General features: G+C 38.6%; 3 protein-coding genes, 1 long non-coding RNA gene and 1 other non-coding gene across 8 annotated transcripts; 2 read left to right on the forward strand and 3 right to left on the reverse strand.

Moving 5' to 3' along the window:
* Positions 1–29,842: 29,842 nt before the first annotated feature.
* On the forward strand, positions 29,843–42,417 carry LOC145593576 (uridine/cytidine kinase UKL1, chloroplastic). Its single transcript, XM_081649845.1, has 14 exons — positions 29,843–30,206; positions 30,338–30,429; positions 30,560–30,629; positions 30,784–30,902; positions 36,043–36,139; positions 36,308–36,387; positions 36,674–36,868; positions 39,695–39,778; positions 39,876–39,936; positions 40,460–40,520; positions 40,978–41,071; positions 41,166–41,238; positions 41,892–41,974; positions 42,056–42,417. Exons 1-14 carry the CDS (start codon positions 30,029–30,031, stop codon positions 42,200–42,202), a joined length of 1,434 nt encoding a protein of 477 aa, XP_081505971.1. The 5' UTR covers positions 29,843–30,028; the 3' UTR covers positions 42,203–42,417.
* A 1,472-nt stretch (positions 42,418–43,889) lies between these two features.
* LOC145593577 (dihydroceramide fatty acyl 2-hydroxylase FAH1-like) lies at positions 43,890–51,503 on the reverse strand. Its single transcript, XM_081649846.1, has 7 exons — positions 51,200–51,503; positions 50,209–50,285; positions 49,556–49,648; positions 49,204–49,400; positions 48,959–49,064; positions 44,393–44,539; positions 43,890–44,184 (listed from the first exon to the last, which is right to left on the reverse strand). Exons 2-7 carry the CDS (start codon positions 50,257–50,259, stop codon positions 44,065–44,067), a joined length of 714 nt encoding a protein of 237 aa, XP_081505972.1. The 5' UTR covers positions 50,260–50,285; positions 51,200–51,503; the 3' UTR covers positions 43,890–44,064.
* Positions 51,504–80,472: 28,969 nt separating this feature from the next.
* LOC145596211 (small nucleolar RNA R71) lies at positions 80,473–80,578 on the forward strand. Its single transcript, XR_014103086.1, has one exon. It is a non-coding gene; the product is annotated as a small nucleolar RNA R71 (small nucleolar RNA).
* Positions 80,579–92,516: 11,938 nt separating this feature from the next.
* On the reverse strand, positions 92,517–97,870 carry LOC145595332 (uncharacterized). Its single transcript, XR_014102936.1, has 4 exons — positions 97,724–97,870; positions 97,539–97,621; positions 97,233–97,388; positions 92,517–93,047 (listed from the first exon to the last, which is right to left on the reverse strand). It is a non-coding gene; the product is annotated as an uncharacterized LOC145595332 (long non-coding RNA).
* A 7,616-nt stretch (positions 97,871–105,486) lies between these two features.
* On the reverse strand, positions 105,487–118,245 carry LOC145593579 (exosome complex component RRP45A-like). Of its 4 annotated transcripts, none has more exons than XM_081649848.1 (10): positions 118,068–118,245; positions 117,372–117,516; positions 113,953–114,162; positions 112,502–112,597; positions 112,309–112,423; positions 108,683–108,767; positions 108,416–108,597; positions 106,827–107,101; positions 106,644–106,702; positions 105,487–106,218 (listed from the first exon to the last, which is right to left on the reverse strand). In XM_081649848.1, exons 2-10 carry the CDS (start codon positions 117,506–117,508, stop codon positions 106,001–106,003), a joined length of 1,377 nt encoding a protein of 458 aa, XP_081505974.1. In that variant the 5' UTR covers positions 117,509–117,516; positions 118,068–118,245; the 3' UTR covers positions 105,487–106,000. The 4 variants fall into 4 exon arrangements, with proteins under 4 accessions (XP_081505974.1, XP_081505975.1, XP_081505973.1 ...); XM_081649847.1 differs by having other exon boundaries at positions 105,795–106,218; positions 108,416–108,604; positions 108,690–108,767; XM_081649850.1 differs by having other exon boundaries at positions 106,080–106,218; positions 106,823–107,101; positions 108,416–108,604; positions 108,690–108,767.
* Between the last annotated feature and the right edge of the window lie 25,934 nt (positions 118,246–144,179).

Genomic DNA, 144,179 nt, shown 5'->3' on the forward strand with positions numbered 1-144,179 from the left:
AAGCGCATTTCAAAGATAATAATAATAATAATATTATTATTATTATTTTATTCCAAATAAAAGTCCACTTTAAAATAAATAATTATTAAATCTAATAATATTAGAATTAAAAAGGAACCTTCTAGAAACTTCTAGAAAGTTATAATTAATCCTAATAATTTTAGGAATTATAATTAACATTGGGTCCTCCTCTAGATCATTGGGCCGTATATAAATAATTAACCGGGCCCAGTTTAATATTTTGGCCATAACTTACTCAATATTCATCGAAATTGGGCTTATAATATATCATTGGAGAGGTCTCTTCGAGCCCCATCCAACTACACTATTATTGGACCTTAATCATGGACCAAACTAAACTAGTTTGGCTTTTTTTTAAATAAATAGAGTTATTTTCGAAAACAAAGAGAAGAGAATTTTAAAATAAAACTAAACCGCAACACTTTGACTTTCAAACACTTTCACCTCATTCGATTATGGTTCGATGTGAAAGGCATTCATCACTGGGTTTGGTTTTGGGGAGACACAAATGGGTGTCTATAGTGGGTTAATATAAATATATGAGGGAAATTAAGGTGGAAAAAAAAGGAGGGAGTTAAAATTGGTCAAAATTGCACGTTATTAGCCTATAATACTAATGTTTAATTGACCGAATGCTTACTGTAGATAATTTGTGTAAAATATAGGTGTACCACTGATAATTAAAACTTAAGCAGGTGTATCATTGATGAAAGCCCAAACTTGGGGTGTACCAATGATAATTTTCCTAAATTTTTTTAGAACTACCAAAAAGTTGTAAAAAGTTTAAGTAGCACTACCACTCTAATAATTCCAACTTGAATATTCGGCATGTAGGTTCTACTTTTAATCTTTACCTCATAAAATCATCATCTAAATTGACTAAATTACCCTTTATAAAGGTAAAAATTGATAAAAAGTGAGGCCCAAATACCGGAGATTTTAACCTAAATTGTTAAGTGGTAGTGCTACTTAAGCTTTTTACATCTTTCTGGTAGTTTTTTTTTTAAAAAAAATTTAATAGGTAATTGCTTTCAAAACTCAAGCATTAATTACAAAATGTCCTTAATTGATTTGAATTGATTGTGATTCTTCTTGCTAGTCATTCATAGAGAAAACCTAAAACTTTTTAGAGATAGCCTTTGAATCCTCTTAATTACAATTACTATTTTTCCTTCACAGTGTTTGAATTGATTGTATTTCCTCAATCAGCATGATTATCACAATTGTATATGGATCCTAAATTCCTTGTGTTTTTTATATTGAATGTCTACATTGTTTAGTTGTTTGAGACCTAAATCATACTACAAACTACCTCTTATTCTTCGAAATAGCTTGACATTAAGTTATATCAATCTCCCCCTTGCTTGCCTCTGCAATAGGAGTAGGTTTGGTTATGAATTTTGTTTGGTTGAAGAAGTTTTAGAATCCAACGACCTAAAATATCCTACATTAAAGTGACGCCATTAGATTAATACCGCTTACTTTTTAATAAGATTTGGTATAAGATATTTAATAGATAATGAATAATAATTTATCTAACATCTATATCTATACTTATATATTAAAAAGCGTTCCTAAAAACGTTTATGTGTCACGTGGCACCCTCGTCATGTCACCTTTCAGCTATGAGCATATTCTAATAAAAATGTCTATCATCAGATTCGAACTCACAACCACAAAAATATGCAGTAATTAGATGTCTTACCATCTCATCCATATATTAATCACATTTTCAATACTCGACTCATAAATATATAAGTATATAGATTTGATGGAGATCTGAACATTTAATCACTGCAATCCATTAAAAAAAAAAAATCAATCCTATTATTTGCTAATTATGATCATCGAGATAATACATACAAGCAAGTAAAATTTACTATCGTTATAAATTTTAGTTATTTAATTATTTTGATATTAATTATGTCTTTATTTTTATCATTTTATAAATTATATACAAAGGACATGTCTATATAATTTTTTTACAAGAACATGTTTGTATAATTAGTCAATAGTTGTTTCATAAATAATTTATTCAAAGGTTTAATGGGAAACTATTATAAATTATAAACAAATATTGGATAAATAAATAATAAACAATGAACCTATCTATTTATCAAATGTTAAAAAAAAATAACCCGGAGCATCGCCCGGGCTACACACTAGTTGAATTATTTAATACATGAAAGATGACATGTGAAATATGACATTTTTACCAATATAGATAATCATATGTCAACAATCAATCATGTATTATTTCACGTAATTTGTTAATTTATTATTTAACAGAAAGTTGCTTGTCAAATTTTATACTAATCCTATTAGTTTATATAGGCATAATCTATTCATTTTTTGACTTAAAATTTCATTGTTATTAATCTAATTTAAACACAAACTGGGTGACCATACTTTAGATTTTCATTCGTTATTTAGAAATCAAGATAATAATGGTGTACATGAGTGTTGTATGCGTATCGAGAAGGAGATACTACAAAAAAGAATGTGAAACAATTTGAGAGAAAGGATTAATTGAAAAGATCATTGAATCTAATTCCAATCTGCATTATTTTGTTTAGTCGAGTGGTTTTTCTAAAGACAATAGCTTCTTTAGTATAGGGGAATGCTTAGGAGAACCACTATACATTTGGATTACAAACTTGTCTAGTAATAACCGTTGAAAATGTGTCCATTCTTTCTAATAGAAATGAGATTGAACATGTGTCTATTCTTTCCACTGCTAAGCATAGTGAGCAAGAGATTAGATTTCTAGCTGTGAGAGCTCCAGAACTATAGGAGATCCTATCTTTTGAGTGTGAGAAGCCGAATAACGCTGTCAAATATGGAGGACAAATGAAGCTTGAACTTCATATTGTAAATATTCTGGAAGCTATTAATAAGGTGTACTACGATAGAATCAAAAACAAAAAGAGGTGTGCATAGAAGAAGTTCCTGCAGAAGAAAAAATTTCTGACTTGAGTGAATGGAAGGAGATATGTAAAGAATTTATGATAGACTTTTTTGAAGAAGTGGATAGTAGAGCTGTTTCACAATCATCACATCCTCCACCACGCGATTTGAGGAAGAACGAGACTTTATTTGATCAAGAGTATGATGAGAGTTTTCAAGAGTCACTACTTGATTTAGAGGCGGCCTTTAGGAAAGAATTTTAGGAGTAGATGCACACATTGTGGGAGAAGGAGAAGAGGAGGAAGAGGGGGAACAAGATTGATGGAAAACATTGAAAGTGTTTAACTCCTTTTTTTCATCTTGGCAAACATTAAAGAATGAAAAATGTCCCATAAATTTAGTCGGTTGATCTGGAACTATCTTATGGTATGTATTAATCTTCAAAGTTGATATAGGATGCATTTATTACAAATCCATAAATTTTAGGAAAACCCGACCCCCTTAACGGCAGCAACCCCACAACCACCTGCCAGGGCTACCACCATCGCCGGCGACCAAAGCTCCTTACCCGGCAGTACTTGCCTAACCACCCAGCCCTTCCCCTTCCCCTTCCCCTTCCCTTGAACCACCTTCCTCCACCCTAAAACCCTTCTCCCAAAAAACCCTAAATCTTGAAATCAATATTAGATGATTACCCCAAAAAACCAATTTCTTACCTCATACGTTGTTTCAATGGAAGAAAGAAATTTCAATATTTAAAAAACTCAATGTATGTAGTTTTGTTAAAAGTTGGGTTAATCTATACGAGTTAAGGGCAATAATAGTTCCTCACATTTGGCCATAGTTTGGTTTAGTCCCTAACTTTTGAGAAGTTTGGTTTTAGTTCCTCTACCACCACTTTGGGTGGTCGATGTGATGACTGGATCAAATATTAGAGACTGACTTAGTGACGTGATTGTATTACTTGAAACATTAAGGACTTGCATCAATTGCATGGAATTGAATTAAATGAGAAGCTTCTTGTGTACGCTACACTAACCAGCCAAACATTAGGGACTTAGACCCCTTTTGTTAGAGCTGTTCTACTCTACTTCAATTTGATCTGCTACAATTCGCTCTCTCTCCCCTGCTCTACTCTGCTTGAAAATAATAATTAATATTGAATTATAATAAGAATAATTAATATTTAATAATAAAAAGTTAATATTAATAACTATAATAATAATAATAGTTGTTTTGGGTGTATTTGTCCCTTGGGAGAGTTACAACTCGAAGACTAGTCCGGAGGGCTTCTGTACCTGCAAAATCAACGGAGACACCGTTTGGGTGATGCTCCGCCTCCAACGCTCAAGTTAGTAACTTGAAGGAGAGAAAAAGGTGCGGAAATTTAGGTGGGGATCTGCTAGGTTTTCTAGCTCAGTTGTCTCTATCAAAGGGACAGTTTTTTGTAAAATGAAGGAACGTGCCCTCCAAAAGAGGGGAATCTCCCTATTTATAGGGTCATTGGGATTTGTGCCCCTGATTAGGTGACAGAACCCTAATCAGAGATGGGCTGCGCCGTTTTACGGCTTTCTCGGGATTTGGGCCTGAAGGCCGACATTCTCCCAAATATCTGGGAGGACACGTGTCACACAGGGATAGGTCCATTTTGGTCCATCCCCGGGCTGACACGTGTCACCCTCTGATTGGGCCACGTGTAAGGGGTAAAATTACCCTAAACATTTGCCCCTCACAGATGTGACATGGCACGCCACGTGGCATCTGTGACACGTGTCACTCTCTGAGTGGTGGTAATTTTACCGCCCAATTTTAACTTTTCAACTTCTGGGTAAATTACGGGAATACCCCTTCATTTACCCTCTTTATATAGCCGTTTACCCTCATATTTTTCATTTACGCTTCACAAAAATTTTCAAAGTAAACTTAGAGAGATTCTTGAGAGAGAGAACAGAAGTCATCCGTCTGAGCCAGACGTATTTTCCGAAGAATTTAGTCACCTCAACATAAGCGGACCCGTCTACCTTTAGATATCAAATCTAAAGGTACCGTCTCTGACTTTTTCAGCTCTTTTTACATTTTTTTCCGTTTGTATATATTCCTTGCAATAAATGGATTCATCACCAACACACACGGCACAACCTAGGGTAGAATCCAGCCGTTCACCAGGGACGGCTGAGTCTAGGACTGGTAGTGTCGTCTCAGGGTGTTGGGACCACCCTCATGCTTGGATTCCGACCATTTGCGCGTCTGTGCAGGACACAATGGCTCGGACAATGCAGACGGCACAAGATCCGGATTATAGAAGTGATGCCTCAGGCGGCCAAACGCCTGAAAGGGAGACGTCTGGCTCTGGACACCAGACGGCTCCAGAGAGATCTCCACCGCGTGGCCCCCCAACTCCTTCAGATTCCTTTTTGGAGGAATGTGACCAAAGCGTGGAAGAGATCCACGACCAAGGCGGTGAGGAGGCCGCCTCAGTTTCCTCATCCTTATCTGGGGAGGAGAAGGAAAGTGGTCTCGACGCCTCTTCTTCAGACAATATTGACGATCTTCCTCTGTTTGAGGATAGTGAGGAAGAAGAGAGGAAGACGTGGAAGGAGAAAGATGATCCCTTTAAGATCCACGTCTCCTCAAAGGACATTGACCTTATGGAAAAAGGTCTTGATAAATTCTTGAAGGCTCACCCCATGGGAGACGGGTGGAAACTAAGGGTGCCTCCCCCAGACGGCACCATTTCTTGGGAAGATGATGAACGCAACGCAAACGGCTATTTTGGGCTGTTACGAGGCGACGTTCAAGGCGGGCCTTCGTTTCCCCCTTCACCAGGCGGTGAAGGCAATTTTGAGAGGCTACGGCCTCGGAGTCTGGCAACTTACCCCCAACTCTTGGGCAAACATATTGGGGTATGTTGCCGCCTGCGAATTCCAAGGGGTTCACCCCGGCTGGGAAGCTTTTGCTAAAATGCACTATCTTAGTCGCAACCCAGGCGGGTACAGAGCGTGGTATACTCTGACCACGTTTCCCCAATATATGATGACCTTGGACAAGGTGTCCAAGTTTGACGGCTGGAAACACAGGTTCTACCTGTGTATGGCTCCTACCAGGCGGGAGAATTCCGACTCCGCCGGTACAATAAAAAGCCCGAGCTTATGGGCCAGAAATGCTTTCTTCCTCGAATCCCGGATGAGGATTATGACAAAATAATTGAGGCTGATCTCTTCGGCCTCACAGACGCAACTCTGTCAACCGGCGAAACAATAAAGGTTCCAAAAAATTGGATCCCTAAGAGCGCCTGGTTCAGGGATGTGTGTTTTCTAGCCGCCTGCGGGCTAGGGCACATGTTTGATAGACGTATGCGCCTGACCTACTTCCGTCTGTAGTACTTTTGTATCGGAAGTATATTTCTTAACAATGTTCTAACTGTTTTCCCGTCTGAACTTGCAGAAGACGCATTAAACATGCTGCCAGAAGAGAAAACCCCCAAGCGGTCCTCCGCTCAGATCCGTCGAGACTTGGCGGAAGCTCAAGCGAGAGAACTCAGGGCCAAGGTAACCGCCTGACCCCTTTTCTAAGATTTTTCTTTCCAAGTTTCCTTTCTTCGCCTGCTGACATTATGTTGTTATTTTTTTTCAGGGAGGCATAGTGGACAAGACGTTTGAGAAAAATCTCAAACGGGCTAGGGAGGAGACGCCTGTCTCCAAAACCAATAAGTCCTCCAGGAAAGCCGCCTCCGTGACCACCCCTGTTGCCCCGTCTGGGAGGCAAATGAGGGTTGGGGGGAGAAGCGAACAAGTGTCAGGCCCCTTTGGCCTAGATATGGTCCGTCTTCCTGCAACCGGGGGGCAATCAACGGCTGTGAGCGGCTCTCGCCACGCCGGCTCTGCAGGTAAGAATCCTTTTGAATCCCCGCCTGAGCTAGGATGGCCGTTGCGAGTGAAATCACACTCTCAGCAAACGTCATCCTCAGACGGTCGAAACCAGATAGGCGCAGCTTTAGTAACTCAATCTGATGTTGATTATGGTGCAGATCGGTCGCCTCGCTGGCCAGACGTCCAGCAGCATGCGCGGGCAATGCTGGAGGCTGTGGGCAAGCGGGATAAGGATGTTATCCCGGGGATTGAGACGTTCAATCTGGAACGCATCTTGACCCTTCTGGCTGAGGTAGCTTACTTAGCCATTTTTCTCTTTTTGTTTTTATAACTGTTTCTGCCCCTTTCCCCGCCTGTATTCCTGACCTTGCTTATTTTTGCAGGCCATGTTGTAGGTAGACGGGCTCAAGCTTCCCTACACCCGCAAACGGGATGAGGTAAGACGGGTCAATCAGTCTGCCACAAATGCCAATGACGTTGCTTTACACACGTCTATAGTTAATGAAATTAAAACTAAAGCAACCGAAATGACGCAGGCGGCCAGGATCTCGGAGCTGGAGTCGCAGCTGCAGGCGGCCAACCAGAAGGCTGAAGCTGCAGAGGCGGCCTAGAAGCAGGCGGAGGCTGACCTCCCTAAGCTTAGAGAGGACCTCCAAAAGGCCCAGGAGAGCCTCCAAGCGCTCCAAAACGCCTCTTCAGAAAATGCTGATCTGAAGAGTAAAGTGGCCCGGCTGGAGGAGGCGGCAGCTAAGGCTTAGGAGAACTTCAAAGCAACTCTTGAGGCGGAGCAAAACCGCCTGGTCTCTGAGATGTCCAACGACCAAGACGCCATGATGAGGATCGCCTAGGAAGCCTTGAATCCTGGGAAGGAGTATGGCGTCTGGGCTCTGGCTCACAAGTATGCTGACGAGGTCATCTACTTGAGAGAAAAGGGGCTGCTTGAGCCGGAGTCCTTCCTCGTCTGGGCTGAGACGGAGCATCCTGAGCCTGAAGCCGAAGCTGAGGCTGAACCTCCAGAGGTTGAGATCCTGGAGGAAGGCGGGAAGGACCAGGAGGGGCCGTCTGCGGGGCAATAATTTCAGCGGCTGTGCGCCAAGTCTTTGCTTTTTTTTTTTTATTTTTTTCTTCTGCGGCAGTATGCCAACAAACTTGCTTTTCCGGCCTGTGAGCGGAGTACATTTGTATTTTTACCGGCTAGGGAGCCGTGTTTGCTAAACAATTTCTCTTTCCCGGACGAGGTCCGGATAACAATTGATCCACTACAGCCGTTTGGCTGGATGGAGTCTTAATGAATGCACCGACTGAGTCGGTTTTGGTATTTTCCGCGCTTGTGTTTGCACTCCAATGTTTCAATTTTTTGCCTAACTTATCAAAAGCATGCGGCTTCAATTTTTCAATTTTTTGCCTAACTTATCAAAAGTATGCGGCTGTCCTTGCCCCTGGACGGCTGTGTGCTTGGTTTTAAACCGGGTTGGTTGATTGACTTGGGAACGTCTGATGCTGCAGAGAGCATGATACGTTTGCAAGTCAATCAATCACAATAGTGATTGCCCCAAACCAAGTGCACAGCCGTACATTTACAGGCGTTTCCGCTTCTACCTAGACGGTTATGACCGCCTAGGTGAAGTTCATTAAGCCATTTGTACAACTCTTTTGCCCCAAACGAGGCTGCGTACAATTTTAATGCGAAAAACGCTAAGTAAGGAATGCAGCCGGTAGAGGAAGCCGACTGATGTCAATTGACATCCGGTTCTCCAACCTTAATATTTCCTTAAGTTGTTCAGGCAGACGGCTATGAGCGGCTGATTCAGCCGTCCAATCGTGGCTGCCTGCATTGGTATGTAGAGTAAGCATGTTGGCTTCTCTCTGCGATGATTGCACCTAGAGGGGTGTCGCTGGACGCCTTAGTCCATGTAGGGACAGGCGGTTTTATGGGAAAATCAGCCGTCTGGCCATTGGCCATTGGTCTTGGTTTAGACCGGCTGTGTAGCCACTGAGCGTTTTTGTGCTCAGCTTAATTATCTGGCCATTGGCCTCTTTGCCAATCAGGCATTCATTCAATTTCCAAGTATCAAACTTAGAAAAAATAAGCATGCAACCTGTCTGTGTTTCAGACGGGATAAAAAACTTCAAAAATGAAAACAAAAAGCCATTTCTCATTAAAGTACACTTCTTGTTTACAAAAAATTATTACAAAATCTCAGACGTAGTATCTTTTTAAATTATCTACGTTCCAAGTTCTAGGCAGGCGCCTTCCGTCTGGAGTTTCCAGGCGGTAAGTGCCGTCTCTTACTTCTTCATAAATCCGGTAGGGGCCTTCCCAATTAGGAGTCAGCTTTCCAAGCTCATTGGCCCTACCGGTTGCCTCCATTTTTCGTAACACAAGGTCGTCCACTTTCAAGGGACGCTTGTGTACTCTCTTGTTGTAGGCTCTTGTCATTCTCAGACGGTAAATCTCATGACATAAGGCGACATTGCCCCTGCGTTCCGGAAGTGAGTCCAATGCTAGGCGCATTGCCTCCCAGTTTGCCTCTTCATCATATAGCATGACTCGGAGAGTAGGCTCATAGTGCTCAATGGGCAAGACGGCTTTAGCACCATAAACCATGAGAAATGGGGTTTCACCGGTTGCCCCCTTTGCACTTGTCCGGATGGGCCATAGGACATGAATTAATTCCTCAGCCCATAAGCCACCGGCTCTTTCAATTTTCTTCTTTATACCGTCTGAGATTAATTTGTTGAAGGCTTCAACTTGGCCGTTTGCTTGGGGCCGGCCAACTGATGCAAAGTAACTTGAGATCCCCTGGTCTCCCAACCAAGTCTTGAGCTGAGGCGTCTCAAACTGAGGCCCATTATCAAACACCATAGACATAGGAACTCCATACCGGGTGATGATGTTCTTCCAGATGAAGGAGATCACGTCTGAGGTCCTGATGTTTTTTACCGCCTCAGCCTCTACCCACTTGGTGAAGTAATCCACAGCCACCAAGATGTAGCGCTTTCCGCCTGGTGCAGGCGTGTAAGGACCCAAGATGTCCATGCCCCATTTGGCAAACGGGATTGGGCTGTGGATGGCCGTCAGATCAGTAGCCGGATGGTGAATAAGTTTGCCAAATTTCTGGCACTTGTCACATTTTCTCACCAATTCCTTGGCGTCTGCCTCTAAAGTGGGCCAAAAATAATGTCGTCTGGCTCTGACGGCTAGGGATTTGCCGCCTATATGGGAGGCGCAGAACCCTGAGTGCAAATCTTCGAGAACTTCCTTCCCCTTTTCTGGGGTTACACACTTCAAAAGAGGCTTAAGAAACCCCGCCTTGAAGAGCTCTCCATTTCTTAACTCGAAGTTTGCAACTCGCTTTTTCAGGACGGCTGCCTCCTGTGGCGAATCAGGAAGTTTCCCGTCTGAGAGATAAGCCCGGATGCCATCCATCCAAGTAGAGCTTCGGTCTAGGACTCCAATGGGATCTTCATAGATGCTTCTTTTTTCAAGTACTTCCCAAAAGACTGACCGAGGCGTATCATGGCAGGCAGAGGATGCAAGTTTTGACAAAGCATCCGCCTGGTTGTTATCTGACCTAGGTACCTGATTCAGATGAAATTCCTCAAGTGACCCAGCCTCATCTTTGACCGCCTGAAGATATTTGATCATAGCCGGGTGAGTTGCTTCAAATATTCCCTTATATTGGCTAACGACCAACTGCGAATCAGAGTAGGCGTCAATCTTTGTTGCCCCTGCCGCCTTACACATGCGGATTCCGGCTAGCAGGGCTTCGTACTCCGCCTCATTGTTTGAGGCCTGAAACTTGAACCGTAGTGCATACTCATATCTGTCTCCCTCAGGAGACTCACAAATTACGCCTGCACAACAGCCGTTTTTTGTTGAACTCCCGTCTACATACACTTTCCAAACCTGATTGAGATTATCCGGAGCCACCGGACGGGTCATTTCCACAATGAAGTCGGCAAACGCCTGACCTTTCACTGCCTTTCTCGGTTCGTAAGTGATTTCAAGACTTTGCATTTCAATAGCCCATTTTAACATTCTGCCGGATGACTCCAAGGTACACATTGGCCGCTTGAGTGGCTGGTCGGTGTAAATCACCACCGGATGGGCCAGAAAGTAAGGCTTCAGCTTTTTGAATGCCATGTACAAAGCAAGACCAAATTTTTCCACCACAGGGTACCGGAGTTCAGCATTTTTAAGAACATGACTAATGAAGTAAACCGGGAGTTGAACGCCGTCTCGTTCAGCAAGGAGAACGACACTGAGAGCATGATTTGAGACGGCTAAATACATATACAACGTCTCCATAGGTAGAGGACTGGCCAGCCTAGGCAGAGAGTGCAAGTGCTCTTTCAGCTTTTGGAATGTCGTCTCAGCATCGTCTCCCCATTGGAACCTGGTCTTCTTCCTGATTGCTTGGAAGAAATAGAGGCATTTGTCACCTGACCGGCTGAGGAACCTTCCCAAGGCGGCCAGGCAACCGGTTAGTCTCTGAACTTCCTTGACAGAACGGGGTGACTTCATGTCAATTACCGCCTGTATCTTCTCGGGGTTAGCCTCTATCCCCCTTTGATCAATCAGGAATCCGAGAAACTTCCCAGACTCAACACCAAAGACGCATTTCTTGGGGTTTAACATGACCTTATGCCGCCTGAGGGTGGTGAATGTTTCTCGGAGATCAGCAAGGTGATCCGCCTGTTGCTTGGATTTGACTATCATGTCATCTATGTACGCCTCCACATTCCTCCTCATTTTATTAATGAAGACCGTATTAATCATCCGTTGGAAAGTGGCAGGCGCATTCTTCAAGCCAAACGGCATCACAGTATAACAGAATAACCCCAAATCAGTGACGAAGGCCGTCTTCTCTTGATCTTTTTTCCAGAGGGGTACCTGATGGAAGCCGGAATAGGCATCCATAAAACTCATCAAGGCGTGACCGGCTGTAGAGTCGACCAGACTGTCGATCTTTGGAAGCGGGTAACTGTCCTTTGGACACGCCTTGTTGAGATCTGTGTAGTCTACACACATGCGCCAGGTCCCATTCGGTTTCTTGACAAGGACCACATTGGCCACCCAGTCGGGAAAATTACAGGGCCGAATGAACCTGGCGTCTAGCAGGTTTTTGACTTCGGCAGCTGCCGCCTGACTTCTTTCCTCGCCATGGTTTCTTTTCTTTTGCCGGATGGGCTTCTTTTTGGGATCCACGGCGAGTTTGTGGACAGCGAGATCCGGACTCACGCCTGGCATCTCTTCCACTTCAAAGGCAAAAATATCTTTGAACTCTTGCAGCAGAAGGTGCAAGCTTGCACCCAGAGTAGCATAAGCAACCGTCCCAACCTTCACCGTACGCTCTGGACGGCTGTCGTCCAGAACGAGATCAACGTTTTCTCCAGCCGGTTGGGGACGGAGCTCGTCTGACCGTTCACCGGTCAGTGATTGCTATTTCTTCTCTTTCTTCACCTCCACCAGCAGAGGTGCTTTTCTTTTCTTACCAACGGCTGGTGGGGCTGGGTTGGCATCCTTGACATCGTCAAGGTCTATTGGTTCCTTCTCTTGGCCGTCTGGGGCCACAGTATCTTTCACGGCTGAGAGATAGCACTCCCTTGCCGTTTTCTGATCCCCGTTCAGGGAACCAACAGAGCCATCATCCCGCTCATACTTGATGAGCATGAGAGACGGAATGATGACCACCTTAGCTTCGTTGAGGGTTGGCCTACCAAGGATGATATTGCAGGCGATCAACTCCTCAACGACCAAGAACCTGACGACAATATGCTGTCCCTGGCCTTTTTCTCCCAGCCGGATGGGCAAGTCAACTTTGTCGGCTGGGTAGACCATCCCACCCCCAAAACCAACCAAGGGGTGGGTGACCGGATGCATGCTGCTGACATTATATCTCAGCTTCTGCAGGCATCAGAGGCTGATAATATCCGACGAACTGCCGGTGTCTATAAGGATCCGCCCAACCAGCTGGTTGGCAACCTTACATTCAATGACGACCGGGTCGTCATGCGGACGGCGGACGCTGCCCCTATCCTTCTCAGTTATAAGGACGTCTGGGAAGGTGGAGGAGGCAGACGCCTGCTCATCATCATCCTTATCCATCTTTCGAAGATGGCTCTTGGTGCCCCGGATGGTAGGGCCACCACATGAAAATCCGCCTGCTATAGTGTAGACCGGATCCTTGTCGGTTTCCGAGCTACTAGCAGGCTGGGGGCCAGCCTTGGAGGACTGACCCTTATTCTTCTTCTTTGCCCCGGCAGGGGACTTAGAGATGTAGGACTTAAGGAGCCCCTTGTCAGCCAGACGGTCCAACGTCCGCTGTAGACTGAAGCGGTCGTTGGTGTCATGGCCAACCTTCTCATGGAAGTGGCAAAATTTATTTTTGTTCCGAGACTGGACGGAACTCTTCATCGGATTCGGCTTCTCAATAGACAGCCGATCCTTCACCTCCATGAGAATGGAGTTGCAGTCTTTGTTAAACTCGTACTTGGGGACGTACGGTTTAAACTCTTTCTTCTTCTTCTGGGACGGCTGGTCAGAATCACTAACTGCCCAGACTTCTTTTCTCTTCTTGCTCTCTTTTTTTTTGTTACCCGGCTGGGCAGACCGGCTTTCTTTTTGCTTGTCAGACTTCTTGGAGTCTGACTGGCTACCAGGCGAGCAGAGGTCGGTAGCCTGAATGTAGCTCTCCGCCTCTCTCAGGGCCGCATGTAGCGTGAATGCCCCTTTTCGGAAAAGGTCGAACTTAAAGGCCGACCCGTCCTTCAGAACCTTGAAGAAGTCTGTGAAAGCTACCTCGTCAGACAGCCCCTGGATCTGTATTCTTACCAGGTTGAACCGCCTGACATATGAGCGTAGCCCTTCTCTCTCACCCTGCCTGACGGTGCTCAAATCAAGGCTCGTCTTCTTGGCAGGAATGTTCATAGAGAAGTTGGTAGCAAACAAGAAGGCTAGCCTCTTGAAGCTGTCAATAGAACCGGCTGGCAAGTTGCCAAACCACTGCTGGACAATGCCCTTCAGTGTAGCCGGGAAACATCGACACCAGGTGGCATCGTCCCAACCTTGTAAGCACATGAGGTTGGTGTATGCCATCAGGTGGTCTTCGGGGTTGGTGGTACCATCATAGGTGCCCACCAGTACATTCTTAACCTTGGCCGGCTGAGCCGCTTCGGTTATATTGGCTGCAAAGGCAGACGGTTGCTCGCCTAGCCTCATTAGCCGAAGCTGCCAGTCCAGAGGCTGGGCAGGAGGATATGCCGCCTGACCCCCAAAAGGAGGTGGCTGCATGAATTGAAGGCCATACTGCCCATACTGCGCCTGAGGTGCGCATGGCATCGACCCTATCATCAGTTGAGGTTCGGTGTTGACGGATTTTCCGCCTGTCCGACTCTCATACAAGGACATAGAGTTCCTTGCTGATGCTTGCTTGAAGCTGTCTGGAAAGCTCGAGGTAGAGGCTGACTCAGACTGCTGCTGCCTCCTTCGATTAATGACTTCTCTTGCATCGAAGGTAGGCGTCTTCTTGGCCTCCGGCTGGGGTCGCCGGGGCATCAGAATCTTAGACCAGTCAAGTTTTGCGGCTGCCTTCTCCTTTGGGTGGGGAGTTGGCTGCCTGTCCTTGACCGGCTTCTTCTTCTTCCCATCATTGGGAGTCTTTTTAGCCGGCTGACTCTTGCTAGAGCCTGCCTTGTTTTGGTTGATCATGGCATTGATTTCACCTTTGAAAGAGTTCATGAATTTCATGAGCTCATCTCGGGTGACTGGGGCTTGACCTTTGGCCTTCTGGGTTTCCCCTTCTTGCCTTCCAGATGGGCGCCTGCTTGGGCCCGCCTGGTCTTCATTTCGCTCCAGTTGATCCCTGGAACGAATGGATTTGGAGATGAGGGAGCCATCCCTGGAACGAATGGATTTGGATTTGGAGATGAAGAAGATGAAGATGATGATGTGGAGACCTACACATCTAAGGATGGCTCTCTCATCTCTAAATCCATTCGTTCCAGGGATCAACTGGAACGAAATGAAGACCAGGCGGGCCCAAGCAGGCGCTCATCTTGAAGGCCAGAAGGGGAAACCCAGAAGGCCAAAGGTCAAGCCCCAGTCACCCGAGATGAGCTCATGAAATTCATGAACTATTTCAAAGGTGAAATCAAGGCCATGATCAACCAAAACAAGGCAGGCTCTAGCAAGAGTCAGCCGGCTAAAAAGACTCCCAATGATGGGAAGAAGAAGAAGTCGTTCAAGGACAGGCAGCCAACTCCTCACCCAAAGGAGAAGGCAGCTGCAAAACTTGACTGGTATAAGATTCTGATGACCCGGTGACCCCAGCCGGAGGGCAAACATCTCCAAATCCATTCGTTCCAGGGATCAACTGGAGCGAAATGAAGACCAGGCGGGCCCAAGCAGGCGCCCATCTGGAAGGCAAGAAGGGGAAACCCAGAAGGCCAAAGGTCAAGCCCCAGTCACCCGAGATGAGCTCATGAAATTCATGAACTCTTTCAAAGGTGAAATCAATGCCATGATCAACCAAAACAAGGCAGGCTCTAGCAAGAGTCAGCCGGCTAAAAAGACTCCCAATGATGGGAAGAAGAAGAAGCCGGTCAAGGACAGGCAGCCAACTCCCCACCCAAAGGAGAAGGCAGCCGCAAAACTTGACTGGTCTAAGATTCTGATGCCCCGGCGACCCCAGCCGGAGGCCAAGAAGACGCCTACCTTCGATGCAAGAGAAGTCATTAATCGAAGGAGGCAGCAGCAGTCTGAGTCAGCCTCTACCTCGAGCTTTCCAGACAGCTTCAAGCAAGCATCAGCAAGGAACTCTATGTCCTTGTATGAGAGTCGGACAGGCGGAAAATCCGTCAACACCGAACCTCAACTGATGATAGGGTCGATGCCATGCGCACCTCAGGCGCAGTATGGGCAGTATGGCCTTCAATTCATGCAGCCACCTCCTTTTGGAGGTCAGGCGGCATATACTCCTGCCCAGCCTCTAGACTGGCAGCTTCGGCTAATGAGGCTAGGCGAACAATCGTCTGCCTTTGCAGCCAATATAACCGAGGCGGCTCAGCCGGCCAAGGTTAAGAATGTATTGGTGGGCACCTATGATGGTACCACCAACCCAGAAGACCACCTGATGGCATATACCAACCTCATGTGCTTACAAGGTTGGGACGATGCCACCTGGTGTCGTTGTTTCCCGGCTACACTGAAGGGCATCGCCCAGCAGTGGTTTGGCAACTTGCCAGCCGGTTCTATTGACAGCTTCAAGAGGCTAGCCTTCTTGTTTGCTACCAACTTCTCTATGAACATTCCTGCCAAGAAGACGAGCCTTGATTTGAGCACCGTCAGGCAGGGTGAGAGAGAAGGGCTACGCTCATATGTCAGGCGGTTCAACCTGGTCAGAATACAGATCCATGGATTGTCTGACGAGATAGCTTTCACAGACTTCTTCAGGGGTCTGAAGGATGGGTCGGCCTTTAAGTTCGACCTTGTCCGAAAAGGGGCATTTACGCTACAGGCGGCCCTGAGGGAGGCGGAGAGCTACATTCAGGCTACCGACCTCTGCTCGCCTGGTAGCCAGTCAGACTCCAAGAAGTCTGACAAACAAAAAGAAAGCCGGCCTGCTCAGCCGGGTAACAAAAAAGAAGAGAGCAAGAAGAGAAAAGAAGTCTGGGCGGTTAGTGATTCTGACCAGCCGTCCCAGAAGAAAAAGAAAGAGTTTAAACCGTACGTCCCCAAGTACGAGTTTAACAAAGATTGCAACTCCATCTTCATGGAGGTGAAGGATCGGCTGTCTATTGAGAAGCCGAATCCGATGAAGAGTTCCGTCCAGTCGCGGAACAAAAATAAATTTTGCCAGTTCCATGAGGAGGTTGGCCATGACACCAACGACTGCTTCAGTCTACAGCGGACGTTGGACCTTCTGGCTTACAAGGGGCTCCTAAAGTCCTACATCTCTAAGTCCCCTGCCGGGGCAAAGAAGAAGAATAAGGGACAGTCCTCCAAGGCTGGCCCCCAGCCTGCTAGTAGCTCGGAAACCGACAAGGATCCGGTCTACACTATAGTAGGCGGATTTTCATGTGGTGGCCCTACCATCCGAGGCACCAAGAGCCATCTTCGAAAGATGGATAAGGATGATGATGAGCAGGCGTCTGCCTCCTCCACCTTCCCAGACGTCCTCATAACTGAGAAGGATAGGGGCAGCGTCCGCCGTCCGCATGACGACCCGGTCGTCATTGAATGTAAGGTTGCCAACCAGCTGGTTGGACGGATCCTTATTGACACCGGCAGCTCGTCGGATATTATCAGGCTCCGGTGCCTACAGAAGCTGATATACAATGTCAGCAGCATGCATCCGGTTACCCACCCCTTGGTTGGTTTTGGAGGTGGGATGGTCTACCCAGCCGGTAGAGTTGACTTGCCCATCCGGCTGGGAGAAAAAGGCCAGGGACGGCATATTGTCGTCAGGTTCTTGGTCGTTGAAGAGTTGACCGCCTACAATATCATCCTTGGTAGGCCAACCCTCAACGAAGCTAAGGCGGTTATCATCCCGTCTCTTATGCTCATCAAGTATGGGCGGGATGACGGCTCTGTTGGTTCCCTGAACGGGGATTAGAAGACGGCAAGGGAGTGCTATCTCTCAGCCGTTAAAGATACTGTGGCCTCAGACGGCCAAGAGAAGGAACCAATAGACCTTGACGATGTCAAGGATGCCAACCCTGCCCCACCAGCCTTTGGTAAGAAAAGGAAAGCGCCTCTTCTGGTGGAGGTGAAGAAAGAGAAGAAATAGCAATCACTGACCGGTGAACGGTCAGACGAGCTCCGTCCCCAACCGGCTGGAGAAAACATTGATCTCGTTCTGGACGACAGCCGTCCAGAGCGTACGGTGAAGGTTAGGACGGTTGCTTATGCTACTCTGGGTGCAAGCTTGCACCTTCTGCTGAAAGAATTCAAAGACATCTTTGCCTTTGAAGTGGAAGAGATGCCAGGCGTCAGCCCGGATCTCGCTGTCCACAAAATCGCCGTGGATCCCAAAAAGAAGACCATCCGGCAAAAGAAAAGAAACCATGGCGAGGAAAGGAGTCAGGCGGCAGCTGCCGAAGTCAAAAAGCTGCTAGACGCCAGGTTCATTCGGCCCTGTAATTTCCCCGACTGGGTGGCCAATGTGGTCCTTGTCAAGAAACCGAATGGGACCTGGCGCATGTGTGTCGACTACACAGACCTCAACAAGGCGTGTCCAAAGGACAGTTACCCGCTTCCAAAGATCGACAGTCTGGTCGACTCTACAGCCGGTCACGCCTTGATGAGCTTTATGGATGCCTATTCCGGCTTCCATCAGATACCCCTCTGGAAGAAGGATCAAGAGAAGACAGCCTTCATCACTGATTTGGGGTTATTCTGTTATACTGTGATGCCGTTTGGCTTGAAGAATGCGCCTGCCACTTTCCAACGGATGATTAATACGGTCTTCATTAATCAAATTGGGAGGAATGTGGAGGCGTACATAGATGACATGATAGTCAAATCCAAGCAACAGGCGGATCACCTTGCTGATCTTCGAGAAACATTCACCACCCTCAGGCGGCATAAGGTCATGTTAAACCCCAAGAAATGCGTCTTTAGTGTTGAGTCTGGGAAGTTTCTCAGATTCCTGATTGATCAAAGGGGGATAGAGGCAAACCCCGAAAAGATACAGGCGGTAATTGACATGAAGTCACCCCGTTCTGTCAAGGAAGTTCAGAGACTAACTGGTTGCATGGCCGCCTTGGGACGGTTCCTCAGCCGGTTAGGTGACAAATGCCTTTACTTCTTCCAAGCAATCAGGAAGAAGACCAGGTTCGAATGGGGAGATGATGTTGAGATGGCATTCCAGAAGCTGAAAGAGCACTTGCACTCTCTGCCTAGGCTGGTCAGCCCTCTACCTAGGGAGACGTTGTATATGTATTTAGCCGTCTCAGATCATGCTCTCAGTGCCGTTCTCCTTGCTGAGCGAGACGGCGTTCAACTCCCGGTTTACTTCATTAGCCATGTTCTTAAAAATGCTGAACTCCGGTACCCCGTGGTTGAAAAATTTGGTCTTGCTTTGTACATGGCATTCAAAAAGTTGAAGCCTTACTTTCTGGCTCATCCGGTGGTGATTTACACCGACCAGCCACTCAAGCGGCCGATGTCCACCTTGGTGTCATCCGGCAGAATGTTAAAAAAGGCTATTGAAATGCAAAGTCTTGAAATCACTTACGAACCGAGAAAGGCAGTGAAAGGTCAGGCGTTTGCCGACTTCATTGTGGAAATGACCCGTCCGGTGGCTCCGGATAATCTCAATCAGGTTTGGAAAGTGTATGTAGATGGGAGTTCAACAAAAAACGGCTGTGGTGCAGGCGTAATTTATGAGTCTCCTGAGGGGGACAGATATGAGTATGCACTACGGTTCAAGTTTCAGGCCTCAAACAATGAGGCGGAATATGAAGCTCTGCTAGCCGGAATTCGCATGTGTAAGGCGGCAGGGGCAACCAAAATTGACGCCTACTCTGATTCGCAGTTGGTCGTTAGCCAATATGAGGGCACATTTGAAGCAACTCACCCGGCTATGATCAAATATCTTTAGGCGGTCAAAGAGGAGGCTGGGTCACTTGAGGAATTTCATTTGAATCAAGTACCCAGGTCCGATAACAACCAGGCGGATGCTTTGTCAAAGCTCGCATCCTCCGCCTGCCATGATACGCCTCGGTCGGTCTTTTGGGAAGTACTTGAAAAAAGAAGCATTTATGCAGATCCCATTGGAGTCCTAGACCGAAGCTCTACTTGGATGGATGGCATCCGGGCCTATCTCTCAGACGGGACACTTCCTGATTCGCCATAGGAGGCAGCCATTCTGAAAAAGCGAGCTGCAAACTTCGAGTTAAGAAACGGAGAGATCTTCAAGGCGGGGTTTCTTAAGCCTCTTTTGAAGTGTGTAACCCTAGAGAGGGGGAAGGAAGTTCTCGAAGATTTACACTCAGGGTTCTGCGCCTCCCATATAGGCGGCAGATCTCTAGCCGTCAGAGCCAGACGACATTATTTTTGGCCCACTTTAGAGGCAGACGCCAAGGAATTGGTAGAAAATGTGACAAGTGCCAGAAATTTGGCAAACTTATTCACCGTCCGGCTACTGATCTGACGGCCATCCACAGCCCAATCCCGTTTGCAAAATGGGGCATGGACATTTTGGGTCCTTACACGCCTGCTCCAGGCGGAAAGCGCTACATCTTGGTGGCTGTGGATTATTTTACCAAGTGGGTAGAGGCTGAGGCGGTAAAAAACATCAGGACCTCAGACGTGATCTCCTTCATCTGGAAGAATATCATCACCCGGTATGGGGTTCCTATGTCTATGGTGTTTGATAATGGGCCTCAGTTTGAGACGCCTCAGCTTAAGATTTGGTTGGGAGATCAGGGGATCTCAAGTTATTTTGCATCAGTTGGCCGGCCCCAAGCAAACGGCCAAGTTGAAGCCTTCAACAAATTAATCTCAGACGGTATAAAGAAGAAAATTGAAAGAGCCGGTGGCTTATGGGCTGAAGAATTAATTCATGTCCTATGGGCCATCCGGATAACTGCAAAGGGGGCAACCGGCGAAACCCCATTTCTCATGGTTTACGGTGCTGAAGCCGTCTTGCCCATTGAGCACTATGAGCTGACTCTCCAAGTCATGCTATATGATGAAGAGGCAAACTGGGAGGCAATGCGCCTGGCATTGGACTCACTTCCAGAACGCAAGGGCAATGCCGCCTTGCGTCATGAGATTTACTGTCTGAGAATGACAAGAGCCTACAACAAGAGAGTACACAGGCGTCCTTTGAAAGTGGACGACCTAGTGTTACGGAAAATAAAGGCAACCGGTAGGGCCAATGAGCTTGGCTAACTCCTAATTGGGAAGGCCCCTACCGGATTTATGAAGAAGTAAGAGACGGCACCTACCGCCTGGAAACTCCAGACGGCAGGCGCCTGCCTAGAACTTGGAACGTAGATAATCTGAAGAAATACTACTTCTGAGATTTTGTAATAATTTTTGTAAACAAGAAGTGTACATTAATGAGAAATGGCTTTTTGTTTTCATTTTTGAAGTTTTTTATACCCCGTCTGAATTACAGACGGGTTACATGTTTGTCTTTCTAAGTTTGATACTTGGAAATTGAATTGACGTCTGATTGACAAAGAGGCCAATGGCCAGATAATTAAGCTAAGCACAAAAACGCTTAGTGGCTACACAGCCGGTCTCAAACAAGACTAGAGGCCAGTGGCCAGACGGCTGATTTTCCCATAAAATCGCCTGTCCCAACACGGACTAAGGCGTCCGGCGACACCCCTCCGGGTGCAATCGTCGCAAAGAAAAGCCAACTTGCTAACTCTACGTACCAATGCAGGCGGCCACGATTGGACGGCTGAATCAGCCATTCATAGCCGTCTGCCTGAACAACTTAAGGAATGATTAAGGTTGGAAAACCGGATGTCCATAGACATCAGTCGGCTGTCGACTGCATTCCTTACTTAGCGTTTTTCGCATTAAAATTGTACTCATCCTCGTTTGGGGCAAAAGAGTTGTACAATGGCTAAATGAACTTCACCTAGATGGACATTACCGTCTAGGTAGAAGCGGAAACGCCTGTAAATGTACGGCTGTGCACTTGGTTTGGGGCAATCACTACTGTGATTGATTGACTTACAAACGTATCATGCTCTTTGCAGCATCAGACGTTCCCAAGTCAATCAACCAACTCCACTTGAAACCAAGCACACAGCCGTCCGGGGCAAGGACAGCCGTATACTTTTGATAAGTTAGGCAAAAAATGGAAAATTGAAGCCGCATGCTTTTGATAAGTTAGGCAAAAAATTGAGGCCGCATGCTTTTGATAAGTTAGGCAAAAAATTAAAGTGCAAACACAAGCGCAAAAAAGATCAAAACCGACTCAGTCGGTGCATTCATTAATTACCCACCCAACCAAACGGCTGTGGTGGGGGAAATGTTATCTGGACCCCGTCCGGGAAAAGAGAAATTGTCTAATAAACACGGCTCCTCACCCGGTAATTACAGAGATACTCGGCACACAGGTCGGAAAAGCAAACAAATGGCATACTGCCGCAGAAAAAAAAAAAAAAAAGAAGAAGACTTGGCACACAGCCGCTGAAACTACTGCCCTGCAGGCGGCCCCTCCTGGTCCCTCTCCTCCTCGATGATCTCAACCTCTGGAGCTTCAGCCTCAGCTTCGGCTTCAGGCTCAGGTTGCTCCGTCTTAGCCCAGACGAGGAAGGACTCAGGCTCCGGCAGACCCTTCTCTCGCAAGTAGATGACTTCATCAGCATACTTGTGAGCCAGAGCCCAGACGCCATACTCCTTCCCAGGATACAAGGCTTCCCAGGCGATCCTCATCAAGGCATCATTGTCGGAGGCCATCTCAGTAACCAGACGGTTTTGCTCCGCCTCAAGAGTTGCTCGGAAGTTCTCCTGAGCTTTGGCCGCCTCCTCCTCCATTTTAGCAACTTTGCTCTTCAGATCAACATTCTCTGAAGAGGCACTTTGGAGTGCTTGGAGGCTCTCTTGGGCCTTCTTGAGGTCCTCCCTAAGTTTAGGGAGGTCAGCCTTCGCCTGCTTCTTGGCCGCCTCTGCAGCCTCAGCCTTCTGGTGGGCCGCCTGCAGCTGCAACTCCAGCTCTGAGATCTTGGCCGCCTGCGTCATTTGGGTTGCTTTAGTTTTAATTTCATTAACTATAGAGGTGTGCAAAGCAACGTCATTGGAATTTGTGGCGGACTGATTGGCCCGTCTTACCTCATCCCGTTTGCGGGTGTAAGGACGCTTGAGCCCGTCTACCCGCAGCATGGCCTGCAAAAATGAACAAGGTTAAGAATGCAGGCGGGGAAAGGGGCAGAAAAAGTTATAAACAAAAAAATATGGCTAAGTAAACTACCTCAGCCAGAAAGGTCAAGATACGTTCAAGATTGAACGTCTCAATCCCTGGGATAGCATCCTTATCCCGTTTGCCAACAGCCTCCAGCATGGCCTTCGCATGCTTCTGGACGTCTGGCCAGCGAGGCGATTGATCTGCACCACAATCAGCATCAGATTGAGTTACCAAAGCAGCGTCTATCTGGTTGCGACCGTCTGAGGATGACGTTTGCTGGGAGTGTGATTTCACTCGCAACGGCCATCCTAGTTCAGGCGGGGATTCAAAAGGATTCTTACTTGTAGAGCCGGCGCGGCGAGAGCCGCTGGCAGCCGTTGAGAGCCCCCCGGTTGCAGGAAGACGGAGGGCCAAATCTAGGCCAAAGGGGCCTGCCACCTGCTCATTTCTCCCCCCAACCCTCATTTGCCTCCTAGACGGGGCAACAGGGGTGGCAGAGGAGGCGGCCTTTTTTGAGGACTTACTAGGGTTAGAGACGGGGGTCTCCTCCCTAGCCCGTTTGAGAGTCTTCTCAAACGTCTTGTCCACCTTGCCTCCCTGGAAAAATAACAACTTAACGTTAGCAGGCGAAGTGAGGAAACTTTGAAAGTAAACTCACAAAGCAAGTCAGGCGTTTACCTTGGCCTTGAGCTCTCGCGCCTGGGCTTTCGCCACGTCTCGGCGGATCTGTGCTGAGGACCGCTTGGGGGTCTTTTCTTCAGGCAGCATGTTTAATGCGTCTTCTGCAAAGATCAGACGGGAAAACAGTTAGAACATTTTTAAGAAATATATTTCCGACACAAAAGTACTACAGACGGAAGTAATTCAGGCGCATACGTCTATCAAACATGTGCCCTAGCCCGCAGGCGGCTAGGAAGCACTCGTCCCTGAACTAGGCGCTCTTGGGGATCCAGTTTTTTGGAACCTTTATTGTATCCCCGGTTGACAGGGTTGCTTCTGTGAGGCTGAAGAGATCAGCCTCAATTATTTTGTCGTAATCCTCATCCAGGATTCGAGGAAGACAACACTTCCGGCCCATCAGTTCGGGCTTCTTATTATACTGGCGGAGCTCGTAGTTCTCCCGCTTGGTGGGAGCCGTGCACAGGTAGAACCTGTTTTTCCAGCCGTCGAATTTGGAGACCTTATCCAAGGTCATCATGTATTGGGGGAACGTGGTCAGAGTATACCACGCTCTGTACCCGCCTGGGTTACGACTGAGATAGTGCATCTTGGCAAATGCTTCCCAGCCGGGGTGAACCCCTTGGAATTCGCAGGCGGCAACATACCCCAGAATGTTTGCCCAAGAATTGGGGGTAAGTTGCCAGACTCCGAGGCCATAGCCCCTCAAAATTGCCTTCACCGCCTGGTGAAGGGGGAAGCGAAGACCCGCCTTGAACGTCGCTTCGTAACAACCGAAGTAGCCGTTTGCGTTGCGTTCAGTGTCTTCCTAGGAAATGGTGTCGTCTGGGGGAGGCACCCTTATTTTCCACCCGTCTCCCATGGGGTGTGCCTTCAAAAATTTATCAAGACCTTTTTCCATAAGGTCAATGTCATTTGAGGAGACGTGGATCTTAAAGGGATCATCTTTCTCCTTCCACGTCTTCCTCTCTTCTTCCTCACTATCCTCAAACGGAGGAAGATCGTCACTGCTTTCTGAGGAAGAGACGTCAAGACCACTTCCCGTCTCCTCCCCAGACAAAGATATGGAAGCTGAGGCGGCCTCCTCACCGCCTTGGTTGTTGACCTCCTCTACGCTTTGGTCGCATTCCTCCAAAAAGGAATCAGGAGGAGTTGGGGGGCCAAGCGGAGGAGATCTCTCCGGAGCCGTCTGGTGTCCGGAGCCAGACGTCTCCCCTTCAGGCGTTTGGCCGCCTGAGCCATCGCTCCTATAATCAGGATCTCGTGCCGCCTGCATAGTCCGAGCCATTGTGTCCTGCACAGACGCGCAAATGGCCGGAATCCAAGCATGAGGGTGGTCCCAACACCCTGAGACGGCACTACCAGTCCTAGCCTTAGCCGTCCCCGGTGAACGGCTGGATTCTACCCTAGGTTGTGCCGTGTGTGTTGGTGATGAATCCATTTATTGCAAGGAGTATATACAAGCGGAAAAATGAAAAAAGAGCTGAAAGAGTCAGAGACGGTACCTTTAGATTTGATATCTGAAGGTAGACGGGTCCGCTTGTGTTGATGCGACTAAGTTTCTTCGAAATTGCGCCTGACTCAGACGGATGACTTCTGTTCTCTCTTTCAAGATTCTCTCTAAGTTTACTCTGAAATTTTTGTGAAGCGTAAACAAAATTATAAGGGTAAACGGCTATATAAAGAGGGTAAATGAAGGGGTATTCCCGTAATTTACTCAGAAGTTGAAAAGTTAAATTTAGGCGGTAAAATTACCACCACTCAGAGAGTGACGCGTGTCACAGATGCCACGTGGCGTGCCACGTCACACCTGTGAGGGGCAAATGTTTAGGGTAATTTTACCCCTCCATGTGGCCCAATTAGAGGGTGACACGTGTCAGCCCGGAGATGGTCCAAAATGGACCTATCCCTGTTTGACACGTGTCATTCCGGATATTAGGGGAAAAGGTCGGCCTTCAGGCCCAAATCCCGAGAAAGCCGTAATACGGCGCAGCCCATCTCTGATTAGGGTTCTGTCACCTGATCAGGGGCACAAATCCCAATGACCCTATAAATAGGGAGATTCCCCTCTTTTGGAGGGCACGTTTTTCCATTTATTACAAACTGTCCCTTTGATAGAGACAACTGAGCTAGAAAAAACCTAGCAGATCCCCACCTAATTTTCCGCACCTTTTTCTCTCCTTCAAGTTACTAACTTGAGCGTTGGAGGCGGAGCACCACCCAAACGGTGTCTCCGTTGGTTTTGCAGGTACAGAAGCCCTCCGGACCAGTCTTCGAGTTGTAACTCTCCCAAGAGACAAAAACACCCAAAACAATAATAATAATATCAATAATAAGAATAATAATGCGGTAATAATAATAATAATAAAATAATTATAATTATTATAATATAATAATAATAATAATAATAATAATAATGAAATTTGCTATGCTCGGATCAGCTCGGCTTTGCTTTGCTACAATATGTTCTGCTCTGCTGAGATCTTCTCTGGTATGCTCTGCTAACTCCTGCTTTGCTCTGCCCAGAAGCTCAAAAAAACATGACCTTAGTGGGACACGTGGACAAATAAAAAGGCAGAAACTTAGAGTTTGGTTGATTGAGTGAAAATAAACCTTTGTGAAGTTAAAATATGGTTAAATTACTTGAGGAAGCGCGCAAAATGATTGATGTAAGTTAAGTCAGAATTAATATATTCATTTCTACCAAAAAATCTTGGCGCCGTTTCATTTCTTCTCCCTTGTTCCAAACGAAACCCATCCATTTTAAGAGCTTTAAGGAAGGCGATTCCTCAGTTCGTTGTGCGATTTTGACTCCATTCCAGTAATTTGCAAGGTACATTACTTACTCTATTACCGTGGTTTCTTTTTTTGCTTGTTTGTTAGGGTTTAGGGTATTATGATGATCAATTAATTTTTTATTTGAAATTTGTTGTTTGTTGTAAGTAAACAAGGTATTAATCTACATTTCGTGTTTAGATGATTAAAATGTGTTGAAATTTCCACTTGCTTGTTTTGAAACCCTGAAGTTCATTTGAAGTAGCTTAAAAAACAGGGGATGTTGTATTTTGAGTTTGGAATTGGTTTTATGCTCACTGTTGGTTTTTATTACTTAGGATAAACAATGGCCGATCTTGATGAACTTGACCTAGTGTTGTCTAGGTCTGATGTGTTACAAGTTCACTTTTCCCTCGGCTTAGAGACCCAATGGACAGTAAGTGTGTTATAAGTGTCTGCAGGGGTGGAAAAAGATACCTTGATATGGTCTTGACCAAGCCCATCTAATGTCCAACTTCATTAAAGCTTCGAGAAAGGTGGGAGATTTGCCTCCAGTAGTGGGGCGGTCAGAGTTATCCCTCGATTTGGCAGATGATGGCGTCCAGCCAGAGACAGTCTTCCTAGACTTAACAGGTCATCAGCAGCCGGACGCTTCCGTTGCTGCTTTAGAGTTAGCTATGGTGGTAGGCTAGTGTGGCATAAACGGCTTATTCTACCCCCTTGCAACGAAAAAATTAGAACTTATTAGTGTTAGGTGGTGATTGCCGCTTGTACACTAAACAAAAATAATTAAAGGATTGAGGGCCTTACATGCTCCAATTGGTCTCGCTTGAAGGCCTTGGCCTTTCGTTTGGCTATCATGCGAAAGCTGGTTGCCGAGCTGGCAATTGTCTTCTTCTTCAAGACTCTGCATCGCTTCATCTCCAAAAATAGCCGGATGTAAGCAAACAAAAAAAAAAGCAACAAAACACTATGAATCAGATATTCAGCAAATTGAACTAATATTGGAACAATCAATCTATAGAAAATTCATATAAAATGATGAAAACAATCAAATTCAAACAAAATAATGAAGATAATTAGCAAATTGAACTAATATTGCAACAATTAATACAAAATTCATACAAATGAATGAAAACAACCAAATTCATCATACAAATAAATGAAGATAATTGAAGGCCAATCGATCATAATAGATAAAGAATTGAAATCAATCATATTAGCTTCAACAAATTGAATTGATATTTTAAAAAAAAATTATCTACAAGTTAATCTCAAAATAAAAAAAATTAATATTAATCACAATGAATTCATAAAAACTAACATAGATCGATCTCTTAGGGAATTTTGACTAGTTCCATCACGTTAAATGCTGAAAATTAATGGAAAAAAAACATTAGATAATAGAGGAGAGAGAAAATAAGCATGTGAAAAAAAGAATGAATTAAAATCAAGAAAGAAATAAAAAGAAATAAAGAGAGATTTTGGGGGTGTTTGGAAACTAGCTTTTCAGCTGGCTTTTGGCTTCTTCAAGTTAGTCAAACAGCCAAAAAAACATGTTTGGTTAGTGGCTTTTTTAACTGATTGAAAACCTGGCTTTTAAGCCGAAAGCTAGTTGGAGCAGCTAGCTTTTGGCTAATGGCTTTTGGCTTGTTGAAATAATTAACTTTTGATTAATAATAATTAGCCATAATATATGATAATTAGTAATTAATAATTGATAATTGATAATTAATACTCCCTCCGTCCCCAAATGATAGTCCCTTATGGGCAAAAATCACGGGAATTAAGAAACTTAAATAAAAGTAGAAAAATTACATTGAAAAGATAAATTGACATTGGGTATGTAAAATAGTAGAGAGAGAGTACATTGAAAAATAAAATTTACATGGGAAAGTTAAATTTGCACAAATATTGTTGCAATTAGAGGGAATTTTGATAAAAAAAATTGATATTAATGGTACTTGAAAAAAACAAATGAGACTATCAATTTGGGACTAAAAATAGGACATAAGAGACTATCATTTGGGGACGGAGGGAGTAATTAATAATTAATAATGAATAACTAATAATTAATAACTAATAATTAATAATTGATAATTAATAATTAATAATTGATAATTGATAATTAATAATTGATAATTGATAATTGATAATTGATAATTGAAAATTAATAATTGATAATTAATAATTAATTACAATTAACAATTAATAATTAATAATTAATAATTAATAATTAGTATTAAGTAATTAATAATTAGTGTTTAATAATTAATAATTAGTATTTAATAATTAATAATTAATAATAATAATTATTATTCAATAATTATTTTTTAATAATTAGTATTAAAATGGAGTAATATTAGTAATTTATAGTATATTACTATTGATAATTATCAATTTATAACTTATATACAATTATTGTTAATTAATAACCAGTAACTAATTTGAATTATGACTAACTATTATAAAATTACTAGATGAAGCCGTGCGATGCACGGGTCGATCTATTTTTTTGTTAAAAAATGGTTTGTCATATTTATGTGATTACATTTGTTATTTTATTAGTTGTACGAATATATCATTTTCTCCGTATTTGTTTTAAAATATTAGATAAAATTCCTAATCTCAAAAAATAATATTTTGTATTTAATTATTTATTGGATATAGCTATAATTTATAATCCTACGTGGCACGTTAACTTATCTTAGGTGGCATAATCCTATAGTAGTTTTTTAAAAATATTAATCCTATGTGGCGCTCTAATAATTTTTTAAAAATAAAAATCCTACGTGGCGCTCTAAAATCTCGGGAAAAAACTCTATATTAGTTCGTTAGTGTTGATATTGTTTAACAACAACTAGCACCCAACAGCCAATTTACCAAACACTACAACTCTAGTCAAACAGCCAACTCAAAAGCCAATCTAAACAACCAGTCAAACCAGCCAACTAAAACAGGCGATAGCCAACAGCCAATTGCCAAACATGGCCTTTGTAAAGAAGGAAACAAAAAATTAACAAAAAAGAAGAGTTAAAGATGGCAAAAAAGAAGGAGGAGTAAAGCTGCGTGTTTCGTATAGGGGTGTGTTTAGTAGGTGGTTGAACCAGAATACATAGAAGAATTCACGGGGCTAAAGCGAGCTTCTAGGCTTTTTTTGAGTCAACCCAAACCCACCCTAATTTTGGACTGGGCTAGCAAGTCGGATCAATGTTGATCACCTCTACAACCATCCAATACCCCCCTCTGTGTTTTAATAAGTGTTACACTTATCAAATTCGGCCGTGTTTTAATAAGTGTTACACATCCCTTTTTAGCAAAAAACTACATTAAAATATTATATCTCTCTCCTCTCATAGTCCCCACCCAAACCCACTACTACTTTTTTTTAATTATATCTTTCCTCTCACATTCATTACTTTTCAATAAACTATTAACCCCACCATCTTTCTTTTACAACATTTAAACACTCCATTTACCCCACTTACCTCTTATTTTATTTAAGTCAATTAAATTGACTAAAAACTATGTGCCTATTAAAGTGTAACACTTAAAAAAACCACGGATGGAGTAACGAAAACCCCTAACCATTCCCATTTACCAAACGGCCTTTTAACTAAAGTGATACATGTAAGCGAAGACTAATTATTTAAAAACGACCCCAAGTGGAATAGATATATAAATATAGAATATGCCACTTTAAATACTCCATTCCAAGAAAACAAACATCATCCTAATCACAACATGTTTAAAAATCCATTTGACCCCTAAACACGACAAAACCTGCGCTTGTATTTGGTACTCGTATTCTATTTCCCCGGTGTATGCCTCCGCATATTCCACCAATCCAATTCTTTTGGTTCGACAATTTTCAGAGGAGAGAGAAAATTTGACACTACAATGCCGGAATCAACGACCGCCATTGATTATGTAATGGAGAAAGCTTCAGGTCCTCACTTCTCTGGCCTTCGTCTCTCTCCTTCTTCTACTTCTTCACCTCGTGCTTCTGCTTCTGCTTCTTCTCCTTCTGCTTCCTTGTTCGCTGATTCCGATCTTCCTAATCAACCCTTTGTTATCGGTAATTTTCAATTTCATGCCCTAATTTTTCTGCTCAATTTCTGCTTGATTTCCTTGTTTTTTGCTCTATTTGTGTATATAATTTGGTTTTTTTTGAGAAATTGTTGTTGAATGTTGATTTTGATTGTGTAGGAGTTTCTGGAGGTACGGCTTCGGGGAAGACGACGGTATGTGATATGATAATTCAACAACTTCATGATCATCGTGTTGTGCTTGTTAATCAGGTAATTAATTAATTTAGGTTAACTTGATTCTTGAAAAATAATTGTGAGTAGGGTTTTGTGTGGAATTTGGATTGTTTAGTTTTCTTGATAATTAGTTTTGATAAATGTCGGTGATCAATTATGTTGGTAGGATTCATTTTATCGGGGATTGAATGCAGAGGAATTGCAATGTGTTCATGAGTATAACTTTGATCATCCTGGTAATGACCTCGTTATAACTCGTTTCATGGTAATTGTGTCGTAACTCATGGGCTCGAACGAGTTTTGGAAATAATTTGTTGTTTGGTTAATTTTAAAGGCGCTGCATTTGTTTATAATCAAAAGTTTGTTGAAGTAATGGTGGTTGTTATGTAGATGCTTTTGACACCGAGCAGCTTCTTGAATGTGTTGAGAAGCTTCAATCAGGAAAATCTGTGCAAGTTCCGATTTATGATTTCAAGACACATCAGAGACGCACGGATACTTTTAGGCAGGTACATGGATGTTTGTAATTTCGGTTTTAATAATGTGCTAAAGTTTTGGTAGAAGTTAATGAAGGGATTCAATTTGTAGTCATATAACTATCAATTTTGATTGGTTGCAATTTTATGTATATATGGTGGTGATGCTAAGTGAACCATGATAGCATTTCCAAAGATGTTTCATAACTTTGGAGTTATGAATGTTACTTATGAATAGTGTTTGCTGTGCATGTGTATTGTGTAAGAACTGCAGCCAATATAATTTATTTATTTATTTATTTTTAAATTGTCACATGATATCTAGAACGGCAGCATTCAACTTATTATTTAGTAAAGTTTTCGGATAAGTCAGGTCAAATGTAATTTGAAGGAAGGAAAAACAGGTCAATTTCTCAATTTCTGAGTTAGTCAGTCAATCAATCAAAGCCTTAATCCCAAAAGTGGATCGGCTAACATGAACCAAATTTGATTATCCCGTGTAGTCATCGACATAAATCTTCCTTCTCCATCCCTTACGACCCAATGCTTCATCCCCATGCAAATCCATACACTTCATATTAGGGATGGCAACGGGTCGGACTCGGAGCGGATTATGCTAAATCCGACTCCGATCCGACAAGAAGTCGGATGTTAAATCCGACATCCGACTCCGACTCCGACTCCGACATCCGACTCCGAAATCTGACTCCGACTTCAATATCCGACCTCCGACTCCGATCCGACCCCGATCCGACCCGACTCCGAGTTTCTTTTACATTATTTAATATACTTTGAGATGTTGGGCTATTTGGGCCTTGACAACCCACACCCAATGCCACCATGACCCACACAAAAATCCACTATCTATTGGAGTCGGAGTCGGAGTCGGATAATCCGTCAAAGTCGGACAATTGTCGGAGTCGGATTTTTTTTAGGATCCAACTTCGACCCTCCTCCGACTCAGAGTCGGATTATTTTAACGGAGTCGAACTCGGATTACTTTTTTCTCGGACTCGGAGCGGATTTTTTACCTCGGATCGAGGCAGAGTAGGGTCGGATTCGGATTGGATTGCCATCCCTACTTCATATCCTTCCTATCTCCTTCCAACCACATCATTTTTTGTCTCCCTCTCCCTCTCCCTCTCCCTCGTTTTTGACGTGGGGAAAACTAGGTCGTTGACTAATCCTCCCTAGTGTCAAACAAATTTATAATCACTCAACTAACCTAAATACAAGTATAGAGGTAAGTCAAGGGTCCAACCACTAGGAACAGTTATGTTCGAGTATTTCTAATTAACGCCTAAGCTAGGTCGAAGTCTAAGGTGAAAGGTAACACTATTCTACTTCCTAAACCAAGAACCAAACAAACAAATGAAACATTAGAGATTTAGGATCAACATGCATTCATGATAACCAAGCTAATTAGGGAGTTAAGCAATCCAAGCAATGCAAAGACAAATAGTAGGAGCAATTAGGAGCATTCAACTAATCATCCTCATACTCTCTAACATAGATTTCTCTAGTGCTAAACAATAAGAAAAAACATAATCAAATATTCAACCAATTATGATCAAATTGATATCAAGTGGTCATGTCAATCAATTCAATCATGCAATCAATGCTTGCAATCATGGTTAGCTACTCCAATCAAACTAAGCAACATGTAAACCTCTATGAATCAATTTAATCACAATACAAGAACTACTCAAATTCCCAAATCAATCTCAATCCATCAATCATATATGTCTACCCAAACCCTAGCAAGCAAACTACTCAAAGAAACATGATCAAATGAACAATCAAACAAATAGAATCATCAAAAATCAATCAAAACCAATATCAAAATCAATCAACAAAATCAACCGAACAATATGAAATTAAACAAAGCAAATAAAGAGGAGAGACAGTGAGAAATGCTCATTGATTGATTAAGAAGATCTTCGATACAATTGTCACCATTGAATCTTCAATCTCTCAAACCACCATTGAAATCTCTCACTTTCTCTCTCTAAAACTACTCCTAGACTAGCCTAATCTAGAGAGAAGCTCTCAACCTAAGCTAAAATATGAGAGAGAAATTATATGCTAAAACTTGGTTCTATTACAAAGTGAAGGCCTAAGCTATTTATAATTAAAAGAAAGAAAGCAAAAAATAACAAAACCGGGTGGCTTGGGCATGCGAAATAGCTTGGGCAAGCTAAGTTGCCTGGCCAAAAATACCCATATTTTGCATGGGCAGCTTGGCTAAGCTAGCTTGCTTGCCCATGCTCGAGCTGCTAGGGAGGAGCACGATGGGCTGCTGCACACGAAGGGAGAGCTCTTTGCTGCTGGCAGTTTGCTGGGCTTGGCTGGGCAAGCAACAGGCAGCTTGCTGCGCTGCTGGTTGGGCTAGCTGCTGGCTGCTCTGCACTGCTGCTGCTGCTGCTGGCAGACTGCTGCTGCGCTGCACTGCCGTTGGCAGCTTGCTGCTACTGCTAGCGAGCTGCTGTGCTGCTGGAAGCTTGCTGTTGGGGAGCTGCGCTGCTGGCTGGTGCAGCGAGGGGAAGCTTGTGCAGCGTGGCACACTTGTGCTAGCAGCTTGCTCGGGCTAGTGCTTGGTACGAGGCTTGCTACTTGTGCTTGTGCTAGCTTGGAGCTTGGGCAGGAAGATGAGCTTGGCCAAGCAAAATTGCTTGACCAAGACAGAAATTAGACTTCAAATTCCCAATAAAATTCTTCAATTGCTTGGGCAAGCAACTTGCCCAAGCCACTATGCTTTGCCCCAGCCACTATGCTTTGACTTCCAACTTGATTTGCTTGTGCTCTAACTTCTCGTACTCGGTTTTGTTGACTTCCAAAACTCGTGTTGGGCTTCCTCCTCGACATTTGAGTCTCGGGAAATCCCGACACACCTACAAAACAAGCCAAATAAACCGGAAAACGAGAGAATAATAAATTAATGCGTAAAATGATAAGAAAACCACTAAAAGAACGCATTTCTCTATAATAATACAAAAGCACACAAATCAAGTTTTATTACCTAAAAACACGAAATAAAAGGCTAAAAATAAGCATAAAACTACAAAGAAAACGACCTTATGAGTGCCATATCAGTGTTACCCCTCCATGGTCCCACTCTTCGCACCGGTGCACCTTGGGCCTCCGTCTTATATGCCCAAACCAACGCAAGCGATTTTCCCTTAGTTTATCTGTAATGCCTGCCACACCTAGTTTCTTGCGAATAACCTTATTTCTGATTTTATCTCTTAAAGTGTTCCCACACATTTACCTTAACATGCGCATTTTTGTAATCTCCATCTTTTTAATGTGTTCTTTCTTAGAAGCCCAACATTCTGTACCATAGAGAAACATTGGTTTTATGGCACTCCTGTAGAATTTTCCCTTCAACTATAAGGAAATGCTTCGGTAGTATATAATATTTCCGTGGTCGCTCTCTATTTAAGCCACCCTGACTTAATTTTATAGGCCACGTCTTACCATTCTTCTGGATGATCGACCGAAGATACTTAAAACATTCACTCATGGTCAAATCCTTTCCATCCAAACTCACCAAACGACTTAACAAATATTCAGTCTTAAATCCTGTAGATTTCAACCTTTGTCTCCATTGCTCTAACTTGGAATTAACCCTTTTGACGGGATTCGATTCAAAACGTTGTACGGAAACGAATACGCGGAACGCTACCCGTGGACCGTGGTGAATCCAATACGATTGGGTACGAAATAGTAACTTAATAAAAAAAAATAAAAGTGATTTTAATTTATAGATTTTTATGTTAGAAATTAAAATAAATTCAAGTATAATAACTCCTTCATAAAATATGTATTTAGGTGAGTGGATTGCTAAAAATTAGAGTATACGAAGTATAATATTAAAAAGGCCCAAGTTGTTCATTAATATAAGCCCACGTTGTTGATAGAGGTTTAAGCCCATTCACTTATTTAAACAAAACCCTAGCCGCCACCCTAGTAAAATGTTACTGCTATGTAAAACATGAGAGAAGAGAGTGAAATAAGTCAAAATTTAAATAAGCAAATGCACGTGAAAGAAGGAAGAGAGAGAATATTGCACTGCAAATGTCGGGAAACAACCCATTAGATGTTGCGGAGGAAGAACAACCGTCTTTGATCAGCCACAACTAGGAGTCGCCACCTTCAGCGTTGTGGTTCGCGACTACTAGCGACTCGGGTCGCATTTGTTCCGTGTTCCGGTTCGCACGAATCAGTTCGCAATTCGTGGCATCGTATCGTGTTCCTTGTAACCCTTTCCCACAGCTTCATAGTGTGGCTCATAAAGTCCATAAGCTTGATCCCTCGATAGTTAGAACATTCTTAAGCGTCTCCTTTGTTCTTATTAACCGGGACTAAGGTGCTCTTCCTCCAATCTTGCGGAATCTTGTAGCCATCCATATCTTGCTGAAAATGTCTGTTAACCAATCAATACCAAACTTGCCCAAACACCTCCACACCACTATCGGTACACCATCGGGGCCAACCGCCTTCTTAGCCTTCATCTTCTTTAGTTTCTGTATACTTTTTGAGTACTTAACCATTTAGTTCTTATCTTTGACATACTTAACCATGCCAATATGAATTGGATTTTTTTAAATTAAAAATTAAAAATGACTATTGCAAGGTCATGATTTTGAGTTCATGATTTTGGGTTCTTATCATTTGATGATTTTGTAAATTTCATTTGCATTTGAGCTAATAACATTCGTAATTGACAATATTTAGTGTATTTCCTATTGTTGGTTTAACTAGGATACAAACTAATGGGTTATTTGTGTTAAACTCTCCAAGTTTATCAAATAAATTTACAAATTTATTTGGGTAAAAATTAAGTAACAATTACTCCTATTCCAATGCAAATGGAATCATTTTTCCATAACTTCAAAGCATAATTGTGTAGAATCTGTTTAAATTCATCTCAATATTGATTTCCATATATGTATTGTTGATCATTCTTTTGTAATACGTAGCTTAAGATTTTTTTATTAATATATTGTGCATGGGAAACTTGCAAAAAGCAAATTGGACAAATAGAAAATAACCGAGGGGTATTTTTTTGGGTAGTAAATATTATTTAGTTAGGGGTAAATTCTTAAACAATAATGTCCTAGCACTTCCCTAATTTTACACCTTGATGAACTTCATGTTAACAATCTGACAGGTGAATGCATCTGATGTCATCATCTTGGAAGGTATTTTGGTATTTCATGATTCACGTGTCAGGAACTTAATGAACATGAAGATATTCGTGGATACAGGTGTATTTTTTTTATCCAATATTGGATTCTTTATAGTTGAAACTTATTTACTCTTTGATCCTGAAATATTTATACCATTCCTTTAGCTTTAATTTGTTTCAGTTAGATTGCTTTTTTGATGATGTCTTTTATTGGTTCCTTTGTGTGAACCATGTGTTTTTTGTGTAGATGCTGATGTGAGGCTTGCACGTAGAATCAGGCGTGACACAGTTGAGAGGGGTAGGGACATAAACTCTGTTCTTGAGCAGGCAAGATGTTTACTTTGATCTTATCATTTATCAGTATTGGTGGTACATTTTTGGACAATAGATGGTAGGACTGCCCCTATCTATCCTGTGGGTGGTAATGTTACAGTACTGGTGCTGTGAATGCATCCAGCTACAGGAAATTTATTGGACATATTAATATATCGTCATGTGATGCATAAAATATTAATCTTTGGCTTTATTCTATTCATAGTTTATTTTCTGTTTCTTGTTATGTTGTTTCATTTCATTCGCTTTTATCATGCTAATAAATTCCCTTTGCTTGCAGTATGCGAAGTTTGTCAAGCCTGCTTTTGATGATTTTGTTCTGCCATCAAAGAAATATGCTGATGTTATCATTCCAAGAGGAGGTGATAATCATGTTGCAATTGACTTAATTGTGCAGCACATTAGCACAAAGCTTGGTCAGCATGATCTGTGCAAAATATATCCCAATGTCTATGTCATTCAATCAACTTTCCAGGTAGACCTTACATTATTCCTTATTTCATGTCTTTGAATCATTTGGATCAAGAGTCAAGTGTGCTTCATTATCAAATCAAAAGTGGCAAATCAAATTTTCTCAGAGTGTATGCAAGGGAAACGTATCCACAACTTTGACATTAGTCAAATTAAATAAATGAATAAACACACACATTACTAGTAATAACCTTAACTGAATTTGAAGTCCTTACGTCTAGTTTGTGGAATTCCATGATAGCTAATCATAATTTGAAATCTGATTGTAACTAATGCATTTTGTATATGTATGATGAGTTAGTGATGGTATAACTAGCGTGTATAAGTTTAGGCTGGCTGTATTGTTTTTTATTATTATTTTGCCCTTTGTTTCTTTTTTATGTTTTTGTTTGGAACCTTGCAACCAACAGTTAAAGAAACTTTCTTATTAAATATTTCCAATATGTAAGAAAAATCATGATCGTGTCAGGTTCTTGTTTGATTATATCAATGAGTGCTTTAAGAATATTGAATTTTATAACTTACGTAATTAGAGATATTAATGGTTTAAGTCAAATAGAGAACATAAAGAGGGAGTATTAACTGTCCTTTATTTTTTGGAAATAAAACATTTCATATTCATGCTTACCAATGGATATCATTGAACATTTATATCTTCAACTATCAATATGTAAAAGTTATTAAAAAAAACAAATTTAATATTTGAAAACAAGACTACATGACTGTGTTTTTCCTTAGCAATAAACCATAAAAAATATTCAATGTGAAGTATGTGAATAGTTTTAAATTTTAAGTGTTAATCTAAAAAGAAACCGAGGAATTATATAATACTCCCACCATCACGCACTATTAGGCTACATTTCTATTTGTGTACATTAGTAGGCTACACTTTGTACATAGGACATTAAATAATGAATTACTTCCTTCATTTTTTTTAATTGCACCACTTGGGTTGCGCATGCGATTTAAGGAAAAGTGTAAATGATGGAGTATGTCAAAAGCACCCATGTGAAAAAAACAAATGAGAAATAAATAAAGTGGGGTAATAATGATTGTTATCATATGTGAAAAAGGGTAGGTAGGGAATTCTGTTTGTGAACACAACCAAAAAGTGAAAAAAGCATACCATATAGGGAAATGGTGCAATTATAATGCAACTTCCCAAATAGGAAAATGGTGCCATTAAAAAAAAAAAAGAAGTGGAAGTATCTCGTAACAAAATTCTTTTGAAAGAAGCACATAACTAATTATATTAAGGAAAATTTAACAAGAATAATCCAACCTTTGCTTCATTCTCCCACAATAATCCAACCTTTCGATTAATCTAGAATAATCCTAAGTTTAGTACTTATTATCTTCTAGCGAACCTTTTTGACCGGTTACCTGAACTTCAGGTAACTTTTTTTTTTCTTAATTCTTTTTCCCTCCTTCCTTCTCTCTTCAACTCCATCACCTCCTTGTTTTCGCCATTGCCACCACCACCTCAGCCACGACTTACCCCACCACCACCCCTTGCTACCCAGTCGCGAAACCACTCACCTCACCAAACTGAAACCACCAATTCCATTCACTCAGACCCCGTAACCACCAAAAACCCCATCCCCACGTACCCAGACCTCGAAATCCTAACCCCACTTACCAAGAACCCGAAACCACCACCTAATCACACCACTACAGCAGCACATGAATTGCCCACCACCCACCTACGGACCACCAATCTAAAGCACCGCAACACACCCATATCTCCGTATCGGCACTGACCATATGTGTGGAATTGGTGATTTTGGATGGCTTAATTTGTTTCATCCTAATTCAATGGGTAGATTATATTATTGTTGCTGATTCATGATGATTAAAGAAGTATGGGAAGCTTGGAATTAAAGCCCCAATGAAAGCAGCCATAAAGAAAGGAAAATGGGAGGTCAAAGAGGGGGAGGGGGATTTGAATATTTTGGGGTCTGATTGTAGGGTCGTGGATGGGGATTGTTCGTGGTAGGGGGGGTGGAGTTATAAGTTGGCTGTCAAGTTGTGGGGGTTTTGAGGTTTGTGGTGGTGGTGGTGGTGGGGGTGGCGCCACAGTGTTGTTGGCCTAGGTGGTGGAAGGGGTTGGAGGAAAGGCCATGGAAGAAAGATGAGGAAGAAAAGAGGATTTTTTTTTTTTTAAATACAAAATTTGTGAAATAAAAAAAATAAAAAAAAATTAACCAACGAGAAAGTGACACGTGGATTGCAACCGGCTATAATGAGTAAGGTGACCTGGTAGGGTTGCTGCAAGAGAATAAATAACAAACTTAGGATTATCCAAGGTTAATCGAAAGGTTGGATTATTTTGGGAGAATGAGTCAAAGGTTGGATTAACCCTGTGAAATAATCCTTATATTAAACTTTAAGCTTGCTTTGCCTTTGCCAAAATAGAAGCCTATATGTGAAATGGAACACTTTTGCTGTTGATTTTCAAAGTTAAGGGTTCCATTTATTTTCAATTTTTACAAAATTCTAAATATTTTTCTAGTTTGTTGCAAAAAAAAAAAAAAAAAAAAAAAAAAAAAAAAAAAAAAAAAAAAAAAAAAAAAAAATTCTAGTAAATACACTCATTATTCCTAAATCCTGAATTCTTAGTTTATTTTTTTAATTTTTTTTTTATTTTTTTAATTACCATTTTTTTCCTTTCTGTCTTTGTGATGTATAGTCTGCAACAAAATCTACCTGGGCAGATTTTAATGCATTTTATTTAATGCTAACTGTGAACTGTAAAAGTTAGATAGAGATTTTAATGCATTGGATTTAATGCACACTTTTTGTATACTGATTATGCTGAAAAATGTTTCAGATTCGGGGCATGCATACGCTCATCCGAGACCAAGAAATATCAAAGCATGATTTTGTTTTCTATTCAGATCGGCTAATTCGTCTGGTAACCTGCTCTCTGTGGCTGTCTATATATTTACTGTATTCCAAATACTCCTATTGAGTCTTTTATCAACATTAGTACAAATTCATTTAAATATCAGGTAGTGGAGCATGGTCTTGGCCACTTGCCATTCACTGAGAAGCAAGTAATGACTCCCACAGGTGTGTTGCTTAGTACCAACATAAGTACAAATTTGTTTTAATCTTAGTTATAGCTTGAAGTGTGTAAGAAATATGTTTGTAGTTTTCAAGATTTCGCCCCACCCCCTGCTTATTTTTGCTTTCAGACAATCAGTACTTTTGGTGTATAAGAGTTTTTAATTGAATGTTATCTTTAAATCACTTGCTGGTAAAATGACCATTCCATTGCAAATTTGGTGGTGGTTTGAGTTAGTTGCTAGTGAGGAGCAGCTGATGATGAACAATTATCTCAAATTGTTATATTATTCCATGAAAATTGATGGTATAGTTATGGAGTAAAAACTCTAAAAATCTAAAATGGGCTGCTTGTCATTAAGTGTTATTTGGTGGAAGAGAACAAAAACCAAGTCACCTACAAAGGCTTTCTAGACAATTGCTAAGTATGTTTGGTTGTTGGTCAAAATGCTGTTTGGTGCTGCGAAGGTTGAACTAAATTGCACTCTTTATTATACCAGTTATCTTATTTTACCTTTTTTTTTTTCAGGGTCAGTGTATACTGGAGTGGATTTTTGCAAAAAATTGTGTGGGGTGTCTATTGTTAGAAGGTGAGCGTGCTACAGGAATTTGATAAATGGACATCTATGGATACATAACCAATGATCTCATGATTGTGTTTATGAGGCATTATTGTTTCATAATTTTATAGTTTTGCCTGCCTTATCCTTCTTTATGTTTTTGAATGGAGTTTGATGTCTGATTGCTTGTGATATAGATATACAGTAGCTGAATATAGTGCCAAAGTAGTATTAGGTAATAGTTTTCTGGCATTATCATAATAATGTGTAATACGTTCTTTAATGCATTCTAAAACTCTCTGTTGTAATATCTTAACTTTATCTCATATTTTTTGCTGATTTGAAGCAATTTGTTGTCAATGTCTAGTCTTTCTTTAGTGCAATGTCTGTCATTGCTTGCATCATGATTACTTCTACTTTTTTTTTTTATTACTTTTTTTCCTAAATATATTTCCTCTTACGCATATTGACTGTTTAAGTACTGTAGTGGTGAAAGCATGGAAAATGCATTACGTGCATGTTGCAAGGGAATAAAGATTGGGAAGATACTTATACATCGAGATGGAGACGATGGGCAGCAGGTTTTCATACTTTTTTGCTGTTTAATGATCTAGAATTTGTATCTCTTTCTTCTAGCTATAACACTCTAATATCAGCTTTATTTTGATTGCACAGCTTATATATGAGAAACTCCCAAAGGATATATCAGAACGGCATGTTTTGCTTTTAGATCCTGTCCTTGCTACAGGTATTATTATATATTGTATATACTGATATGTTGCCAAGAACCTGATATTGATGTCATTTAGCTGTGAATCTTTAGCGTGCAACCTATTTCTTTAAATTGAAAAGTAGGATGTCATTTTAAAATTTGCATTTTCATGTGAGAAAATTATGTTGCCAGACACTACTTTTGGGTGAAATCAACTATTCCTGCTGTTGTTTGGACCACTTTCCAAGTAGAATTAAAGTGTTTATAATTAGCTTAATTGAGTCCTTTTTTTGGAAAAAATAAAAAGAAAAGAAAATTATACTAAATACAATTTCAGAATTTCTCTTGTTGTGACTATATTTTGCACACAGAAAATGCTTCATTTACACAGTTCATAAAATATCTGAAGATGCTATTACCTTTTGCTGTACTCTTTGTAATTTGTGATGATGCTTGATCAAGTAAATTTGTTTTATGCTATAGATTACTTTGCTAAGCTGTGTTCTAAGGACCTTTTCTGTGGCTCAAATTTCACAGGATGAGTAATATTGACGTCAGTGAATACTATTATGCTTTTTGTTGTGCTTCGCTGAGTCAAAATGTTTATTGTTACCTGTCAGCTCTTGTTGATCATGGCCTTGGTTTGTTGTTCTAACATTAGAACTGACTGATCAATTGAATTTTTGAAGGTAATTCTGCTTGCCAAGCAATTGAGTTGCTTATACAGAAGGGAGTTCCTGAAGCCCATATTATTTTCCTGAACCTCATTTCAGTAAGTTACTATAACAGCGACTATAACCTTTGGCTCTGGAATTATGCACTAATACTTTACATTTGAATTGATAAACTGTAGGCACCTGAAGGTGTCCATTGTGTTTGCAAGCGATACCCATCCTTGAAGATTGTCACTTCAGAGATTGATGTTGCATTGAATGAAGAATATCGTGTCATACCTGGCTTGGGAGAATTTGGGGATCGTTATTTTGGTACTGATGATTAAAGATGCAGGACTACAGAAGTTTTTTAGTTATCTGCTGATACACAATTGCTGATTGAACTCTATTGAGATTTTAGGATATATTTTGATGTACAAATGTGTTTGAATATGCTAGTAAATACTTAAATGGCATTCCGAATGTAACTCTGGAAATGCATTACCATGTTGCCAAATGGTTGATGCTGCTTTCTTATTGAAGTGCTGAGTTTTCTCATTGATATGAGGTAGCAGTCTAATCAAATTTCTGCTTGTTATTAGAATGAAGAAGACCATCCAACTTAATGAGTGGTAGATGCAGTATACAAGAATTATACTGCAGAACGGAAAAAAGAAAAATCTTAAGTGTCGCTCTATGGTATAGAATGTTGGGTTTCTAAGGAGCACATTAGAAAGATGGAGGTTACGGATTTGTGCATGTTAAGATGGATGTGTGGGAACCGTCTAAGAGATAGAATTAAAAATGAGGTTATTTGCAAGAAAGTAGGTGTGGCAGGCATTGCACATAAACTAAAAGAAAATCGCCTGCGTTGGTTTGGGTATGTAAGACGGAGATCCGAGGGTGCACTGGTTCGGATAGTTGAAGAGTGGGACCATGGAGGGCAGGTATATGGATTTGCATGAGGATGAAGCATTGGACCGTAAGAGATGGAGGTAGAAGATTTATGTCGATAACACGGAATAATCAATTTGGTTCATGCTAGCCGACCTTACTTATGAGATTAAGGCTTTAATTGATTGATTGATTGACTGACTGAGTAAGACCCAATCACTGAATACCGATCCCCGGTTGAGCTAGGTTGTGGATTTTTGCTGGACTTGATCCTAAACTCATCATGGTTAGACGCAAAGTTGAGGACCGCAATTCATAAGGTGCATATTACACAAACCATGATGAGTTTACTGTTTGGTTACTATCTCGATAGAACCAATGTAGATGTATAATTGACTAATTGTGTATGAAATTGACCTTGTTAACAGGATGAGGCTAATTGAGCTAGACCAACGGTGCAACCCCTAACTGTTTGTTTATTATTGTTCCCGCCATTTTCTTAACAGAACCCATTTTCCTTTTTAGAACCCCATTTATTTGTCGCCTTAAATTAACACATCCACCATGTACTCTACAAATACAAACACATAATACTTCCTCCGTTAACTATTATTTGCAACAAATGGGGTGCTTTCAGACTCCTAGGCAAAATTTGTTTGTGAGAGTAAAATGAAGAGAGAAAAAGTTGGATGCATGTGATGAGGAGAGAGAGAAAAAAATGATTACCTAAAAAGGAAAAAAAACATTTGTTGCACATAATAGCTAGCATCCATTTATAGTATATGTTGCAAATAATAGTTAACTGAGGAAGTAATATTCAGGGGGGATGTTGTGTAGTAGTTCCATTTGGGTGGGGAAAATCATACTAAATATACCTGCAAAATTCCAGTGTTGTCCTCTTTTAATGTGACTAATTAAAAAAATTAATTTAGCCCCGAAAATGAGCAATGGAAAATTCAGAAAATTAATTTAGTAGTGACAAATTACAAAATGAGCAAGGCAAAATTTTCTCCAATCAAAATCAAAAGACATTTAAATAATACAAACTACCTGCTAATTTGATTTACACTTTCTCCTAAATACAATCACTCAGCATACCAGCTAGAAGATTCTACCATCAAAATATTTTAGAATACGTAGTGTAAAAGAACATAACTTGTTACTTTATTTTTTTCTTTTTAATAAATAAATAATGATAATACATCAATCCTCAGTCGTTTATACAAACATGAGCACAAGACATCAAAACTTTTTTTCTAGGCAAACTAGAATCAGGGTGAAGAAGATGAAAGAACAATGGTACGAGTGATCATGCTTATTTACATTCTTGAGTGGTTTTTTGAGACGGCAGTGTTCCAAACACTTTATCCCACATTGACGAAGTTATGCCAAAGCCCTTGTCTTGAATGCGGAAGTGATGATTCAAGTGATATCTCTGAAATACGCAAACAAAATCATCACATATTGTAATAGATTCAAGCCAACCACACAATCTCACAACAGAGTACAAGCAATAGAACATGTTAGTCTATTACACATACACATTTCTTGAGGATCCTTGAAAAGTTGAAATATTTCCATTATGAATTGACTTACCAATATTATCCAGTGATCAAGGATAAGAATAGAAGCAATAAGCATACCTTTAGATGTTTTGGTACGTCGTTAGATGGCTGCCCATGATGTAGATAGTAGTGAGTGACATCATACATCACATATCCCAATAAGCCACCTCCAAAAAGGGCAGGGGTAGTGGATGGTGTTGCGAAGATCCTGACCAAATTCCAAAACTGGAAATAGAAACGAAAATCAGGTACAAAATTAGTAGTAGTCTTTCCTAACAAAAAAAGTAGTTCAAGATCTGTACACCAATCAAATCTACGCAAGGCATCAGAGAGAAAGAGAAAAAGAGCAGAAAAATTGTTAAAATAAACCATTGAGCACGAGGATTGATTGAATTCAACTCATTAGTTAAAGTTCATATTATCTTGTGTCGAAAATACTACCTCCGGTTCATTTTAGTCGCAACAAAGGACAACTTTACGCAAACCAAGGCAAAAGATTGAAAGCTTGATTATGGAAAAATAAGGGTATATGCTTAACTATTAATCCAACAAAAAAAAAAAAAAAACAATATTAATTAAATTAAAACATTAACCCACCACCACTACTCACTACTGACACCACCAAGTATCAACCAAACCACCCACCACCACCACCCAACATCACTGAAACCATCCACCACCACCTAGACCAAACCCAACACCGCCAACGCACCACTACCGCCACCACCCCCACGCACCCAGCAATCCACCGAACCCAGCACCCACCGAACACAGCAACCCCACGAATCTCAGCAACCCGCCGACCCACCACCACCACGAACCCAGCAACCACGAATCCACCACCAGACCGAACCCAGCAACCACGAACCCACCACCAGACCGAACCCAGCAACCACGAACCCACCACCAGACCGAACCCAGCACCCCACAAACCCAGCCCACAACGCCGATCTGCCCACGAATCAACGAAACCAACCCTCGAAACCAACGAAATCTACCCACGAATCAAACCCGGCGGTCTGAACCCACAAACCAAACCCGCCGATCTGAAACCACGCACCAAATCCGCCGATCTGCAACCCACGAAACCAAACCCACAACGTCGATCTGCAACCCCCACCGCTCGTAACACCAAGAAGCTACCATGAAAATGGGGTTGGGGGAGGAGAGAGAATGTTAAATGGCATGGTGAAGTGTGTCAAAGATAAGAACCAAATGGTCCTAGTGCAAGAGGAGGGCATCAAGGACAGGTGGAAGGGGTACTTCGATGAATTATTTAATGGAAGTAATGGAGTTGTGATAGGAGATACCTCTATGAGTGATGAAGAAATCAACATGGAGTATGTGCGAAGGATTAGGAGAGTAGAGGTGGAGATTGCACTGAGGAAGATGAAACCTAAGAAGGCGGTTGGCCCTGATGGGGTACCGATAGAGGTGTGGAGGTGTTTGGGTAAGATTGGTATTGATTGGTTAACAAACCTTTTCAACAAGATATGGACGGCTACAAGGATCCCACAAGATTGGAGGAAGAGCACCTTGGTCCCGGTTTATAAAAACAAAGGAGACGCTCAAGATTGTTCTAACTATCGAGGAATTAAGCTTATGAGCCATACTATGAAGTTGTGGGAAAGGGTGATTGAACAAAGGTTGAGGGCATGCACAAGCATTTCAGATAACCAATTTGGTTTTATGCCTGGGAGATCTACTATGGAGGCAATCCATTTGATAAGACAAATGATGGAGTTTTATAGGGTAAAGAAGAAAGATCTTCATATGGTCTTTATTGATTTAGAGAAGGCATATGACAAGGTGCCAAGAGAGATACTTTGGTGGGCAATGTTGAAGAAAGGTATCCCACGAAGGTATGTAGACCTAGTTAAGGATATGTATCGGGATGTGTCAACAAATGTGAGGACATGCGGAGGGTTGACAAAAGATTTCCCTATTACAATCGGATTGCATCAAGGGTCTGCATTAAGCCCTTTTCTTTTTGCAACGGTTCTAGATGAATTAACTAGACCAATTCAAGATGAGGTTCCATGGTGTATGCTGTTCGCAGATGATATCGTTTTGGTGGATGAGACTAAGGATGGGGTTAATGTCAAGTTGGAGCAATGGAGGCAAAGGTTGGAATCTAGAGGGTTTAAGCTAAGTCGGAGTAAGACTGAATATTTGGTATGTCGTTTTGGCACTCAGAGGGGGACACGCAATGAAGTGGTGAGTTTGGATGGAAAGGATTTGACCATGAGTGAATGTTTTAAGTACCTAGGGTCGATCATCCAGAAGAATGGTGACATTGATCAAGACGTGACCCACAGGATTAAGTCAGGGTGGCTTAAATGGAGAGCGGCCACGGGAGTGTTATGCGACCGCAGCATTCCCTTAAAGTTGAAGGGAAAATTCTACAGGACTGCCATACGACCAGTGTTGCTCTATGGTACAGAATGTTGGGCTTCTAAGAAAGAGCATATTAAAAAGATGGAGGTTACGGAAATGCGCATGTTAAGGTGGATGTGTGGAAACACTTTAAGAGATAGAATCAGAAATGAGGTTATTCGCAAGAAAGTAGGTGTGGCGGGCATTGTAGATAAACTAAGGGAAAATCGTCTGCGTTGGTTTGGACATGTAAGACGGAGACCCGAGGGTGCACCGGTGCGAAGAGTGGAAGAGTGGGACCATGGAGGGATTAAACGAGGAAGAGGGAGACCAAAGATGACTTGGTTGGAAGGAGTGAGGAAGGATATGAAGTGCATGGATTTACGTGAGGATGAAGTTTTGGATCGTAAGGGATGGAGGAGAAAGATTTATGTTGATGACTACACGGAATAATCAAATTTGGTTCATGTTAGCCGACCCCACTTTTGGGATTAAGGCTTTGATTGATTGATTGATTGATTGATTGAGGTTTAATCTAATAAAATCAGATTTGTAAATTAATAAGGGTGTTTAAGAAAAAAAGTAAGGGCATATATGTCATTTTACAGGCCAAAAGTTACCAAATAAGGAAAAAAAAAAAATTTGTTGCAAGTAATTTGAACCACCCCAAAATGGAAATTGTTGCAAGTAAAATGAACCGGAGGTAGTATTTATCAGTTCTATGTGGTGAAATGTATGCATCCCACCTAGCTTCAAGCCACTTCACATATTATTCCCCTCCCCCTCCCCCAACCCCTTCTGCTTGAATCATAAATTACTGCTTGGTACAATTGTAGCTCTTTGCAAGGGTATCATTTCTTTGCCTCGCTCTCAACCTCCTGTTAATTTAGGTTTAAAGAGTATGTAAGATGGTAAATGTTTCACCTAGCTTATAGCCGATTCCCTCGCTACAATTATTACTCAATCACAATTTGCTTAGAAACTATCAAAAATAGTTTAAAACTTAATATTATTACGATACATGAAATTTTGGTCAAATCAGGTCGAATTCGGGTTGTTCGTTTCGGGTAGGGTTCGGGTTTCTCTCAAATAAACTTCGGATCGGATCGGGTTCGGGTCGGGGATTGCCAGCCCTAACAATTTCCCTTGTAAGATCAGACTAGAGTACTCTACATTCAAGAAATATAATTGCTTTCCTTCTATTTAAAATGGTTGCGCTTTCCGTCAACAAAAGTTCCTTTTTTGTTTGCTACGCTTCTACTATATATGTATTTGGCGAAATTATGCCCCACCTAACCTACTAGCAACTTTTTTTTTTTTTTTTTTGTACTTTTTTCTACAAACCTCGTCTACAATAATTTTTTCCTAAGATTTCTAACTACCCTATTTCCCTATACTTGTGTGCCAAGAGTAATTATCACTATCAAAATAGGATGGGAAAATAGAATGAAATATAACACTTCCTGCTATAGACAGTGGTAGCTAAAGTACCCAACTATCCTGAAACTTTGTAAGGCATCGAACTAGAATGGATCATATAAGTTCCAGAGATACCTGAAATATGTATGTTCCACCCAAAATCTGAAAGCAGATGAAGACAAAAGAGCCAAATAATGAACTGATGTTTCATGGTTGATGACTTGTTTATGAGATATGAGATTTATAGAATTTATACTCCACATCACAGCCATGGTAATAAATTTAGTCATGAAGTGAATAGAGACAATAAGGCAACAAAGAATTATTATCAAAAATAGAACTAGAGTCCCCCCAAAACATTGCTATCATGCTTTACTTGCAAACATTTAGGGATTTGTTCTATTGACCTATAAGGCGTCTAGGTGTGAATTCTAAAGTCAGGTGCTGAACTACTTCGAAAATCCTGCGCGTGATTTTTTGGATTTTCTAATCTGATTAACTTTGACCTTAGTTGTAATGTATTAGAAAAAACATCATCAAGCAAAATCTGTCTTAATGTGTATTTGTTTTTTTTTTCATATCTCTATTCACATAATTTTTACACATGGTAAGTTAAAGATATACATCAATAACAAAACTGAAAAAAGAGGAGTTGGTCTGGTTTGGTACAACCTGATATGCACGTCAATAACAATCCATCATCAAATCAAGAAAAGTAATTTTGTGTATTCTGAAGCTACACCAGATTGTTTCAAAATGGTAGCTTATATAATTCGTAGTAATATTGAGTCAAACCAATTTGAGTGTCAACATAATCTTTCCAAAAACATAATTAAGAAAACAACTAACCGGAAAACATAGGACCGCTGTTGCAGCAGGAGGGAAAACAAGACGCAGGCCATCCATAGGGTGCTTGTGATGACAGCCGTGAATAAGATAATGGATAGTGTTACCCCTGTAAATATTATACATTAGTACAAACATACATTACTAAATCATATGAGAAGATAAAAGAGCAACCAAAGAGATGTACAATCATGTCGTTTTTATCAAATAGAAGATATAAGTTAAGCAATAGGTGAGACAGAACTAACCAATAGCTCTTTGTTTTAATGTGGAAGAGGAAACGATGTAAAGTGTATTCAATAAATGTCCACACAAAAATACCAAAAATCACCATCAGCCCTATCTCAGAAAGAGTGTGACCCATCCGTATAGACATGGAGATGCACCAACACACAACTGGAAGCCAGATAGTTGGAATAGCCCACCACACAGTGAGGGTTAGAAACTGTATAAAGAAAATACATGTCAGGGAACCTGAATGCATTTAAGTGTCTTGATAGAACAGAGACATACCTTAATTAACTGCTGCCTGAATATGCATTCAAGGGTGAAGCTAAAAGAAAGCAGACAAAATAATTCTCAGAAATTATAGAAGAATACCTCCCAAAAATCACTTTCAAAGAAACGAGGGCCTTCCTTACTAACAATAGGCTGGTGTACCCATTCCTCATAAGATTCGCCAAGGTGACCAACCTACAAAAAATTGTAATGCAACACAATAGAGCTTTTGACTTTAAATTCAAGCAAGTAACATAATCAAGTTCGCATTTCTCAAATACAAATTCTATTAAGATTAAAGTTTGAATTTCTCCATTTCTTTATATTCTCATTTGGAATTTTTGTAGCTTAAAATGCAAATGGAATTTGATAAATTTTGACAATAAAAAAAAAAAAAAAAGAAAAAAACTCAGTGGGTAGTTTCAATATATCAACTTTTTTAAGTATTAATCATCAATCATCTCTCAACGCAGTCACTTTGTTCTCGGATCTGGACTCTATTTTTGATGATATGTTTTTATGAAAAGATTTTAGCTTTGTTTCTTGGTCACATGTTTGTAGGGATTCTTTCAAAAGAAAAAATGTTTTAGATAGTTACGCAGTTTAATATGTGCACTGAAAATAGTGAAAAAAAAAAAAAAGAAAATAGGAATAACTTATAGAAATGGAGTGAGTAGAAGAAATGAAAGCAACAATCTCAAAGCACATTTAAACTTTTACATGGAAAGAAAACAAAGAGCCCAAAGATGCCATACCTGAAAAACAAGTGGTTTGTTTAAATCCACCGTGAATCCCTGGGCAACCATCTTGGCGTTTTTTGTCTATCTTATACCTACATAATAAGACATAAAATTATTGAGCAATAGAATCTCTAGTACTGAAGACAAAATGCACTATAATTCAAAATGTTATATTCAATTTTATCCTTTACACTTCTATAGAACCAGTATAGCTTTTAAATCCTTTGTATAGCCAATAGAGAGGCCAACAAGGAGAGGGGGGAAATCTATGTCCGCGCAGCCTTTGCGGCAGAATTCACTATTCTGCAGAAAGAATGCCAAGCCTGCTGAATCATTTCTAATCTTCTAAGCTTTTTATAAAACCATCATTCTTCTAACTACTGATTAATTATCAAACAATCAGTATAAATGACCAAATATTAGCTAATAGCTATACAAATCTTAATGAGTTTGTAACAATGGCACAAATAAGTCCAACAAATCCTCAAACTAATTGGCAAAATCTGCAGGCATTGCCATATGTATGACAGCAAATTATATGACATATTAACAACTAAAATGCTGAAATCAATTCCTTAACAACTACGAGTAAAATTTATAAGAAATCACTAAAGTCAAACAATGTTGAAATCAATTCCATTATCAAATCAATCAATCCTCTTCAGCCTTAACGAACAAACTTGAGACAGACGTCTACATTATGCAACATATAGTACAATTTAAAAAAAAAAATTTAATAAAAAAAACCAAAAAAATATACATGAATATCACGAAATTATATACAATTATCTACAAAATTAAACAAAAGTAACAGAAATTATATACATAAAAAGTCAAAGTAATACTCCGTAAATAATACTACCTCCGTTATGTGCAACGATCGGACATGCCTCTGTGCTTTATGTCACATCGTTGCACATTGTAATGGATACAATCATCTAAAAGTTGTATTAAAATTACAATTACATGAAAAAAAAATTCAATTAAAAATTTAAAACAAACAAACCTAGATCTGACGTCTAAAATAAGATCTAATATTGAAAAAACTTGGGTTGACAATGTTGACAGTGGATGGTCGGCTCTTAAGCGGTGTGATTGTCGACGGTTGATTGACGGTGAAGCTCGGTTGTCAGCAATAACAACTCATGGGCGGCGATGGATGTTCGTGGAGGAGAGTATTGCTAAGAATGACATTGAGGGAAAGAGGAGAAAGAATCAAGGGAGGAGGAGAGAGAATGGAGATGAGAAATACAAGGAGGGGCCAGCTATTTGAGTGGTAGTGATAGACCGTTGAGCTTGGCTCAGCCCAGCAATGCTGGGGTGAAATTTCCCAGCACAGGGGTATATTGGCATTTTTTTATGGCCTTGAAATTAAGCTGTATTAGGGTGTACTCGTGCAATGCACGAATATACATTTTAGATATTACAAAAAAAAAAAAAATTATATTTCAAATACGTGAAGTTAAATTTTATATGGTAACTAACTCTTATATGTGGCTGGTCACACCGTGTGGCTAGCTATTATAAAAGTTATTTTATCGGTTTTATAGAGGTCGTTATCCATTCAGTGTTATAGAGTTAACCCATTAGTATTATATTATTGAATTAATAAAGTGGTAATTATTGATTGATTAAATATAAAAGAAAACAATTGTTATTTTATTTAAGGAAAATATATAGTGGACCTTATGGAATCTATATTATCATTGATTTTGATGTGGTATGCGAAAAAGTTAAGAAAAAGATGTGCAATAATAATATAGATTCCTTGTAATTTTTTTGGGGTTTCTAAAAGCAAATTATTGGATGATATATTAAAATAGGTATTTTTTTTTGGTAATATTTAGAAAAATGGATAGGGTATGTGTCAGTAGGAAAAAAAAAAGAAAGAAAGAAAGAAAGAAATAGTAGATGTGGAAGTTATTTGAATATTTGTTTTTGTTTTTTTTCTAAAGGTGGAGGTTATTTGGAAGATGGTGCAAAATACATCGAATTATTTGAAATAGTAGATGTGGAAGTTATTTGAATATTTGTTTGTTTAAAAATACATCGAATTACGTGAACACGCAAAACGAGGTATTTCGGATCATTTTTTATCAATTTTGACCTCAAATTGGACCCATAGGACCAAAATGCCCCCCTAAACCTATAAAGAACATATTTTGGGCACAGAAATCGAAGAATTTTTTTTAACACCGTTAGATTTAACGGTTTTCTTAACTGTAGGTGGTGAAAACAATATTTAGAACTTTATTTGGTGGTAAAATACAACTTTTAAAAGAGTAGGTGGTAAAAAACAATTTGTCCAAATTTTTTGGTGGTAAAAGTCAAAATTTCCTTAAAAATATGAATGACAAGAATTCTAATAGTAAGTAATATAGGTTTTAATATGACATTATTAAGGTTTAAAGAGGTTGAAATTGGGCATGTAGCACTTGGTTTAATTCTTGTTTCATGCATTTCTTGTTTCATCATTGAGATTAAGACATTGATATTGTTGTTTATGATGTTTAACTATGCCTTAAATTAGTCATATCATCCCCTTATTGTCTATGGATTGGGTTAGATGGTTGATGAAGCTATTAAAACATCTTTAAACATTAGTTTGGCTCATGTGGTGTCCTTTAAGGCTGTGGTTGGTTGTCTGTCATCCTTTTAGTATAGCAAATAAGGAGGCTTTGTTTGACCTTTTGGATGGTTTGTTCGGAAAAACCTATCATATGTCTAGCTTATAAAATTGATTACCATCCTTTTGCTGAGTATGATATATGCCTTATACAAATTGTTGCTTGGAGTGATCCATATACATATATATACATATATACATATATATAGAACTTGCTCCTTGCATTCCTTCAAACTTAAGCTCCAAAAGACAAACATGAGGCATCCAAATTAATGAGAAATATGAGAGGAAGGCTCGGGAATCCTTGGAAACACGATCATAACCTGAAAATAAACAAAAACAAGCAAATAAAAGGGGAAAAGACCAAATAAACAAAGAGATGCACAAAGAAAGAAAACTAACTAAAGAAAGCACAAACTAAAGAAATAAAGAACAAAACTAAGGAAAACTAAAGAAAAGAGCTATAAAATAGCATGAAATTCATCCTAAAATAAGACAAATGAGTGCCATATATGACACTTATCAAATTCCCCCAAGCTAAACTTTTGCTCGTCCTCGAGCAAAACAAAGCACGAAAGAGTAAGGATGAAAGACTTATTCAAAAAGAAAAAGAAAGACTCAAGATGAGAATATACACTAAGACTCACTGTCGTAGGAATCACGGTTGTTTTTAGCTACAACAAGCCATTTTAAACCCCTAGATCGCCCTAGAGGACGAGTAATGCTCTCGTTAAGGTATCTTAAGAGTTTACCCGAGTTTACCCATAACTCTCCCCCAACATCAAAGAGGTAAAACCATAAAAATAAAAGAAAAGGGAAAAGGAAAAACAAAACCTTTGCGAAATGGACTTACAAAGAGACTACAATGCAAATGAATGAAAATCTTTCTCAAGTAATCAAGGTATGCACGTTTCAAGATATCCAAGGTTAATTGAAACATAGGGTATGCTAAGCATAGGAACTAGACATCACAATCCACGTTCATCCCAAACGATCTTACCGCGTTCTCCCCACTAGTCTCAAATCTCCCCTTAGTGAGCATCCCAATGATTCCTCGAAGGAACCGGAAAACGAGATTTATTTAGGCTACTCGACAATCTTGACTATGCATCCCCTTTCCTTAGGCAATGACCCATGATTCTCTCCCCCGAATAGTGACTCAACTTCTAGGTTGAAAGGGTTTTCCCAAAGGTTGTAACGTAAGGCATAAAGGGTGAAGGTAGGCTAAAATTTAACATTTGGCGGTTTTCCTAAAAAAAAAAGTGAAGCAAAAAGGTGATCAATCCTCAACATCACGATCAAGAAATCACCAAACAAGAACAACAACACCCCCAAGCTTATTCAAAGCTATACTCACAAGAAATATGTACATAAAGCGTAAACGCTTCTCCCCCAAGCTTAAATGAAGCATTATCCTCAATGCTTAGAAGGAGAAAAAAATACATCAAAATATTTTTGAATTTTTCACTTTTTCAATTGGTTTGAAATATTTATTATGCTTTGTCCTTGCCTTTTTCCAACTTCGGATAGCTTTTTCAATATTGCACTTATTTGTCCATGCCTTTTATAATGTAAGACGGCTTTTGTTCATACATATTTGTCATTATTCACAAAGAAGATATAATCACAAGCTTGCATCAATGGAACCACACATCCCAACTTTATCACCACAAACTCCATCAAGAATGATCTACTGCTTCAACAAAACAAGAAAAGAAAGAAAATGAAACAAAAGGCCCAAGATCTAAAGATGTGGCTTGAAAAGAAGGTAATAGGCTCAAATGGTTGCAAGAAGGCAAATGTAAACCCAAAAATAAAAAGAAACAAACTATCCTAAAAATGAAAAATACCACCCCCAAAAGGTGCCTTTGTCCTCTGTTATTTAGATGAAATACTACAAGAGGGGGGGTGAATTGTAGTATAGAGCTTGCTAGTCACTTTTCGCGGAATTAAAAGAAACTTAACGCAATAGAGAAATAGTGCAAGAGAGATTTTACGAGGAAAACTTCCTAGGCCAAATAGGAAGTGAAAAACCTCGACCCCAAGGGATTTTGACTCAAAACATTCCACTAAAATAGGCCAACAACTCTGTTACAACCTATGAGGAACTAGAGCCTCTACCGAGTTCCTCAACGAACTCATATCCCTAACAACTATTCCCTCTAATAGTTGCTGCTCGAAATCTTCCCTCAAAGACCTCTCTTCTCACTCAAGACTTCACTCAAAGCCTTACTCTTTCTCTTTCTCTCAAGCTTCACTCAAAGCTTTCTCTACATACAGCGAACTCACACAAGTTCTTCACCCCAGTACAAGAGTTCACTCAAACCCTTATAAATTCTCCATTACAAGAGTTCTCTCAAACCCTTAAACAACTCTCATATATATATAAAAGATATAATGTATAAAACTAATATGTTGGACACTTTGAGATATGTAAGGAACTTGGAACCTAAAGGAACTGACTCACCAACGTGGAAGACATAATATATTTCTCATGAAAACTACTCCACTTAAGTGAGACACTATATGGAATGACTCTCTAAAGTCAGACAGTTTGGAAAGAATTAAAAACGTTCTATTTATAGAAGATTTAGAAAACCCACTAATTGCCCATGTTCCTTATGATCAGGAGTGGTCCGAATCTTTAGGCCCACGAATAGAAAACTAATCTGATCATAAACAACAATAATGGATCAATTAGTTGTTACACGACTTGCCCAATAACTTCCTTTTTCTTAGGAAAACACTCAGCACGTTTTGCAAATACCAGCCACAAGTTCCTTGGGCACCAAGTCCTTGTGCTTAAAGATAGGAGTTTAAAACTGACTTCTTTAAGAAGATAAGTTAAAATAACAAACTCGTTCATTAATTTAACTTCACATATAGACCAGATTCATTTTGTTCCTTAACAAACAAAATCTCAACTGAACTCCTACTTTTAAGGTAACCACTTTGAAAATCTTTTTCCCACGACTTTGACTACAATAAAATCAGATTTTGATTATAAAACTTTGTTTTATAAAATAAAATCATTTTATAAATTAGTTTATTTGAAAACTAAATCCCTAGAAACTAGGAAAATAAGTTATCTTTTCGACTAAGAGAAAATCAGATTTTATTTTCAAAAACTTATCTTTTATAAAATAAAATCTAATAATAAATATTAATACCGAGTCAAAACTAACTTCCTATAAAGTAGGCAAACATAATGCAATGACTATTTAACGTGGAAAACTGACTACTAGTGCTGTGCAAACTCGTGTTCCTTCTATAAATGAATTCTAGACTGACTAGTAAGGAACTGACCTGTCATCAACACTAAGTTCCTTACTGACTCAAGTTCCAATGTAGTTCCTTAGGCTTGTTCCAGACAATTTCTTTTGTCCAACATACTTACATGATTCCTAGAAAAATATACTCCTATTTTTCTGTCTTCATGTTTCTCTGATGAAGCTTCTACTCCGATGCTTCTGTTCCTGTCAAGGAACTTCTCTTCTCTGGTGAAGCATCTACTTCGACACTTCTGTTCCTCCAAAGGAACTTCTCTTCTATGATGAAACTTCTACTCTGAAGCTTCTGCTCCCGTGAAGGAACTTCTCTTTTCTAGTTCCCCCTCAGGAACTGCTGCTTATTCCTTGCAAAGAACATCTTCTCATTCTTCTTAGGAACTGCATGTAAAGTCTAACAATACGTTTGTACGTTTAGACTTCTTCTCTTTATGTTCCCCTAAGGAACTCAAGCACGATCCATACATTGTATGTAGGGAACCTTCTTTGATAATGATCTAATCTGTACTCAACCACCTTCATGCTTCCTGACTTGTTCATGCACATCTCAATACACATATTAGTTAGATAATCATCATTTGTTCATCATCATCATCAAAACCTTACAACAATTTCCCCCTTTTTGATGATGACAAACAAATGATGCTTATCACAAATTAAACAATAGAAGATGTACACATATTCCCCCTTAATCATGCAAATTAGGAGCTATTGTGCAAATTAGGAGCTATTGAACAATTCATGCAGAGCTATTGAACAATTCATGCATGTATGATAAGGAACTACTCATAAAAGGATAATAACATGTTTGAAGTACATTATTTGGACGTACACCAATATGACTTAGCTTAACTACATAAATAAATATTCAATAAGCATCACTCATGAATAAATATTCAATACGCATTTCAATAAGCACATCACATAATAAGCATCACACACACATATTCTTCCCCCTTTTGTCATTATCAAAAAGGGTATTCTTGCACTCATTTATGCATACATACATAAGGGCAAATGTCACACATACCATCATAAAAATGGTTAAACACTTGGTATTTCTAAAAGCTTAAGATACTCAATTTTCAAACTAGGATGCTACTACACAAATTTCCAATTCACAATCCAAAGACCCAACTTCAAAACCAATGAAGGAACTTGACAGATAAGATACAAAGTCAAGCAAAGATCGGTTTTGAAAGTTTGTTAGAGAAAAGGATAATGAATATTTAGCTCAAAAGATATGAAAGAAGATAATGGAAATATTTTGAGTAGAAGGAACTTGAGACAGATGTTGTGCTCTTAGTTTAGAAAGTTTGAGATAAGGTTCTTAACAATCATAAGAGTTTAATTACCTTCATCTTACACTCTTGAATGTTCAACGAAACACAACACACATTACTTTGGTATGTATTAACCAAGTTCCCTTTACTTCAACCACCAACCTTCCTTAAGGAACATGCTTATAAGGAAACTTGAATTTAGATTCATATGATCAAGTTCTCATATCTCCTTCTGTTCCTTAGCTTTCTCAAGCTTCATGAATAAAATTCTTCTTCATCTAAGAAAGTATAAAGATTCAATCATCACCTCCTCCTTTTTTTTTTTTTTTTTTTTTTTTTTTTTTGTGAAGGGTGACTTTCAAATCTTTCTTCCATTTACGTACAGTAATCAAGATAGAACTTACTCATATACTCTTGTGTTCCAACACCAAATAAATGAACCACTTTAATAGTTCAATTCCTACCTTATTCCCCCTGAGTTCCTTGTCATTCTTTTTCATCTTGGGTAAAAATTCCTCAAGCTGATTTTTCCTCCAAAACATCAAATGATAGATCACAAGCACTTCACCACTTCCACATCAACTTCCCCCTCAACTTGTATTCATCCAACTCTTCATGTATCCTTGAACCATAAAAATGAATGAATTTTAACTTAGAGCACATGGGTTGTGTGAAAATAAAGTGGGAGGATATGAATGAGAAAAATATAATGAGAATAAGGATCTTCGAAGTTATGTATATGTAAGATATGAAAATGTGAAACACAAACCATAACAATATACAACACGGACACACAACATAATGTTGTAGAATAATGTTGTTTTCGAAGATGAATGGTGTGGATAATTTGAAATTTAGCAAAAAGATAGGTTTGTTCCCTCTATAATATATGACCATATAAGATAAAATAGTTTGGGAATGTACCTGTCTTGTTCCATCAAAGTTTCTTCCATTGTTCCTTTGGCAACTTAGGATTTTTGTTTTTGACAACATCCATAATTTTCAACGAGACCTTTGACACTTTTAGGCAAGTGAGTATGTCTTTTACAACACATTAATTAAGTGTGACACAATACACTTAAATGTAGTACTTAATTTCATTTATAATGTGCACAAGAAACCACACTTGACAATTATTAAGGGACATAATACATATATATATGCTCATGCCATACTTCAACAAATCTTATTCCTTAAAACAGTCCATACTTTACTAATTAGGCAAAATCATAAGAAAGAGGTTTCACATATTCAAACAACATATTGCAAGTTCCATATAGTAAAAACAATACTCAATTTAAGCATCAACTATGCAATATCGTGAATATTAAAGGATGTACCTCAAGCTAAATTTCACCATGTATCACAGTCAATTCGCAATGGACTTAAATTTGATGGCTATGATACAAGTTCCTTAAGGATTTGTTCCATCCTCTTGATGTCTTCTCATCCGATGCGAACAATCACTTTTGTCTTGAAACTCATTAAGTGACTTTGATGTCACTAGCCATCTTTCTCTGGAAGTTCCTTGTCTTATTTTTGTCGATTAGACCACCATGCCTTTGTCTTACTTTGGATGCAGATCCAAAGAGAAACTGAGTTCCCCTTCATGCTTTTACAAGGTTAGAAAGCCCTTAGCTAGTTCCTTTGTACCTTGTTGGAAGGCTTCATATGTTCCTTGGTCAAGATACGCTCTAAGTTCCTTCAAGGAACCAACACTTTATGATACGTTGGAGCTCTTAAGGAACTATAGGACAATGTAGCTGATTGATTCTGCTTTATTAGAGTGACATACTTCTGTAGAAATTCCACTAATTTCAAAGGAACTAATGAGTTCTACATTAAATTCTTTTAACCCTGCATGCTGGGAACAAACATGTTAGATTCATAAAATTTTATGGTCACTCAATGCACATTAATGTCTTGTTGTAACCTATACATGTTTCACATTTGGAGGTGCACCATAAGAACACCACCTTATCACTTCTATTATCAAACTTCCCTTTTTAAATGAAGGGTGTCTTGTTTCTCAAAGGTCTAACCATTTCCTTGTATATGATGCAGCAAGCAGCATTGATAACTTTGTAGTGATTTCAACATCGTGAGCTTGTAATCAATACTTTGTTCCTGCACAAATCATTAAACTTCAAAGGAACTTGGTTCCAAGGTTAGATCTTTAATATAACATTTGATTACTGCTTAATCACTTAATCCCTCATAGAAAAGATAACAAAAATATAATCTTTGTTACATTCTAAGGTAAGTGATTAAATAACAACTATCAAATATAACCAAGACATATCTCTTTCAATCTCAACTTTAAATACTCAAGGGTTTACACAAATCCAATTGAATGAGGTCCAATAGGTTTGTGTTCCTTATCATTATTTAGCTTTGAAAGAAGATAAATTAGACAGAATTACTAACTTTTCATACTTCACAAACTTATGGTAAGGAACTTGATACAAGATAAGCTAACAACCAAGTTCCTTGACGTTTATCAAGTATGGAAAACCAGCATGTCAAATATGTTTGAAATACAGAAGAATTCATCTTCAATAAATCCTTGAAATGTCAAGTTATTGTAAGGAATCAAATTGTGACCCTCATACATAGTATGAGATCCTTATTTGATTCCCTTTCAATATGACACTCCTAGTTTTATAAATGATGAACTATTATTGGTAAAACAAATAAAGTTACAAAACTTTGGAAATATCATAATGTGCTTCATGATCTCGAAAGAATGTTCACAATGGAGTAGGAACTTACGTTACCAACCTTTTAAGTTAATACCAAAAGTTGAATTGAAGTTCCTCCATCGTAGGCCACTAGTGAGAAACTTTTGCCAAGCCTTCTATCACATGTTAAGAGCACCCGCTGTCGAGATACCACGAGTTGTTCCCCTCACTAGATATCACCTTCTTTTACATGTTCCTCTTGATTTCAAACTGGAACATGTTCCTTTGGTCCTTTTGGACCATTCCACATTCTCTTGGGCTCTTCTAATATGAGAAACTGAATGTGTTGATTTGATCTTCAATGTTTCAACACCATATCAATCATGGATCCTCATATCTTTCTCATAAGCATATGACCTGAGATTCAAGAACCCAATTAAATGATCTTGTGCAATATTTAAGGTTAGTAGGTTAGTGAATAGAGATATGACATAAAAAGCTCAAATCATAAAGCTCCAAAGTATACTCCCTTAAGAATGTCATCCCATACTTAAGTCTAGCAGTAGACTTTTGTACTTCCAATAATTTGCTTAGAAGTCATCATATAGTTACCAACATCCTTTGTAGAGAATTGAAAAAGAAATTTTATGATTTATTTTTGGGAACCAAGATCAGCAGGAACTCGAACCGAAACTTGTATATTATATATATCGTGACAACTTAATATAAAGTTGTGTTACTTCCTTGTTGTTGGTTCCTTCCTTCATTCTTAGATTCACCAAGTTCCTTCAGATCGACGTCCAAAGTTCCTTGATTCAAAAACTTTCTTTTTATGCATTTATTCACATACCTACAAGATAATCATTAATAATCTGCACAAAACTTAAAGAGAAGTTAGTTTCCATCATGAAAACGATATAAGTCAACTTCTCTACTATAATCTTTTACAATTATGCATTTATGATAAAGAGAGTCGGTTAGCATAATTAAGTAAAAGATTAAATAAAGAAAAGGTAAACAAATATTCACCAAGACTTATAAGAAGATGTAAAACTATATTACCCATTAGCACGTGTAAAAAATTTTACTTTCACATACCTCTTATAAAGACATATATTAAGAGGAACTTGTATATGTGCCCTAATATACAAGCGACCATCCATCATGTCATAAATATTGGTTGCTTTCTCTCATATCGAGTCTGCAAAATCTGATTACCTCTTGATCTTTGGAACCCAAAATAAATTAGGTTCCTTCCCGTTAGTAATAATAGTAAAAAAAATTAATAAAACTACTCGTACTAACAAGGAACAACATGTATCTCTACAATAGATATTCAATATACACGAGATACATGAAGAGATACTATTTCTCTGACACTACTCAAAATTTTCGTGTATTACCAAGTCAGAAGAATAAAGTTCCTTTTGATAGGAATCCAAGTTTATCGTTCCACAAGATGTGTTCCTTGAACTACTTCTAATCAATCAATTCTTTGTGAATAAAGATTCAAAATGGAAATCTAACATACTGACTTTTAAACATACATAAAATCAGAATAGGTGTTTATCCAAAGTTGATAAAAGAATTCAAAAGAACTAACATGACATTAAGCAAAATGCAACAAGGAACATGCTTAAACCAATGTATGCATGCAATGAAGAACTCAAAGATAGAATACATACCTCAAAAGTATGAGTCTTTGAATACCTTTCACTTCTCTAGTAAAAGTTAATCTTCATGTGCTTCTAGGAACAACGTAGGGTTGAGTTCCTTCCTTGAATTTTCTTGTACGTACTCATCTTGGCCAAGAACTTGCTCGTCAGGGTTTCCTGCTTTATCAAGAGCACCTGCTCTGATACCAATTGTTATTTAGATGAAATACTACAAGAGGGGGGGGTGAATTGTAGTATAGAGCTTGCTAGTCACTTTTCGCGGAATTAAAAGAAACTTAACGCAATAGAGAAATAGTGCAAGAGAGATTTTACGAGGAAAACTTCCTAGGCCAAATAGGAAGTGAAAAACCTCGACCCCAAGGGATTTTGACTCAAAACATTCCACTAAAATAGGCCAACGACTCTGTTACAACCTATGAGGAACTAGAGCCTCTACCGAGTTCCTCAACGAACTCATATCCCTAACAACTATTCCCTCTAATAGTTGCTGCTCGAAATCTTCCCTCAAAGACCTCTCTTCTCACTCAAGACTTCACTCAAAGCCTTACTCTTTCTCTTTCTCTCAAGCTTCACTCAAAGCTTTCTCTACATACAGCGAACTCACACAAGTTCTTCACCCCAGTACAAGAGTTCACTCAAACCCTTATAAATTCCCCATTACAAGAGTTCTCTCAAACCCTTAAACAACTCTCATATATATATAAAAGATATAATGTATAAAACTAATATGTTGGACACTTTGAGATATGTAAGGAACTTGGAACCTAAAGGAACTGACTCACCAACGTGGAAGACATAATATATTTCTCATGAAAACTACTCCACTTAAGTGAGACACTATATGGAATGACTCTCTAAAGTCAGACAGTTTGGAAAGAATTAAAAACGTTCTATTTATAGAAGATTTAGAAAACCCACTAATTGCCCATGTTCCTTATGATCAGGAGTGGTCCGAATCTTTAGGCCCACGAATAGAAAACTAATCTGATCATAAACAACAATAATGGATCAATTAGTTGTTACACGACTTGCCCAATAACTTCCTTTTTCTTAGGAAAACACTCAGCACGTTTTGCAAATACCAGCCACAAGTTCCTTGGGCACCAAGTCCTTGTGCTTAAAGATAGGAGTTTAAAACTGACTTCTTTAAGAAGATAAGTTAAAATAACAAACTCGTTCATTAATTTAACTTCACATATAGACCAGATTCATTTTGTTCCTTAACAAACAAAATCTCAACTGAACTCCTACTTTTAAGGTAACCACTTTGAAAATCTTTTTCCCACGACTTTGACTACAATAAAATCAGATTTTGATTATAAAACTTTGTTTTATAAAATAAAATCATTTTATAAATTAGTTTATTTGAAAACTAAATCCCTAGAAACTAGGAAAATAAGTTATCTTTTCGACTAAGAGAAAATCAGATTTTATTTTCAAAAACTTATCTTTTATAAAATAAAATCTAATAATAAATATTAATATCGAGTCAAAACTAACTTCCTATAAAGTAGGCAAACATAATGCAATGACTATTTAACGTGGAAAACTGACTACTAGTGCTGTGCAAACTCGTGTTCCTTCTATAAATGAATTCTAGACTGACTAGTAAGGAACTGACCTGTCATCAACACTAAGTTCCTTACTGACTCAAGTTCCAATGTAGTTCCTTAGGCTTGTTCCAGACAATTTCTTTTGTCCAACATACTTACATGATTCCTAGAAAAATATACTCCTATTTTTCTGTCTTCATGTTTCTCTGATGAAGCTTCTACTCCGATGCTTCTGTTCCTGTCAAGGAACTTCTCTTCTCTGGTGAAGCATCTACTTCGACACTTCTGTTCCTCCAAAGGAACTTCTCTTCTATGATGAAACTTCTACTCTGAAGCTTCTGCTCCCGTGAAGGAACTTCTCTTTTCTAGTTCCCCCTCAGGAACTGCTGCTTATTCCTTGCAAAGAACATCTTCTCATTCTTCTTAGGAACTGCATGTAAAGTCTAACAATACGTTTGTACGTTTAGACTTCTTCTCTTTATGTTCCCCTAAGGAACTCAAGCACGATCCATACATTGTATGTAGGGAACCTTCTTTGATAATGATCTAATCTGTACTCAACCACCTTCATGCTTCCTGACTTGTTCATGCACATCTCAATACACATATTAGTTAGATAATCATCATTTGTTCATCATCATCATCAAAACCTTACAACATCCTCCCTAGATAGCTCAGTCTCGGGTTTAAGAATCATAAATCAAGCTTTATAGATTAGGTTTGCAATAGTCAAGGATCCACGCAGCTCATACAAAATAGGTTGAAGGCATGAAAAACAATGAACCTCACATGGATGTAGCAAATACTCACTAGAGGTGTCAAATCGACTATAGGGAGCGACTACCAAGCATGCCACAAACAAGTAGAATCCGGCTTCATGATCCTCCTAGTTCAAACCAACTACCCTAGCATAAACCTATCCTAGAGTCAACCAAACATAGTCTCAAACCGTACGTGCATACCTTTACTACCTAGGAAGAAATTCATTCAAAAGACAAAGTCCAATGTGCAAAGTCCAATTCATAAGGAAAACAAAAATGGGTGAAAAACAAGCCTCAAAAGCATACCACAAACCAAAACAAGAACAAAGGAAAAATAAAGGAAAAGAAAAGTAATTAAAGGAAAAGAAAAGAAAAGCCATAGATAAAGGAAGAATAGGAAAATGGAAAAAGGAACTAGAAAGCAAGCTAAGTTAAACACATATATCCTAATCGACATACAAGTGATCGAATGACAACATCGTCAACGATCCCAAACACATTACGTGTTAACAAGCAATCATCCTCGAACCATTCAACTTCCCCTAAACTAATCCTAATCTATGCATCCAAAGAAAATAAAGAGAAAATTAGAAAGGTCTCACCGGGCTTCCATGCTTAGCATAATAAAGAAAGGCGTTAGAAAGAACCACCTTCATTGCATTCCAAAATCATAAGCATCATCAAAAAGCCATGTGAGAACAAGAAAAGCAAAAGAAGCTATAAACAAAGAAAATGGTTAGTAACTTCAAAAAATAAGAAGGAAACTACAAAATAAAACTAAACTAAGCTAACAAAGACTCTAAACAACTAAGCAAAACTAAATAAAACTAAACTAACAAAGAATATAGAGGAAAGTAAAGAAAGACTAAGTAAGCAAGTAAACAACTAGCTAACTAAAGAAACTATACTACAAGATTTGGATTAAAAGGGATTTGGATTAAAGGGTTTGGATATAAGGGATTTGGATTCATGGGAGCAAGGAGCAAACAACATCATCACAAAGAAAGCATGAAAACAACAATGGCAAATCAAGCTCATAGGACTACCAACAAGCACCAACAAGACTAGAGACTAAGAAAGAAAACCATCAAGCAAGAGGCAAATAAAATACAAGGTATGCAACAACAACAAATATTGGCAACCGAGACACAAATGAAGTTCCGCTAAGCTAAACATGAATACATCTCAACATCCCATTAATACAAAGCAAGCACATAAAACATAAGGGTGATAAGTGGTTTATTTGACCACTTATTGTGTTAATTTAAACCCGGTTTTGCGATCATTTCCCCTCTTTCTAACCCATTTTTGAATGAAAATGTTTTGTCTTGGCTTTCCCCATCTTGGCTTGTGTTTGTCCATGTTTTGCAGGTATATGGACTCAATTTGGCAAGCTTTCAGTGCATGGTTTGTGTTTAAGGCAAGAGAATTAGAGAATGGAGAGGGCGCTCCAGTTGGAGCGGGCGTGCACCCCTCAGGAGCGGGCTCTCCGATCTTTCTGCCAACTTTCTGCCAAAGCTTCAAGAATTGCACACCCTGTGAGGAGCGGGTGTACAGCCATGAGGAGCGGGCGCTCCTACTTTCGGAGCGGGCGTTCCTCCCTGGAAAAACGGATTTCCCTATGTGTTACGGGGAGTATAAATACTTCCTCCTTTATTCATTTGTAACCTAGATAGAAATAGCCTAGTTTTTACAGAATCCTCTTAGTTTGAAACATTCCTTTTAGTTAATTTAGCTTAATTTCATGATGTGTGTCATAAATGGCACACATTTGACGAGCATTTAGGTCATTTCTATTCTCTTTTCATAGCTTTCATGCTTAATAAGTGCTTAGTTTTATGCTTTGTTGCTTGGTTTTACCTTTCTTCTCTTATTTTGTAGCTTTTGTGCTTTTCGTTGGTTTTCTAGCCTTTTCTTCTTTATTTGCTCTATTTTCGTGGTTGTAGGTATTGGACGAGGTTCGGCTCGTGATTTTGGTGATCCATTATGGTGGAAGAAGCTTTAGGATCAAGATCATGGAGTTTGGGAAGCTCAAGATGCAAAGAAGTGGAAGTTCCAAGTCTTGGCTCTTCTCTTGTGCTCCCTTCAAAGGAAGTGTGTGCCCTCAATATTAAGCCTTAGCTACTGCCTACCTTGTCCTCCATCACCATCATAAATCTTGTGTGCACCCCTTGAGCTTGAAGAGTTGAAGATTCGAAGAAACCCAGCTGAGTGCGGCCGCACGCGCAGATTGTGCGGGCGCACACGAGGGATGTGCGGCCGCACACCATGGTGGTGCGGGCGCACATCATGGTGGTGCGGGCGCACACCCCCTGTTGTGTGGCCGCACCAACGTGGGTCTTTTTCGATTGGTTTTCGACGATTTTCTCTCTCTTCTTATACCTATTTGAACCCAATTTTTGTAAGAAGTTTTCATAAGAGAATTAGATCATATTCTTAGCTTAGTTGAGAGCTTCTCTCACTAGATTTAGGGGGTTAGTTTTAGGAGTAGATTTTAGAGAGAGAAAGTGAAGAATTTCAATGGTGATTGAGAGATTGAAGATCCAATGGTGACAATTGTATTGGAGATCTACTCTATTATCAATGAGCATTTCTAAACTCTATCTCATTTATTGTTTTGTTTAGTATTCATGTTTAGTTTGTTGATTTTGATTGTGTTTTGATGATTTGATGATTAATGTTTGATTAGAGTAATTGTTCTTCTTTAATTGTTGATTTCTTTAGTTGTTTGTTGAATTGATGATGTTACTAGAGTAGTTGTTTGGTTAGGGATTTGGTGAAGCTTGTATAATGTAATGAATTGATGTAGATTGGGGATTTTGATGGAGTTGATGATGTGATTAAATTGGTTAATTGATTATGTGCATGTGTGTGTTTGATTTAGGCTTGATCACCCTTGTTATTCACACTAGATTGCATTGTAAGTTCACATTGATACGGACCATTGATTTGTGGCTTGCATTTACACGATTGAGGTGTCTTGTGATGTTTCCTAGCTAGAGTTTATCGTAGTTGACGCTAGTTAGACCTCTAGGAGAATAGCTTGACATGCTCTTTTGGTTGCATGATTGATTTTCCCTCACATTGCTTGACTTAGTCGACTTTCCACTCCAATTTGCATTGTTCATTGCTATTATAAGTGAATCCTAATCCCTAGCTCTTATATTTGGTTGGTTTCCTCGTTTTAGTAGTTGTTAGAGCCACCCTTTATCTCTTGTCTTCGACCTAGCTTAGGCATATAATTGGAAGCATTTAGGCATTACCGTTCCTTTGGGTTCGACCCTTGACTTACCTCTATACTTGTATTTAGGTTTGTTGAGTGTTTATAAATTTTGTTTGGCTTAGGGAGAATTAGCCCAACGACCTAGTTTTCCCCACGTCATTTCATCAATTCAATCATTGTAATAGTTGGTTTCAAGATTGTTTCTCAAGATTGACACTTTGTATTCAACAATTTCAAGCTTCAATTAGTAATTTCCTCCTACTTTTCTCCATTAAATTTCTGATTTTATTTGCTTTTGCATGTTATTAAAATCTTCTTAGTTCTTGGTAATTTGTTATTGGATGATAGTTATTTCAATTGTTAACCACTTTATCCCAATTATTGAAGTAGTTAGAACCCTAATTCTTGATTGCATGTTGATAAACATGAGTTGTGAGTAGTCTTCTTGCTAGGGGTTGGGTGAAGCTCAACCTTTTGGGTTAGTTATGTAAATGTGGGAGAAGCATTGATGTTTATATTGCAATTAAATTGATTATATGAGATTCAGAGCCGGTGCAAACAGACCCTCAGCACAGGGCCCCGAAATTTTAAGGGCCCAATTTCGCTTGGAGCCCAGTTTTGTGAAAAGAAAAAAAAAAAAAAAAAAGAAAATCAGTTTGCAGCATGTATAGGAATACGTTTACAAATTAATTCTCCAAATTAATTCTCCGAATCCATCTACTCCATAATTACCTCTGTCAATTTGCAATTCCCATAAATAAAATTTCAATCTTAATTACTCTCCTTTAATAATAAGCCTTTAATTCTCACATTAATACCAAAAAAACATGAAGTTTCCTAGGTGTAAAATACTCCCACGGTTCACCTTCCTCTTTTAATGGTTATATTTTTTTTATTCAAATCCTCTTTTAATGGTTATTATTTTTTTTATTCAAATCCTCTTTTAATGGTTAGTTATATGTTAAACAAATTTTTCCATACACCAAAAATTGGATTAATCATTGTTTACTCGGTAAAAGATCAAAACCCATTCAATGAATCAGTCATATTACTCATATATAAGGTATGTGTTATTTACTGTAATACCCCGTATTTTTAACGTATTTTATATTTTATTTATTTATTTATAAAATATATTTTGGGTAAAACTATTTTAATTATTGGATTATAGATTAATCAAGTATTTATATTTTGGGTCAACAAGTATTTAATCCAAATATAACCCATACCCAACTATCCTATTTTTATAATTTGGGCCAACTATTTTATTATCCAACTCCATAATTTTTATGAAGCCCAAAATCTACCCTAACCTACTCCACACTATAAATACTCCACTTATCCCCAAAAATTTCCCACACAAAAAGGTTAGTCTTATTTTCTTCCTTTTTCTCTCCTCTTTTCATTCTGGCTATTTTGATGATTTTATTTATGGGTTTTGGTTTTAATTATTCAAAGTATGTTTGATTAGTATCATAATTATGTTTTGATGATTAAAGATTGTAAATTTTAGAGTATAAAGTATTTTAATTTCAGATTTTATAAAGTATTATAAGTTAGGGTTTTAAAATTATTAAAGACTTGATTTTTAGGGTTTTTATGAACAATTGATTTAGGGCTTTTATAGTAATGATATTTTGGAAATTTTGGTGATTATAACTACTAATTAGTTTAACTTAATTCCAGATTATTTTGAACACATAAATTCGTGTTTTAATTTATAGATTCCCGTTCGTTAATATTAATCCCGTTTTAATCCCGATCAGGTTCTAAACTCATCCGATTTTGACAAAAAAGTGGTGTTTTTCATGTGGAAACAACGTTTTAAGAAAGACACACTACCTTTGGTAGTGACACCACCCTCTCGTGGCCAAATGCAGCCTCTAAGTATGATTTTCGGGCAGTTTTTGATTTTTAACGAAGTTTTTTTTAATTTTTATCCTTGAGTTTAAAGGGTAAGAGATAATTTAATTTTTCTATGGATAATTTAAGTATGAAAATATATTTTGATGAAGTTTTAAAGGGGATTTTGATTAGTTTAAAATGCTGGAATTTTATTTAAAGTAGTATAATTGTGATTTTAATAAAAGGGTGTGATAACCTATTAAAAAGGAGTTTAATTAGGGGTTTTTAAATAATTTTCAGATTATTCTAAATAGTTTAAAGTGAGTTTAAGTTGCTGGAAATTGTGTATACAAGAGTAATTAATTTAGTATTATTGTCCCTTAGTGTAGGAGACTTGATTCGGGAATTGTTGTAGTATTCTCGGCCACTTTATGGGCTTAATTGAGGTACGTTCGCGTACTTAGCATATTTTGATGATGTTGAATCATGCTAGGCTTAAATTCAATCAAATACAAGTAGTATCATGCTAAGGTTTCATGTATAGAATTGTGAATTATTGGTTTTGGTGATTGAATTGTGGAGCATGAATTATTTGTGATGATCTATGGATTAGAAAATTATATTTTGGCATGATTATATGGACTACATATTTATTTATGGCATGATAAAGAGCATGTTTAATCAAACTAATTGTTTAATTATGTTTGGATCATTGAAAAGGAATTTTATTATGGTTCATATAATTTTTATTGATGCTTTAAGCATGAGGAAGGAGCTATATAAGTGTCTATGTACACAAGGAATAAATTGTATGTTGGTGCCTTTGTGCACTTAAGGTGTTTTTAACACCGAGGGATAGGATTGTTGGCGCTTTATGCGTTTACGGTGTCTATGACACTGAGGTAGAATTAAAAAGGGTTCAACATTAAATATTATGTGGTCACTAAATATTCAAGAATTAAATTGGTATGTTTGAATGGTTGAATTATTATTGATGATTGAATTGTTATGCTTTGAGAGTCATCACCAAGTCGAATAATATGTAAATAACGTAAAGTGAAAGAGATTACGCACCAAAACTCTTGGAACGTATATACCTTGAGTATGAACATATGGGGGGAGTTATGTGACTTTATATTTGATCATAACTTCTAATGGAGTACAGGACGCTGTACATTCCTTTTATTATTATTATTATTATTATTATTATTATTATTATTATTATTATTATTATTATTATTATTATTATTATTATTATTATTATTATTATTATTATTATTATTATTATTATTATTATTATTATTATTATTATTATTATTATTATTATTATTATTATTATTATTATTATTATTATTATTATTATTATTATGCGCTGGAATTCCGCCACCAATGGATGTGGCATAGGTGATGCTGGCACGGTTAGCTCCCGTGTCAGTGGTCCTCAATTCATTGAGGAAGGTTTGGTTAAGTTAGAAACCTGTTCGATGCGTAATCAACGCTAAATAAATTATTTAGTGTCCAGTTAAAGAGTCTTGTTGTTTGTTGTGTGTGCTTGTAAACAGGTGCAATGAGGTAAGTATGTGTGATGCTAGTAGTTGCATGTTAGTGTGTTTAAATACGCTTATGTACTCAGCTTTGCTGATTGTGTGTGTTGTTTGTGTCTGGCTATGTCTTTATCTTGGCCCTACGATGATCCATTTTAATGGAGAGTAGTGGGGGCAAGTGGAGATAATCTTTTCAGGTGTTGAAACATATTCATGACGGGGCATGAGTGAAGAGCGAATCATGCTAGTTTCTATTAGTTGAGATGTGGTTTATTGCATTCAAATATTATATTATATTATGTTATGCTTATGAGACTAACGCAAAGCTTTTTCGTAATTTAATCGGTTTTGGATAAGGGCAATGGTTCCAAGTTGTAAGTTGATTTTATTTGACTTCGTTTGACTTTGGTTTTAACTTTATTTTTGTTTGGTTGACTTTTAAGTTGACTCATTTTGAATGGTTTTAATTTAAATCTTCCGCTGTGTGTCTTTGATAATTGCCTTAGCCGTTTTCACGGTGGCGGTAATGTCTTAGACATTCCTAAATCGTATTTTTAAAAGAGTAAAGTGTGTATTTAAAGGAAAGGAATTTCTAGGGTGTTACATTTACTCTGTCTTTTTCCCCAATACTTTGATTTGCTTTGAGCTTATTTTTACATTTTTAAGTAAAAAGTAAAAGAAATCGGTAACCTATAATTGTGATAAGCGGCAATGGAGTTTTCAATATTTCGAAGGTGAACACTTGCTAATTAAACTAATAGCTTGTTTCTATCAATTTTTTTACAAGTTTTTTCTATAATTTTTTTTACCTTCATTTATTAATTTAATTAATAATTAAATACGTTATTAATTTGGTATTAATTATACATCTAAAAAAAATTCATATATGAGTTAAAAAAAATTGTACTGTATCTTTTTATTAGGGCCCAATTTTTAGGATTAGAACAGGGCCCCGAAAATGTTTGGGACGGCCCTGATGAGATTGCTTGTTAGTTCTTCATGATCGGATTAGCTACCCTTGTCTTAGGAGCTTGATAGCCTGATATGCCTAATTTGACATGGAAGTGTAAATTGAGTATGTCATTACTTATTGCAATTTGATTATGTATCATCTATTGCTAAACTAATGAGGAATCTAAGTTTAGTAGTGTGAGTTGTTTTCTAATTGCATTAGGTTGATTTTACATATAGTCCTTGCTATATCTTGTCTATTTTACTCCCCGTTTGCCTAATTGCCTTGGTTGAGTGGATCTCAATCCCTAGTGTCTTTAATCCATTGATTTAGAACCATAATTTGTTTGTCTACTTGACGAACTCCGATTCACTATTGACTTCGAATTAGCTTAAATATTAAGATCTTTAGCAACCATATCCCGTTCCTTGTGGACCGAACTCTTACTTGTCATTATGCTTGGTTTGTAAGGTGTTTGTTAATAAATGTGTTTGATTGAGTGTGGAATGAGCGACCGTTCTAACGCCCATCAGAGGGATGGAGGTAAAAAGCACAAAATCGAGGGAACTAATAATGATCACCACCACCACCACTTGGCCCGGCCTTATTGGAATCATTGTTGCCCATGTAGTCATCGAAGGTTGAGGGTGAGTAAGGAGCCCAACCTCCGGTGAACCCCTCGGGCCAACCATAATGCCCCTTGAAGTTATCTTGCTGCCAAGGGGCGGCGTGAATTCCTCGGGAAAAGCGAGCTCAAGTGGATGGTTAGGGTGCACATAGGGGTAATTAGGATCACCCCTATAGTCACACCCTCCGGGAGCATGGTAATCGTACTTACCATGCTCGTCCGGGTAGGATCGAGGCTCGGTACCGGGCTCTAAAGGCCCTTGCCAATAAGGATGTCCTTGCGAAGGTATGGGACCTTGCTGGGGCGGAAAGTAAGGGTAGTTAACCAGGGGAGTGATGTTCCCGCGGTTAACCTCCGCATCATAGAGTTGTTGTTGTTGAATACATACCTTGTTGCATTTCAGAAATACCTCCCATCTGGGTGTAGAGGGCCTCAAAATCTTGGTCATACATGCCCTCCAAGCGAATTTGCAACCCACTCATTTGGTTGCTAAGGGCCTCCAAGTTGGAGCTAGCAAAAGAAGGTTGTTTCTCTTGCCCTTGTTGTTGTTGATGATGTTGTTGACGACGTTGATGTTGTTGTTGATGTTGCGGCTTCTTCTTCTTCTTTTCCTTCTTCTTCTTATTATTCTTCTTCTTCCTCCTCATTGGAGTCAAAGTAGGGGCGCCGGTAGCTCTTTGGGACATGCAACACATTCGGGGTGTCGAACCGGTGAAGAGATGTCAAAGATGGGTTGGGAAGGTAGCACCAATGCTTGTTATCCCGTAGCCACTCATAATGCTCCTCATCATAATGTTTGGAGATGAATTGAATTTGCCCCAATTGTTTCATGTCGAGGTAAAGGGAGGTTGCATCTCCAACCGGCTTGCAATATGGCAAATGATGATCGAGTTGGAGGTTTGTCAAGAGCCGAGTGACCATTCCCCCACAAGGAATCTCCCCGATATCCCGGTCTTGCAAGGCTACACAGCAGGTAGCAAAGATGTACCCCAAGTTCAACCGGCCACGATATTCTCCTCTAGTGGCCAACCAAAGAATATTGAGCAATAATTTGCTCATTTTGCCCAACTCTTGCTTGGGGAAGACCGAGTACCCTAAAAGACGTTGCACCACTCAAACACAAGGTTGGTACACATTGCTAATCTTGGCTTCCTTGGTAAAAAACTCACTACCACTGGAGATATCATCCCACCAAGAATCCTGATCATACTACTCAAAAATGTAAGGCTCTAGATCCAAGATGTCACCATGAGGATCAAAATCTAGAGCGGCATTGAATTGCTCTAAGGAGTAGTCGAAGACATTGTTGAAAATCTGGAATCGAACCCTATATTGACCTTCTACGGGAACAAGCTCAACTGTAGCAGAGAACTCCAAGGTAGGCTCTACATAGGTGCGGTAGCTGTGGGAGATGAAGGTGCCCATCCGAAGGTTGATCAACAACTCCCGTACATCCTTATCAATACCCAACTTGGACATGTCGGGTTGGAAGTAGTGTCTTGTGGGTTTGAGGGAGCGATGTTCTTTTAGTTGTTGGTATCGGATCTTTTGTTTTTGGTTATGGATTTTTCTTTTGGGAGGTGGAGTAGGCTTTCGTGTTTGGGAGGAGGATGTGCTTGGGGTTAGTTCTTCAATGAAGATGTTGGTTTTGCGTTTCTTGCTAAGGTTTTTCAGGATTTTCGACATGTTGAATTCCAAGTGTAAGATCACAAAAACCAATTACAAATTTCCAACACCAATCCGCAAAATTCACCAACCAAGAATTTCAACTTCCACCAATCACAAATCCAATCCAAATTGCCAAACAATCACCAAACAACCAACAATTTCTTCCCACACAACCAAAATCACAAGAAGAACCAACCAATTTCACAAATTCACCTTACTACCCAAACTACCAAAAATCAAATTTCAAATTATTCAACCAAATTGCTCACAATTGCTACAAAATCAACAAACAACACAATGTGAGGTGAAATCAAGCAACAAACAACTCAATAAGTCATCCAAAATCAATATCAATCATCAAAATAAACAAAAACCATACAACTACCATTCATGCTCATGAACTAATTCAAATCATGAAAATATATGATATAATTAAGCAAATTAAAGCTAGAGAAGATGATTGTACCATATATGAAGCAAGATTGAACCAATTTTAGCCACCAATTTCCACCAAATCGAAAAGCCCCAAGTATGGAGGAGAGAGATTGAAGGTTTAATTTGGTGAAAGTAGTATGTTTTTGATGATTTGGATGAAAATGTAGAAGATTTTAGTGAATTTGGAGTGAAAAATTGAGTGAAAAGTGATGAATTTTGATGAGTATGATAAGGGATGAGGTGCGGCCTTGGAGGGTTGAGGATGATGAGGGTCGAAGATGAAGGAGGAAGGAAGGAGAAATGAAAAAAGGAAGAAGAAAAAGAAATTAAAAGGGAGGAGGCACGGCTGGTGCGCGGCCGCACCATATGCGTGCGCGCCCGCACCTGGCTTAGTCTAGCCCGATTTCGATTTCTTTTTTTTTTTTTTAATTTTTTGTGCGTTTATTGGTGGGTTTATCGATCAAGATCATCATTTGGGCTCTTGAACCCACTGAAAGTGGCAGATTCAAATCAAGATTTTAGTGGGTTCAAAATCCCAAAATAATGGTAGCACCACATGAACCCACCAAAAACAAACTTCCTTCAATTTTAAAGCATAAAATTTCCTATCTTATCTCACTAAAATTCTTACCCTTTTATCTCAAATTTCGATGAAATCGCGTATATTCACATCAAAAACTGCAAAACACCTTCTCATTCTTCATGCTCACTTGATGAAATCCAATTCCAAAAATGAACCTAAAAATCCAAACAAGTAGAAAATTGAAAGAAAATAAACTAAAAGAAGGAAAAATAAGAAAAATTCAAAAATCAAAAAGAAAAGTTAGAAATCTCCGGGTTGCCTCTCGGGAAGCGCTTGCTTATGGTCCTAAGCTCGACCCTTCCTCCAAATCATGGAGGGTCAAAGAACACCACCTTCTTTAAGGTAGCAGAAAGAGAAAATTCTTCTTCAACTTCTAGCAACCTCTTGTTGTTGCTTGGTGGAACTTCCTTCAAAGACTTCTCAATTGCAAATTTTTCTTTTCTTAACTTCTTTCCTTCTTTCTTTCTCTCTTCTTCTTAGAATCACGAGCTTTCTTCTTTGGCTTGTTGTTTTATGTAGATGGTTCCTCACCATCCCTACTCATGGGAACATCCCCTTCATCTTGAGGATAGAGCTCAAACCAATGAGGAATTTCAACTTCCTCCTCGTCCACAAGCTTGGGAATTATTGTAACACCCCCAAATCCCCCTCTACGGAAATACCAGTATAATACGTATAATTATACAGTAGAGATAGACTTGGGCGTATTACCACCGCGTGATTACGCAAGGCTACTCAAAATACTTAACTCAATAACGAATATTTGCAGCGGAAACTTCAATACTCCTCTTTACTAATAATTATAAAAATAATAACATTGCCATGAATATTCTAAATAAAGACAAGACCAACATTCCTAAACTAGGTGAAGCAAATCCCGGGACTCCCATATGCTCATTCATGACTCCACCTGAAAATAGTCAACACTGCTTACCATTACGGTAAACAGGGCGAACCAAAACAAATTAGAAATACGGATTAGCAAATTATGCTAAGTACGATAAGTGCAAGATAATGTAAACTCAATTTATTCGCAAACATGCTTTAAAATCAATTTCCAATAAATAATCCAATAATTCCAAAACTCATGATTCAAAACCAATTCCAATGATTCAACATTCAAAATAATTGATAAACAATTCCTTTAAAATCCAATTCCTTTTTGAACCAATTTCTTTTAATCCAATTCCTCACCCAAGTGTGCACACCCCCCCAAGCTAGTCTCCTTATATTACAAGGCTATTCTTGAGGAAAGACTAGGTCATACAAAGTCCACAGTCTTATCAATAAAACAAATCCGCATAGTGGGATTACCAACATGCTTATAAAGCATTAATAATAATATTTCAATGGTTCAATAAATCAAATATAATTCAAACTCCTTTTTAATAATTCCACATACTTTCAAAATCAAAAACTCTTAAATAAATACTTGAGAATAAAATCTCATATTAATAACATTTCAAAATCAATAACTCTTCAATGAAAAACCTTTTATTTAATTCAACAAACCTTTTAAAATCAAATCCTTTATTTAAACACGATAAGAAATTCAAACAATTTAAAACATGATTTAAAAATCAATCATTCAAAATACTTTTAATTTATTAAAATCAGTACCTTCAAACATAATTTATTTCAAAATCATAATTCAAATCAATTTAATTCAATCACCAATCAAATCATATAAAACATGTTATTCAAACCAATCACTTTCAAAAGTATCTAGCCACCTAACGTACCTTGATCCTTGCTTAGCTATACACACCAAAAGAACCTCATAGCAAAACAAACCAAAAAACCTCATAGCAAAAATAATTATATAAAAACCTCATAGCAAAACACACCAAAAGAACCTCAAATCATATAAAACATGTTATTCAAACCAATCACTTTCAAAAGTATATATCTAGCCACCTAACGTACCTTGATCCTTGCTTAGCAAAACACACCAAAAGAACCTCATAGAAAAACACACCAAAAGAACCTCATATGATCCTTTAGGCCCTTTGCTTTTTGCTATATTCTTCATCCTTTAGTGTGCCAAATCAGGGATTCTTTTGACTTATGTTTGCAAGCTTGGTATTTAGATGACGACACTATTATTGGTGACACCTTAGTGGTAGGAAAGGTTTTAGAGTTGATTTTGGCAGAAGGACCTCGTCTTGAACTCCATGTTAACGTTGAGAAAACAGAAGTATTCTAGCCCTCGGAGGACCCTCGTAGTCGTCTCGTTGGTGTCTTTCCTCCGGATATTGGTCGTCCGGTGCATGGTGTTAAGTTACTGGGTGGCCCTGTCAGTGCTGATTCCTCTTTCTGTGGTGAGCTTGTTTCACAGAGAGTGTCGAAGACCGTTGTGCTAATGGATGTTGTTGCTAAGCTCGATGATCCCCAATGCGAGTTGTTGCTTTTTCGTGCGTGTACTGGGGTTTCAAAACTCTACTTTGCTATGCGCACTTGTCCTCCTCGTCTTTTTTACTTGGCCCTTCGGGCTTCTTTGGAGCACATTATAACAGCTTCGGGGCCTGGTTTTCGTGATTGGCAATGGCGACTTGCCACCTTACCTTTTTCTTATGGTGGTTTGGGTGTCTATTCGGCGGGTAATGTTCGGCTTTATGGTTTCCTTGCATCGCGTCTACAGTCTTCTGGTCTTCAGGCTACGCTTCTTCACCATTCTGGTATTGTTGGTCTGGGACCGGCCTTCGATGGTGCTCTTAGTCTTTTTAACAGCGCTGTGGAGACCGACCTTATGAGTAACCCTAGGGAGATCGCTGCCCCCAAACTCATGAAGAAGTTGGCAGATATATATTTCACAAAGGTCACTGCATCTGCGGATTCCACTTTCTCCTTAACTCCGCGTCAGGTAGCCTTATGTCATGAATGTATGTATGTCATGAAAAATAATAAGGAAATTAGAATTACTTTGGGAATAATCAAGAGGAACAAAAGGCAAGAGAATATGATGATTGGATACTACAAAGATAGAGAATTAAAATTAAGGAAATTAGAAGATTCCCTTACTAGTATTTAGGAAAATTTTACTCGGTTTAAGGAACAAAAATAATTGTGTAAATAATATAGAATAATTAAATAATTAATTAATTAAATAAATACCAATTATTCACCAATAATTAACTAAGAAAATCAGATTTTCTATACATGGAAAATCCGAATTTCCTAGCTAAATAAATGGGAATTTTCGGCCATTTAATATAATAAATAAAATATAATTATGCATTAATTATAATATCCGAAATATGTAAATAATCCTGTTTTTAAGATAAGATAAATGGATAATAAATCTTATCCAACATAATGATTAGTTTTCAAAATGCTTTTGGCGCCAAAAATCAAATATTATTTTGGCTCCAAATAATAAATTTACTAAAATACCCTTTTTATAAAATACTTCTTAACTAATTAATTAGAAAATACGTATGAAAATACGGGGTATTACAATTATCATTTTCTCTTCACTAACCTTCTTGCTATCATGACTTGAAAGAACATCATCACGATTCTCAAGAACATCGTTAGTTGAAGAATCAATCATGCACACATTATCAATAGAACGAGGGGAATTAGCACACATTATTCCTTACACAAGAGACAAAGACTCATGCATTACTTTCAACTCAAAACTTTCCTCTTTCTTACCAACTCTCAAGGTAATACGACCTCCTTTTTCATCTATTAAAGCTTCCGAAGTGGCCAAGAAAGGTCTTCCTAAAATGATAGGAATATGGTCATCTTCCTCAGTTTCAAGCACAATGAAATCAACGGGAATAGTGAACTCTCCTATCTTAAGAGGAACATTCTCAACTCTTCCCTTTGGAAACTTAATAGATCGATCGGCCAATTGAAGGGTTATATTGGATGGAAGGAGCTCACCTAGCTCGAGTTTCTTGAAAACCAAATAAGGCATGATACTAACACGAGCCCCAAGATCACAAAGAGCATTATCAAACATTATTTCCTTGATCTTACATGGAATAGAGAAATTTCCCGGATCCTCCATCTTTTCGGGCATCTCCTTATGAATGAGGGCACTAAAGCATTTTCCAACTTCAACTGAGTCAACCTCATTGCACTCTCTCTTCCCATCCAAAATATCCTTGAGGAACTTAGAGTACCTAGGCATTTGGGTGATTACATCGGTCAAGGGAATAGAAAAGTGGACTTCCTTGAGCATGTCAAGAAACTTCCCAAATTGCTCATCCATTTTATGACTCAAGAACTTTTGTGGGTATGGTAGATCGGGTATTCTCACTTCCTCACGCTCTTTCTCAACATTCTTCTTTTTCTCTTGCTCCTCCTAATAATTAATACTCTTAGACACACCCTTTTCATTCTCCTCTCTCAAATCACTCCTCATCTCATCCTCCTCAATGGACCTTGAAATACCCTCATCCAGAACTCTCCCACTCCTAGTGGTGACGGAATACACGGGTTTCATAGGTTCCACTCGTTGAGAAGGCAAAGAGGATGGGCTAGCACAATCCTTAAGAGTGTTGTCTAGTTGGGTTATTTGTGTCTCAAGCATTTTGTTATGAGTCATCATCTCATTAAGTTTCGTGTCACTCACCGCCATATAGGTGTTTATGATCTTGGTTTGGTAATCAATCAATTCTTCCAAATTTGTCTTAAATGATGATGGTTGGGAATAAGAATTTTCACCATTGGCTTGGGGCTTTGGAGCAAAACCAGGTGGGGGTCCCCTTTGGTTGTTATTTTGAAAACTTCCCCGATTTTGGTTGTTGTTCCAATTGCCTCGGCCTTGACTATTGCCACCATTATGGTAATGGCTACCAAAGCCTTGAGGTTGACTTTGGTTTCCATACCCATGGCTTGGGTTTTGATTACTATAACCTTGGCTGTTATAGTTACCTCGGAAACCTTGGTTTCCTTGGTTCCTAGAGCCTCCATTGTTGAAGTTATCGAAACCACCTTGAGGGTGAGAATTCCTATTGCCAAAATTCTTAGGTCCATCAAACCTTTGACCACCATTGGCATTAAATTAGACACAAAGTTCACATGTTCACATTCATTATTTTCAACATCATCACATCCATCAACAAAAGTTTGAGAATACATGGAAAAATCATGATCATAAGATCCACTAGAATAACAAAATAGACAACCACTTGGCATGTTATTGGAAGTAGAAAGAGAAGAGTTAGAAAGTGTACCTCTCCCTTTGGATTGGGAGGGAAGACTCAATGAATTCGTAGAAACACTCTCAAGCTTTGCTTTAATTGATGTCATTTCCTTCCCTAGATTTGAAATTTGGGAGGACAAGTTGTTAATCGCATTGAGATGATCCACCGAATAAACCGTTGAGCCACTCTTGCTTGTAGCTAGAATCCCTCTCTCCTTCTTGCCAATCTCTATAGTATATCACCACATCCTCAATTATGTCAACTACCTTTTCTTCCGTCCTATTCATTATAGGACCTCCGGCTCCTCCATCTAGGCATGACTTGCCTTGAGCACTCAAGCCTCCATAGAAAATTTGCATCACTTGATAGGTAGGAATTCCATGATGTGGGCACTCTCTTTGGTACTCCTTATACCTCTCCCATGCTTCATAGAGATTCTCATTAGGCCTTTGTTTGAATCCTTGGATCAATGCCCTAGCCTTCGCCGTCTTCTTTTGAGGGTAAAAGCGAGACAAGAAAGCTTTTGTGACTTCATCCCACCTCCGAAGTGAATTGGGCTTAACCTCCTTATCCAACCACTCTAAGGCACAACCAATAAGAGAAAAGGGAAACAACTTTAGCCGAATGAACTCTTGAGAAATGTCATTCACCTTATTAGTATTACAATACTTCTCAAATTCCTTTAGGTGATTAAACGGGCTCTCACTCTTGGCTCACTAAATTGCCTCCGTTCTATAAAAGTAATCATGGCCGGTCTTATTTCAAAATCATTCGCCGGTGTTGTAGGTGGAGCAATGCCGCTCTCAAACCTATAATCACCGGGAATTTCCAACTCCTTCAAAGCTACTCTTGGATTCTCTCCCATGCCTTGCTCTTCTTCTTCCTCAAACTCTTCTTCACTTGAGGAACTTAGGCTCAAAGATCGGTTGGCTATCCTTCTTCGCGAAAGATTTCTTTCAATTTCTGGATCCAAAGGAACTAAGGACCTATCACGAGTCCTACTATGCATGCAAAAGCTCAAAAGAAATTGTTAGTAACGCGGCTACAAGTTCAGCCTAAAAGAAAGAAGAAAAATATTTTTGTTTTTTTGAAATAGATGGAATAGACTCAACAACAATACTCAATCACAACACCATTCCCCGGAAACGGCGCCATTTTGACGAGGGTCGAGACTAGGTCGTTGAAACTAACCCCTACCCAAGGCCAAACAAAATTTGTAAACACTAAACACACCCCTTCACAAGTATAATGGTAAGTTGAGGGTCGAACCCAAAGGAATGGTGGGAGACTATCTATTGTCAAGGGTTAAGCTATTCTGAAATATAGAGATAGGGTGTGAATGCTATGCTAAGACAAAGATTGACTAACAAACGAGATGAAATCAAAAGTATAAAGCACTAGGGCTAGAATCCACATGTAATCATATCGGATTCAGCTAATTGGGAGGTCAAATTGATTAAGTCAAGCAATGTGAGGGAAAATCAATCATGCAACCAAAAGAGCATATCAACCTATTTTCCTAGAGGTCTAACTAGCGTCAACTACGATAAACTCAAGCTAGGAAACATCACAAGACACCTCAATCGTTAAATGCAAGCCAAAAATCAATGGTCCGCATCAATGTGAACTTACAATGCAATCTAGTGTAATAATCAAAGTTGGCCATTCTTTAATCAATTATGCACATGATCATCAACCAAATGAAATCACATCATCAACTCCATCAATTTTCCCCAATTAGCATTAATCCATTACTCATACATGCTTCACCATTACCCTAGAAAGTAATCTACTCACTAGCCATTAAAATTAAGATAAAAACAACACAAATCAACAAATTCATCATAATCAAATCAAACAAGCTAAAATCAAACACAAATCAATCAAACTTCAATCAAACTTCAATCAAACTTTAACAATCAACAAAACAAATGAAATCAAACTAAAGATCAAACTATAGATTGAATTAAAGATTAGGAATCTTTACAATACTTGATCAAAAATCAAAGGATATGTAGAAATCTTCAATGATCAACAATACACCATGAACTTCTCTCACTAAAAACCTAGAGTTTCTCTCTCTAAAATCATTCTAATTATCCTCTAATGAATATCTAAGTAATCCTCTCTCTAAAAATAGAAGAAAAAGACTATATATGGGAAAGATACAAAAGAAGAGTTAGTTAGATCGTCCCAAAAGAAACCTCAGAAGGTGCGGTCGCATCAAGAAAGAGGCCCGACCGCGGGAAAATGGGTACGAAACAGGGACCAAGGGGGCGCGCCCGCGCCATCTAGGTACGCGGCCGCACCACCCTCGTGCGCGCCCGCATCTGGCGGCAGGGTAGCCCCCCCTCTTCTTCGTCCTAGCTCATCCTCGTGCGTTCGTCTTGGTGATGATGATGAACACTAAGATAGGCAGTCTTAAAATGGCTATTTTGGTGGGTTCATGCCAAAGATGATGCCCCCACCGCATGCGTGCACCAATCTCATGAACTTGCTCCTTGCATTCTGTAGACACCCATTTGTGTCTCCCCAAAACCAAACCCAGTGATGAATACCTTTCACGTCAAACCATAATCGAATGAGGTGAAAGTGTGAAAAGTCAAGTGTTGCGGTTAGTTTTTATTAAAATTCTCTTCTCTCTGTTTTCGAAACCATCTCTATTTTATAAAAAACATCCAATTCAGTTTATTTTGGTCCATGATAAAGGTCCAATAATAGTGTAGTTGGATGGGGCTTGAAAAGACCTTTCCAACGATATATTATAAGCCCAATTTCGATGAATAATGAGGAAGTTATGGCCAAAATACTAAACTGGGCCCAAACCGGATTTTACCTACGACCCAATGATCATGAGGAGGGTCCAAAGGTTTAATCCTATTCCTAAACTAATTAGGATTGATTGGAATCTTTTATAAGTTTCTAAAATATCTTAATTATCCTTTTTTGAAAAGATAAGATCATAGAATTTGATTTAAATATAAACTTTCCTTTTTTAAAACTTTCCTAATTCTATTCGAATTTAAACATGTTCAAAGATAGTCAGATATTATTTTCTTGCCACATATTTTTTATCCAAATTTTATATTGTTGAATAGATCTTGAAATTATCTTTCCAATGATATATTATAATATTAAATCCGAGCTATAACGAAAAAGATATGAAAGATATACAAAACTCTATCCAAAACTGACACCCGTCCTACTATTTCGTCCATATCTTTTTATCTACAAAAGATTTTAATCTGATTCCAATTGCATTAGAAAGTAGACTTCAAGAGCTTTCCAACGACATGTTATATGACTTATTTGGACTTCTAGATCAAAAGATATGATTAAAACAAAATCCGCAAAAAACTGTCTTGTCGCGAAACGACAGGATTGTCGCCTCGCGACAGACTCTGTCGCGTGGCGACAAGATAAATCTTTGGCGTCAAGTTCGGTTTGATTAGCGACAGAGTGGCGTTTTATTCCTCTTCAAATTCTATGATTTTCCGGACTTTTTTCTTATAAATAGGGTCCGAACCTCTGTTTTTATTCATCATTAACAATCAACTATCATCAACTCTTCCTTAATTCTCTCTATTCTCTCTCTAAGCAATATATGTTTTCTCTCTTCCTCTCTTTCTAAACTAGCTTTTTACACAATATTCCGCATTCACAAGATCTTAGAATCTCCTAACCAAGTTCGAAGTTGCCTTCGCCCTAGACGTGAAAGGTTTGACAATTTCTGAGGGTTTGGTCCAAAACTAGTTTAAACTTTATTCAATTTGATTTCAATTTAATTTTTTAATCGTTCTTTATTATTTTCATTGAAGTTTACTAACTTGTGTATTTTGTTATTAGAAAGAGGTACGAGGCTTCGAAGTAAGTAGATTAGCTTACTTCCTATTTCTTTCACAATGTAGATTGCATGCTTATTATTGTTTTATAATTCCTAGTATCATGTTAGGATGCTTTTAATGCTTTCTAGTATCATGTAGGATTATTTTATGCTTTCTAGTATCATGTTTAGGATGCCTTAATCCTTTCTAATATCATGTTAGTACCATGTTAGGTTAAGCTTTGATCTTTATTGTTTAGTAACATGCTAGGATTTGTTATTAATCTTGTTAGTATCATGCCTAGGATCTTGCTATTATTTTTAAGCTTTATTATGCCTTATCATGCTATTATTGTTATTTGTTTATTATTATGTTGCTTGATATTATATTATATATTGTTATTGCTTGATCACGCCTTTTATGCAGGTTTAAAGGGAATTTGTACTTGAAATCACGCTTAATAAGATAATTATTAATTTGGTTTAGGCTAATGTGATTTTAATACAAGTGATCGCCAATAATAGTATTATTTGTGCATTAATTTCAACCAACATAGATAAACAGGGTAGGTTTAATATAATGTTTGTATGTTATTCGAAAAGCGCACATGAATACGAGCAGAACAAAGTAGAGGCCTATTTTATAGGGCGGGTCCTTTCTTTTGTAGATTGGATTCGTACCCTCATCCCCGGACCCTGTTTGGTTCAAGACCTTATGGAGTAGTTGATGGTCCTTTTGGATTGTCTTTTGGGTTTACAAGTTCCTTAAAACTTGTTGGCGACTCTTTTTGCTCTTTGTCTTTCCCTTTGGAACGCCACCGTACTTTAGTGTATGATCACAGTGGGGTTCAAGTTTGGGGTTATCATAATGCTTGAAATATTCCCTACAGTTTTTGGTGACTCCGCTGGGGAGGATTTTCTATTTATATTCCTGAAATTTATTTAATTTTGGCAATTATTTAGAATGAGCGGATGAGACTCGAAAAATTCTAAGTATTTCATGTGCGTGATTTGATTAACATTATTGTCATATGCATTAAAAGGTCCTCATGGGAGCACCCCATGAGTCAATCCATAGGAATTTTACACGTAGGAAATTTGAGAAATATCTTTCATGACTAGAATCGAAAAGATGATGCGAAATCTGGAAAATTCGAAGAACACAGAAACTTGCCAAGGCATGTAGGAACTAGCGTCTAGAAAACAGGGCTTGTCGCCCGTAAAAAGTTTCTGTCGCCTGGCGACAGTTCTGTCGCTTGGCGACAGGAGCTTTTTTGCGGCGACAGTCCCTGTAGTCTGGCGCCAAGTTCTTCCAATACCGAGCCAGGGGTCTGTCTTCTTGCTTTGACCATTTCTAGTGTTGTTGGCTTGATTTTGCTTATTGATTGAGTCATTTTCTCACTTTTCTGAACCCATATGTGTTCTACATATGGATATAACCCTCTGGGGGTTCCTGCTTCGCCTGCCCAATGGAATATTCCACTATCATGTGCAAAGTTCAGATTTGGGGACGTGTAAGTTTTGTGAATCCACCAAACTGTGGTGTCGAGTTCGATTTCATCACGAACTCGCGGAATCCTGTCCATTCGCTCCAACCCTCCCGGTAGGCTTGTGTGCAATGCATATGGATTCTTAACCATGGACCTTTTTTGACTTAACCCATATCTTTGAACTTTAGAGAACTAGAGCCATGGTTAGGTTGCAAACTCATCATATTGTGACTACGTGAACTACTTGTGCACCCTTGCTTGTATATATTATATATGTGTTAACCGTTTGTTTGACTTGTGGTTAAGACTAAATAAACTAACCAATGACTAAAGGACTTTGTTTAATTAATTAATTAATTTGAACTAATAAAAAAAACCCTAAAGTCGAGTCATAGTTCCTTTAAGTCAACCCGGATTTTTATTCCCGTATACTGCACATGCGTCAACTTGTTTTGGTCATAGCCGGAGTTCTAGGAAGAACCATGAGTCGTACAACCTATAGATCTGTAGCCCTGGGTTTTATCTTTAATTTGGAGTTGGTTTCGTCTCAATCAGAGTCACAGAATAAAAGTTATGACTAAAATACCACAGCCTGTCCAGTTTAATGCATATACGTGAAGTGTTAACTTAGTCTTTACTTGAGTCTAGTCACATAGTCTAGCCACATGGTCATGACACAAGTCTTAACATGTCACCTACACTCATTAGTCTTAGCACACACTTTGTACATGTCACCATGACCATGTCTTAGGTTCATGCATGAGTCGTTTTCCGTCATTTGAATTGGGGGGTTCATTCTATTTCTAATTCTTCAATATTTCTCCATCTCTATCATCTTCCCACTCACTACATTCTTTCCCCATGCATATCATACCTCTCACTCTTCCATAATCTTTTCCCATATATTATAAGGCTTGATTCAAAATAATTGGTATGAAACTTATCCCTAATTTCCCTTTCTACAGTACTTGGTCAAGGAGGGAAGGACGTTTAATCAAGGACAACACCTTTGTTCAAGTTTTACTTTTTGACAAACCAATCGGTAGGAAAAGGAAAGCTAAGAAGACAATGGCTAGTCAAGAAGAACTTAATGAAGTCAAGGGACAGGTAGCCAACTTGACTGAAAGATTGCAAAATTTATCTCTGCAAATAAGTAACCCTGCAAGACAGAAACAAATGGACCTAATCCAGGAAAGCTTGGGCAAACTGTCCAACAACTTTAGATTCCAAGAGATTAGCTCCCAAGGGGTCTCGGTGGATAAGGACCTTCTCCCACAAAAGTTCAATCCCAATGACATCCCTAAGTTTAAAGCTATGGACAATCCTTATTTTCATTTAAGAGCTTTTGAAACTGTAATGAATATTAAGGGGATAGATAGAAAAGCATTTCATTCTGTATTTTCATTATCCTTAGAAGCTGTATGTCAACAGTGGTACTTTTCACTTGATAAAGAAAAGACCTCTAGTTGGGAATCTATTGTGAGCGCTTTCATTGAAAGGTATAAATGCAATATACAAGTTGAAACCGATTATAGAGAGCTAGAAATGCTAAAACAAAAAGAAAATGAGGGTTTCACCTCCTTCTTTAATAAATGGAGGGAAACTACTGCGAAAATGGTTGAAGTACCTAGTGAGAAAGAATCTGTCAGGATGTTCATTAAGAACCTCCAAGAAAAATACTCTAAGCACCTTAAGTACCAAAGCAATTTAAACACCTTCAAAGCTGTATATGATATAGGTATTGACATCGAAGATGACCTTCTGAAAGATGATAGTGCGAGAGGAAAGAAGAACGACCATCCCTTTTCTTCCTCTCCCATTAACGAAGTACATGCTACGAACACCTCTAAGCAGCGAATCCAAAGGTCAAAAAGAGTGTTCACTCCACTCGGTATGAGTTATGAAACAGCTTTCGAAAAACTACACCACAAAGGACTGGTCATGCCCATAGGACCTATCAAAGACCCAGTTCCCGAAGCCAGGCCACCTAAGTGGAATCCTAGTAAACACTGCAAATATCATCAAGGAAGGGGTCACGACACTGAGGAGTGTTGGAAACTCAAAGAAGTTATTCAGGACCTGATTGATGAAAATAAAACCTTCGAGATTCTAGCCATCACAGAAGATCAAACATCCTTCGATCCTTCACTCCTTATCACACCTGTAGGTGAGCCCATGATCGATATGACTTGTATAACTTCTATTGATGAAGTAGCCATGATTGAGGAAGATGAAGGGTCTTTCCTAGATAATATCGAGGAAAATTTGTCAAGCCTAAAAGAAGACGTTCGAAAACTACAAGAGGCCATTGCCATGCTCTTGAATGTGGTAGAAGGATTAGCAAGTCGAATAATGGTTATCGAACAAAATTCTCACCAAGGATTCAATGAAGAATTCAATGCTCCTAAGCCACGGGCAAAACGGACCATGGAAAACTTCTTTAATTCAAATCACATTCATACTCCTCTTAGCAACAGGAAGGCCAAAAATAGTACCAATAATAACAGTGGCTGGAAAGGAACGAAGAACGACAATCTTTCTTCTTCCAAAACTACCCATTCAAATAACGTTAGCACATTTGACTTGGATGAGATCCTTGCCATGAACAAACGAGGACAAATGAGAAACATCACACCTATTGGTATAAGTTATGACACCGCATTTGATCGTTTACATGCAAAAGGTCTTATAACTCCAATTGGACCGTTTGGGGATCCACCTGTCGAAAGGAGGACGGCTAGCTGGAATCCCAATGCATATTGCAAGTATCACCAGGGCAGGGGTCATACTACTGAGAGCTGTTGGAAGCTAAAGGAGGCCATCCAATATTTGATCGACAATAACAAGTTTCCTATACCTCCAGTCGGCAAGAAGACCGAGTAATGATAAAGCACAAGACAAGAGGCGAGCTTCAACGACAAGATTTCGTGACCTCTTTTTTCTATTTTTTTCTCCTTTCCCCAATAAAGTCTAGCATAGGCACCTTGCATTTTCCTTAGATTTATTACATAGGTTTTTTATTTTTGTTTCCCTTTAATAAAATGAGCATCTTAATTTCTTGCATATGATCATTGCACTATTTTTTTTTTTTTTAAAAAAAAAAAAAAAAAAAAAAAAAAAAAAAAAAAATTCAATAAAAAAATCAAGGTCGAATTAAGCACAAGGTATACCAATGATTTAAGGCACCCCTTGTAGCCATGTCATAACATCTTCACCTTTTAATATATAATCCATTTCTTGATAAACCACTTTGAGCCTCGTCTAACGATAGACCTTTCATTTTTCAACCCATATCTACCTAACCTTGGGATGGGATGGTGTGTAACTTATGCAAGTTTCAAATATGAAAAGCTTGGGTGATCTCAAAATAAAAAAAAATAAAAATAAAAGAGAGCTCAAAAATGAGAAACCTCAAGCATAAAAATATAAAGATTCAAAAACAAGGTTGCACACCTTGGGGGCTTATTTAGGGTCTTGAGCCTTTATCCCCTTCTTCTCTAACCTTTAGCCTAACCACGTTACAACCCTTAAAAAGACCTTTTTGAGATATACACACTCTTGTGCGAGGTTCGGCTAGAGCTACGTTTGGCCTGATTCCTAACGGATACGTAGGCAATCTCACATTGAGGTGCGGCCATAATAAAAATGCATTCATTTTCACATTCACACACTTACACCATGATCATATAAAGGGATCTCCTATGCTCATCCTTATTTACTTAGAGCTAGACTTGGGGGCTTGATCCTTACATCATTAGCCTACCTCCTAAGAGTCATCATTATTTGACTCTTTTCAAATAATACTTTTCCATACACTTAGCCTTTGCAGCTTAACTTTAGTGTCACTTTCACACACATCACAAATACATGACCAAATAGACTTCCAATTAGGAACCCTTTGTCATGAATTCTTAACATAACATTGAAGCAGCTTTATCAAAATCACACATCACTCATGACTTATAATCATCATTGTATCAAAGTATGAAGTGCTTAGCCTCTGTGCCTAAGTTACCTAAATGCTTTCATAATCGAGTCAACTAAAATAGTTTAGGATGAATTAATCCTTACACCTTGAGGGATAGTATCAAATGCATATACTTGACTAACCTCATTCAACATGCACCATCAAACACTTCGATTCTTTTTCGCGTCTTTCTTTTTCGGGAGAAAGTCGGTACCCTCCACAAAAATGACGGAAAATTTTTTCTTTTTTGCATTTTCGAGTCGCACACTACACGAGTCACGTACATTGAGTCATGTCGTGTCAATTCACCTTGGGTCAACCTCAAGTCTGTCAGTCACATTGAGTTAACCTCAAGTCAATCATTCACCTTAGGTCAACCCTAAGAAACACATCAAGCCTTAGGTCAACCCTAAGAAAAACACCAGCAAAGTCTTTTGGCAATTCTTTTGATTTTTACAGGATACAACCATTCAGCAAAGCTCCTGTTCGCAGCCAACCGAACGATCGCAACAAACATTCAAGTATCAAGCTCTTTTGTTCAGAGACGCGTGGGCATATCATCAAAGCTCTTTTGTTCAGAGACGCGTGGACATATCATCAAAGCTCTTTTGTTCAGAGACGCGTGGGCATCTATCAAAGCTCTTTTGTTCAGAGACGCGTGGACATATCATCAAAGCTCTTTTGTTCAGAGACGCGTGGACATATCATCAAAGCTCTTTTGTTCAGAGACGCGTGGACATATTATCAAAGCTCTTTTGTTCAGAGACGCGTGGACATATCATCAAAGCTCTTTTGTTCAGAGACGCGTGGACATATCATCAAAGCTCTTTTGTTCAGAGACGCGTGGACATATCATCAAGGCTCTATTGTTCAGAGACGCGTGGACATATCATCAAGCTCTTTTGTTCAGAGACGCGTGGACATATCAAGAAAGCTCCATTGTTCAGAGACAAGTGAACATTCCTCAAGAAAGCTCCATTGTTCAGAGACGAGTGAACATTCCTCAAGAAAGCTCCATTGTTCAGAGACGAGTGAACATTCCCCAAGAAAGCTCCATTGTTCAGAGACGAGTGAACATTCCCCAAGAAAGCTCCATTGTTCAGAGACGAGTGAACATCAACAACAGCAAGATGGCGTTCTCTAGCTTGTAGAAGGTCGTTAAAATGCAGCAAAATGGTTACGTTCAGAGACGTGTGCTCGACGGTGTAAGATACGCGTTTCTTAACTCTTTTATCTGTTTTAACTAATGATTAGTTTGCAGGTATCGGCGTTATAAGAATGATTTGGAATCGCAGAACGTTCTAAATCATTCTCCGTCCCTATCGATACTTTGACTATCATTTTCGAAACATAAGTTTCTCCAAACTCAGTCAAAGTGGGGGCTTTTGTAGGCACCCATTTGTGTCTCCCCAAAACCAAACCCAGTGATGAATACCTTTCACGTCAAACCATAATCGAATGAGGTGAAAGTGTGAAAAGTCAAGTGTTGCGGTTAGTTTTTATTAAAATTCTCTTCTCTCTGTTTTCGAAACCATCTCTATTTTATAAAAAACATCCAATTCAGTTTATTTTGGTCCATGATAAAGGTCCAATAATAGTGTATTTGGATGGGGCTTGAAAAGACCTTTCCAACGATATATTATAAGCCCAATTCCGATGAATAATGAGGAAGTTATGGCCAAAATACTAAACTGGGCCCAAACCGGATTTTACCTACGACCCAATGATCATGAGGAGGGTCCAAAGGTTTAATCCTATTCCTAAACTAATTAGGATTGATTGGAATCTTTTATAAGTTTCTAAAATATCTTAATTATCCTTTTTTGAAAAGATAAGATCATAGAATTTGATTTAAATATAAACTTTCCTTTTTTAAAACTTTCCTAATTCTATTCGAATTTAAACATGTTCAAAGATAGTCAGATATTATTTTCGTGCCTCATATTTTTTATCCAAATTTTATATGGTTGGATAGATCTTGAAATTATCTTTCCAATGATATATTATAATATTAAATCCGAGCTATAACGAAAAAGATATGAAAGATATACGAAACTCTATCCAAAACTGACACCCGTCCTACTATTTCGTCCATATCTTTTTATCTACAAAAGATTTTAATCTGATTCTAATTGCATTAGAAAGTAGACTTCAAGATCTTTCCAACGACATATTATATGACTTATTTGGACTTCTAGATCAAAAGATATGATTAAAACAAAATCCGCAAAAAACTGTCTTGTCGCGAAACGACACGATTGTCGCCTCGCGACAGACTCTGTCGCGTGGCGACAAGTTCGGTTTGATTAGCGACAGAGTGGCGTTTTATTCCTCTTCAAATTCTATGATTTTCCGGACTTTTTTCTTATAAATAGGGTCCGAACCTCTGTTTTTATTCATCATTAACAATCAACTATCATCAACTCTTCCTTAATTCTCTCTATTCTCTCTCTAAGCAATATATGTTTTCTTTCTTCCTCTCTTTCTAAACTAGCTTTTTACACAATATTCCGCATTCACAAGATCTTAGAATCTCTTAACCAAGTTCGAAGTTGCCTTCGCCCTAGACGTGAAAGGTTTGACAATTTCTGAGGGTTTGGTCCAAAACTAGTTTAAACTTTATTCAATTTGATTTCAATTTAATTTTTTAATCGTTCTTTATTATTTTCATTGAAGTTTACTAACTTGTGTATTTTGTTATTAGAAAGAGGTACGAGGCTTCGAAGTAAGTAGATTAGCTTACTTCCTATTTCTTTCACAATGTAGATTGCATGCTTATTATTGTTTTATAATTCCTAGTATCATGTTAGGATGCTTTTAATGCTTTCTAGTATCATGTAGGATTATTTTATGCTTTCTAGTATCATGTTTAGGATGCCTTAATCCTTTCTAATATCATGTTAGTACCATGTTAGGTTAAGCTTTGATCTTTATTGTTTAGTAACATGCTAGGATTTGTTATTAATCTTGTTAGTATCATGCCTAGGATCTTGCTATTATTTTTAAGCTTTATTATGCCTTATCATGCTATTATTGTTATTTGTTTATTATTATGTTGCTTGATATTATATTATATATTGTTATTGCTTGATCACGCCTTTTATGTAGGTTTAAAGGGAATTTGTACTTGAAATCACGCTTAATAAGATAATTATTAATTTGGTTTAGGCTAATGTGATTTTAATACAAGTGATCGCCAATAATAGTATTATTTGTGCATTAATTTCAACCAACATAGATAAACAGGGTAGGTTTAATATAATGTTTGTATGTTATTCGAAAAGCGCACATGAATACGAGCAGAACAAAGTAGAGGCCTATTTTATAGGGCGGATCCTTTCTTTTGTAGATTGGATTCGTACCCTCATCCCCGGACCCTGTTTGGTTCAAGACCTTATGGAGTAGTTGATGGTCCTTTTGGATTGTCTTTTGGGTTTACAAGTTCCTTAAAACTTGTTGGCGACTCTTTTTGCTCTTTGTCTTTCCCTTTGGAACGCCACCGTACTTTAGTGTATGATCACAGTGGGGTTCAAGTTTGGGGTTATCATAATGCTTGAAATATTCCCTACACATTCCTTCAAACTTAAGCTCCAAAAGAAAACATGAGGCATCCAAATTGATGAGAAATATGAGAGGAAAGCTCGGGATTTCCTGGAAACACGATCATAACCTGTAAATAAAGGAAAACAAGTAAATAAAAGGGAAAAAGACCAAATAAACAAAGAAATGCACAAAGAAAGAAAACTAACTAAAGAAAGCACAAACTAAAGAAATAAAGAACAAAACTAAGGAAAACTAAAGAAAAGAGCTATAAAATAGCATGAAATTCATCCTAAAAGAAGCCAAATGAGTGCCACAAATGACACTCATCAATGTTCTAAATTATTTTTCTTATATTCTAACTTTTTTGTTTGCTTATGTTCTAAATTTTTGCTATCTTCTAAATTATTATTCTTATGTTTTAATACTTTCTGCTTAAGTTCTAAATTTTTTCTGCTTATGTTCTAAAATTTTACCTATGTTCTAAGTTTTTTCTATGTTCTAATTTTTTTTTCTATGTTCTAAATACAAACTTCTCAAAATTACAGAAATGCCATTACTAAAGGATCATTTTAGGTGGTTAGATTACAACTAATAAAGGGTTGAGATTGGTTCTTATATAAGATTGGGTTCTTATATATATATATATATATATATATATATATATATATATATATATATATATATATATATATATATATATATATATATATATATATATATATATATATATATATATATATATATATATATATATGGAGTTTCAAGTGAGAACCTCTCTTGGAAGGAGATCCCTTTGCCAACTGAAATGTTTTTGAGGTATGGGCTTTAGAGACTTGGGATTATTTAACGAGGCTCTTCTTGGTAAGCAACTATGGAGATTGGCGACGAATGAGAATTTATTGGTGAGTCAAGTTTTCAAAGCTAAATACTATCCGCATTCTACTATTTTTGATGCTGCCCTGTGGCCAATATCTAACTACTCATGGCAAAGTTTGTGGAGTTCGAAGGCTCTTGTGAAGGAGAGGATGCTTTGGAGGGAGGGAAATGGTAGTAATATCAATATATGGGAAGACCTGTGGCTGATTGATGACGAAGGCATGTTTGTCACCACAAAGAGAAATGATGAAGAGTGCAGCACAATTGATGATTTGTTAGACGAGAACGGCTTGAGGTGAAATTATGATACTGTTGATCGTATCTATAATGAGAGGGATAGGAAGGCTATTTATGCAATTCCTATTAGTGAGAGACGTCCGATGGACTCTCTACTTGGGCATGGTCGAAGGATGGATGCTATGAAGTCAAGAGTGCTTACTAGCTGGGGAAATTGTGCTTCCTTGATGATTTTGAAAACTACTGGGTTGAGGTGTGGATAGCGAAGACGAATCCAAAGGTATGTCGTTTTTCGTGGAGGTGTTGCTCAAACTCGCTTCCTACTAAGAGCATTTAGGGTACAGAAATCTGATTGATGACTCCCGATGCCCCTGCTGTAACTTAGAGAATGAGTCCATCACTCATGCTATTATCTCTTGTCGTAGTGTGGCTCACTTGTGGATGAGTATTGGCTGTGGGGCTGCTTTGACTTTGGCGGGGTTTGACTCCTTTAGGGATATTCAGCTTAGCTGGGCAAAATCTCTCTCGAAGGAAATTTATCAAAGGTGCCTGTTTCTTGCTTGGTTTATATGGTATAGGCGTAATAAGTGGGTTTTCGAAAACGAGTGGGAAGCTGATGAGGCCATCCTCCTTAGACATTGCAGACTCATGGCTGATTTTGGCGAGTATACTGAGAGGATTTATGGGGGTGTTTCACCTGTTTCAAATCCTGCTTGATAAGGTGTGGTCTCCTCCCCCGCAAGCAGTGGTAAAAATCAATGTTGATGCATCTATTAATGCTGAAGGTTGGGTGGGTCTTGGGGTGGTAGCTTGAGACTACAAGGGCCAAGTTTTATATGCTGCTGTTTGTAGAGTTAAAGCAAGGTGGGATCCCCTTGTGGCAGAGAGCAAGGCTGCATTATTTGGCATCCAAAAGGCTATCTCCTTCGGCTACAATGATATCATTCTCGAGACAGTCTCTGCTCCTTGTTACAAAGCTCAAGAAGAAGTCACTTTCTTTTGCTGCTGTTGATGGCATCCTTGAAGACATTATCTTGTCTAGCTCGAAACTTTCTTCCATTGTTTGGTCTCATGTTAAGCGTGAGGGTAATTTTGTTACCCATCATATTGCTAGGTTAGTGCCTATTGGTAGTGAACAATGTTGGGATAATCTTGTTCCAAATGAGATTGCCCCGTATGTACTTATGGATACTCTTTCGATGAATTAATGCACTAACCGCTTTTCTTAAAAAAAAAAAAAAAAAAGAAGTGAGAACCTCTCTTAAAATAAGAACTCAATTAAAGTAGGAACGAACTTTTAATATTAGCCATTGGATTAAAATGTATGGCCCAGATTGAAGGGTTTACCCCATATAAAAACTTAAAAAAAATCAGCCCCTTCCCTTCTACTCTCTCTCTCCTATTGAGTTCTTCTTCCTGGTTTTTTCTTTCTTTCTCCTCTAATTACTACAAGAAAAGTAGTTTATGGCAACGGTAAAAGTCGTTGCTAAATAGAGATTGTCGTTGCAAAAAATATCTTTTGCAACGACAATTGTCGTTGCAAGGTCGTTGCGGGTGTTGGCGTCACAAAAAATCAGCACGACGACTATTCAAGCAATTTTCATGAACTGGAAGGTGCTAGAATTAATATCTAACTTATTCTTTACATTAACTGCATACTGCAAACACACTACTAAAGTATACGCAATTTAGCTTTGTACCTTTTCCATGCTTCCTATAGAAACATATGAATAAGTAGACTTAAGATCAGATATAACCCCAATCATCTGTATATAATGTTAGCAATTGCATATATTTAATTCATGAAAAACTCAAAAATGATTGATGAGAAGAGATAAGAGCAGAAAGTAGAATTCGTATAATCGATTCCCTAAAATCTAATACAATAATACAAGTGTACAACAACTAAAAAGTTTATAAATAACCAAGATAGCTAATACTAACATAAAAAAAAATTTGGCAAAATGAATATAGTTTTCTAAAAGCTACTCTTGATAGAGAGTTGTGTAATCCTACCTAAAATGGAAGAAACTTTTAAGAATTTTAATTTAAAACTTGTCCATAAACTATTATAGTTGATTAGAGGTATTATTGTAGGGAGACAAGGTGTTTATGAATGAATTAAGGTTGTAGTGACATAAGGAAAAGAGAGAGGTGTGGAGGAATCATTACCCTCAAAATGAGAGTAATAGGCTACCCACCCTCCCCCTAGTGTAACCTATTACCCCCAAAATAAGGGTAATAGTTCCCTTTCTTTACCTATTACCACACATCACTATACAAATCTTCTTACAATCACATCATCACTAGCACCCCCTCTCCTATGTTTACTTTAATTTTGCTTGGTTTGACGTTTATTAACCCTTAATTTATTACTCTCAATCCAAGCGCCCCCTTAATGATAATCTTAAGGGATGATTACCTTATTGAATGATAGACATAAAAAAAAAAATTGTGTACCTAGTTATACTTATCTTAACTCATAAATAATAAGTTGCCTACTACCAGATTAATAAACATGGTAGCTTCAATTACTCTGCACGAAAATACCTGCCTACCCAGCTACTTCATTAAAAAGGAAGTAATTTATGTTTTAGTTAATGATCCATGTACATCTTTTTGGTTTTGCAAAATAGTAGTGGACCAGAACATTTTTTAGTTGAGGTTTCCCTCATGTATATCAATAATTCAATATAGAGAGCATCATCAACCACTAATATTATTCCTATACTATTCATCTATAATGTTGCTTCTGTCATGCTGTAGACCTGTAGTTATGGTATGATAAATTTGCTTCTGATTGAACACTACAAATCTACAATGACATAAATCCCCACTGCTTGTTGGAGAGGATGATTATGATAGACTTGATTGGGAGATGATAAATGCAAAGACACAAAGTTCACTGAAATATATCACCACCTATTAGTCTATTACCCAGTTAGAGTGAATTTATAATCAAATACTTCGTATATCAACACATGTTAAGCAATATAAAGAAACTTGAAGAAGTACTAGTTGACTAAAGCAAGACTCAACTAAATGGTTTTCAATTAAAGTACCTAAAATGATTGTACATACTATCAATCTAATCCGGCATTTTATTATATAATCCAAAAAATATATCTCTATAATCAATGTAATCTGATCTTTTAACAATAACCCCGCACAAAATAGAAAGCTAGGAATAATTAAATACCTGTTAATTTTGCTTAATTGATGATTAACAAACTGAATTTGGCTTCCATTCACTTCACATTTGGCTTTCATGTAGTTACAATAGTGAAAATTGATTAGTGTTACTTTGAAAATCCACCAAAGAACCCAGATCCAACTTTACTGTCAATTTATGTAGCTACAATAGCGAAATTTGATTAGAATTAGTTTGATAATTAACCTAAGAACCCAAATTTCGACTACTGACAATTAAATCAAAGATGGTTTGAATAAAAACCCTAGATTTTCGAATTCGATATTAAAGAAGTTTGTAAACAAGGATAGATACCTTACGCCGGCTTAGCCTCAGCCTTGATTATGGAGAGAAAGTATAGAATAGGCTTCAGTGGTTGACCATGCTTCAATGGAATACTAAGAGAGTATTGGAAGGAGACATAAGGATTAAGGAGAAAGAGAGAAGTGAATTCATATGATGGAATAGTATTTGATGATTATTAAATAAAAATGGCGTACCTCAAATTAAAGTTGCTTCAATGGAGAAAAGAAAGCTCAAAAGGCGCACCAATGGAGGATCCAGAGTACCGCATTGACTGAGGAGAGAGAAAGTAATTAAGCAAGATGAATAAACACACGAGAATAAGGAGAAGAGAAAAAGCAAGAAAAAAGATTAGGTGAAAAAGAAGGGTCTAGAAAATATATTGTCGGTCTTGAATTTATAATTTTGGTATGTTAGGTAACGACAAAAGTTGTTGCGATATAAATCATATTGTTTTTGCAATGACAAGAGTCGTTGTGTAAAATATCTATTGCATGTGCAACGACGATTGTCGTTGCTGTAAATGTAAGGGATTATTAACAACGACAACTGTCGTTGCAAAATATTGCTTTGAAATTTTTGAAGACCCGCGCTATAATTTGGGAGGAGGGAAATAAAATATTATCTTTAACAACGACATTGTCGTTGCAAAATATTTTTTTTGCAATAAATAAAATGTCGTTGCTAAAGTTTTGTTGCTATAAATGAGTTTTCTTGTAGTGTCTTGAGCTCTTCTTCCTGTTCTTTTATTTCATGTTCAAAAACTTTGTTAAAGGTTCAATTTTTCTTTAATATACATGATTATAGATCTTTAACTCCATTTTCTCAACAATATTTTTCTGACCAAATGGCTCAACAACCTTATTTTCGTAGATCTAATTATAGCGAAATCGAGTTATGTGTATGAATGAAGAGCAGTAAACTCTCATATATTTTTTGAGTTTTGATTCTCTTAATTAAAATACTATAGTTTTAGATCTTTCAATTTCTATCTTATAATTTGGGGGTATGAATGTATGATATCATCATATCAATTTGTACAACATTGTTTTTACGTCAACAATTTAGATGATTTTGTCCACTTTTTGTCATTATTATAGGAGATTAGTAGAATGAGTTCTGAGTTTTTTTTGCACTTATTTCACAAACCTTAGTTTACCATAAATGAAAATTGCTTACAAATTTATTTTGATTGTATAATCTGTATTTCAATCTCTTTAATTTATATATTAGCTCATATGGTAAAGCAATGTGTCATTGTACACAAGGTGTGAACCAACAAGAGTTGGCTCAAGTGGTAAGCAGCTTGATGTCGCTTAAGGGAGGTCTCGAGTTCGAGCCTCACCGAATGCAGAAAACTCTTGTTGGGAGACTCACCCACCATAAGCTAGGTGTGCAACCCGGGTTGGATCCGGATGTAGTCGGAGCTAAGCTCCGGTGAACCGGATGGGGCAAACTAAAAAAAGTACACAAGGTGTGGATTCAACTCCCACATAGCCTAATACTTGTGGTTATTATTATTGTATATCTTGGTTAGTTATTGATGGGTAAAGATAAAATTAGTTTAAAAGAGGTTCAAGCATTACTCAAATGATATGTAAAAGCATTTAAACCATCATACTTGTGATGATAAGTTGATAACATATGACATTAATAGTTTTACAAAAAAAATTATAATCATGTATCTGAATAACAAGAACTAGTCTAATACAAGTGGACAAATGCATCAACATCTGCATAATAAGGCTCAAGAAAAAGCAGCAACATCTTCATCTTCACTGTAATGATGCGCCATTGACCAAAAACAGCAGCACAAGACACATACTAGCACGAGCAAAATCACTAGAAACACAACACAAGCAAAAACATCAACATGAGCATATAAAATATAATAAGTAACAACATAACCACATGAAAACAAGATAAGCAAATTTTAATACCTTACCTAAGATAATTGTTTGCTAGGGCAATTCCGACTATCATGGTAAGCTTGTTCTCCACATGTTTTGCAATGTCTGTTCTTTTTTGCTTGTTCTTCCATTGGCACTTCCTTTCCTCCTCTAAGTCTCTTACCACCTCCACTTCCACTTCCCTTGGTATTATTGGATTGTTTGGGTGGAAGTATCTCCAATTCCTCCGGAGCAGTCAATCCTATAAAAGACTGATTATTAATAGTATATCAAAATTACATGAGCAAATAAAGGTCATTACACTTGAGCAGAATCTATGTTGGTTGAATATTGATGCACAAACAAATCTATTGTTGGCGGTCACTTAAATTAAAATCATATTAGCCTACACCAAATTATTAATTATCTTATTAGGCGTGATTTCAAGTACAAATTCTCTTTAAACCTGCATAAAAGGCGTGATCAAGCAATAACACTAAATAACACATCAAGAAACATGATAATAACCATAACAATCAACATCATAATCATATTAACGCTAAAGCACAATAGTAATAGCAAGAATTTAGGCATGATACTAACAAGATTAATAACAAAGCCTACCATGTCACTAAACAATAAAGATCAAAGCTTTAACCCGAATATGATACTAACATGCTTTGAGAAAAGAGTAAAAAGCATCCTAAACATGATACTAGAAAGCAATAAAAATATCCTAACATGACATTAAAAATTAAACAAATCTAAACATGCTTTCTAAATCGAAATAATAGATTGTAAGCTAATTACTTAATTTGATGCCTCGTACCTCTTTCTAATAACAAAATACACGCGTCAGTACACTTCAATAAAATAATAAAATCAAAGAATTAAATTAAATAATAGAAAGAAAGAGTGAAAAAGTTTAGACTGGATTTGGGACCAAACCCTCAAAAAAGTGTCAACCTTTCACGTCTAGGGCGAATGCAACTTCGAACTTGGCTAGGTGTGTCTAGAACTAATGAGTGTGGTATGATGTATTTGTGAAAAAGCTAGTTTAGAAAGCCGCAAGAGAGAGAAAGAAAGCCATATTTCTCAAGAGAGAGAGAGAATTAGGGTTGAGTGATTGTTGATGATCAAAGATGGAGGTCGAAGGACCCTATTTATAGAAAAATAGTCCGGAAACCAATAAAAAAGAAATCGAGTGCCATTTGACGACAAGGGTCAGCGCTAGGTGCTGAGTACCGACGCTAAGCGACAGACATTAGTGACAGGCGCTGATTAAGAGTTTAAACATGTTTTGTATGCGGAATCCACTTCTTAATACGATTAAGTCTTAAATTCCGTGTTTTACTCTTAAAATCAAATTTTCATAAAACACTTACTTTATTCCAAATAAAACTCTTTAAAACATAATTATCAATCCTAATTCCAATAGGATTTAAGAGAACCTTCTAGATTATTCTAGAAGACTATAATCAATCCTATTAGCTCTAGGAATGATAATTAATATTAGGCCATCCTCAAGATCATTGGGCCGCATATAAGAACCAAATCGGGCCCAACTTAGTATTTTGACCATAACTTCCTCATTGTTCATCGGAATTAGGCTTATAATATGTCGTCGGAAAGCTCTTTTCGAGCCCAACCCAACTACACTATTATTGGACCCTTATCATGGAACAAACTAAATAGGAATTGCTAGTTCCATAAATAGAGTAGGTTTTCAAAAATAGAAAGAAAGATTTTTAATAAAAACTACCGCATCAATAGACTTTTCACACTTTCACTTCATTCGATAACTATACAATGTGAAAGATATTCATCACTGGGTTTGGTTTTGGGGAGACACAATTGGGTGTCTACAGAAGCCCCCACTTTAACTGAGTTTGGAGAAACGCAAGTTTCGAAAACAAAAGTCAAAGTAGCGATAGGGACGGAGAATGATTCAAAGCGTTCTGGGACCCTAAATAATTCTTGTAACGCCGATACCTGGAAACTAGCGTTAGTTAAGCAGATAAAAGAGTTAAGAAACACGTATCTTGTACCGTCGAGCACACGTCTTTGAAGTAACCGATTTATTGCTTCATTTTGTTGTGACGATCTCCACAAGCTAGGGGATTCGCCTGAAGACTGCTCCACTTGTAACTATCTTCATTTTCCACTGTGATAGCCTTCCGCAAGCTAGGGAACACCATCGAAGATAACTCTGCTTGTAGCCATCTCCCGCTTTCTAACAATCTTCCACATCCGAGGGAACATCTTCGAAGATAACTCTGCTTGTAGCCATCTTCAGTTGTTTGTGACAACTCTCCACATCCTAGGGAACTTCGTCAAAGACTATTCTGCTTGTAACGATCCTCGGTACGGTTTTGGTTTGACAATCTTCCACATCCTAGGGAACATCGTCTATCATTGTTGCTACAACGCGAGCTATTTTCTTGGATCATGGTGACAACCTTCCCAATCATAGCAAATGTCATCGAAGACCGCCTCATCACGAACCGTTCTTCTCAAATCTAGGTGACAACCTCTAGAATCTAAGCGGATGCTGTCGAAGACCGCCATCTCATGCCATCTTCTCAAATCTCGGTGACAACTTCCACAATCATAGCGAACGCTGTCGAAGACCGCCTATTTCGTGCTATCTTCTCTTCTTGGTAATAATCTTCCGAGTTAAATTACCGAAGACCACCGCTTGTTGATCCTTGATGCTTCGCTTAAATTTTTGCTGTGTTGATGCTTTGCTGAAATTGCTGCTGCGATTTTTGCTGTGCCAGTTTCTCGACGCATTTTGTGAATGAGCCGGTACCTTGGCGCTTGTTCTTCTTTGTGAACCATTACTTTGGTGCTTGCAATGAGCCAATACTTACGCGCTTTAAGCTAAGTGAGACGATAATTTTTCAGGTCGATCACTTATTGCAATTGTAATCAAGCCGACTACTTAATCATGTCAAATTGCTTATAGGGGCTACCTGGCGTACCAAGGAACCCGAAATTGTTGTATGAGGTCCGCATAATCATTTATAGGGGTCATATGCCTTGTCGCCGCACCGGTGCACGCTAGAACACACTGTCGCCGCGTTCTCGCTTGCCAGGCAAAATATTTTGTCGTCTGGCGCTGGAGTCGAGGATTTTCGAATAAATCCCTCTCCTCAGTTCTGCTGCTGCTGCTGTTAATTGCTCGGTTTCACTCAGAACCTTCAACTCGATCTTTTCTTTCAGCCAAATCTGCTCAAATCTTTTGCAAATTAAAGCTCTTCATCTCTAATTTACTGATCCATGTAGGTTTTGTTCAAACTCTTCTTAACTCAGAAGAGTTTCATGCGTTTACATTCGTGGTCTTTCAAAAAATCCGAGAATGTTCTTGCTCGCTTAATTGCTCTTTGGAATGTACCTGCATTTATATTTTGGACTATAGGACTTTGCTAATCTTTGTAATTATCTTAGGGTTGACCTAAGGCTTAGTGTTGCGTGACTCATTGCATAATACACATGACTTGTCATGACTCGACTCAAAGTGTTTGACACACATGTGTTAGACTCAATTCAAGGTGATATTACATGACATGACTCAACATACATGACTCGTATGTGCATTATGGTGTGATCGTGTGACTCGAAAAAGCAAAAATTTTCCGTCATTATCGACTTTCTCCCGAAAAAGAAAGATGCGAAAAGGAATCAAATGAAGTGTTTTGATGGTGCATGTTGAATGAGCTTATTCAAGTGTATGCATTAATGTTGTATCTCATAGTGCAAGAATTAATTCATCCTGGCTATCTTGATGATGAAAGTATTTGGGTAACTTAGGCGCGGAGGCCAAGTACTTCATACTTTGTAATGCAATGATGAGTGATTTTGATATGACAAGGCATGCTTCAATGTTGTGTTAAGATTTTGACAAAAGGTTCCTAAGGGAAGGATTATTTAGTCATGTATGTGTGTAGTGTGTGAATGTGACTCTAAAGTTAGGCCGCAAGGACTAAGTGTGTGGAAAGATATTGAAGAGAGTCAAATGATGGTGACCCTTAGGCTGGGTAGGCTAATTATGTAGGGACCAAGCCCCCAAGTCTAGCTCTAATGGATAGGGATGAGCATTGGAGATCCCTTGACATGATTATGGTGTGAGTGTGTGAATGTGAATATGAATATGAATGCATTTTTTATTGTGGCCGCACCCCAATGTGAGGTTGCCTACGTATTTGTTGAGAATCAGGCCGAACGTAGCTCTAGCCGAACCTCGCACAATGTATACCTCAAAAAGGTCTTTGAAGGGTTGTAATGTGTTTAGGCTAAAGGTTAGAGAAAAAAAAGGATAAAGGCTCGAGACCCTAGATAAGCCCCCAAGGTGTGCAACCTTACTTTTGAATCTTTGTATTTTTATGCTTGTTTTCTTACTCTTGAACTCTCTTTTATTTATATTTTGCTCTCTCTTCTTTTTGCTTTTGCATTTTTCTTATTTGAATCTTTTTCAATAAGTGTGGGCAATCCCGATCATGCAACCTATTACTTACTTGGCATTCATGTTTCTTATGCACGGTACCGAGCACTCGATAAGAAACGCAATCCGAGACACGTTCTTATCAATTCATGTCAAAGACATTGGAACACTTGTCCTTTTGCACACTTTTATATTATTATTTCTTATTTTATATTAATCTTTTGAAATCTCTCAAGCTTTTGTATTTGGCATAAGTTGCACACCATCCTATCCCAAGCTTAGGTAGATGTGGGTTGAAGAAAAAAAGGTCTATCTTTAGACGAGGCTCAAAGTGGTTTATCAAAAAAGGATTATTTATTTGAAAGGGTAAAAGGTAATATAACATGGCTAGAAGGGGTGCCTATAAGCATTAGTATACCTTGTGCCTAGTTCGACATGATTTTTTTTTTTTTTTGATGCAATGCAATGCAATGATCATATGCAAGAAAATAAATGCTCATTTTATTAAAAGAAAAGAAAGAAAAGTCCTGCAAAATAAAATCTAAGGAAAATGAAAGGTGCATATGCTAGACTTATTGGGAAAGGAAGAATAAAAAAATATAGAAAAATAAAGTCATGAAAACTTGTCAAGTTGTCATTGAAGCTCGCCTTGTATCTCTTGCTTTATCATTATCCATTCTTCTTGTCATTTAGAGGTATGGGAAGCTTGTCATTGTCAATTAGATATTGGATGACTTCTTTTAGCTTCCAACAGCTCTCAGTAGTGTGACCCTACCTTGATGGTATTTGCAACGCACATTTGGATCCCAACTAGGTAATCTCTTCTCAAGTGGGGGATCTTGAATAGGATCAATGGGAGTAATGAGTCCCTTGGCATGGAATCGATCGAAAGCAGCATCATAGCTAATCTCAATAGGAGTGAAATCCTTTCTTAGTTGCTTTCTAAGTCCTTAATTATTTATGGCTAAGACTTCATTAAGGTAAAAAGCACCAACATTGTTACTAGAGTAGGTGTTTTCGGAAGAAGAAAAAAGGATGGTCTTTCTTCTTTCCTTTCCAGCCACTGTTGTTATTGTTACTAATCTTAGCCTTCTTGTTGCTCAGAGGAACATGAAGGAGATTTGAATCAATGAGGTCTTGAACGCGATCCTTGAGGGCGAAACATTCTTCGATAGTGTGACCACGACCTCTATGGTATTGGCAATAAGATTTTGGGTCCTAACTGGAAGACCGTCTCTCAGGTACTGGATCTGGAATTGGACCCACAAGTTGAATGAGACCTTGGCCTTGGAGGTAGTTGAAAGCTTCGCTATAGGTCATTCCTATTGGTGTGTATTAATCAATGGTCATTCCTATTGGTGTGTATTTATCTATTGGTGTATGACTGTTAAGAAAAGCTCTCTCGTGTGGGTGGCTCCTCCTTTTGGGATGATTAAAATCAATTCTGATGCTGCCTGTTTTTCTGATGGAAGTATGGGCCTTGGTGATATTATGAGAGATCCTTTGGGGGTTGTCGTGGCAGCGTCTTGCAGACTGGTTTAATGGCCCTTTTGAGATTGTTGTTGCTGAGGCCATTGCAGCGAGGCACGCACTGTCTACTGCCATTGATGCTGGATTGAAAAATGTGATACTAGAGTGGATTGTTTAAACCTCTTCCATAAGATTAAGAACAATAAGATTAAGAAAGGTGTGTGAGTCTTCCTCCTTGGACATCATTGTGAGTGATATCCTTCACTTAGCCAGCGTTTGTTCCTCTTTTGATTGTTCTCATGTAGATAGGAAAGGGAATGTTGTAGCACATAAGCTTGCCAATTGTAGTAGAGTTTTTAGTGATGTGAGGGTGTGGATCGATGAGATCCCCCTTTTCTAGCTTTGGATGTTGCTCGTGATATTCCTTGAGCCTTTTATGTATTTTGGTGCTTTTCTCGTGTACTGTCAAAAAAAAAAAAAAAAAAAAAAGAGGCTCCATTATTTTTAAAATTAGCCATAGGTGTCTGAACACACATGCTAATATGAATCTTATCCATATCCACGTAATTAATACTGCAAAAATAGAAAAAAAAAAAAAAGGTAAAATAAAAATTTTACTTTTTAAGAAAAAAAGCACCCTGGAGAAAGAGTAGTCTTGCTAACAAGTCTAACTAATTTGTTTTTGAAGCGGAAAACTTCTTTCTCTTGTATTTTGGTTTTACAGCATCTTGTAGGGTCTTAATTTCACGAGAATTTGATATCACATCAGTAGCTACTGCAGCCAATGCTGTTGAATTTCTTTGCTCTAGCATCTCAGCGGAGTTGAAATCCGAATCCGATAGCTTACCTTCAACAATTTGTTCGTTCTCCTTTTTCTCCATTAGTTTACCTAGAAAGAAACCAAATATGTTAGCAAATCATTATGCTAAATCATAAGTGCAGAGGGGCAGGGAGGAGTAAAGCCATGGGAGGCAGAACAGATTAATCAAGGGAAAACGTAAACAAAACATGCACTGGACTAGATGGAAAACAGATATTGATAAAAAGCTTGAAAAGCCAAATAAGATTCAACCAAGTCATCAACCCATTCTGAATCAACTAGATAGCTTCCAGACTATGTTAATAAAAAGTGTAAATAATTTGAGAAGTTCCAATATTTCACAATTATGAACTACCTAAAGCCTGCAAAATGACTTTGGTGATGGACTGATGGGCAATAAGAGCAAAGGCGCCTATAATAAAACTTGGGAGAATAAGTGAAACAAGAAGTCCATGTTATAATTTTAATGGCTGTTAGCTGAACAAGATGATTACCACAAGACACAAGAGAAGCTTTCAGATGTTTCGAATCCACGCCTCTGGAAAAGGGATCCCTATCAAAAACCAACAAAGATCAGTAAATGCCACAAGCCTTTGATCAAGCTAATGAACTCAAGAATGGTACCACTGAAAATAATCAAATATAATTCACATGTTCCTTGAAAACTACTCACATACCAACAAGAAGGACCCTTCATGAACCTCTTAGCTTCAGTACTTGCATCTGCCTCCCCTCTACATAAAGGTTCTTCAGTTTTCATAACATCGCTTTCCATAGCAGGACTTTCTTGACATGCTGACTTCCGCATTTGCTGTAATACAGTGGTTTGTTCACAAATAGAATGGCTGTTGTCATTGATAGTACTTGAATTCGGTGTACTAATATTCAATAACGCCACAGAAGAGAGGCGCTTCACACTTTGCTGTTCTCGATCAGTGTTGAACAATTTGACCTAGTGTATTCATATCATATCATATTAAAACACTAAAATTCCCCCTATTCAAGTCTGACTCTTTAGATATATAATGCACTTGAGAAAATAAGTAACAGACTCTACTTGTCAAGTCTGACTCTTTGATGTAAAAAAATGAGCTATTTACAAGCATTACTGGTATGCAGCTTGCATGAAATGTTTGAATGTTAGCCATGCCCATAAATTTTCTAAAATAATGAATTACTTTACATACAAGGATGGCCCAACATCAATGAGAGGAGCGCTTTTTTATGTCATCTCTCCAGCTGAACAGCAAGTTCAACTCATAAGTCAACAGAGAGAAAGTATCGTGGAAAAAGTAGATTAAGGGGCCATTTACCATCAATTAAGAAAGAAGGTCACCTAGGCTTATATGGGTTAAGCTGTCAGATATCAGTCATTTGAGGTTTTGAATCAAAAATAGTTTTTTATTGGTTGGTATCAGGGAAGAATTAAAGGGAAAAAGGTAAGTGGCTGTTCAATGAGGGTGGTGAAATGTCTGAATGTTGCAGCCAGCAGATAATTCCCCACGGGATACTGTTACATGATGGCAATAACAACCCAATACCTTATCATATGGTTAGTGATGGTGCCTTAAATTCAGCTTTGGGGTCTCAGACAAGTGCTCCAATGGTATTAAAATTTTGACTCTCTGTGAGCACATAGCATCTACAAATAGTTATCTTACCAGTTTGGCAATAGCAGTTGACAAGAGTGGTCTTAAGGTTTTCTGGGTGTCCATCTCACTCTCACACCAGTCAGATGCTAATGAGTTCCATACAAGAGTGAGACAGTGACAAAGACCAATTTCATAGTAACGGTACAAGGTGGTTGTCCATTAGAAAATTTCTTTGACGAAGCTCAAGTTTCCCATTTCAGGAACTTGGAAATTCAAACTCAAAAGTCAGAAATATGAAGGAGCCAGGGGAAACCTCAACCAAAAAAAACAAAAATTAAATAAATAGATTAATTAAAATAAAATTAAAAATAAAATAAAATGCAAGTTTTTCTATCTGAAGTTCCAAATTAAACCATTCGCTTCTTTTATGAATTTAGCTACCATCAATACTTTCTATTTGTCATTATTGTTGGTCTCATTCCAAAGCAAAGATATTGGTTACTTGTTTCAGTATGTGTTTCCACTTCACAAATTTCTAACTTTAAGTTTAGCATAATCATTTTTCTCATTCTGTTTTTGATTTCAGTGCAGAGAGAGAGAGAGAGAGATTTGAAAACATTGACTTGGATCAAAGAAAAAAAGAAGTACCAAGAAAAACAAACCACGGATCTTACAGCATTTTCAATCTTGCTGGTCATATCAGCAGCTTTCACAGCAGCAATTCGCAAACACTGCATAACAACACTTGGTGCAACACCAATTTCGCCAGCCTTTTGAATGGCACAGACATCTTCGCTTGCATTAATCGTAGCTGTCAATTTTCCTTTCATAACGGCCTCTTCGTAATAAGTAGGATCTACCACCTGAGTCATCACATTACATGCTAAATCCACCCAAATGACAATGCCAAACAGCACTAGGGTAATGTTTTGTATATTCACCTCTTACCAAAATGTTTTCAGTCATAAATCCAAATGTCACAGCTATAGGAAGATGGTGAACTATCAGTGCAAGTGGTTCCTGCACCTGCAAAGGAAACATCACATGGAACACAGTTAATAAAACGGATAGATCATCCTAACACCTGTCTACAGAGCATATAGTGGCCACATATCATAAGAACGAGAGCAGAGACTGTCTCTCCAATGCACCTAGAGTAGTTGAAAAGTTCAAGGCAGATAAAATCAAACAGCACACACAAATCACAAATGACATAACTACCAGAACAAGACCACCATCAAGAAAGGCAGGAACCGAGCTCTTTATCAAGATAGTTTAACAACCCCGAACCAGAGGAATAATGATCAAAGAATATGAACAGCGAGCACAAATGTCCGAGGAGAAAGATGCGTGGAAATGCTCAGCAAAAGAACCGATGGGAAAACCAACCATATGACCAATGGAATAAATGGATAAATAGGCCAAATAAAAAAAAATGATCTCATTGTGTTGCTCTTGAAAAAGTTATTGGAAAATTCAACATGGTGACCTCATACTATTGAAAATTCCACTAGGAGGATACAGTCTGATTTTTAACTCGTCAAAATGTCTGAATGTTATGACTGAATCTAGCTATCTCTAATTTAATAATTGATTTTGTACTTTAATCATTAAGTTATAAACCTAACCATAGTTAACACCCCTCTTGACCAACTTAGACCATCACCCCAACCACCTATAAACCCCTCACCAACCCAACCTGACGACCAACTACCCCATCCCGATGCACCAAAAACCACCTTCCACCCACCAAAAATGACCAGATAACCACCAAATAAAACCACCCACCAACTGAAATACTTTGCTCGACCTCGAAAACCTCCATCCAATCCTTAAAGCCACCACCCAACTTTAGAAATCCTTATCCACCTACCAAAAATGACCACCCAACTCTCCGAAGAGGCAAAAACCACCATAAATCCCTAAAACTTCTAGAAACCGCCAAAACAACCATCTAACCCACCAAACACCAAATTCACCTTCACTCCCATCTTACTTTCTTTATCCTAGCCTCTAAACAATAAATATAGTGAAGATAGGGAGGAGGAAATATGGTGGCCAAGGTAGTTGGGTTGGGATGTGCTAACGTGTTCATCGGACATAGTTAGTAAGAGGGGTGGTGAGTAAGGTGGTAAGTGTAGGGATGGTGGAATTGGTGGGGCCAAGCATGGGAGTCAATGTGGATGGTGGTGGTTGGCGAGTTGTTGATATAATAAATGTAGGAGTAAGCAAATTAACCATTTAAGTCTAGGTTAGCCATTTTAGCCATCTAAATGTGTCATCGGAACACGTATAGAAACTTCACGTTTAAAGGATGCTCAATCCACATATCCTAGTTTAATTAACTACCTAGCATTTTAAACTTTTTAAAACCATAAATACAAACAAAAAATCACGTGAAATATAGCCATAATGAACTTTATCATAGCAAGAGCTAAACTCATTAACATAATTACTCATCTAGCCTATTGTTTACATTTTGATGGTTGCACTTAGATAGTAGGCACATGAAAGAAATATTAGCTGATACTTTCACTTAGCTACATACTTCATCAGCCACAATAAGTGTTTAATTATGTTGCTGGTAGAAGTCAGCAACTTATGATAGACGAGAACTAACTTTAAAACTAGAGCTGAAAATCACACACTTCTAATTTATACTAATTGGGACTAAGAGCTCACATTGGCAATTTGGTTGTACAACTCTCAGAAAATTATTAACAGACAAAAGCCAGTCATAACCTACCATCTGATCCTTACCCCAGCACCATAAACATCCATGTAGTAGGATAGCAATCTTCTTTTTCCAATTTCTTAACCATAAAGATGATATAAATGGAGTTTTTGTATATAATTTGGAGAATAATCAAAAGATAAAACTTAGAGTTGGCTTTTCAATGCACAAAGCAGAAGTGCTAAGCAAAAATCAAGAACTTCAATAATTCAACAAGTGATGATGAAGCAATAGGACAACTTGTATCCAATTATAAGGGGAGAAAAAAAAATAGCTTCACAAAGGAAATTTGACACGTCTCAAAGACAAGTTTTCTCTCTTAATCTCAACAATCAACAATCAAGTTTCCAATTATAATGTATAATGGAGTTATAGGAAGAAGCTTATCCATATAGAGCACTTAACCATGGCCGTTAAATAACAAAATAGACGGCAATAACTTATTACGGTGTTACGCTAATAATTAATGCAGTGGACAGCAAACACAGCCATAGATTTCCTCACCCCAGCTGTAAGTAATGAGCAGTGAAGGAAATACCAAATTTTTGCAGTAGAGACAGCCCTCGTCACAGCCATGAAGATTCTTTGGTCGAAAATAAGGCTTCAATAGCTTGCACAACTCAGATTAGCAAGGACAAAACCAACTTTCAACTTTATGCTATTTCAATTTCTTTAACAGCATTACATATTACCTAAGGACATTATATTACATTTTAATATGCCGTAAAAACATGCCTATAATCCTATCATAAGAAGAATTAAAGCCAATCAATTCATAAACCTTATATTCTCTAAACACCTCTTGATTCATAAAGATCACACACCTCTATTGAGATATTCACAAATTTACAAGAAAGAGCATCAACCGACTAGCATTGCTTTTCACTCACCAAATCCTCACAGAAAACAAACCTCATTTGCAGCAAGCACCATTATCAATCATGTTGGTCTCCATCACAAATCAGATAAATAGGTGGCCCAAGCAGTTTGACCTTGGACCAAAACTAGCACAAAAAGTTAGCAAGCAAGAGTTGTGCAACAAATCCAGAATATCCTGAAAATGAGTGAATTCCCCAATGTCATCTCGCTAAATGTTTGATCTCAAACAACCTCGTGAGCATTACAAGTTTACAACCAATCAATCAAGAATTTTCTATTCATCTACAAGTGTCTCAATGAAGACAAATTAACCAACAAACCCTAACATGACCATAGATTCTTCATTTCTTCAAAGATCATGATCCAAGTTTTCCTAAGAGGGAGGCTATGACGATGACACAAAAGGAGGGTGGAATATTAAATTAATTATGTATAGGTCTAAAGAATGGTAGGGACATTTAATTATGTTAGTAATCTTAGCATGTTAATTAAGATTAGGATGCTAGAGTTATAGCAGTGGCTCAATTGTTTCTCATTCTCCAAGTATTGTTTAGGGTTTAGGCTAAGGGTACCAACGCCCACCAACCAACCTGCAATATTTTGTATTAATTACAGCAATCTAGAATGATTTGAATAAAGAATTTTGTTTACAGATGCTCTTCCCCATCACCTCTCTATGAGTGCACCACACACATGCATGAATATAGTAAAGTGCACATTCAACTGAGAAATTTAATCATGCAAGTCATAAATAAAGATGATGTTAGTATAATAACGATAAAATGCATACATTGAAGGGTGAGAAGGATAGCATGAATAACAACAGTAACCAGCCAAATTACACGTAGGATAGAAGTCTATAACAATCATGAATTTCATGTTGATCGATGACAATGATAGACAAGGATTTGATCAAAGCTGTGTCTTATTAAAAGAAAAAGACTATGAACACACCTCTGGTGGATGAACAACTACTTCCTGACCATCTTCTCCTCCAAGCGTACAGACAGGCCGTCGAAATGTCTTCAGAGATGCCAAAGCAGCAACATTTGCAGCGTCAAGAAGATTTCTGTTTCCAGCAGGATAATTTGTAAATTGATCACATGAACTTACTGAGGTTCTTCGGGTAAAAAATATTATAGCTTACCCTCCATTATCAACAATGTGAAGATCAAGACGGACAGACCATACTAACTTGCCAGCAAGAACACAAAGTGATTCAGTATCAACTGCCCTGCTCTCCCTGCAGCATGGCTTTCACATTTTTAAAAATCATAATCTCCAAATCCCTAAAGATGGAACACTTAAACAGAAAGAGAAGAAGAAAGAGTAGATGAGAAAAAAATTGTAATCTTTTGCAATATAATGATTACAGATAGCAACACCAAAGAATTACAAAGCAAGCAAGATGAAACAAAAAAATAATCCAAAATAATTCTAAAGTGTCAAGTACAGCATCAGGCTGTCAGTGGACACTAATGCCATCCAAAAGAGATCAAATTCTAAAGAGAATTCAGTATTTTGATTAAAGATTTTATAAAACCAACACTTGTGATCAGTTCTGGTCAGTAGTCAATTGAAAGCAACATTTTCAGCATCACCAAATTTATGCAACCAGCAAAAAATAAAGGTTAACATATATAAACATTTGTATTTTACAAAGCATTTTTAGAGAATTTAGACCAGCAATACTATGTTACTGGACTCAGACAAATTGGGGTGATCACAGTTATACACAATATATTACAACCCAACTAAGGCAGGAGTCAGGCCCAATCCTTGAAGGACATAAGTGAGCCTCAAAATGGTTTTCTTCTCATAAGTAACCCAAGAACATCATTTCCAAAGCGTCACAAAAAAAAAATGAATTTTCTAAGATGTAGGATGGTTCCAAATCTCAAATATTACAAAGCATTTTTAGACAAGCAATACTATGTTACTGGGCTCAGACAAACTGGGGTGATCAAGGTTACATACAAGATATTACCAACCAACTCAGGCTCAATCCTTAAGGAACACAATTATACATGACCCAAGAACATCATTTCTAAAGCACCTCAAATAAGTGATTTTGCAGAGATGCAGGATGGTTTCAAATCTCGAACGTAATAGCATTTCAAATTCACATAGCAATTGTGATAATGGTCACTAAACCACTTTCATGGTTGATGTGGTTGGTCTGTCACTGCCACACCCTATTACTGCGGTCACCTCAAGCTCAATAACAGTTACAATGTGGCCATGATGCGGCCGAGCCATAATACCGCATCTAGAATGCAAAAACCCTATAAATGAAAGCTGAAGGCCAAATAGGCAATTTGAAGAATCAAAATCCTTTGACCATTTGGGTAGATAACAGAGATAAGCAACCAATTAGGACTCTTAATTGACTGGGTTATATTTGACCACATTTTTTTTACAGCATTCAGGATGTAAAATTACTAGATGGACAGTGTTAAAAAAATTAATCCAGAAAGAATCTATTCTAAGAAAAATAGGTTTCAGTTTCATGACAGATAGCAATCACTTAATAGATTCAATAAGGTGACACACGGCAATAATGTAAAAATCAAGATATAAAAATCAGTAGGGAAAAACCTCAGACCACGGTCTATTATGCGTCCCAATTCTATCGCAGACTCTCCAGGGCGACCAGCCTCAAATGATGGGTCAGCCATAGGTGAAAACTCTGTGTATATATTAAGTGATCCTTCATTTGGCCTGTCTCTATAAGGTTGAACTAGCTGAGCAGTGACAAAGCTCATGACACGAGTCTGGCCAAGCTGTACCTCAGTTGATCCATCTTTCCTGCAATGTTATCACAATGATTGAATAATTATAATTCAGATACCATATCAGCAAGCAATAATTCCAATATTAAACTTGCCAAGGATGGAGGCAGAGAGAACCTAGATGTACATCGTTTTCTCTAACCATTTAAGAGCCTAGAACAATAAAATACAGTTTATACATTAATTTTGCAGCAAACACCTCATGAATCAATCCTATGTTCAAACCATCATGTGGAACAAGCAGCTCCGATCCTAATGGATGTTTTGAGATGTCTGTGAGGATTTCCACAAAACAGCTTTCTTGAAGTAATGGTCGATTCTTGAATGGATTCCTAGAAGATTTTAAGTGAAGCAAAGCAGAAAATATCTTGTACTTGGGATAATTCACAGCAATGAATACTATGAATAACCCAAAAGTTGGCTAATTCAATTTACTATGCATAAAGCAGCTCCAATCCTAGATTTTACTTATTAATATGAATGTTTTGAGATCATTATGAGGATTTCCAAACAAATAACAGCTTTCTTGAAATAATGGTCGATTCTTGAATGGATCCTAGAAGGTTTTTAAGTGACGCAAAGCAGAAAATCTCGGGTAATTGGGGTTGTTTACAGACAGTGAAAGCTATGAACAACCCAAAAGTTGGCTAATCCTGATTACTCAGCACAAATAGGGAAGAGAGAGAGGGGGGGGGGGGGTGTATAGCTCCGCTTATGTACAAATTTTCAGCATTCTAATTTAAATCTGCCTAAGATAAATTATACTCAAACTACTACCTACTTACCTGTTTAGCATAAAAGTTAATTTCAACAAATAAAATCAGCAAATAAATACATTACTCCGAAATAAAATTCAGCAAATATATCTGAACAGAACAGAGCCTAAATAACCTATGTAACAACAAATAACTTACCTCCCACCATCACTCTACACCCATAAATATCCTCCCATTTGTCAATGGCAAGGAGATAATACGGAGTAATAATTGTAAATTCAGTGTACCTATTCCCAAGCTAGCCTCCTAGGCTTCATCAATAAATACAAAGCCAAAAGCCAAATTTAAATTCACACACGCTAAGCATGAAAAGGTTGATAATCAGAGCACTCAGTTGTTCCCAGAGTTTCTTGTCCAAACATTACACCTACATTTTTTTCTCCTATTTCACTATTATTTTTCATTGAATTAAAGAGCAAAATCTTCAAAAACATTTGGTAGCATTAAGCCAATAACAAACCCAAAATCTTGTACAAATATCTTAAAAATTTTCCCCAAAATCTCTAGCAATAACTTATCCTTCCACTTTGTAGAAATGCATTATTTTTCAGGATGCATCCATAAAGGAGATCACCTTTCACCTTGCGTGTAATTCTTATTAGCCTGTTCCTTAAGTTAACATTTATATTCTCCACTTAAGTTAAAACTGTTCAGAAGTGCACTTAAACATAAGTTACATCTTCTTTGCTACAAAACTCGTGATTTCTTATATATGCATAGGAATGAAATCAACAAGATAAAAATAACTTTGTATACTAGATCAAAAGGAGATCGTCGAATAGTAACTAAAAGAGTCATGTTGTAAGAGAATACAATATCTGCTAACCTCTTTTTGAAAAAAAAAAATTAATCACAGTAAACATAAATACACAATAAGTAGAAAGGTCCTTAATGGAAGAAAAAAAAAAAACTCCCTTGGGGAAAATACCTTGGACAATGGTGGAGCGATATCATATAGGTTTCACCTTTTGGATTGGTACAAAACAAAAACCAACTACTTCAAGAAAGACCTAAACTCAACCACAGCAAGTTCTTTCCTCGTTCCTAAAAGTTTGACACAATTTACATTTTTGGGTATTTTAAAAGACTATAGGACCGAAAGAAGCCGGTAGCAAAGGAAAAATATTATATTTATGTTTTTGAGCTTTCTTTTTTTTATCTCAATTTAGTTGAAAACTTATGCAGCTTTCCTACCACAGAAGAAAGAAAGTTCAGGGAGTAAGCCAGGAATTTAAAGTTCGACTCATATGTACTTTATTCTATTTTTGGCATCCAGGATCCCTTGTTTCTCTCTCACCTTACCCCAACAACATTTATACATTTTCACTCATTCTCTTACTTTATCCACTATTTTCTTTAATTCACCCTATGTTACTTGATGTCTAACATGGCTGTATGTCAAAGTGACCAAGTGTCCAACCCAGCTATTTTGGGGAAATATTTCATTTTCTTGGTCCAAATCCTCAGTGCTTTTACTTACCAGGCCATTATAAGTTCTCAAATGTGATACAAAGTCTTAGTTGTAAGTCTATGAACAATACAAGATCCTAACACAAATCCCACAAGACTTTTTATTTAAAATTTAGAATGTTGTATGTGTTTTACTTTACCTGATAATCTCAATGTCCAAAAAAAAAGTTAAAAAAAAAAAAAAAACAGTTTTAAGCAATAGTCAAGGAATCTCTTAAAGAAGGCCAGAGAAAGAAATAATGCAAATCAAGCTTTATAAATTATAATACAAGAAAACCCCATACACCCCCCCCCCCCCCCCCCCTCTCTCTCTCTCTCTTTTTCTCTGGAAGCACCAAAATGAAGCAAAGATAAGCTGCTTCATCAATCCAGACCCAAAGATGAAGTCCTATCTCTGAAAGTAATATCACCCTTTCTTGACAATAAACCCCAAGAATCCAAGATTACTAAATACACTGAAATAAATAACTAAGCATCCACCATTTATAGTTACCACTAACCATTAGTTAACTATCAATTCAGATATTTTATTGATTAAGTTTTCATTAATTCATCAAAACCTTATATTATCATTCAATAGTGTTTGTGTTGAGTTACTCACATCCTCATGGATCAACTCATGTGTTCCTGCTAGCTTCATATACATACAATACTATGTAGAAGATTCTTAGTTTACAGCCTTTAGCTATCTCCTCCAACAGTCTAACCCATGTTTGACACTCGAATATGTACCCATGCCTCACAGGCTAACACTTAGAGGAAGTCTATGTTAACATCAAACATTAATTGACATTGATCAATTTCATAAACATGAACAAAGTAAAACCTTATACTTTAACCACAATCAGTATATTCACTTTAAAATTAAGCAAGATTAACCAAAATCTCTGATAGTAACATAGACCTATCGAACTAACATATTATAGAACCAATATAAAAAGGACACCAACATGGCAACATAGCTGTACAAAACACTTACCTACCAAACTTAATTGTTAATTCGCGGTAGTCAAATGGGCGCCTTCCATCAGCTCTAAGATCCGAAAGCAATGCAGTCTCTATAAACTTCTTCTCATTTATAGTCATGTGCCAAGTATTAGCTAGTCTCTGTTCCATTTTTCAAACTGTAATAACCGCAGTTAGAGATTGTTTAAAATCCACAAATTGCAATCTTCTAAACTAAGATGACAAACAAACATTCAAACATTATTTCAACAACCCATTTATCACCAAACCGTGAGCCGGGGCAGGAGCATCAACCGCCCCAAACCCGGAAGAAAAGGTCCATTTTCATAGTTTCGTCCTACCATTAAAGGGTTATATAAACAAATTTCTGCAACAAAAAAAATTCTAATTTTACTCAATTATCAGAGTAAGGTTCATAATTGCGATTCATGTTAGCCGACCCCAAATCATTTTGGGACAAGACTTTGTTGTTGTTGTTGTAGTATCAGGAAAAGTTCGAAAAATCAAGTTACATTCTTCTGGCTAAGTATATGAATAGAAAAAGTTTAGCAACGAAATCGCTTGTAATAGTTATCATAACTTTAGTAATTATAACAACCAATACAATAATCTACCTAAGACAAACCCTAAATTGAATTATACTGACAAGCAAATTAACGATTAGATTTGATATTCGATGATTAGGAAGAAAAAAAAAAACAATTCAAACCTTGGAAGCTGCTTCAATGGCGAGAATAAGCAGCTTTAGCAATTTGCCAATTTTGATTACACTTCAATGGAAGGGGGAAATGGGGTGATGATCAATCGTAAGCTGCTTTAATGGCGAGAAAAAGCTGCTTTAACAATAATAATGGAGCGTTTGGTTTGTGCTTTGCGGTTTTTTTTTTTTTTTTTTTTTTTACGAATTTTAAGAAAATTAATTACATCAAAAAAAAAAAAAAAAAAAAAAAAAAATTGATTAATTGTTTCAAAAAAAAAAAAAAATTGATTAAACATATATATCAATCAATTAAATATTAAATAATTTCCCGCCAAAAGTACCTTCTAAAAAAAATAGGAAAATTTGTCCAAAACAACCTTTTAAAAGACAGTTTTTGTCTAAGACAACCTTTTAAATTTTTTTTGGCAAAGACAAACCTTATTATAATTTTTTTTTGTTAACGACAACCAACCCCCACTTTCAGGCGTTCACCCACTGGAATCCGGCGTTGACCTTCACGTGACCCTTATTTCTCCTAATTGCACCCCACCATCGTACCACCATCATCATTAGCCACCACCAGGCCATCATCACCGACCACCATAAGAACCACCGCACCAAACCACCAACACCATGAACACCTTCAACACCAAGGCCACCATAAACACCTTCGACATCGCACCATTACAACCACCAATCTTCTTCATCTTCTTTACCGCCACCGCCGCCACCACCTGCATTATTCTTTGTCTCAATTAAGGATCTCTAATTGACACGAAAGAGAGAGAATTGGGTATGCAATCTTAGAAAAAACAACGGAAATCGATCAAATCTAAAGCTAGGGTTGGTATTTTTGTGGTGGATTTCGATTTGATGCGGTCTACGGGAGAGGGTGAGTGAGGCCGGTAGGTTGAATTCCTGCTATGGGGTGGCTTTTATTTGCTACGAGGAGGGTGATTATAAGGTGGGGTTTCAGGATTTGCTGGTACTTGGTGGTGGGGTTTTGGATTCAGATTTCGCTGGTGGTGTGGTTTCGGTGGTGGTGGGGTTGCGGGTTTTGCTGATGGTGGGTTCAAGGTTGTGGTGGGGTTAGTATCTAGCTGTGGTGGTGGCCTGGTGGGGGTGGTGGTTCGAGTGGAGTACAAACAGTGGTGAAGGGGTGTGCCGGATTCTGGTGGGTCAACACCTGAAAGTGGAGGTTGGTCGTCGTTAACAAAAAAAAATTATAATAGGGTCTGCCTTTGCCAAAAAAAATTTAAAAGGTTGTCCTAGACAAAAACTGTCTTTAAAAGGTTGTCCCAGACAAATTTTCCAAAAAAATATTGTTATGTAAGGAAAAAATAAATTATAGACATAATTTGTTTTATATAAAATATAAATCTTTTCTTAAAAGATTAAACTATCCATTATAAATTTATAATTATTACATGTATTTTAAATATATTCTCTTATATGCTTTTATTTTTAATGTACTCTATAATTTTTAATACTCAAGTTATTATATCAAAAAATTTATAATAAAGTATTACACGGGACTTTTATATATATATATATATATATATGGTTTATTGTTTTTATGAATCTCATTCTCATCCTTTTTCTACACCTATTACTAGGCAGGTTACTAAACATGAAGTTGATTTAAATTTTGCTCATAAGAAGTTTATTTTTGACAACTCAAAGTTCAATATAGGGGTTGTAATGTCTTATAGGATCATGAAAGAACTTTGTGATGGGTATCAAAATGTCAGGGGCAGTAAAAACGATTTCAAAAATTTTTCTAGGGACTTGAAAGTTTATATCTCTAATGCAGATGGTGCGATGTTTGTTCAAAACCTTGAACAAAAAGTGAAAACCAATGAAGGGGGTTATTATTTTGATTATTGTGTTGATGAAAGCAGGCATTTGACATGTGTCTTTTGGGCTGATGATATTGGTAGAAGAGATTATCAATTATTTGGGGACTCTATCTTTTGATTCTACCTATGATACAAATAACGATTCACTGGTTTTCTGTCCTTTTACTGGTGTTGATAATCACAAGAGATGTGTTACATTTTGTGCTATTCTATTATCTAAAGAAGACATAGATTCTTTTGTGTGGCTATTTCAAACTTTTTTGAAGTGAATGGGAAGAGAACCCTCTTGTATTATCACTGATCAAGATCCTGCAATGGGTATTGCCATAGAAAAGGTTTTTACCAAGACTAAACATAGGCTATGTATGTGGCACATAATGAGGAAGGTACCTAAAAAGGTTGGAACTGAGTTTTGTAATGAAATTGAGTTCCTGAAAAAGCTAAGTGCAGTAGTTTGGGATAGAGAAATTGATCCTCATGTATTTGTTGATGCCTAGAACAGTGTTATGGAGGGTTTCACCTTGTCGATCATGAGTGGTTTGCATACATGTTCAAGATTAAACATCTTTGGATTCCTGCATATTTTAGGGACTTATTTATGGGTAGGTTACTGCGTTCTACTTCTAGGTCTGAAGGTGAAAACAGTTTCTTTTGTAATTTTACAAACCCTCATGTGACATGTGTTGAATTCTTTGTTCGTTATGAAACTGCTCTTGATGCTCCAAGTTATGAACAGGACGAGTTGAACAGGCTTAATAAACTTGAGCCTCAATTGGTTACTCATTTACACTTGGAAAGCACGCTGCTGTTGTTTATACTCGTGCCATATTTTATGATTTTCAAGAAGAATGCCAGGGACCCTGTTTTTCATGTGGTGTTGAAAGTTGTAGTTCTCTGTATGGAGATGGTGTGGAGTTTTCTGTTATTGTTGATCATGAGAAAAGGAAAAATTTCGATGTAACTTTTAACTTGGCCACATATGAGTCAAGTTGTACTTGTAGAATCTTTGAGAGTCAGGGCGTTTTATGTAGACACATTCTTTTTGTTATGAAAGGCAAGTGTATACGTCAAATTCCCGATCCTTATATCTTAAATCGTTGGAGAAAAGATGTTTGGAAGAAAGTTCTGCCATAAATGCTGCTCTGGATGATGCTTCTAAGTATGATAAGAAGAAGCAATTGGTCAGTGATGTATGGTCCAAGATTTTCAGTTGTGTGAGTTTAGCTCACCAATCTGAGGATGATTTATCTAAGCGTATAAGGACATTATGTTCATTTGAGGAGTAGATGATATCAAAGAATAATCCTGAAAATGCACCTAGTAATCCTGAAAATGCACCTAGTTCAAAAGAGGTGAAAGATGCTGATATTCATGTTTTGGTTGGGTCAAATGAAGTAGATGTAAATATCTTGCCTCCAAATTAGTGTCTTAATAAAGGTTATGCCAGAAATTCAAAGCGGTTGAAGAGTGCAAAACAAATAGCTACTGAACAAAAATCCAAAAAGGGCAGAACTTGTAGAGCTTGTGGGCAATCGAGTGTTTCCCATGGCAGTAGAAATTGTCCAAACAAGTACTTTTACAGGTATTTTACCTTTAAATGTGTTCCATTTACTTTAAACTTCTATTTATTTACTTTGACAATAACTTCATTTACTTTTTATTTTGTGCAGGTATTATTATACTTGGTACTTTTTTTATTTGGTATTTTACCTTTTTACTTTTCCTATTTACTTTAAGTAATATATATACTTTACATTCTAATTTATTTACTTTAATTTGTCACAAATAACTGATGTTTATTTTTCTGCAGTTATTATAATACTTGGAAATTAGAAGATGTTTTGGAAGATCAAGATCAAGATTTAATGAACAAATATTTTTTTATTATTTTTATTATTGTAATATTTTTACATTTATTCTAAGTAATTATACTACAGAACTTAAGTCCAATTTATTTACTTTTAGCTATTACACATTAACTTTATGGAGTAATTCATTTACTTTTAATTATAATATTTTATATCATATGAATTGTTTGATTTATATAATGTCCTTATTCACAAAATTAGAGATAATATCTTGTATTACTCCCTTTGTCCTAGATTACTTGTTACCATTTCCATTTTTTGTTCTAAAAAACTGGACACATTTTCCATGGAACCTGAGTTGACAAGAGTATTTGAGACCCGATCTCGAACATGAATTGACGTGTAGATGACCTGACCTAAATGTAGCCCATAAATTATTGACTTGGTGATTTTAACTTGATTATAACCCGTAAAATTATTGACTTGAACCAAATTCGACTAAAAGTCTAGAATGACTTAATTCTCTAACCCGCTAATTATTGACTTGACCCGAATGTAACCCGACCTGTTATTAAACTCACCTAAACCCGTACCAAACCTAATAAGATGTAAGGCCATTTGTGATTCGACTCAAGCATGACCCAATCCGTATTTGATCAACATAGGTTACGATATTAATTCCTATTGACCTAACCCGAATAGACCCGACCCATTTTTACTTGACCCAAACCCGACTTGTTCTTACTGAAATAGTGTGGTGCATGACCTTGCAACAAACAATATTTTAAAAAAAAACAAATTAGTGTGACCAAGCATTTAACTACCACCTCCACAACCACCTCACAACCCCCTTCACAACCTTCTCCACCTAGGGAGGCCAGTGGGGCAGGTCAAGTAGGAAACCCGACCCATCCCCAGTTTGGCGGGTGGTAGGGTGAGGATGGGTGATGGGGCGGGGGTGGATTTTAAGTTATACCAACCCCATCCCCGCCTCACCTTACCCGCTGCACTTCGTACCCGCTCCATCCCCAACTCATACCCACATACATATATCTTTAAAAGAAAAATTATATACTTTTATACTATTTAATAAAATAATTACGTGAATTAAAATATTGTACTTGTCTTGGGGATGGGGATGGGGATGGGAAGGCCAACATCCGCCCCGCCCCACCCTATTGAAATCCTACCTCCACCTTCAAAATCATCTCACAAAGACTTTATTTTTAAATTTTTCATTTACTATTAATTTCATTCATTTTACTTTAACATTAATTCCCTTTACTTATAATCGAATAACATGTTTTTGACTTGAATTTTTTTTTCCTTGTTTTGACTTGAATACTTTTTGCCATCTCCACCTCTACTTTAGATCTATTTTCTTTTACTTTAACAGTATTTTTCTTTACTTTAAAATCAAACACCATATTTCAGAAAGATTTTTTTTTTAAAAACTTTTTTTTTTTTACCTTATACATAGTGTTATTTACTTTAACACTATTTTCATTTAATTTTTGATTGATTTCTTCTACTTTTATATCTACCACCATTTTTGACACAGAACAATTCTACTAATTCAACTTAGAGATATAATATGTATTCTTCATACAATTTTTTTTAACACAAACTGGAAATATTATATTAAGTGGCTAAAGCCATAGTTTTAATTACAAATAGCATCACATAATTTTTACATTGAAAATTGATGCTAACCAAAATAAGGCATAAGATATCAGCTAGAACTACCAAACCACTATACAACAGCCCTTGAAATTCTTTCCCCTAACCTGCACTTCCCCAAAAGCTATTTTCATCCATCACAAATAAACACATAAATCTACAGAGACAACGCAGTAGCTGCTGTAGCATTAGCAGCACTGTTTGAAGCTGCAGCAGCAGAATTAGAAGCTGCAGTACCAGAACTAGAAGCTGCAGTAGCAGAACTTGAAGCTGCAGTTGTATCTTATCTTCATACAAACATACTACTTAAAACTTCAAACAAATGTTTTACATTAATACTACACAAGTTAAAGTACTCTAATATATATGATATATTCAAATCTACTGATATCATTTACAATTGTTCAGATGCTTTCTTCTCTTCCCAATCCTCAACATTTGTTAGCAGTTTCTGTTTCATTTGATTGTTATTATTGAGAAGTAGGTCAAGCACTGTTCTTATATGATGGTGATTCAATCTTGGAAATTCCTGTAAAAAAAAATAAAAGATTAACCTTAGTTTAAATTATACTCTAAGTAATCCAGATAAGTTATAGAGTTTAAGGACTTCAAAAATAAGTATGGTAAATTACCTCTTGGAAAATTCTCTTTGGTGAGCTCCAACTTTTCAATTTTCTAAGTGCTAAACATTTTCAAATTTTAATTTATTATCAATGGTAAACCTAAATTATCGATTACCATTGATAAGTGTTATTTTAATAAAATTCCTTAACTATAGTTAGTTTTTTTTTTTTTAATAATAAAATTTTTATAAAAATATTTTTCAAAAAAAAAACCCAAACCCCTCCCCCAGCGGGCGCGCACCAGCCACCTCTCCCCCACCTCCACCAACGCCGGCGCCCAACTCCACCTTCACCGATGTGCTGAACCTTCGAACCCCTACCTCCACCTTTTCCATTTCTCCCAATCTCAAAATCCCCACCACCTCTGATATGAAATAACCAAGGAAAAGACAAGTAAAAGGGAGGAGAAATCAAGTAACAACAAGTTCAAACCAACAAACCAAGATAACCTATCTCAAATTCACAAAGATAAATGAAATAGGGGTCTTAATCAAAGCCAACACCAAGTAAAGCTAAGATTAAGGTGTAACCACAAAGATTAAAAGAGATGCAATCACAAGGAAAGCAAGATAATCACAAAGATTATGGTAGAGAGAGAAAGTCTCTTGATTACAAAGTTCAACAAAAATTAATATGCAAAAACGTCTTAAAATAACTTAAATAGTTCGCACAAACTGACAGAAAAACGGGAAAAGGTTCGGCCGAACTCTGGGTAAGTTCGGTCGAACTTGTGGGTAGGTTCGGTCGAACTTTTTGAGTTCGGCCACTCCTGCAAAGATGCAAAAATCAGCTCTGAAACTGCCTGGAAGGTTCGGGCGAACCACAGTGTAGGTTCGGCCGAACTCCCCTGCTCCTGGACAGCTGAACTTTAAACGTTCATAACTTCTTCGTTTCTCGCTCAAATTTGGCATGTGACCAGTCGTTGGAAAGCTCTTGAACTCTACTTTTGTTTTGGGTGTTTTTGTCCCTTGGGAGAGTTACAACTCTAAGATTGATCCGGAGAGCTTCTGTACCTGTAAAATCAACGAAGACACCGTTTGGGTGGTGCTCCGCCTCCAATTCTCAAGTTAGTAACTTGAAGGAAAGTAAAAAAGTGCGGAATTTAAGGTGGGGATCTGCTTGGATTCCAAGCTCAGGTGTTCTCTGATGAGAGAGAAAATAGGGTGTAATAAATGTTGGGTGAATTTCTGAATGTCCCCCATTTTGGGGGAATATCTCCCTATTTATAGGGTCCTTGGGAAAAGTTCCCTTTCCTAGGTTAATTTAACCTAGGATTGATGGGCTGCGCCGCCAAATAGCGGACTCTTGGGAATTGGGCCCTTGAAGGCCGCAATTCTAGGAGAGCATCTGGAGAGGCCACGTGTCAACTGGAGATTGGCCAAAGATGACCTGCCAGCCTCTGACACGTGGCACCTCCTCATTGATCCACTTGTCAGGGGTGAAAAATGCCCCAAACATTTGCCCCTCATAGGTGTCACGTGGTACCTGTGACACGCGTCACCCCATGAAGGGTGAACAGTAAAAAACGGCTATTTTTGACAGTGATGACTATACTTCACGCCGTTTCACCCCCTATAAATAGGGATTTACCCCCCCCCCCCCTCTCCCCTCTTTACTTCAACATATTAGACTTTTCTAGAGAGAGAAAAAGAGTTTTTAGAGAGAAGTGCTCTGATCCCGGTTGCGTTTAAGCAAATTCAAGATTTCCGTGTGCTCTTTCGAAGTCACCCGGTCACCGGTTGCTTTGCCGTTTTCAGATTTTTCAGAACTCAAAGTAAGGTAACCATCCGTTCCTTCTTTAAGTTTTCTTCTTTTTTCTTTTCTTTTTCTTGAGCCTGTATACATCAAATTCCGGCTGCATACATTGATTTTTTCAAAAATAAAAATAAAATGAACTCTCCATTTGCACACACGGCACTGCCTAGGACGCTCAGCCAGTCACCAGGGACGGCTGAGTCTAGAACCGGGGGTGCCTTGTCTGGAGTTTCTAGAGTGCTTTGCTCATCTCCGGCTTCTTCCCTCTCTGTGTCTGTGTAGGACACAATGGCAAGAACTAAACAAACGGCTACCAAGCCCAGAAGGCGGCGCACTAGGGAAGTGCCCGCAAGTGAAGTAGTGAGGGAGGAGGAATACGAGGCGGCTGAGCAAAGTAACTCAGCTGAGGACACCCCGTCTACCTCAAGCAGCAGCAACTCAGGGGGAGACGGTGAGGAGACCGCCTCCTCCCCAGACCAAAATAACTCAGCTGACGAAGCAGCTGAGGAGCAAGAAGGATCCGGGGATGAGAAAGAGGACCTTGCTGAGGCTTATCGCCAAACAGCAAAGAAAGAAGCAAACCCGGATCCTACCAAGACCCGGATGAAACCTAGGGATAGAGCCCTTCTTGAAAGTGGCTTCGAGGCTTTCAAACAACAACACCCCTCTGGGGAGGATTGGGACATCATCGTCCCTCCGGCTAATGTTGTTCTAGCCTGGGGGGATGACATTGAAAATGCAGACAACTACTTCGTCTGCTACGAGGCGGTGATAGAAGCCGGCCTCCGCTTTCCCCTTCACAGAGGCATCCGGAAGATCCTGAAGGGATATGACCTGGGAGTATGGCAACTTACGCCTAATTCTTGGGTCAATATCTTGAGCTACATCGCTGCCTGCGAGCTCCAGGATATTGAGCCGAGCTTCACTGCCTTCGCCCACATGCACTATCTCAAAAGTGCCCCAGGCGGATATGGAGCGTGGTACACTATCTCCACGCTCCCGGAGTACTTAATGACTTTGGACAAAGTGTCCAAGTGGGGAGGCTGGAAAGACAAGTGGTACTTGGTTTCCTCCCCACAAATAAGAATAAATAGGATTCTCCGGCGCTACAACAAGGAGTCGGCTTTGGTGGGTCAGAAGTGCGTTCGCCCAGCCCTAACCGCCAATGCCCGGGAGCAAATAATAGAGCCGGAGTTTTTCAAAACAACAACTGAGCCCTTGGGGGATGGGAGTCACATAGTTGTTCCAAAGAATTGGATCCCCTACCCGGATTTCTTTGCAAATGAGAGGTTCTTGTCTGCCTGCGGGTTGAGCCCTATGTTTCCAAAGGGTAGATACACTCACACACCCGGTGGTCTTCCGCCTGCATTTTAACTTTATTGCTTTTGAACTTGTTTTTGTTCTAACACTCTATGCTCTATTTGCAGAGGAAGCTAGGAGGATGGTCGACCCGGCTAAGACCCCCCAGAAATCTGCAGCTCTGCTCCGCAAAGAGAATATCCTGGCCAAGAAAGCCAGCATTGAGGCCAAGGAGGCCAAGGAGGCCAAGAAAGGAGGGGTAAGATTCTTCAACTTTACTTGAAATTTTTCCAAGTTTTTATGATTCCGGATGACTGACGTTTTCCTTGCACTTTTGCAGACCTCAACCGGCATTCTTCCCCGCTCAATGACAAAGGTCTTAAAAAGACCTGGGGATGAAAACCTTCAAAAGCAGGCTGCTAAGTCCGGGAGGAAGGCCACCTCAACATCCTCTGGCGTTAATGCCAAAGGATTTCCAACAACCGGGGGTAAAAGCCCCGAAGCCATGGCTACTCTTAGTGAAAACTCATAGAAGTCACGAAAAAAGCCGGATGCTCACGAAGCATCGAAGGATGGCGAGCCATCCAAGGCTGCAGGTGGTGCTGCAGCCGCAGGGGAGGAGCCGGCGAAGGACGGCTCAAAAGGTAAGATTGAAATTCCTTGGCCGCTTGACTTTATGCGCGTCAAGACTATGACTGACCCTTCCGGGGGTTCTGTGAGTAGCCGGCAAAGAATGAATACCAAATATGTTGCCAGTCTCTCACCAAGTCCTTCTTATGCTGCAGATGCTACTTCTGCCCCGGACCTGGCGGGGTTTGGAAAACGGATGGTGAGAACCCTCACCCAGACGGAGAAGAACTCCATACCCAACCGCCACGAGGTCGACTTTGACCAGATTCTGGGGCAGCTGGCGGAGGTAAGTGAAACTTGCCCCTTATCTTTTACATTTCTTTTTATTTCATTTTGTCTTTCAAATTGCTAAGTGTTTAGTTTCCCGGATGACCTTGCTCAGGTTATGGTCCGGGTGGATGGACTCCGGTTGCCTTTCCGGAAGAAGCAAGAAGAGGTAACTGATGCCAAAAGAAGGGCTCAAGCTAATCTCAACTCTGCTGAATATGCATATATAAATTTTGATGTTGAGATTAAAGCCCTCGAGTTGAAACAGGAGGAGCTGGTCAGGACTTTGACGGCTGCTAACGATGAAGCCAACAACAAAATCAAGGATCTGGAGCTTCAGCTGAAAACTGCCGTCTCCAACCTTAAGGCCTTAGAGACCAAGAGAACGTTGCCCTCAGAGCAGACAAGTCCCGGCTGATTGCGGATCTTGCCACTCTAAAGGGCAAACATGCTGAGGAGCTCAAGGCTGAGCAGGACCGGCTCATCAAAGAGAATGAGCGGGACAATGAGATCCGCCTCCGCTATGCTTGGGGGCTTCTCTATCCTAAGGTAGACTTTGAAGTCTACAAGCTGAGGTACAACTACGCCACTGCGGTGTATGATGCCAAGGCTCTCCAGGATCCTGCTCCGGCTCGCTTCAAGGAATGGGCCTTGGAGAATGGTGCTGAGGTTTCGGACACAGAGGAGCCGGACCTTGACGAGATTATAAAAGTAGTGAACAAGGAACTTCAGCCTGAAGCGGTTGAGATTCCGGATGATGTTCCTTCAACAACTCCAGCCCAGCCGGAAGAACCAGCAGCGTAGCTCCTCTCCTTTTCAGCGGCAGTATGCCAACTTGCTTTTCCGGCCTGTGCACCGAGTAATTGTGTAACTTTTTATTTTTTCTTTTGTGTCTCTGTATTCCGGATGTGTTATCCGGCTAACTATTATTCCTGGCCTCGAGCCAGTTTATTTTATGAAGTATACCGACCCAGTCGGTTTTCTTATACTTGCATAAATTTTCAGTTTTTTCACTCTTGCATACATACTCAATATATACTTGTGAATTTGCCTAACTTATAAAAAGCATGCGGCAGGCACATATCCGGCTGTCTTTGCCCCTGGACGGCTGTGTGGTTGGTTTAATCCAAACAAAGAAAGGATTGATTGCCTTGGAAACTTCTCATACTTAAAAGAGTATGGGATGTTTGTAAGGCAAGCAATCACAATAGTGATTGCCCCAAACCAAGTACACAGCCGGCCAAATAACAGGCATGCAACCTCTGCCCCAGTCGGTGTTAAACCGTCTGGGTATGCTTCATAGCTATTACGCAAAAAGGGGTTTTCCCCAGAAGTACGCAACTTGAGGAGAATTTCTCTAAGTAAAAGACTTTCTGTAGGGAATATTTCAAGCATCATGATAACCCCAAACTTGAACCCCACTGTGATCATACACTAAAGTACGGTGGCGTTCCAAAGGGAAAGACAAAGAGCAAAAAGAGTCGCCAACAAGTTTTAAGGAACTTGTACCCAAAAGACAATCCAAAAGGACCATCAACTACTCCATAAGGTCTTGAACCAAACAGGGTCCGGGGATGAGGGTACGAATCCAATCTACAAAAGAAAGGACCCGCCCTATAAAATAGGCCTCTACTTTGTTCTGCTCGTATTCATGCGCGTTTTTCGAATAACATACAAACATTATATTGAACCTAACCTGTTTATCTATGTTGGTTGAAATTAATGCCCAAATAAATCTATTATTGGCGATCACTTGAATTAAAATCACATTAGCCTAAACCAAATTATTAATTATCTTACTAAGCGTGATTTCAAGTACAAATTCCCTTTAAACCTGCATAAAAGGCGTGATCAAGCAATAACAATAATATATATCAAGCAACATAATAATAAGCAATAATAATCATAATAACAATAACGATGATAATAGCATGATAAGGCATAATAAAGCTTGATAATAATAGCAAGATCCTAGGCATGATACTAACAAGATTAATAACAAATCCTAGCATGTCACTAAACAATAAAGATCAAAGCTTTAACCTAACATGGTACTAACATGATATTAGAATATTAGAAATAAGTAAAGGCACCCTAAACATGATACTAGAAAGCATTAAAAACATCCTAACATGATACTAGGAATTATAAAACAATAATAAACATGCAATCTACATTGTGAAAGAAATAGGGAGTAAGCTAATCTACTTACTTTGAAGCCTCGTACCTCTTTCTAATAACAAAATACACAAGCTAGTAAACTTCAATGAAAATAATAAAGAACAATTAAATAATCAAATTGAAATCAAATTAAATAAAGTTTTGACTAGTTTTGGACCAAACCCTCAGAAATTATCAAACCTTGCACGTCTACGGCGAAGGCAACTTCGAACTTGGCTAGATGACTCTAAGTCTAATGTATGCGGAATATTGTATTTGTAAAACTAATTTAGAAAAAGAGAGAAAGAAAGCATAAATTGCTCAAGAGAGAAGAGAATAAGAATTGACAGTGATTGATGATTCTGAAAACAGGAATTCGGACGCTATTTATAATGAAAATAATCCGAAAAATCACGGAATTTGATAAGGAATAAAACTCCACGCTGTCGCCAGGAATTAACTCTGTCGCGACGCGACAATGTCTGTCGCGAGGCGACAGGGTCTGTCGCGCGACGACAGAGTCTGTCGCGTGGCGACAGACTTGTCGTCTGGCGACAGCCTGTATAAGCGCGTTTTTCTTCACACGGAATCCGATCTTTAATCAACTTGATCTACGGAATCCGTGCAGAAGATAAAATACATATTTTAAGATAATAAAATAATATTTTATTCCAAATAAAAAACCTTTAAAGATAATTAATTATTAATCCTATCAATATTAGAATTAAAAGGAACTTTCTAGAAACTTCTAGAAAACTATAATTAATCCTAATAATTTTAGGAATATTAATTAATATTGGGCCCTCCTCTAGATCATTGGGCCGTATTAAAATAAAGCACCGGGCCCAGTTTAGTATTTTGGCCATAACTTCCTCAATATTCATCGGAATTGGGCTTATAATATATCGTTGGAAAGGTCTTTTCAAGCCCCATCCAACTACACCATTATTGGACCCTTATCATGGACCAAAATAAACTGAAATGGACGTTTTCAAATAAATAAAGTCATTTTCAAAAACAGAGAGAGAAGAAATTAATTAAAACTAAACCGCGACACTTGACTTTCGAAACACTTTCACCTAATTCGATAATAACACGACGCACAAGGCATTCATCACTGGGTTTGGTTTTGGGGAGACACAAATGGGTGTCTACAGAAGCCCCCACTTTGACTGAGTTTGGAGAAACTTGTGTTTCGAAAAACGTGAGTCAAAGTATCGATAGGGACGGAGAATGATTCAAAATGTTCTGCAATTCCAAATCATTCTTATAACGCCGATACCTGCAAACTAATCATTAGTTAAAACAGATAAAAGAGTTAAGAAGCGCGTATCTTGCACCGTCGAGCACACGTCTCTGGAGTAACCGTTTTGCTGTTGCTTCTTATATTGTTTATGACAACCTCCACTGTGCCTTGTGAACGCCATCCTTGAAGATAACCATATGTCGTCGTCTTCAATACTCTTGGTGATAATCCTCCACAGTATTTCGGGAACATCATCGAAAATAACTGTATGTCGTCATCTCCTGGGTGTGGCTATATGTCGCCACAACAGTATGTCGCCGCTATAGACAATCTCTTCTTTACCTCGAGGGACCGCCGAAGGTGACCTTACTTCGCCATCTCCACCATTTGTGACACTACCTCGTCACGACCGTACTTCGCCGCTAAACAATTTCCCTTTATGTTGAGACATTGCCAAAGAATCACTTTACCTATTGACCCTTAATATCATCATTTATCATTGTTTTTATATTTGTGCCGGTACTTTGGTACTTTTGCCTTTGTGAACCATTACTTTGGTGCGTTTATTGAACCTATATTTCGGTGCCTTATATGTTGAACCATTATTTCGGTGCCTTATTATGAGCCAATACTTAGGCGCTTTAAGCTAAAGTGAGACGATCTTTCATCAAGTCGATCACTCAGTGCATTTGATCAAGCTGACTAAATCATGTCAATTGCTAAAAGGGGCTAACTGGCGTACCAAGGAACCCAAATTACTAAACTGGACCCACAAAACCATAAGGAGAGGTCCAGAAATCTGTCGCCGCTCCAGCGCTGGCCAGAAACAACTGTCGCGAGCATTTGCATCTGTCGCCACGCGACAGAGTCTGTCGCCTCGCGACAATTCTGTCGTTTGGCGACAGAATCGGGGTTTTAAAACCCGTCTTCTTCTTCTTTCTCATTTCGCTGCTCTGCTTCACGAAACTCACGAAATTTTCATTTTGCTCGTTCTTGCTCATTTCTCAACCGAATTCGCTCAAACTTGTTGCAAATCGAAGCTTTTCTCATCTATTTTCCCGATCTATGTAAGTTTTGCTCAAACTCAACTCGGTTTTTGATGAATTACTCGTTCTTGTTCGCGTATTTTTCGAAAATTCGAAAATGTTATTGCTTAATTTGCTTTGTTCGTTGAATTTTATGCCTTGAATTTGTTTAATTATGTTTGTATATTACCTTGGGAGTATTTTGAGACTCGTTTGACTCAATTTGGTGAAGAAACGAACAATTCACCATTGTTGGACCTCTTAAGGTCGTGAAGAACAATGTGAGTCGTTTTTGGTATTTTAACTGCTCTTCTTGTACAATTTGTCACAAATATTCATCATATGTTTGCAAGAAATTGTTTATTTGCTCAAAGAATACCTCCATGCTTGTTTGAGATTTTTGCTCTGTTTTAGTACTACGTACTCTGTTTTTTTTTTAACATAGTATCATGCGGCTTAGGCGAACTTTAGATACTGTAGAAACTTAAGTTTAATTACTTTTACAAACTTTAGCATGGCTAGACGACGTGGTTCGAGTTCTCGGTCGAGGGACATGCGTCGAGAGGACGAGCCCACCAGTGAGGGCGAGGACGTACCTTCTACCTCCGGGTTGGGCATCATGCCTGACTGGGACGAGCGCACCTTGTTTCACGCGCCGGTTCATCATTTGTCGGAGAGAATCCGACGAGGTCTAGCGAGTGGGAGGACCCGTAGCCATGGCTCGGGTAATTCCACTATCATCTCTTTGTACGACAACTTCATCTACCGCGACGAGGGGCTTCGACATCTTTGGGAGTCATGTGGGTTGACTCCTCTGCTGCAGGCGACTCGAGCCATGTTTTCATACGATGGGGGTAACCTCGTCGTTCGGTCTTTGGTGGAGTTCTTTTGGGACACCACCAACACTTTTCACTTTCCCTGGGGTGAGATGACAGTCACTCCAGCCGACTTTAGTCTCATTACGGGTTTAGAGTTCCAGTCTACTCCGCTGCCCTTTGATGCTGGCGTTACTGTCTATTCGCCAAAGGTTTTGGAGTTATTGGGGCCGATCGTCATTCGGGCCCAGGCTGAGGCTCAGTCGGGACAGCTGAGTTCCCGATGTATCCGTCGCCGTACGTTGGCTGCAGCCTTCGAGGATGATGCGACTACCCGAGAGCAGCGGGTGCGCATCTTTGTGCTGATTCTGCTATCAGGGACGTTTTCCCCTGACCGAGGTAGTAGAGTACTACTGTACTACCTATCTGCCGTTCGCGACCTCGGGTTGGTCGGGACATATGATTGGGCCAGCATGGCCTATGCTGATTTTCTGTTGGGCTTACGGCGTTCCTGTCGTCACAAGGCCCTGTCTGGAGAGGTTGCTCTGTCCAGTTTCTGGAGGGTCGTAGAGGTATGCCTCTTTTTTATCACTCAAATTTTGCTCTAGACTTTAGGAACATAATTTTTACTGATTTTTACTTTTGTATAGATTTGGTTCTACGAGTATTTTCCCTCTCTTGCGCCAGCGAGGCCTTCTCCTCGCGTGCTCCCCATTGCTACTAGTTGGGGAGGCCGCAGAGGTCCGCCGGAGGTGTTACGCCTTCGAGAGATGATCCTCACGGTGGGTTTTTCTTTTAATTCTTACTTTCTGTTTTATCACCCTGAGCATTAGTGTCTTACTTAGTGATGTTTCAGGAGCCTAGCCCGGTATATCGACCTTGGGCTGGTTTCCCTATCCCTGCGCTGGCGGCGCAGTATACAGCTGAGCGTCGCTACTTTCTGGGGACGTATGATGCGGTGGTCTACCTAGGGGAGCGGGTGGCCATCCAGCACTCCTCAGATTCCTTCGTTGTTCCTGCTCCTCCACCTCGGCATATGTTCCACGATGCCTTGCAGCGGGATCGTGCTGGTGGGCCTTCGCGAGGTACTCCCTGGAGGTCCTACATTCTCCTTGAGCAGTGCTATGAGGAGGACCTGCTACCGTTGCTGGCGCCGGCTCCTGTCCCTTCAGAGGAGGCAGCGGTATGCTTTTATTTGTTTAGTTTTATTTGTCTTAGGTAGCCCCCAAGTATCTTTTTAACTTTTTACTTTTAGCAGGCTGGTCCTAGGGAGTTCATTCCTCCGAGGATGTCTATACGCTACCAGGGTACGTATGGGCCGATCGAGGAGCTCATTCCGCCCGCTCCAGAGGGAGAGCAGTTTGTGGAGTGGTATATTCCTCTTCACCAGACTCGAGTAAGTAGTTAGGCTATTTTATGTCATCCTTATATTGGCTTTATATTTGTTATTTTGACTTGATTGTTTCGACAGTTTTCTCGCGAGGTGGTGACGGCTATGGCCAGGTGCATCGACGCCTTTCGCAGCCAGCTTGTGAGGTTGCGGAACCGTGCTACCTGTCGTAGCAACGATGTTGAGGAGGTATTATTTTACTTTCACTGTTTTTTGGCTTTATTTCTGTTATGTTGGCTAACTTGAATTTACTTTTGCAGGGGCAGCCTATTCCTTCTCCACGCACTCGATCGAGGCCCGAGCCTAGGAGGGAGACTACTAGGTCTGACTCGAGGCGTCGCCGGACTACTTCTAGTGGCCGGGGTGGTCGTTCTGAGGCCGCCGCCGTAGAGGATTCAGCGTCATCGCCTGAGGATATTCCGACCGGGCCGACTGTTCGAGGTGGGATGGGTGGTGGGACATACGAGTTTGGCTCGTCATCGCAGCAGCCCTTGCAGCCCCAGCCTCTTTCTGTCGGATTTCAGGGCGAGGTTAGGTGGCCTGGTCCTGAGCTGCAGTTTGCGTCATCTGGTGGTCCAGGGGACGATGATGGACATACTCCGCGGAGTAGGGCATTTTTCGATACATTTGGTATTCCTCGCGACCTGCGACCTCCAGCACCATAGTTGTACCTGTACTTGTTTTTATGTTTGACTTTTGTAGGACTTTGCCTAGTGTATTTATGCGACTCATGTACCAAACACTTGTATATATGCACTTTATTATTTATTAACATTTTACTTAGTTTGTTATTCTATAATGTATGCATTGTGTGTGGAAAAGTGTAATTTTTGCGCGAAATTTTTCCGTCATTTTTAATATTAATGGAGGGTACCGACTTTCTCCCCCAAAAAGAAAAAAAGGAAAAATGAGAGCAAGCTTAAAATTAATTAAGCTTTATTATTATAATAATAATATTGAAAATAATAATGGTCATAATGATAATAATAATAATAATAATAATAATAATAATAATAATATTGAGGTTATTAGAAAAGGAATAAAACAGTAAGTCAAGTCAAATTCGAAATCAGATACGTAAAAACACGGTTTCCTACGCGCAATAGGTGACGCTATTAAGGAAAGTACTGGCGCCGCGTAATCCAATCTGTCGCCACGCGACAGCCTCTGTCGCCGCGCGATAATTTTGTCGCCTGGCGACAGATGCGTTTTCCTATTTCCTACAGGAACAGAAGTCTGTCGTGCAGAAAAGTTATAAATAGCCCCCAAATAACCCGTTTACTGCATAATTCGATCAGCTTATCAAATAGTTAAATTAACTAGTAATCATGTCTCTAGCTAAAAGAACCTTTTGTGGGTACATGGATGAATGGTGTCGTCACTTGACTGCTAAAGATAGGAAAGCATTAGATCTTTTTCATATGGGGGGTATGTTTGGGGTCAAGGGGATGATTCTTGATATTGATTTTATATATTCTGCCATAGATTATTGGAACATTGACACTCATTGTTTTAGATTTTTTCATGATGAAATATGTCCTTTACCGGAAGAATTTGGAGCCATCATAGGTTATTATTCCACTGACCTTGCGGTAATTCCTAGAGTCAATGAATATTACTATAAAGATTTTGAGCACTTCTTTGACTTGAGGGGGACGGCTTTAAAACACATAGTGCATGGGAATGTAGTTAATTTAACAGAATTTGCACATTATTTTTATGATAATCCCAATCCCGATTTTCGCATATATAAAAGAAGGGCTTTCCTTTATTGTTTGTTTAATCAATTGCTCTTAGTTAGCGGTAAAGACAATGAGGGGCAGTCAATAATTATATCTGTTATAGAACAAGTTGAATCTGGGAGAAGTCCAATGCCATTAATTGTTGGAGAGACTATGCTATGGTTAGATGCATTGAGAAAAAATCCAAAAGCACCTTTTAGGGGTTCTCCAATTTTATTACAGGTATAAAATAACATTATTATTAATTGTCAAGAACTAAAGCATATTATTTTTACACTGTAATATTAATTTAAACATGTATTTTGCAGATATGGCTCATGGAGAGATTAAAGCTGATTAATCCTCCTGATGACATTCAAACATATGTTCCAAACTGCATAATCCGCCGAAAGAAGCGATTCTTGAAAATCGGTCGCCGTGATTGGAGCAAGGTGTTTGCTGCAGGTGATTTTACCATAAACTGGGTTGTTCCTTGGTGGAGGATCGAGGCGATGATTGGTTGCAGTAACCAAGCATATTGTCGTCTCCCGAGCTTGTCAAGACTAACCTTTTATTTCCCTTGTAGAGTCATGAGACAATATGGTCTTGCACAAACCATCCCTACAGGAGATCTTCGCCGCCCTTATGAATTTCCTGTGTCACAAGAAATTGAGCGCTTCGATGGATACTGGAGTGGCAGGCCTTTATGGGAGGTGATTGCCTATAAGGAACCGCCTTGCTTGTCAAATAAAGTGAAGCAGTGGCTTGATGGAAGATTTCAAAAGCCTCAAGTTACAGTTGAAAAGCCCAATGTGAAGGACCGTCTAGGTGACAAGAAAGTTCCTGCTAAAGAGCGTCTAGGGGAAAGAATTGAGTTCAAAACTCCTATTATGCCTAGAAAGAAGAGTGGTAAGAAAAATCAAGGAAAAAGAAAAGTTGACTCTACTAAGAAGGAAGTTTGGATAGAGAAGAAACATGGGGTCCTAGCGGAAGGAGAAACTATCCATACTAAAATAGAATGCAGATCTTCTAACGGTTGTCTCCTAGCGAAGGTTATGGATCAAGAGGAAGAGAAAGAAGACATAAATTGGAAAAGAATGAAGAAAGAGAAAAAAGATTAGAACATTGCTTATCTTTTGATTTATTAGACAAAATTAATTTGCTTTAGTTAATTTTTTCAGCTTTTATTTTATCAATAATGTACTTTCTTTATTAATCAATAAAATTTCAGCTTTTATTTTAATTAACTTTTAATTAAAGCAATGAAAACAATTACAACACTTATTTTTCGGAAAATTAATTCAAGCACGGGAGTCGAAAAAATTTCCAGAATACGTGAAACTTGTCCAGACGCTTGCAGAAGATTGGCGCTGTCATCTGAGGCACTGTCGCTGACGATTTAACTCTGTCGCCTGGCGACAAAATTGTCGTCTGGCGACAGAGTCTGTTTTCTGGCGCCAGTCTTGAAACTTTGGAGACATGCATTTTTTGCTTCGGGGATACAGGATTTGAAGAAATTAAAGTGGCCGCACCCTATTCGGGTTGCCTACGTATCCTTTATTTAAGGAATCAGGCCAAACGTAGCTCTCTTGAGTGTTTCCTCAAGTATTTATGGGTAGTATTTCTTAAGTTGGTCAAGGTTTGTCATATTTGAAAATTCATTGCCATCCATATCAGTTAATTTAGCTGCGCCTCCTGACAGGATTGTTTTGACAATATATGGTCCAGACCAATTAGGGCGGAATTTGCCTCTTGGGTCTAAAACATTTTTCCTTAATGCTTTTAATACCAAGTCCCCAACCTTGATATTTCTAGTCTTGACCTTTTTGTTGAAATGTCTAGCCATACGGGTTTGATAACATTGGGTATGGTGTAGAGCTTCTAGTCGTTTTTCATCGAGTAGGATTAGCTCTTCATATCGTGCTCTGGTCCACTCAACTTCATCGAGTTTACTTTCTAACGCAATGCGTAAAGAAGGTATTTCTAACTCTACAGGTTGTACGACATCCATCCCGTATACTAAATTGAATGGTGTATTTCCTGTTGATGTGCGGATTGACGTGCGATAACCCCACAGTGCGAAGTGGAGTTTGTCAGGCCAATCTTTATAATTTTCAGTCATTTTCTCAATGATTGTTTTCAGATTCTTATTAGCTGCCTCAACTGCTCCATTTTCTCGAGGTCTATACGGGGAAGAATGGTGATGTTGAATACCGTACTTTTGCAGCAATTCTTCGCATTCTGCTTGAAAGTGAGTTCCATTGTCACTTATCATCTCATGTGGGACTCCGTATCGACAGATTATATTTCTTTCGATAAAGAGTGCTACATGTTTGGCGGTGAGTTTAGCATATGATTGTGCTTCCACCCACTTTGTGAAGTAATCTATTGCAACCAAGATGTATTCGTGACCTCCTGTTCCTAGGGGTGTAATTTTTCCAATTATGTCTATTCCCCATGTAGAGAAAGGCCATGGTGAAGTATAGGTGTAGAGAAGAGATGGTGGAATATGTTGCAAATTTGCATAAATTTGGCACTTGGGGCATCTTTTTACATATTGATGACAATCTTTGTTCATGGTAGTCCAGTAATATCCTTCTCGCATTATCTTTTGGACTAGCATTTTGCCGTTAACATGTGTTCCGCATATACCCTCATGGATAACTCTCATAGCCTTTTGAGCATCTTTTTTACCTACACATAATAGAGCTCGTCCCTTAGGTACCCTTTTGTGTAGTTCATTTCCTATGAGTACAAACTGGGAAGCTAAGAGCCTTAATGCTCTTTTCGCTCTTTTGTCAGCATGGGGAGGATATTCTCCTTTGGTGACATAATTCAATATATCTACGAACCATGGTTCCTCCTCTGGTTCTTCTTCTTGAATTATTTCATCATCCTCTATGGCTTGGATGTATGCTGGTTTATGCCTTTTCTCTATGGTTAAAGGCATTTGTTCAATTTCTTTAGGTATCCTAACCATTGAGGCTAATCTTGCCAGGGCGTCGGCGAATTGGTTTTCCTCTCTAGGTAGGTAAGTGTATTCTACCTTTTCCAGTTGATCGGTGAGAGTTTCTAAATATGTCTGGTAAGGAGCTAGACTCTCACTCCTAACTTTCCATCTTTTGGAAATTTGATTAATGATTAGTGATGAATCTCCAAATATCCGGAGTTTTTTCACGCCTAAGGCTAAAGCGGTTTCGAGGCCTACCACACATGCTTCATATTCAGCTGCGTTATTGGTGACGTCGAAATCTAACTTGATGGATATAGGAACATGCTCTTCTTTAGGTGATACTAATAAGACTCCTACGCCGCACCCCTTTTGGTTTGAGGCTCCGTCAAAATATAGAGTCCATGTGTCATCCTCCGTCATCATTAAATTTTCGTCCGGGAACTCATTCTCTTCTAAGGGTGTTGAATCTTCTATTGGGAAATCTGCTAGAAAATCCGAGACCACTGATCCTTTAATTGCTTTTTGAGGCATAAACCTTATGTCAAATTGAGCCAAATTTACTATCCATCTTGAGATTCGTCCATTAAGTGTAGATCTTTCGAATAGATATTTTAAGGGATCCATTCGTGAGACTACATAGACAGTATGCACGAGCATGTAATGTCTTAATTTAGTTGTGGCCCATACCAATGCGAGGCACAACTTTTCCAATGGTGTGTAGCGTGTTTCGTACTCGAGCATTTTTTTTACTCAGATAGTAAATAGCATTTTCCTTGCTTTCTACCTCTTGTGCGAGCATAGCCCCCATTGTTTCCTTTGTGACGGTCAAGTATAGTCTTAAGGGTATTCCGGGGAGTGCTGGAGCTAATACGGGAGGATTCGCGAGATAGGCTTTGATCTTTTCAAAGGCTTTTTGACACTCATCGTCCCATATGATTGGTACATTTTTCTTAAGCTTTTTGAATATTGGCTCGCATATCGTGGTTAACTTGGATATGAACCTACTTATATATTGTAACCGGCCAATAAATCCTCGAATTTGCTTTTCAGTTTTGGGCGGTGGCATAGACATGATTGCTTTAATCTTTGTAGGATCTATTTCTATTCCTCGAGAACTTATGACATAGCCCAAAAGTTTCCCTGAAGTGACCCCAAAAGCACATTTAGAGGGATTTAGCCTCATGTTGTCTACCAAAATATCGATGTGTGGCAAAGGGAAGTCGTCCTTTGGACTTGCCTTGTTTAAATCTCGATAGTCGACACACATTCGAACTCTACCATCTTTTTTCGGAACTGGGACTACATTAGCGACCCATTCGGGGTATTTGGATACCCAGATAAAACCTGCAGTTATTTGTTTTTGTACTTCTTCTTTTATTTTAAGGGCTACGTCGGGTTTCATTCGACGTAACTTTTGTTTTACAGGTTTCATTCCTGGAATTAATGGTATAGTGTGTTGAGCTATTTCTCTATTAATGCCTGGCATATCTTCGTATGACCAAGCAAATACATCGATAAATTCTTTAAGTAGATTTATTAAATCGGTTCTTTCTTCTTTGTTTAATGTTAGTCCGATTTTAACTTCTCTTTTAATGGTTGGATCTTTTGAGATATCAACCGTTTCTGTATCCTCAATTACTGGCGTTTTATTTTCAAGTGTTTCCATTGCTTTAATAATTTCTTTGTCATTTTCATCATTAGTTAAGCAATGTTCGTCATCTTTAGATAAAGAAAAACAAGAGAAATAAGGGGAAGAAGACATATTATTGAACTCGGAAATCATTACATCGAATAAGGAAATATCCGTCGGGATTTGATTACTAACTATCTTAGGAGTAGGAAAAGAAGATGAAGATGCTACAACTAAAGACTTAGAAGACTCGATAGGGGGAGACTCTAATTCAGACTCTGACTCAGACGACTCTTCGAACATTGGTCCTTGTCCTGTAGTTATTGAAACCTCCCTTCCACTTGTAGTAACGATTCTCACCGTCTTGCGCCATCCACGCTCTTGATCTTCTATGGGAGTGATAAGTTTGGAGGGATCGAAGTTTTCGCTTTGGAGGACTGCTTGGATAAGCGATGAATCATCCTCCACATGTTTTGGTTCATTCTTTTCCCTTCCAAAGAGGAGTCCCATGACATTAAAGTCGAAACAAGGAGGTGCTTTTTCCTTGTATGTTGGAGCTGGGATCTCGTCTAGGAAACAACAATCCAGGAAGATTTCGAATCCAGGCTGCCTTATACCATTCACAACAAATGGTTCGGGAAATTCATGACAAGGGTAATCCTCTCCTTCTCTTATAAATTGCCCATTTAAAGTAAGAAGATATCGATCCATGGGTATTTCCCTTTTTTGTATGTGGGCATTTCTTCGTGCCTTTAAATTTTTCCTGGGCTCGTTTAAAGTCTTCGCGAGTTGGTTCGAAACCAAGTCCGAAAGTATCCAGTTTAGGAAGGCCAGGTAAACCCATATGTTTAGCTATTCCTTTTTTCTTTCCTAGAGTCATTCCGGGAAAGTGTCCTTGTTTTCTTAGGATAGCATTTGTCACCATGTTCGAGTGGAGGTCATAATGAAGAGGGGTCCTCTCGTCTTCCTCTATTAAGGAGACCTCTTCGCTAAAGCCCCACAAATCTTCGTCATTTTCATCGTGTTCCACATTAATTAGTGGATTTTCTACTGTTTTGATCCTCATAGGTGAAGCATCAATGGTGATTGGAATGCTTCCAACTATAGCCTTTACTTGTTGATGGAGAGATGAGGGGACGACCTTTAGATCATGAAGCCAAGGGCGTCCTAATAGTAGGTTAAAAGAGGCTTTGATATCTACTACCTGAAATGTAGTGGCATGTTCAATTGCGCCTGCTGTTATATTCATAGTAATTGTCCCTAATGCTTGTCGTCGTGAATTGTCATAGGCTCTTATTCCTTGGGTTGATGGGGATAGATCCTCATCTCTTATTCCCAGCATTCTGGCGGTTCTAAGTGGGCATACGTTAATTGCCGAACCGTTATCAACAAGGGTCATAGGGACATTCATTCTTTTGCATATGACTGTGAGGTTTAGAGCTTTATTGTGTTTGTCACCTTCCGGGGGTAGATCTTTATCCGAAAAAGTGACTAAATTGATTGGACTTGGGAGATCACTCGTGAGGAAGTTTGCAAGTCCCTCAGGAGTGGTGTCCGAATCAATGCCTATTTTAGCCAGCGCATCCATAACCGCTATTCTATGTTCTCGAGACGTGGCTAGGAGTTTCCATACATTCATCTCTACCTTAGTCTTTTTTAGCTGCTTGACAACATCGTTGTCTTCTATAATAGGCATGGGAATTTGCTGGATAGAAGGTATGGGTTGCGTTAAAATGGGAGGTTGTACTCTCCTGGACCTAGTGAGGACATCTATAGGTGAATCCTCCTCATCCCAAATGTCACTTACTGGGTATATTGTTGATAGAGGAGTTTCTTCAATATCTTTAAGGTAAACATCCTCATCATCACTGTCCCATACTCCATTTATCGTGGCATCCTGTGGAAGTTGAACTAACTTTTTCTCATCAATCAAACGTTGAACCAAATCTTTAAACTTAAAGCATTGCTCTATTGTATGTCCTCCTGGTTGATGATATGCACAGTAATATTTGTCTGTCCTTTTCAGCGATTCAAATGGTCTTGGCTCGAGGGGTTGGACTTTTCCATTCTCGAAGAGAATTTTGAACATGTTTGTGTATGACGTCCCAATTGGAGTGTACTTCTTATTGTTCTTTTTGGGGGTGTCAATTACTTGGAAAGAAAAGGGTTTCTTTTGCTTAAGCAAGTCATTTTGCTCCTTTATAGCTTCGAAGGTTTGTGACATAAATTCTTTCAATTCTGAAAGTACTAATGTTAATGCCAATACTTCTTGCTTAGTCGCGGGTTCTTGACCGGAGGATTCGAGAGCATCTTCGAAGATTTCTTCTTCAATGGTCTCGATAGGCTCTATGAGACTAGATGGATCCTCTTGGTTTTCTTCGTCGGAAATAGCCAAAGAATCCGATAGTGGTGCAGTATTAATACTTGGTTTCTTACTTGCAGGAGGTAATGGGAGCTTGTTACTATCAATCAAATCTTGAATGGCTTCCTTTAACCTCCAACAATTTTCTGTAGGATGTCCTCTACCCTGGTGATATTTGCAATGTGCATTTGGGTTCCAGCTAGCCGTTCTCCTTTCGACATGTGGATCTCCAAATGGTCCAATGGGAGTTATAAGACCTTTTGCATGTAAACGATCAAACGCGGTGTCATAACTCATACCAATAGGAGTATAGTTCTTCCTAAATGGTTTCTTTTGTCCTTGGTTATTATTCATTGCTAATACTTCATTAAGAGGAAAAGTGCTAACATTATTTGAGTGGGTAGATTTGGATGAAGAAGGATTGTCGTTCTTCTTATTTTTCCAGCCACTACTTGAGTTGTTACTAGCAATTTTTTGTTTAGTGAGGTCATCCTCAATGTTGATTCCAATATCATATACTGCTTTGAAAGTATTTAGGTTGCTTTGGTACTTGAGATGCTTGGAATATTTTTCTTGGAGGTTCTTAATGAACATCCTAACGGATTCCTTTTCACTAGGCACTTCGACCATTTTTGCAGTGGTTTCCCTCCATTTATTGAAGAAAGAGGTAAAACCCTCATTTTCTTTTTGTTTCAGCATTTCTAATTCTCTGTGATCGGTTTCAACTTGTATATTGCATTTATACCTTTCAATGAAAGCGCTCACAATAGATTCCCAACTAGAGGTCTTTTCTTTGTCAAGTGAAAAGTACCACTGTTGACATACAGCTTCTAAGGATAATGAAAACACAGAATGAAAAGCTTTTCTATCTATCCCCTTAATGCCCATTACAGTTTCA

This window comes from Chenopodium album, chromosome 19 (genome assembly GCF_948465745.1).
Source record: "Chenopodium album chromosome 19, dcCheAlbu1.1, whole genome shotgun sequence".
Classification (NCBI taxonomy): Eukaryota; Viridiplantae; Streptophyta; class Magnoliopsida; order Caryophyllales; family Amaranthaceae; genus Chenopodium; species Chenopodium album.

Coding starts and splice junctions, on each gene's coding strand:
- LOC145593579 (XM_081649848.1), bottom strand. CDS start 117,508: ATGGAACAGAGACTAGCTAATACTTGGCACATGACTATAAATGAGAAG. Junction 112,424..112,501: donor CACATTGTTGATAATGGAGG/GTAAGCTATAAT, acceptor TGCTGGAAACAG/AAATCTTCTTGACGCTGCAA. Junction 108,768..112,308: donor TAGTTGTTCATCCACCAGAG/GTGTGTTCATAG, acceptor TTTCCTTTGCAG/GTGCAGGAACCACTTGCACT.
- LOC145593577 (XM_081649846.1), bottom strand. CDS start 50,259: ATGGTTGCCCAGGGATTCACGGTGGATTTAAACAAACCACTTGTTTTT. Junction 44,540..48,958: donor CAGCGGTCCTATGTTTTCCG/GTTAGTTGTTTT, acceptor TTCTATTTCCAG/TTTTGGAATTTGGTCAGGAT. Junction 44,185..44,392: donor ACGTACCAAAACATCTAAAG/GTATGCTTATTG, acceptor TGCGTATTTCAG/AGATATCACTTGAATCATCA.
- LOC145593576 (XM_081649845.1), top strand. CDS start 30,029: ATGCCGGAATCAACGACCGCCATTGATTATGTAATGGAGAAAGCTTCA. Junction 36,140..36,307: donor GAAGATATTCGTGGATACAG/GTGTATTTTTTT, acceptor TTTTTTGTGTAG/ATGCTGATGTGAGGCTTGCA. Junction 41,072..41,165: donor ATGGAGACGATGGGCAGCAG/GTTTTCATACTT, acceptor TTGATTGCACAG/CTTATATATGAGAAACTCCC.